Below are 121,896 nucleotides of genomic sequence, written 5' to 3' on the forward strand. Positions count from 1 at the left end.
TCTCCCCAGTGGTTACAGTTCATTTTAATTTGTTGTGGTTAGAAATGATGCACATTTACAAAGCACTTGAATTAACTGGTTTTGTATCATTACTACCATAAAGTGCTGGGTAATGTTACTGCATGACTTATTACATGTATTAGTTCCATTTGAGCACAGTTTCTTGCACATGTTGGTTACATTGCTAGTCTGGTTCTTCCATAGCACTTTACTACTCAACTTGAGGACTCAAAGGGCTTTTTACACCCATTCATACCAGCAGCACTTTTTTCTACGCTTATTAGCAGCATCCTCTCCGCTGCGTAAACCACAATAAGCTTAGTTATTTTCCTCGACATGACAGTTCTAGCTTGGCTAAATGTAGCTGCTGCTGCTGCTGCTGCTGTGGAGCTGTACTGTAGCACTGGCATCATTCTCCACCTCACTTGGCCACCAGTGTTGTTGAGCTGTTTTTAGCTAGCAGGTGCTTCTCCAGATTTGAAGTAAAGCTCCTCACAGCTAACATACACCACTTCTATGTGCACAGTTTGTATTTCATAGTGATGTTGCTCTTATCTCATTTTTTTAATCCACACATTTAAAATAAAGCAAATACATCCTCCCAGTCACGTAAACAATTCCTCTGTAATCACTTGCTTTTGGAAACCCAGACTCATATGATTTAAGTTGCCATTCCACTGCACATATTTCATTTTTGTTAGTCTCTCATGATTTGTGTTGTCTCTTTATTCCTAGTAAATAATAGTAACGAGGAATAAGTTTGGGCTGTCTTGTATGCAAATGTGTGAGGCCATGAGTTTGTGCTGACTTTAGAATCAGGAAAGAGCTGCTGATCAATACCATATTATTTTTTTGACCAGATGCTTCTGACTTTGCAGCTTGAGCTCACAGTGGAATAGAACTCTCCACAGGTCAGGCTTTCACAGCAGAGACCTCTGTGGGAGAAGATAAGTTGTATTAGTGTTGATGTAACTTCTCCCGGTCTTGTAAAAATTACCGATTATTTAGTGTGATGTGTTGCCACCGAATGATGCTTATGCTCTTTTTGTGATTATGATTATTAGCTGGAACAACATTATAACAGAATCAGCCACTGTGCTTGATTACTGTCCTTGCAAATTATTATAGTAATTCCACCAAACAGATCAAACCGGTGTCTCTATTCATTTGCCAAATCCAAACCTAAATCTTCAGACTGGTTCACAGCAGAGATGTTGAACCCTCGAGCAGTTTCTTTTTCAGCTGGGTTTGTTGGAGCATCTGGGACTGCTGCTTTCTGTCATGGCCGGGGAGGAAACAGGCGAGGAAGGGCAACCACGCAGGACACCAGAGGTAAACATCACTTAAAAGGGTATTTATTTACATAGGGAAAAACAAATACAAAAACCTTGGAAGGGGGACGAAGGGAGACGACGGGCAGACACAGGGAGCACAGGAACACACGGGCACACAACGTCAACGACGCGACAAGGAACACATGGAAACTGAGGGCTTAAATACACACTGGGTAATCAGGGCAAGAGGAAACAGCAGGGAACAACAGGTGAGGCAAATGAAACTAATTACACAGGGGAAGCAAAGCTGAACACAAAGCACAGGAAAACCAGACTGTCAAAATAAACAGGAAGTGACAAACCAAGGAACATACTGACTAAACACGGGGAACAGGCACAGACTCAGGACAGAGACGCAGACATATCACAACACATCAACCTACTGGGAGGACACACTCAGGAAATAAACTAACACAAAACGCTGGGCCAACGGCCCAGGACATGACAGTACCCCCCCCTCAAAGGCCGGCTCCCGATGGCCAAAACAAGAAACAAAACCAGACCAGGGCGGGAGGCGGGGGACCAGGAAGGAGGGCCCGAAACAAAAACAGACAGGGAGCAAACAAAGTCAGGAACAAACCCAAAAACACAAGGAAGCACTGGAGCAAGGGTAGAGCACGAGGGCAAAAAACAATAAGCAAAAGGAACAGAACAAAGAAAAGCAATGGCACAAGCTGAATAACAGTCCAAAAACCAGAGCAAAACATGGGGATGAGAAAACAAAAAACAACCGGACGAAATAAAACGCGACGGCACAAGGCCGGAGAGCTCCAATGTCCAAAACAGGGGGTCAAAACAAGGAACAGTTCAGGAGCTATGACAAAACAAAAACAGCAGCCGGCAAGGGAAAAACAGTCCACAGTTCAGGGGAGTCCATGGGAAATCCAGAACAAAAAACACAGTTCAGGGGGCCGCACAGGCCAAGGGGCCACAAAGCAGAGTCCGGATGAGGGAGGCTGGCCGCGCTCCCAGCGGCGGCGGCGACGGCGTGGAGGAGACACTGGAGGCCGGCTGCGCTCCCAGCGGCGGCGGCGACGGCGTGGAGGAGACACTGGAGGCCGACCGCGCTCCCAGCGGCGGCGACGTGGAGGAGACGAGACTGGGGGCCGACCGCGCTCCCAGCGGCGGCGACGTGGAGGAGCAGACACTAGGGGCCGACCGCGGGGCATGCGGCGGCGGAGACGGGCGACCCCGAGCTCTGGTGGGGAACCCTCGGGCGGCGCGGAGCGCTCGGACTGAGCGGGGCCCCCTGGCGCGGAGCGCTCGGACTGAGCGGAGACCCCCACCGGCTCGGACTGAGCGGGGCCCCCTGGCGCGGAGCGCTCGGACTGAGCGGAGACCCCCACCGGCTCGGACTGAGCGGGACCCCCTGGCTCGGAGCGCTCGGACTGAGCGGGACCCTCTGGCTCGGAGCGCTCGGACTGAGCGGAGACCCCCAACGGCTCGGACTGAGCGGAGGCTAGAGTGGAAGCTGACTGAGGACGAGGGAGAGCGGGCAGCAGCACTGCTGAAGGCCAAGATGCTGTAGAGGACCGGAGTGCCGGCTGGGTGGTCGTCATCCTGGGCAGCAGGGGCTGCTCAGGGGACAGTTTGGGTGTGTCAAACGACGGCTGCGTGGAAGCAGGCCGGGAGACGACTGGCTGCGTGGAAGCAGGCCGGGAGACGACTGGCTGCGTGGAAGCAGGCCGGGAGACGACTGGCTGCGTGGAAGCAGGCCGAGAGACGACTGGCTGCGTGGAAGCAGGCCGAGAGACGACTGGCTGCGTGGAAGCAGGCCGAGAGCTAGGGAGACGACTGGCTGCGTGGAAGCAGGCCGAGAGCTAGGGAGACGACTGGCTGCGTGGAAGCAGGCCGAGAGCTAGGGAGACGACTGGCTGCGTGGAAGCAGGCCGAGAGCTAGGGAGACGACTGGCTGCGTGGAAGCAGGCCGAGAGCTAGGGAGACGACTGGCTGCGTGGAAGCAGGCCGAGAGCTAGGGAGACGACTGGCTGCGTGGAAGCAGGCCGAGAGCTAGGGAGACGACTGGCTGCGTGGAAGCAGGCCGAGAGCTAGGGAGACGACTGGCTGCGTGGAAGCAGGCCGAGAGCTAGGGAGACGACTGGCTGCGTGGAAGCAGGCCGAGAGCTAGGGAGACGACTGGCTGCGTGGAAGCAGGCCGAGAGCTAGGGAGACGACTGGCTGCGTGGAAGCAGGCCGAGAGCTAGGGAGACGACTGGCTGCGTGGAAGCAGGCCGAGAGCTAGGGAGACGACTGGCTGCGTGGAAGCAGGCCGAGAGCTAGGGAGACGACTGGCTGCGTGGAAGCAGGCCGAGAGCTAGGGAGACGACTGGCTGCGTGGAAGCAGGCCGAGAGCTAGGGAGACGACTGGCTGCGTGGAAGCAGGCCGAGAGCTAGGGAGACGACTGGCTGCGTGGAAGCAGGCCGAGAGCTAGGGAGACGACTGGCTGCGTGGAAGCAGGCCGAGAGCTAGGGAGACGACTGGCTGCGTGGAAGCAGGCCGAGAGCTAGGGAGACGACTGGCTGCGTGGAAGCAGGCCGAGAGCTAGGGAGACGACTGGCTGCGTGGAAGCAGGCCGAGAGCTAGGGAGACGACTGGCTGCGTGGAAGCAGGCCGAGAGCTAGGGAGACGACTGGCTGCGTGGAAGCAGGCCGAGAGCTAGGGAGACGACTGGCTGCGTGGAAGCAGGCCGAGAGCTAGGGAGACGACTGGCTGCGTGGAAGCAGGCCGAGAGCTAGGGAGACGACTGGCTGCGTGGAAGCAGGCCGAGAGCTAGGGAGACGACTGGCTGCGTGGAAGCAGGCCGAGAGCTAGGGAGACGACTGGCTGCGTGGAAGCAGGCCGAGAGCTAGGGAGACGACTGGCTGCGTGGAAGCAGGCCGAGAGCTAGGGAGACGACTGGCTGCGTGGAAGCAGGCCGAGAGCTAGGGAGACGACTGGCTGCGTGGAAGCAGGCCGAGAGCTAGGGAGACGACTGGCTGCGTGGAAGCAGGCCGAGAGCTAGGGAGACGACTGGCTGCGTGGAAGCAGGCCGAGAGCTAGGGAGACGACTGGCTGCGTGGAAGCAGGCCGAGAGCTAGGGAGATCTGGCTGCGTGGGAGCAGGCCGAGAGCTAGGGAGATCTGGCTGCGTGGGAGCAGGCCGAGAGCTAGGGAGATCTGGCTGCGTGGGAGCAGGCCGAGAGCTAGGGAGGGCTGGCTGCGTGGAAGCAGACCGAGAGCTAGGGAGATCTGGCTGCGTGGGAGCAGGCTGAGAGCTAGGGAGATCTGGCTGCGTGGAAACAGACCGAGAGCTAGGGAGGGCTGGCTGCGTGGGAGCCGGCTGAGAGCTAGCTGACACTGGGGCCTGAGAGGGAGCTGACACTACTGGAGCTACAGAAGGAGCAGGAGCTGAGGGAACTGGGACCAAAACCGAAGGAACTAAGACAGGGGCTGAGGGAACTGACTGAGAGGGCACAGAAACAGCTGACACTGGGGACCGAGGAAGAGTTACTGGAGCTGACTGAAGGTGAGGGAGAGCGACTGGAGCTAGAGCTGACTGAGACCCTGCTGCTGCAGCTAACACAGAAAACCGATGCGAAGGCTTGGACCTGGCTGCCCCCACCCGCGGAACAGGTGCGAGTGCCGAGGTCAGCCCGTCCGTGGCTGCCCCCACCCGCGAAACAGGTGCGAGTGCCGAGGTCAGCCCGTCCGTGGCTGCCCCCACCCGCGAAACAGGTGCGAGTGCCGAGGTCAGCCCGTCCGTGGCTGCCCCCACCCGCGGAACAGGTGCGAGTGCCGAGGTCAGCCCGTCCGTGGCTGCCCCCACCCGCGGAACAGGTGCGAGTGCAGAGGTCAGCCCGTCCGTGGCTGCCCCCACCCGCCGAACAGGTGCGAGTGCAGAGGTCAGCCCGTCCGTGGCTGCCCCCACCCGCCGAACAGGTACAGGTGCAGGGGAAGCTGGAGCTAAGGGAGCTGGAGCAGGGTGAACAGAGGGAGCTGGAGCTAACTGAGGGGTCTGGGACTGCGACTGAGGAGGAGCTGGAGCTACAGCTGACACGGAACACTGCGACTGAGGGGGAGCTGGAGCTACAGCTGACACGGAACACTGCGACTGAGGGGGAGCTGGAGCTACAGCTGACACGGAACACTGCGACTGAGGGGGAGCTGGAGCTACAGCTGACACGGAACACTGCGACTGAGGGGGAGCTGGAGCTACAGCTGACACGGAACACTGCGACTGAGGGGGAGCTGGAGCTACAGCTGACACGGAACACTGCGACTGAGGGGGAGCTGGAGCTACAGCTGACACGGAACACTGCGACTGAGGGGGGAGCTGGAGCTACAGCTGACACGGAACACTGCGACTGAGGGGGAGCTGGAGCTACAGCTGACACGGAACACTGCGACTGAGGGGGAGCTGGAGCTACAGCTGACACGGAACACTGCGAACTGAGGGGGAGCTGGAGCTACAGCTGACACGGAACACTGCGACTGAGGGGGAGCTGGAGCTACAGCTGACACGGAACACTGCGACTGAGGGGGAGCTGGAGCTACAGCTGACACGGAACACTGCGACTGAGGGGGAGCTGGAGCTACAGCTGACACGGAACACTGCGGACTGAGGGGGGAGCTGGAGCTACAGCTGACACGGAACACCTGCGACTGAGGGGGAGCTGGAGCTACAGCTGACACGGAACACTGCGACTGAGGGGGAGCTGGAGCTACAGCTGACACGGAACACTGCGACTGAGGGGGAGCTGGAGCTACAGCTGACACGGAACACTGCGACTGAGGGGGAGCTGGAGCTACAGCTGACACGGAACACTGCGACTGAGGGGGAGCTGGAGCTACAGCTGACACGGAACACTGCGACTGAGGGGGAGCTGGAGCTACAGCTGACACGGAACACTGCGACTGAGGGGGAGCTGGAGCTACAGCTGACACGGAACACTGCGACTGAGGGGGAGCTGGAGCTACAGCTGACACGGAACACTGCGACTGAGGGGGAGCTGGAGCTACAGCTGACACGGAACACTGCGACTGAGGGGGAGCTGGAGCTACAGCTGACACGGAACACTGCGACTGAGGGGGAGCTGGAGCTACAGCTGACACGGAACACTGCGACTGAGGGGGAGCTGGAGCTACAGCTGACACGGAACACTGCGACTGAGGGGGAGCTGGAGCTACAGCTGACACGGAACACTGCGACTGAGGGGGAGCTGGAGCTACAGCTGACACGGAACACTGCGACTGAGGGGGAGCTGGAGCTACAGCTGACACGGAACACTGCGACTGAGGGGGAGCTGGAGCTACAGCTGACACGGAACACTGCGACTGAGGGGAAGCTGGAGCTACAGCTGACACGGAACACTGCGACTGAGGGGAAGCTGGAGCTACAGCTGACACGGAACACTGCGACTGAGGGGAAGCTGGAGCTACAGCTGACTTGGAACACTGCGACTGAGGGGGAGCTGGAGCTACAGCTGACTTGGAACACTGCGACTGAGGGGGAGCTGGAGCTACAGCTGACTGGGAATACTGCTACTGAGCAGGCGCTACAGCTGACTGAGGCGAGAGTGGCTGGGGAGGAGCACGGCGACGCCGGGAGCGCTGCTTCCTTCGCGTTCTGTTGGAGTGGGAAGCACGATTCTCAGCATCCAGGATGTCCACCAGCAGAGGTGAATCAATAATCTCCACATCATCTGGCAGCCAAGAGAGGTCTGGGGAGGCGGTGGGCTGTGGGTGAAAGGATGAAAATGACGAGGTGGGAGAGGTGAGTTGAAGGGATGACGGCGGATCCGGAAAGCGAGGCAGCGCCTGTGGTGCTGAGCTGCAGTGGTGCGGAGGAGACGACGGAGGTGAGATGACCGGCTGCAGGAGAGGTGAATTAGTGATGGCTTGGAGGAAAAAGGTTGTGTCCTTGCCCTGGACAGGGCGACCAATATTATACAGTTTAGCTTGTAAGTTTTTCCGGAGCATGATTATGGAATGGGCAAGGGAGGCAGTGTCAGGATGGGTGAGGAGCCAAGTGGAGGAAGAAAAAAGTCTGCAGCAGAAAATTGCCTGAATAATCTGACGGGGTTCATCAGTGGCATGAATGATGTTCCTGGAGAGATCTATGAGCTCCAAAATCACTTCCTCTTGCTCGGAGGGGCTCCTGGTATCCGCGGGGTCCATAGTCTGGTCGCGTCGTTCTGTCATGGCCGGGGAGGAAACAGGCGAGGAAGGGCAACCGCGCAGGACACCAGAGGTAAACATCACTTAAAAGGGTATTTATTTACATAGGGAAAAACAAATACAAAAACCTTGGAAGGGGGACGAAGGGAGACGACGGGCAGACACAGGGGGCACAGGAACACACGGGCACACAACGTCAATGACGCGACAAGGAACACATGGAAACTGAGGGCTTAAATACACACTGGGTAATCAGGGCAAGAGGAAACAGCAGGGAACAACAGGTGAGGCAAATGAAACTAATTACACAGGGGAAGCAAAGCTGAACACAAAGCACAGGAAAACCAGACTGTCAAAATAAACAGGAAGTGACAAACCAAGGAACATACTGACTAAACACGGGGAACAGGCACAGACTCAGGACAGAGACGCAGACATATCACAACACTAGGAAACACAAGACATCAACCTACTGGGAGGACACACTCAGGAAATAAACTAACACAAAACGCTGGGCCAACGGCCCAGGACATGACACTTTCCAAACAAAATGACCAGAGAGTGTTTTTTTTTTTTTTTTTTAGGATCTAGTTTAGCTCTAGGTTTACAAACCAGCCTGAAACTTGATGTGCAGACATAGTGTTAGCTGAGAAAGTCTAAATTCTACATAAATAATAGCAAATACTAAACGCTAAAGCAAGTTTGAAATAAAACATAATGAGTGGAAAAGACCAGCGTTACATTCAATTCGGCCTTCAATTTGATCTGGACATTGTGTAAGATAAGCTCCCACAAAAGGTGTATTATTTACAGCACTGCTAAACTATCATGCCAGTATGTTCACACACTCCTACACACACATACCCCCACATGCACACATACCACCTCAGTGCTGCCTATACAGTTATATCTTGGAGGCAGAGGAACGCTGGGCCTAATTGTGTCTTGGAGCTACAGTGCTGCTCCTCTCTGGAGATCTCATTATAAGATCCACAAGCTGTTCAAGCACGTACCCGCTATCTTCGCTCTCTCATCCCATCAGCTAGTACAGCATAACTGTCTGAAATCTCCATCGCCCCGCTGCAGTATTGACAGAATAAAGTAATTATTGTTGATTAGGAAATTGCAACTTGCACCTAAAGAAAGATGCATAGAGACAAAGAAATAAACTGCTCGGTGAGGTTCTTGATCTTGCTGCAGGCTGTCTTGTTAGCATCTCTGATCTGAGCAATCAAGAGCAGTGTGTCTTCAGAAGTCTTCACAAAGTTCTGACCGATTGGCAGCTCATATGGTTGAAGTGCCCAAACTATCATATTTTTTTTTCATGATACTCTCTGGATGATATGCCATTAGACTTTTTTTTTCACCCCTTGATTATTTTTATTATTTACTTCCACAGCTTCACCTGAAGTATTCATTCTGCATTATTGCATTAACACATAAAATAGTTTAGGCAGCCACTAGAACCAACACATTTTTGTCTGTCTTCAACTCTTACAAGCGATTACTGTTAATCTAGTGTAGTATTAAAATAATAATAATACATAATGTACAATTAAAAAAAGTATGACTACAGCCGGGAACTACTGGTTTACAGCTCATGCTGATCAGGTCCTGATTCCACAAAAGTTGCAGCTGTCACTTGCAGGCATGTTTATGCATGCCAGATGTAATGGAATAGGTTTGAGAAATACAATTAATTGCTTCTTTGCTGACAGTGACATGAAAAAGATATTGCATCATCCTCTGGAGCTGAATGGAAGCTTGCTTTGTTGATGGAGATCAGCATACAAAGGCTGACTCCGGGTTTAAAGGTTTACAAGATGTTTTTGCTCCAGGTCCAAGTTTATGATGAAAATCAGTAACATGTTGCTTCTATAACAGCAAAAATAATAATAATAAAGAAAAAAAACCTAAAAATTTAAAAAATTGTTTCTGTTATCAAATGAATGTATGAAGCTGGGGAATCCTGAAGGTTTTGGACATTTAGAGATGTATCAAAGCCTTGCTGGGCTTCATGTCAAGTTGCAATTAGTCATTTATTCCTAATACTGTGAAGTACTATAAACAGCTCTTATTACAGTACAGTTTTTCCCAAATTTCCAGGGAATGTGATGCAGGAATAATAAGGAACAAGTTGTTCCTAACTGTGGAAATTCCCATAATCACTTCTCAACTAAGACTAAAGCTCTCAATAGAGCTGCACTTAGTAGAACCAAAAGTTTTGGTACACAACATAACAGAAAATGTTTGGCTGCTGTCATTATTTTTAATTAGAATTGTTTATTTTTCATATACTAGAAATATTAAATATTAAACATATTGTTTAAATGAAATAAAATACAGATCACACATCTTTGCAATGTAATCCAGTGGTAAGAAGAATGACCTCCTTACTTGGAAAGTGGAATCATCTAAGGAGCAGGTGAATGTACAGTGAATTCAGCTCCTTTCAGAAAGAAGGGACTATGGGGAAAAGAAATACACCCTCTTTCACATTTATGGTTCTGCACATCAGGACATAATAAAAAAAAATCTGGTCTTTAGCAGGTTTATTTGTTTAACAAAAGCTAATCCAATATACAGAAGTAGTGTGTGAAAAGTTAAGTGCACCTCATGATTCAATAGCTTGTAGAACCACCTTTATGTCATCATTGAAATAATTGTTTTCTTCATGACTTTATCGGTTTTTCACATTGTTGTGGAGGAATTTTGGCCCACTCATCTTTACAATGTTGCTTCGGTTCTTTGAGGCTTGAACAGCTCTCTAAAAATCCTGCCAGAACATTTCAGTCAGGTTGAGGTCTGGATTTTGACAACACCTCGATTGTTTACGTTTTCTGCCATTCTGTTGTAGATTTGCTGCTGTGCTTGGGATCATTGTCCTGCTGTGTGATCCAATTTCAGTTAAGCTTTAGCTGTCAGACAGATGGCCTCATATTTGACTCTAGAATATTTTGGGTATACAGAGGAGTTCATGGCTGACGCAGCGACTGCAAGGTGCCCAGGTTTGTAGCTGCAAAACAAGCTTAAATTACCACCCTACCGCCACCGTGGGTATGAGGTGGTATGAGGTGTTTGTGCTGATATGCTGTGGTTGATTTTTTTATTTTTCAAATGTGGTGCTGTGCATTATGGCCCAAAATCTCCTTTTTGGTCTGGCCTGTCCAAAGGACGTTGCTCCAGAAGCCTTCTGGTTTGTTCAATTGCAGTTTTGCAGATTTAAGCTGTGCTGCCATATTCTTTTTAGAGAGGAGGCTTTCTCTTGGCAACCCTTCCACACAAGCCACACTTGTTCACTTTTTTTCATAATTGTACTGTCATCAACTTTAACATTTAACATGCTAATTGAGGCTTATGGAGTCTGAGATGTACCTCTTGAGTTTTTTTTTTTTTTTTTTGCACTTTCTCTGAGTACTGCATGGTCTGACCTTGGGGTGAATTTGCTGGAACATCCACTTCTGGGAAAATTGGTAACTGTCTGAAATGTTTTCCACTTGTGAATAACCTTTCTCACTGTAGAATAATGGACTTCAAATTGTTTGCAAATGGCCTTATAACCCTTCCCAGATTGAGGGGCAGCAACAATTGCTTCATCTTCTCTAAGATCATTGCTGATCTCTTTCCTCCTTTGCATCGTGTTAACACACATCTAAATGCTCCAGACCAGCACACTGCCAGACTGTCTGCTTTTACTGAGGTACTCACATTTGTTGCTGGTCAGTTAATCAAATGCATTTGATTGGTAGCACCTGGATGGAGCTGCATACAGTGTTTTAAATCAGGACCTGATCAGATGATTTTGTTGAATCTTGAATGGAATCAGGACCAAACCAAACAAGAGAGTTGGTTTAGTTAGAATTAAGAATTTATTACTCTCGTCTATTATGTATGTTTTCCATGTCAAATCCATAATACAATATACATTTACAGAACAGTTTCTGAAAATCAAAGCCTCTCCTATACAAGTCGAGTTTATTTGAGTGTTCTGTTATTCTAGACTTTGTGTAAATGGGTCAGTATTTGCAATAATACAAGAAGTTTAATATGATAAGTGCTTATGTGAACACAGAATAGAGTGAGCCTTGGCCAACTCAGAAAAGAGCTAATAAAGTGGTGACATACTGTAAAGAAAAATGATCTTTTTATCTTAAGAAAGGCCCATAAACTGCATAACATTAATCAGTGCCGGAATAACCCTGACAGTGACCATAAAGTCCGGCTGTTAAGCAGACCGCAGGAAACAATGACTTTTTAAAAAATATTCCTGAGGGATGAATCTGAGTTAAGCAGACCAAAAGGTCATTTTTTGATTGTGGGCAAAATACATAAAAATCTCTTAAAGAATCGAGTGACTTTGATGAATATACCCTTATATGTATGTCTGAAGATAACATCTGCAATGCACTGATGCTCAGAATTTATCATTAGATAAATTTACTAGATAATTATACAGGTTTGAGCTTGCCCCCCTAACTTTGCTCATTAAAACTTTCTTACTTATTGAGTTGGCTATCTGTCCAGATCTCTGTGCTTTCCAAACACACCAGTAATTGCTGTCAGGTTCTCTGCAGATAAATAAACTGATTACTCTCCTGGCTCTCTCACAGTTATGAATATATGTGCAAACTGTATCCAGGATAGTGGTCCTGGGAATTAGCATTGGTTTGGAAAAGCAGGCTTTTGCCACACTTCTATCGGATGCTGTTGAAAAAGCACCAGTTCCTGCACCCACATCCCAGAGCTGTCTGAATAATGGAGTCACCTATCCCTCTTGGCTGCAGTCCAGGCATAAAAAAAAAACTACTGTCAGCATCACAATGAGAGAGAATGAGGGTCCTGGGCTCAGGTGACGGATGTGATGTCCTTGTCCATCCAGCACCCACCAGGCCCTGTCGTTGCTCTCCGCCTCCAGCCCCCTGTCACACACACACACACACAGTCCTATACCCTCCCACCCTGAAGCCTATCACTCACTGTCATTCTGTCATTCGCTGTGAGAGAAAATGAAAATTTGAATGCAAGGTAACCTTTCTTTTCGCCTGCTGCAACATACTCAGGGAGCTGTTGTCTGACGCGTGCAGTGCTCAAACGCTAATGTACGCGAGGCACACAAAATTGTAACTCAGTTTGAGGCTTCTGTTGGTTATGCACACAAAGATTAATCCCAAGTTGAATTCACAACTGTTACTTTAAATGATAATCCACCAAAAATGTGGATGACTAAGAATGGCTGAGAATTGACCAGAGAATGACTAAAGTGATGTAAGATAATCACAGTCACTTTGCACTATAAAAATATGAACTGCTATACCTAAAAGTTATTTTAGGTCCAATAAAAATACCAATAATTTATGTTTTTGTATGTAAACTATAGTAATACAAATACAGCTAAGCAACATGCAGTACTATAATTCACAATTTCTGCTGTCTTCCGTACAGTTCCTGCTGTAAATCGCCCTGACAGGCAAGCCTCTGTGGCACAGAGCTGTAACCCACTGAATCCATTCATTCTATCAGGTGTGCTAACATTATTTTGGAGGTGTTAAGTCAGTGGAAATCCATATTGCTGGAGTTATAATTTCCTGGTTCAGGCTATTTCCTGACATTGGGGCAGTGAGACATTCCACTGTCAGTGTATTTGTAACCCTTGTCAGAGACCAGAATAAGATATTACCTTAGGAGGGCTGGGATGGTCTTCGTTTAGAGGACATAGAGATGATGCATTGCTCATATGAAATGATTAGAGGCAAAGAAGCATGACATGGTGGCAAGTGCAGACAATCTCTCAGGGTAAACCAGCTGGAAACCAAATTAAAATGGGCCTTTGGAACATGCAGGTTGGAGAGCATGGCTAACCCCAGTATAAAGGGCATCTCACTTTTCATTGCGTCCTTAAAACACACTTTATATCTGCACTATAGGATAGTGAAGAAATAGACTGCAGGGACAAGGAAGCCTCTTGTGAATGAAATTGATTTTTTGTTAGGCAGCACTGTTTTTAGGTTACATTCTGCTGTCCAGTTTATGACGTGTACGTTAGGAAGGATTTTTATACCAATCAAAAGAGCAAAGCTGGCATTGTTCTTACCATGTGAGTAGATCCTGGAGACACCGACTGTAGCGAGTACAAACACAAAGAAAATTTTATTATGATTATTTCCATTTCTGGATTTCAGTAGTAGGAGTAGCTCTGTATAAGTCACAGCTCAAAAAAAAAATCCTTATTAAAATGTTGGCCATTTTAGCTCTTGTCTGTAGAAGTCCAACTTCCTGCCAGTAAGCTCTTTCTCCTCATGGTTCTCCAAACTGTCATTTCTTAAATCTGTCCATTCATCTCTGAGAAATAATAGAATCTGAAATATGAGGGTGGAGAGCACAAATATCTACAGCAACATTTTACAGCAGGATGTCTCTCTTCTGTAAATGTTATGCTCATTAGTTGCTTATTGTTTCTCCTAAGACTGGATTTACAAAAGCCATGCATTTTTCTGTATTTATATATTCCTGTTTAAAGGTATGCATGTGGCAAATACACTGAAACAGACTATAGTGGGAAACCTGCCATCATGAAATACCGAATGTAATGTAGCAATAAAATGCTTTTTCTTCAGTGGTAGCGACTCGTTGCACCATCATTTATTTGTACACTTACATACAATGAAATGGCTTTAATAATCAAAAAGACTGCTTTTGAAATGAGTTCATATTTTTTTTTACCAAGAACACAGGCAGGTTTTTCAGCAAGTATAAACTCTCTGCTTGAGTGGTCGACCATATAAGTAAATCTGCACTGCACTGAGGTCAGCAAAAAAATTAGAAAAACTTTTGAAACTGAGTAGTCATGCTCACACGGCCATATAAAAATTGCTGTTTTAGCAAAGTGGATGAAAGGACATTTACAGTAGACACAGCAGGCAGTTTGGTGTGCTGCAGCAAGTCAAACAGGGCTGTAATCTTACTATAATACATGAAATCTTGTCTATTTGTCCTTGAACTCCTCTTTACACAGTCAGGAGTTTACTGAAAAAGAGTTGATAGAGGCATTAGCAGATATAGAAAGCCAAATGATAAAAAAAAAAGCTTTAAGAAGAGATTTTAAAGAGGTTACATAATTTAGGGAATTCCAAAGTCGTGGGGCTGCAAAGGCTCATTCACCTTTAGTGACTAATAAGCCTTTAGAATCATCAACAAGGCTGTGCCAGAAGAGCTCAGGCAGTGGCCAGGCTCATGTGGAGTCAGCATCTCACAGATATACAGTAGGCAGGGGTCAGACTGTGGAAGGCTTTAAAAACCAACAACAAAATCCTAAAATTAATTCTGAAACTAACAGGTAGTCAGTGAAGGGCTGTGAGGTCAATGTGGTCACTCCTTTTGCTACGTGTTAAAAGCCTGACAGCAGCGTTCCGAATTGACTGCAGCCTATGTATGTTACAATAAATTATTCCTGAGTAAAGTGCATTACAGTAATCAAGTCTAGAAGGAAAAAAAAGAGCTTGGATGACCTTTTCAAAATCGAACTGTGGCAGGAATGGTTGAATTTTTTGATGTCTAAGCGGGCTGAAATGAGACAGCATGGCATTAAACGCCTGTGTATCAAACGAGGTGTCGGAGTCAAAGATTACCCCTAAATTGCGAGTCTTTTTGCAGACATTTTTCGATGCAAAGCTCAGACTAGAAGAGAGATCAGTAGTATTGGGGAGGAACAGGAGAGGAAGGTGTAATTATGATTATTTCAGTTTTGGAGTTTCTCAGCCTAAGAAAGTTTTTACACACCCAGATTCTAACTTCTAAAATTAGTCTAAGTTTTTCCTAATATTATGAAATCATCATCATCATGTTGCCTAGCAACACCTACCAGTTGGCTAAAGTGACCTGTTTGGTTTATGCACTTGCAACACCTCATAAAAGCATGTATCATTTTCCTCTCATGACATATTTGTTACAAGATATTTTGCTGATGCTGAGGCCGTATAAAAGCCCACATCATAGAACTGGAGGCTGTGCAAGAGCAGTGCACAACTTTTCAATGCTAGTGTAGTCAGTGTAGCATGTTTTAATATTCAAACTTGTATTGACACATTAAAAACATTTGAAAAGAAACCACCACCTAAGTCATTCCCAGATATCTCTCACTTTTTTTTTTTGCTTACATGTGAGGAAAAATGGTAAAGAGTTTACATTCTGAGCACAATCATTGGAAAGCTCTGTGTGCCTTCTGAACACCAACTATTCAGTGGGTGGAGTGGAGCAATTACAACGCACAAGGCCAGAGTCCTGATGGAGGCTTGAGGTGGTTGTAAAAGCAGGCACAACAAATACATGCAATTGTGCAGCCACTGGCCTTACAATATGTTGTAGTACAAAAGGAAAATGTATTTGTGTGTCAAACAGGCAAGTATAAAAAAGCTGACACCAGTTTCACAGAACCGATAAAGACCTGGAAAAAGAAAGACAAAGAGGTGATTTGTCATAAAAATTATTTTATTATCCTAACTGTTATCGGATGACGGATATCAATTTTCCACTTATTTTTATTTATTTATTTTTTACAATATATTACTATCATTAGACTGTTTTATACATTGTTTTATATATTAATAACTTTCAAATAATTTTGTACATGCTTTTGGGACTGACATTCCCTGGTCAGATGAAGCAGAAGAATGAGAAAAAAAGGCACAAGATTGCTCCTATCCACAGTGAGCAATACAGTCCAAAGAAACAAAGAACTGTCGTGGTTTGTGTAAGTGCAGTGTAGATGTCCCCCCGATCTAATGATGGGCAGCCCCTTTGAAGCCTATTACATGTCTTGCCAGGGCAGCACATTAAGTCCAAAGCAATTTTCCATATCACAGCCCAAAATAATCACTTTCATGTGGCAACTGACAGCAATTATATCTTCTGATTTGCTCAGATTCACTCAGGAAAAAAAAAAAAAAAAAAAAAATCACGCATCCACCCACGCGTTCTCATCTCCAAAGAGCTGATAGTTTTACAGTAGAAACAATATAATTACTAAAATGTTGAACCACCTTCAGGGGCTGCACTCAGATGGCTTGCTCTATACATGTACGACTATAGCTGAATATCAGAGATGTGGGCCATTTCAAACAGTGCAGCCTGCCATAAGGTCGGGTATGAATGTGCAGCTCAGTGGAACACACGGATTGATCAGATTCTTCTTTAAAACTCGGTGTTGGAAAGCTCTGTGGCCTGAGGGAATCCCAGTGTACTGTGTAGTCTGTGGTGTGAAATACCGCACACTAGCACCACCGGCCCCTGCTCTCTCTGAACTGTCCACAGTTTAAGATTTAACTGTGACTTGAAACACTGCCCAAACTGTCTCAGAGGTCTCTCTCTAGTTTCAGTGCCTTGGATGTTTAATCCAGTTTCGTATCATCCACTTCTGACCAGAGCATCTCTGGACCACAAGGCGAAGGCCAAAGTTGGCATCTTTGGACATTTCCACCTCCAAGCACCGACCAGTGTCCCTGCTGATGATCGGACCATTCTGCAAAGAAAAACAAGAAAATAGCACCGAATTTTCAAAGTAAGTTTAGAGAAAAAAGGATTCTGCAGTAAATGCTCGTTCACAGAATAACTCACCTTGCTATGGTGCATTAACAGACTCATGTTATCCTGTTTGATGAGCTAATATACAAAAAGATCACTTTACATGTTTTTCCTTTTACCTGTGTAAAGTCCCAAAGCTTCTGGGAAATCCTCGACACGGCATCGCATTTTTTCAGACTGGGAGTACGTCCTCTGCCATCATCAATGAGGCATTTTGTGTCAGGCAGGAAGGTGGTGGACCCCAGGGGACCGAGCTGGAGAAGCCCCTCCGTAGAATACCGGGCGAGCTGCAAGCAAGAGTGGACCAAATGTGTTACACTGCCTAAATTAAAGACCGTAGCAGCTTTAAAAAAGCAAACACTTGACTTTTGAGAGGGCATCTGTGGAAAGCACAAGCTGGAAATGTGGTTCATTGAATGTGATTGAATGTGATTTGCAGCGATGTGCTTTCGGTATTCTGCTTTACAAACGCAGACAGGCAGAAATTACAGAAGAAGAAGGGAGAAAATTTGTTTGAGGTTTGATTGGCAGACTGTTTTTCCTTCACTATTATCAGACTCATCTGCACCAGTTCTGTATGGAGCATGTTTGAAATGCCCCGCCTAATGCTTGGGGCATATTTAGGGTATGTTTTTGGTATGTGTGTTTGTTAACCATATTACAGCAAAACTACCAGCCACTGACGTCCTGTTTATATTTTTGACATATTTGGGTCCAGAGGGCCAGAAGTCAGAGGTCAAGCTCTGCTGAAAATCTCGTGAATGCGATAACTCAAGAACGATGTCACCTAGGTTCAAATTGATGCCATTGATACATCTACTAAATATCTTAGACGACTTAATTCTTACCATACTAATGCCAGTCACAGAAAGTGACAGTATTCTCAGTGGTTTATATTTATTATGAATTTAGCATTTCTTATTCCTGGTTCTTACTTAGCCATTTGCTTGTGGGTTGATATGGTGAATAAATGCCCCCATTAAGATCTACTGAGACCTGTGATTATGAACTAGAACTTGCACTTCCAGGGGATTTGAGCTACATAAACATTCTACTGCCAGGAGGCTGAGGGGGAGCACTGGCAGCTCACAGTATTTTTTTGTTCGTTCATTCATTGAAAGCATCTTTTCATGCTTAAATTTGGTTTAAAAGGTAGGACCTATGTGTTATCTCGGTGATTCAGTATTTGAAGAGTGACATGTTTGTCAGAACGACAACATTCAAATCAGCTAAAATGTCTGCCAGAGGTGGGGCTTGTTGTGCCCGGCACCACTTGTTTCTGTTAGTGTTCGGGGTTATATTTGAATCTTCATGTTTTCGTTTATTCCAATCTTCCTCGGTATCCATTGGTGTCTTGTCAAATCTTCATTGGTGTTTCGTTTCTTCCTGTTTTATTTTGATAGTAATTTGTCTCATGCGCCTTGCATTTAGTTTTACTTCCTTGCCTTCTTGTTGCCCCGCCCACCGATATGTGGAGAGAGGCCATGTTTTCACTCCGGTCTGTTTGTTTGTCTCTGAGCAATATAACTCAAGACATTTTGAACCAAAATTGATGAAACTTTGTTGAAATATTCCTTAGGGGCCCAAGAACATATGATTTCATTTTCAAGCTTATATCCAGAGTGTATATGCCATTATCTGTTCACGAGGATCTCATTTTTAAATACAAATATAACAAAATATTTTACAATTTTTAAAAGCCAATAAAATACATTTCTAGTCTTTGTGATCTAGTATTTTAGGATGAAGCATCACTACATTAGGTGGTGCCTATTGCAGCGTAATATTAGCACACAGAAAAAATGGAGTGTGGAAGTTATGTGCTCTACTGAGTGCCCTTCTAGTTTTAATTAGCTGCGTCACCCTCCTGTGTCCACTGTGGACTTTAGTATTCTGTGGCTTTTGTACCAGCTGTAATAAAGTTATTCGCTCTCTCTCTGAGTCTGCATTTGGGTCCTATTCCTGCAACAGAACTAGACTCAAGTCATATCAGCTGCTCAACAGAATCAAATCTATCTAACTGCTTCGACATATGTAGGCCTCTGCAGTTTGTGGAATTTAGATTGTAGCTCTGTTCCAGTGGTTAGCTGCTGAAATGCTTTACATTTCTGTTACAGAATAGTTTCATATAGTAAAACAGGTTTTAGTTACTCAGCACTGAAACCATAGTGCAGCTTATTTATGGTACAGGTTCTTTGAACAACCAAAACTTGATCCCTCACTGTGTAATCCGGCACATGAAAGCCTCTGTTGTGATACGTATCTATTACGCAACGATACAATAGGGATAACATTTATAATTTATGGGATTGATCCTTTCTGAAAAATTAGATACCACAGGTAGGGAGGTCTTCAGTATGACAGCCAAGCCGCTTCATCCTAAATCCCTCACGCACACCTGCACGGCCTTTTATTAAAGTACAGAGTAGGTTGTAACTTGTTATGTAATTTATGGTCCTGGTAGAATCAACGTAACAGGAATCAAGACTAGATTAAAAATGATCAAAACGGATCTCTGCAGCTACTATTGCTACAAACCTATTATTGTTGTCATATGCTTAGCTCTGTATTCAAGTGCTTCTGTCAGTGAATTTTAGCATGTAAATTTTCAGTTCATATACATTTGTCTTAGTGGAGGACTTTATAGAGCATCAATGGAGAAACTAGAAATGCACAGGCTGGCCCGTGTGGGTGTTTTTTCATGTGAGACGAGAGGTGCAGGTGGTTTTTAATCCAACTTTCTGTCATAAAGAAACACTCAGAACAAACAGGAAAACAATGATGCACCATATTGTGTGTCACTCGAGGTTTACTGAAGCTGGTTGAGCTGATCACTAGGATGAGGTTGATGAAATATGTATCCTAGTGAAATATGCATCCAAATATGTGTATACAAATCTCATTGTAAGCACTGTAAGCACACATATATTTGCATACACATATTTCCAACTCACTGTAATGTGAGACACAGTATAATGACCTTTAGGCCTCCACCTAAAGGTCATTATTACAGACAGTTTTGTTAAGAATTTAACAATTTTATATAGCTGTCTTGGGTCTTTCAAGGTTTTAATGCTCTAAACAGATTTAATAAAGGTGTAAACTATGACTGGGCACAAGGCAAACTCCATATAATCCCCACTAATACCTGTTTACAGCTTAGTCTGGCAGCGTTTTATATGCTAATACATTTAAAATGAGACCATAACAAATAATTAACACAAGGAAATGATTCTGCCAAGCCAATTAACCTGTGGCTCATGCAGCAACATTACACACTCCACTGCGTTCCTGCAATCGTCAAAGTTCTGCAGCCATTTTTTGGAGGTCAAGCTAATAACAAGTCTTCTTTGTCACCATGATAGTGTAACTGTGGAGCACCATCACGCTCCACCAGAAAGTTATCCCACTGAATAGATCAAATGTTCTAAAAATGGCTCATCTTATAGTCAAACCTCTGAATAGCACGTGATTTTGTTAGCAGACACCAAAACCCTATTAAAAAGCGCTGGCAAAACACTGCTAAACCATTTAAAACAGATCTATTAATTAAAAAAAAAAGGTCATGCAAACATTCTGTGTTGTGCACAGCTCCTTGATACTGAGTGAAAAGCTTCTCCTTGAGTTCATTAACTCTCTGTAGCCATCTGAAGACAGCAGGACAGATATGTTGATAAATCTGCAGCCTCTTATCAGAGAAGTGCATCGCTATTACACGCGGCTGTCCACTGTGTTTGCTTTTATTAAATCACATGTAAATAACAATGGGCTGCTACCAAATGAAACACACACACCACTACACACGTAAGACTGGTGATAGCTTAATATTCTGCCTGTTTTTGTGAGAGATGCCAGCTTACCAGGGATCATTAATACCGCCTTCTTTCAGACTCGCACCATAATTTTGTGCTTTGCACTCACATTGTCCAGATAAAAGGATGACGTCTGATCATTGTCTGTTGTTAACATGTGTAAATCCTTGTATGAAGATTGATTTTTGATGTGGCTGAGGAAAGATAGCAACACTAAAATTTTGTCAACGGAAATGTCTATAAAATATTGCATTTCCTTTGCAAAACTACTGCTAGATGTGTGTACATGCTAGCAGTGTAATGGGGACGGCTTTGTAGGTCCTTCACCATGCTTTCACTTTACAAATGTGAGACACGATTTCACAATTTAGAGTTCCACAAGGAGACTGGAGGCCAGTGAGGTGGTTTGCATCACCAAAAGCAAGAGTAGTTTTAAGTAAAGTTGGGAAATGTTAGAAAAATGATACATGAATAGCATTTGCACGGTTTATCTTAAGGACCGGCTTTGGTTTCAACGTGCAAAAGAAAAATTAAGCATAAAAACAGGACATGGGCCTCCCACCCACAGCACCGTTTGTGAAAAAGGTTGCTGAGAAGATGCATTCTCGTTTTTGTTTTTTTTTTCTTTTTTTTTTCAGCAGCATCCTGCTGCATATTCATATAATTGTTTCCTGGGAATGCCCCAGTTTCCTTCAAATCCTGACCACATTTAAAATGAGTTTTGGATTTAATTTAATACCAAACTCCCAAGGGCCATATGTTCTCCTCTCTTACTGTTAAAGAAAATAAAACGCAGCATATTTACATGCGTTCTGAAAATTCTTCATTTTTTGTGTGTTTAAATTCAACTGCAGGCAGACTGTGTGTCGGCACTATTGGTGATTATGTTGACTGATATTTTCACATTTTTAAATCAGCACTTGCATATCATCTGTTTGCATTTTCATTTGATTTCATACTCTCCAGCTTCAGCACTCTGAATCTGTTCTGCAAGAGGTTCAAGTGCTAATTAAGAAGACTGGAGGCAAGAAGCTGCTTTGTTATGTTTCATTTGACATGACTGCTGCGCTTTTCTGTTTATGCCACGTACATATATGGTAGACATTATAGTACAAACGTTTCAGTCCATCGAGGAGGCAGCTGTTCAGTCCCGAATTCATTCTGCAGCATAAACACTATCTCCCAAAATATAGCAGAGTTATAAAGATCTATTCAGAAACAAGAAGACGACAGCGAGCATAGAGACCGCAGAGCCCTGATCTCAACATTATGGAGTTCATCTGGGATGAACTCCATAATGTTGAGATCAGGGTTGTAAGCATTCTCAAAAATGACAACCCAGAGTGATTTGACAAACTGCATGCATGTGTACCAGGGAGGTAAAAAAAAAAAGGCAAATGGTGCTCACAGTAAATAATAATAATAATAATAATGATTCAACTGAGCATTTAAGGCAGAAACATGAAGAATTGTGCCAAAAAATAAACAAACAAAAGAGAAAAACAATAAAATAAATCACATTAAAAAATCCAAATCCATCAACAAACTCTGACATAACTGAGCCTGATCTAAATCATTTCAAAATGTCTTAGTCCATCTATCTCTACATATGTTTCTCTTCATTATATATTTTTCAGTAGCATAACTACTGTACATTAATGGTATACATACAGATCACTAAAAGATGGATGTAATAGCTGTGATGTATACCTCATGCCTTAAACTGAGCATTTTGGCTTTTGCCATCAAGGTTTTAAAATCTCGCATGAGGATCGAGAAGAGGAGCGAGAAACTGAAGGACTTCAGACTTGCTCATAAAGCAGCAACTTATCAAAAACAAGGTAGCCGTGCCCTAAAGCATACCCTGCTTTATTGCCTATTTTCCTGTAAATGGGACCATAATTCACACAAAGATCATTGGCCTCTATTGAAGGAGGCTTGAAAGTAGTAGGTTATTTTGATAGCCTCATTAGGAAATTTTTTTTTTTTTTTGGTGTAATAAATAAAGTGAGGAGCAGGGTCATTTTCTCACTGACAATACAATCTGTCTTCCTTTTGCAACCAGAAAAGTCCTCCCCTGCTGGCCATTAGAAAGCATGTAGGGGGTTTTAATGATTTACTTTAAGGCTTTTCGCTTTTAAATAATGACAGTTTAAGACAGACAGACAGATGGAATGTTCCACTGCATTTGCTTCACTTTTCAGTCCTGGAGGCTGCCATTCAGGTTATGCATAGTGTACAGTCACACCCACACAGGTTTAGATGATGTATTAAGGCCAATCTTTATTATATAACTGAACCTCTCAGTTTCTGTTGCTTTTAAACTTTCTCTTTGTTTTAGATGGGGCTATGATTAGCATTTGGCATGCTAATTATGTTACTGCAGAAACCGAAGATTATTGCTTGATTGTTGCTTAATAAGATGAACAGAGTGTCATTGATGATAGCAGCATGCTAGTCAGCTTGATTGGTTGTTAGGTGGTTGTTATTAGTAAGCATGCTGTTAACTGATGATGTTGGCAAACTTCAGACAGTATAGTGATTATAGTTTGCTTCAGAGGGCTGTGTTGAGCCTTTCTGGTGTATCTTGGTGAAACCAGATATTTCTGGACAACTGAGCAGGTCATTGCATTAAGACTGATGCCAGTAGGAATAGCACTCCTATGCAGATAGAGTCAAGAAACAATTTCAGGTCAAGTCACAGAGAATGAGTATCTGTAGCCAACGTGGGTGCAGGATTTGAAGCCAAGGCACCTTCAAGGTATGTTACATGGTAGGAGCAGAAGATTTTTGAAGGCACGATCTGGCAGCAGGACCGAACGATAGGTCAAAACATTATTTCGAGTGAATGGGCAGAATGTTTGAACATGTTTGCAGTGTTCAACTTAACTTAATCCTTTAAAAGTGAGAACACTGTGTAGGTGTGTGTGTGGGTCTTTAGGTAAACTAACAGTAATTTCACATCTTGCTAGTTTTTCCTTTGTACGTATCCTGAGGTAGATCTCAATTTAATTTTGCAATGAAAATATTTGTAAAAGTAGGATATGCATCCTGTATTACTTAAAAGCCCCAGAGGGGATGTGTGTGGCAGTCTATAATTTTGATCGGTGAGAACCCAGGGGACAAACATATTTCTGTACTTATTATACAAGACTTGACTTGAGCTTATAGAGGAGAATAATTGCGCCAAATATATTTTATGACAATTTTAAGACAAATTTATAAAATTGTAATGTCACTTAGCAAGAATCAATACAAAACACTGAATGTTGAATATGCTTATTGAAGACAGTGTCTGGACTGACCTGTGAGGACATGCCGTGGCAGGGGTACAGGATGGCTTTGTCATCGTCCTCAGAACCCTGGTCCAGGCAGTAGCCGCTGGCCTTGCTGTTTCTCACCTGGAATAAAAACAAAAACACATATTACACTATAAAGCTGCTAAAATTGAAAGCTCCGATAGTGTAAAAGAGAAAAAGAAAAAAGAAAACACAGTTTGGCAAACACAAGATTATTCAAGTACATGAGCATCCAAAGAACTAAAGAACCAAATAATTACTTTTATTCTAATGCCAGGGTACCCTCAACAATAGGAAAGTCTTATATGTATAGGGTCAGCATGGCGTTGGGTAATGTATCTTGTGTTACCATCTCCTCTCTGGGCTTTCTGAATTTATATACAGCAGAAGGTCCAATGAAGCCATTCTCATTTACATATTTTACTGTATGTAGGCAGCCTGTTGTCTAAAAATGGAAAAAAGTATGAAACAGTGACTGAAATTAAGCCCATTAATTACATATTAACTGGCAATCATTTTCAAGCCGTTTCCATTGCACTGAAAATCCTGATGTAATCTTTGGAAATACCTTTAGACAAAATCACCACATACAGAAGTGTGCTGTGATTTTGGCTGCAGTTGGATGTAAAATGATTACTTTGAGATAAGTGAAAGTTTCTTTTTTTTCTAATTCTCATTCACATCTGTGCAGCTGGTGGAGAAATTTTGCCTACAGGTGTGTCTGGTTTAAAGCTGTCTTTTCTTTAATAGATTTTTTAGCTTCCACTGTCACCTTAGTTAGCTTTAAGAAACAAAACTACTTGTTTCAGTTCTGACAATGAGCACAGTTTGGTCTAAAATACATTCTTATAGCAATATTAACTCTTATAGAGCCTGTGCACCAGAAAACTCCCATCTCCATCTAAATACCTATGCTCCTATTTTCCTGGGAGTATTCATGGCAATGATAGAAAAGTCACAGCATTCTCCCATGAAGGGGCCTGAGCAAAACCAGGTTAGTTGGATTTAAGCCAGACACGGAAACAGTCCATTTGAAAGAATTAAAAAAATATATAGTCCAGATCACAAACCACACCAAAAGGTGTTTTTTTTTTTTTTTAAATTAGTCATTAACAATTTAAGAAAATAATCCTCCTGTTTGTTTATGTTCCCTTAAAAATGCATTCACTTTAACTTCATAGTTTTCCTCTGGTTGTCCATACTCCACCTCCACCCACGAGTGGGGCCCTCCTCACAGTTTGAGAACCACTAGTGAATGTGAAACGAAAAGCTGATAATGACAAGCCTGCAGAGTATTATCAAGCAGTTTTCTTACTGCCTTTCTTCTCAGTTGTTTTGGTTCGCTTTTGCCTCTCTTTTCAATTTCATTTACAGATTAGTGTAGGTGGGATTTCATTCTCCTTTAGGCACAGTCTATGCAGTGAAGAAGAGAGGAAACGGGGTGCTAGCACTGCAGATAGCGCAGTAGGAAATGCTCAACAAGACAATACTAACGGCTGCTTTCTGTGGCACATTTAATTTGTCTGTTGGGTGGTTATTGTTGCACAACTAATTTCACTCAGTGTCACTCAGTGGGGAAAACGTCTGAAAGAAAGTGGCTAAACTGGGGAAAACATTAACATTGTTTTTAATGAGAAAACAGCCCAAAGATGATCCATGTGAGCTGAGAAAATTGGGAAAAGCTGAATTTTTGTAAAATAAAATATTACCACATGAAAATGACCAAACTACATTATCATGTAATTCAGTGAATTAGTGGCTTAAGTTTGCTTCAACCCCCCCAAAAATAGTGTCAGAGCAGGATTTTGAAAACTATTATCATTCATTTTACGATCTCTTGCGAGCCATCATTTAATTCCTCTGTGCATGTTACAATACCTCTGTGCTACTAGATTCGTAATGGTTTGTTCACACAACACTCCTTGCAGAGGTTATATCTTCTCAAAGCGATGACTGAGCTTTGATAGGATATTATCAGGCACCAACCAGTCCCAGTTCAGTCTCCCCCTGTCCTCCGGGCCTCCAGATGATGCATTGAACATGAGCTCCATGTTCTGTGTGATTTGAATGAGTAAACCTTCATTTCCAGGTTGCGACATGTCTATCGTGCACTTTTGTCAGGGAGGGTTCCACTTGGGTGGTCTGGTCAGCATGGCCGAGCGCGATGCTGATGCTCAGTGACAGATGAGACTCACGTCTGCTGCGCAGGCTGTGTGGCCAGACAAGGTAAATGTTACCCGGCTTGTCGACAGGTCTGAAATAGTGCCACTTAAGTTAATGCTGCTCTGGGGAATCCATCTGGGTGCCAGAGTCAAAACAGGCAGTAGAGGGAACAAAAGAGGGAGTAAATTCATAGGGCTTTGATGAATAGTTCATTCTGATATGCATTTTGATTAGGCTGTGTTTTAGTTGCCACCTATTTGCCTGTTTGTTAGTGGGACTATACAAAAACTACCAGGTCAGATTTGATAAAAAAAAAAGAAAAGAAAAGGTTTTAATAATTCAGTCAGATCAGCAGCTTGTGAACAGCCATGGCAGACAACACCCCAGGCTGTTAAAGGGGCCCCCAGCAGTTGTCCTCAGCAGGAAACCTCCTCAGGGCATACAAAAAATAATCACCACCGGTTTCAGAATGTAATGTAAGTGTGCTACATTGTTTTAATGAGCATTATTGTAACACGATGTTTGCTGTTACTACTTTGCCATTTAAATCCATACATGGCTATATATTGCATTATTTATGGTTCACTAATAAATGATTATGATATTTGATCAGACTATTAGCATCGGAGGCGATCTGTGCTTTCCCAATGGGCCTCTCGTTTTCCAGTTGTCCACTGCTGAAACTGATACAGCATGAGGAAAACAGTGCATCTCAGCAAACCTCCAAATAGTGTCCTGACTCAGGAGTGTGTTCAATTCTTCAACCTGTTGTAATTCTGTTGTTTTCCCCCCACTGTGCAGAGTACATAGCCGAGCCCAGAACAATCAAATTAAAATGGAAAACTAATAAGTATTTGATTTAAACTCATTATGAGGAAATGGTATCAAATCCTGTGTGGTGATGCTGCTATTCTTTAGCACAAAGATATATCAGACTAGCTACAGCCAAGTCATAGTTACTTTTCTAAAAAATGTGCTGGAGTATCAGGTTAAAGCCATGAATCGCTCACTGTGATGATCCCTGGCTGTTAATCTGGACCTTTCAGCTTGTGTTTCATCACTGCATGCATCAAAAACATTCTGATTGTCCACAGCTTTATTCCTCAGATTTATCATTTGTGGAATCTGCTTGCATCCTCTGTAAACCACATTACAGGTGATGATACTGCAAAATTAATGTGTCGTTTACTTTCAATAATTAGTTTAGTAAGTATCTTTCTCACCTCGCCGTATGTGATGGTGTTGTTGTAGATTCGCATCTCTGGGTAGACGTGTTCAAGGTACCAGCGGAAACTCCGACATTGCAGCCTTTTCCTTAAGGCCAAGCGCTCCGAGACATCCCCGAAATCAACCCCAGGGTTCTGTCAACAAATGGTACAAAACAAAGACAAAAACACACAAAAAAAGCCTCTTAGCCAGCAGGCACTTTAATTATTAGAGTGATAGCTGCTTGAGAAATGGAATATGCGAGAGTCTTGAGGTGCTGAAAAGAAAGAACAACCTTTTAGTTAAGAGATGGATAGATGCGCCTGTCATGGAGGATCTTCATTGTTCTTTCATTACACATGATCTGTGCTGAGCAAATTCTAATCAGCTGCTTAATTATGAGCCCTCACGGACATGCTCGCCTTATGGAGGTGGCTTCCCAGATTGATAGGGGGAATGCCTAATAGCTGCCCTGCTTAGCACTGAGGCTTCATTCGGATGCACACGCACACACACACACACACACACACACACACACACACACACACACACACACACACACACACACACACACACACACACACACACACACGCAACCATCTACCTTTCATCAGTCTCCCCCTGTGTGTTGGAATCTACAGTGAGCTGCTGAACGTGCTTCCATAATCTGCTAATAATGAATTCTAGATGGAAATATCCACTTTTTGTAGCTACCATAAAGCGACACTAAAAAATGCATTCAATTTCAGTGAGATGTTGTTTGGTATTTGGACTTGGGGCTGGCTGCTGTGGTGAATCATAAAGCTTTCCCCCACCAAGGTAATTGTGCTCTCAGCAGGTACCTTAGACAATAACAAAAATCTGTGATTGTGTATAGGGGGGAGGTTGGAAGGAGAGGGAGGGGGGTAGATGGAATAATTGTCGTTAGGTCTTTGTACTGTACACAAAATAACTCTGCACCACAGGACAGCTGAGGTAATAACAAGCCATGCCACTGTGCTTGTAATTACACTCAAGAAGGGATGTGGTCTGATTGACTACTTTGTCAGAGGTGGTGCCACCCCCCAACTCCCACATTTCGGCTCAACATTTCTAGACGACACGCAGGCATCAGCAGCATATCACACCAGTGAGTGACTACCCCACATCCTGTAATTATTTTGTTAGGAACATCAGTGTGCTGTGTTGGGGAGCTTTCTGAGGCCTTCAGTGATGTCCTTCACTGACTATCATCTCATTCTGCATGGCTGAAGAGGCAATTAGGATTCAATATTAAACTCTTTATTAATGAAAGTAGCTGTTTATTATTTTGCAGGCCATCTCAGTAGACTCTTGAAAGCAATTAAACGAAACTGATATGTATGAAAATAGACTGATTAGAAATGAGGCGCGTCTCCTTCACTTGATGCACCTCTCTCATCTGTTTGGAAAGAGCATCCACTGCTTTCTGACTTTGCTCTGCTGCCAGTGTGAAGGTCAAGGGGGATGAAATCAGAATTTTGAATTTCTATTGACTAGTGTCCTCAGAGGCCCAGGTTGTGTGTCTGAATGAGCAAGTGGGATGGGAGGAGAGGGGGCAAAAGAGAGCTCATAGATTTGAATGAGGGTGTAGAAAAACTTACGTTCATGGGAATGTTCCAGGCCATATAGACATGAGATTTGTATTCATCCATCCACACCTCAGCGGCTCGCAGGGCATTGCGCTTGGCGTAGTAATCTATGTCATTGTTGTAGGGTTTTTTTGTGCGCTCAATGTGGGCCACTCTGGCACATGGGAGGACTTCCATGCTTCCACCACACTGCCACACCTACAGAAAGAAAGTGTTTCAATCAAATATGTCTTTGCACTTCTTTACTGAGCTTTTTAAATACAGATCAATATAATGGGAACATAGCCTTGGAATAAACTGTCAAATATGTACCCTGCCTCTCACCCTTTGAAAGATGGGATGGGTTCCAGCCCCTCCACGACCACGAACTGGGTAATTGGCCAAGATAATGTATGGATGGGTAATGGGAATGTAGCAAGACTTCCACAGCCTGGGTTACACAGCAGGCATTGAGGTTAAAGGGTAATTCCAGGTTATTACAATTTGTTTAGATTTTGGTAGAGCTGGCTATTATCCCTTTTGCTATTGCTCATGATGACACTGTACATAAAATAATAATAATAATAAATGTGGAATGAAGGTCAGTATTTTCTGTAGCGTTTTTTCCTTAATTATGTTTTTTGGTTGTTTTCCAAAAACCCATTAAAACATTAAGCGTTGCAAATCCACAAGTGAAAAGCCTTGGTTCATCATTTGACATTTTTAACAGTGAAACTATGCACAAATAAAAACAAAAATAAATAAATTAAATTTTTAATGACTTTTCATTGTGGACTGAACGAGGTCTGACGGGAATCTTAATTAATTGGTCATACCTGGACTTGCTGCAATTTATCTCCATCAGTGAACTGCTTAAAGGTATGAGATACATGCATGGGCACACAGAAATCTGCTACATATTAAGGGTCACAAAACACTAACCTTATCCAATTTTCAAAGTGAGCAGAGTGCAGCATATGTAATGGCCATTAAATAGGATAAAATGCTTGCAATAGAGCTAATTTATGTAAGCCTGTGGCTCATACTGTAAATACAGTCTTCATGGAGCTACCTACTGTATGACTATTGGAAAACTCTGATGCCATGGAGTGTTGTGCACATGACATTGAAAGAGAGGGATATACTGCATGAAGCCAGGAAGTGAAAAATTTTACCTTTAAAAGCATCAATCACAGCTCAAAATATTGATTGATCATAGACTGTGTGATGTTGTGACCCTCGACTGACATACGCAGTGTGAGGATATAGTGGCAGGCAGTCACATGGGAATGATATGAGTAATGGGAGTCATTTCTTTCAGTGCTGGAAAAGATTTGAATTTTAAAACTCTCTGCAAAAACATATCCATATCTGCAAATCTATGACATGGTGTTACAAAGTGGCTGAGCAGTTTCCAGTGCAGCATCATTGGAAGGCCACAGCATATGGTATCTCCTTCCAGCCGTACAAAATATCCACCACCCATGGTCTCTTAATGACAATTGCCACAATGCGTAACAGATGTTCTCTTCCATTAACTTCTCTATGACCCCAAAATGATACCCCCTGCATGGTGTTTAAGGAAAATACGGCTGCAAAACTATTTTGTCAATTAAGTGCAGACTTGGGGTGATGCCTGTTATCAGCAGACCATGCTTATTTAATGGCATGTGAAAAAAATGTGAAGAAATGCAACTTCTGTTTTAGGACAAATAATCACAAATGATTCACACTCTTGAGCTCTCTTTCCTTGGATGATTCTTATTGTAAGGCCAAAGTGATGCTTCTGAGCTCTGAAAACACTTCATGAAGACATTTGGAAGTCTTAAAGTGTTACTGTAGTTGTTGGCCCATCCACCTCCTTCTACAGTTACTTTGCATGAGGAGAGTATATTTAGTATGGTGATTAAAATCTATTCAGAGACTCCTGCTCCCTGTGATTTATTATTAACAGTCTGTGACCAGATGCAATCAAGAAACTTTTGATGTGCGTAGTTGTGATCGAAATAAAGGATGAGCTTGATGGATGTAGGCCAGTTCATCAGTGTGGAGTACTAAGTACTGGCTCTGCAGTATAATGTAAGCTATATATATTCTTTTGTCAATAAATCCTATGAAATGCTTCTTGAATAAATCCAAGGAATGTGTCAAAACAGCTTTTTCTATGCAAATTCTATCCAAGCTGGAGTATATGGTGCATCATTTTAGGACTGTTTTAATGCGCACAGTTGCTTTGATATTCTGGCAGTGAGGCAGAATATGTGGGCTTGACTCAGAATAAACTACTGTATAGTGTTTACTGTAATGAAGAAACATGTCACCCAGGGAAATGGCATGACTCAGTTGTTTTTTAATTGTTTACAACAACAGAGCTTAATGGCACAGGGAAACAAGATGTTTTGGGTATGTGCATGCTTTAGTGGGATAAGTTCATTAGTGGCTTGTGTTAATTCACAGTGGGAAATATATGGAAATGCACATTTTTATGAAAGAACTGATGTCAGTTCACATTAGATTTACAAAAGTCCTTCGTTTACATGTTTCTGTAATGCTAAGCTCGTGTTTATTTGTATGTTAATAAGGGCATTCAAAGCATCTGTCCTCTCGTCCTGAAAACCCTCTGTTGCTTCAGCTGTATCAGTGGTGAAGTAGTTGGCTGGGGCTGACCCGAGCTTTAAAACCTCTATTGACTCGCTGACCCCTCATCTTCACTCCTGCTGATCCACAATGACCCCGGCCTAAAAAAAATCCATTAGTACTTTGGAGCAGGGTTTACCTGCTTTGCTGCTGCTCACGACAAGCGCTGTTTTTCTGCAACAGCCTTCACGGTTGGTGACTTTGTGTGGGTGTGAGTGCAATACCAATTTAATGGGAAGTCTTTAGTCCCTGCAGATCCTACCCATCACCCTTGGAAACATAGTAAGCTCTATGTACGCAATGCTGTCTTTCTTTGGTTTCCTGCTTCAAATCGATTGCGTGTGAGTAAAACTATCAGTGTTTTAACTGCTTATGAAGCACTGGTGGATAATTGAAAATGTGTAGAAGTGAGATTGCAGTTAGCAGTTTTCCTGGCACTGAAAGCAAATTGCCGATCAACATTTCCTCAACCGCTTGGGAGGGTCAGACAGCTGATTGCTAAACTAGTTTGCTAAGCAGACCAGTTTGGTTGAATTACTTTCAGCTTTTATCTTTAAGCATCATATAGAGTTACTTGTCCAAAAGAATGCATTTATTGGTCCATAAGGCGCAGAGCCAAATTATCTTTTTTTTTTCCATATAAAGCACACACATAGAGGGTGCACCGAGTACCAGCTGTTTCTCTTCTTTGCTTTAGCATGGCAACAGTAATAAACTCCACTGCACATTATTATCCCTGCACCAGCCAGACCTTTCATCTTGTCTCTATAAGCAGCCCTAATTTTAATTATATTACTGTGTATTTCACACCATGTTTTGTTCCAAATTAAAACGCCTACAAACTATTAAGTATGTATATAAAAAGATACTGTTTAATGTGCTTTTTTTTAATCATTGCAGATGTTTCTGATTTTTCAGACTGAAAAAGACAAATTTCAAGACTTCTCTAGTTATATATAAAAAAAATAGCAGTGCTGATTAAATGGACCTGCTTTATATGCTAAAACACAACATTGCTTCCCCTCTGGATGCTCTGTCCATGCATTTTATCTAATGTGGTTTACCTTTATTGTCAACATAATTTATCCTTTATTATTGTATTCATTATTACATATCATTATAATTATAGTGAAGGTGACAAAACCAAATCAAAGTCACGTTATCATTAACACCGCGAGTGAATGGAAAGGGAGTAATATCAGTGCTTCAAATTGAAGGGACCTTGCAAGTATAATTTTCTAATACACTGAGCTTCATTTCATCCAAGAGGACAAAGGCTGGCTCAGTTGGTGCCTCTATTTGTTTTCTGCATAATTCATTTCTAGCTGGACTACAATCTCTCAAAGCCGTTTTGAGCCAACAACAATTATTTTCTGTAATTGTCAGTGGTGATATCTGCTTGTTAACTGCATGCTAACCAAGTTTGGTCATGGTAGCAGATAAAGGTCGAGCAGGTTTCCCATAAGGTGACACTTCACATACCAATAAAACAAATTTTGAAGACTGTAGGTACAATAATAATTCTACCATTTATTGTGCCAGGCCCAGGATCCCATGGTTCTGGAAAGTTATTGAGACAGTAATCCTGTGTATTTTTCCATGGTTGAAAGCTGAATAATATTCATCTACCTGGAATCTGACTGGTCACTTCAACACTGTTTGGGCGATTTTGTATTTACCCTGTAGCAAGGCTTAGGCCAAGTTCAGGTTTATGCAACAGCAAAGCTTTTTTCCCCTACAGCTTTTTTGTTGAGACTCATTCAAACAGAAGGCACTAGCTGGGAGCTCACCTGGTTGAGAAGGCAGCCAGTATGCCAAAGGCTACTGAAGGAGGCTGGATTTGAGTCTGCCCCGGATCATTCATTTCCTGTGTGTCATTCCCACCCCCACTCTCTCCCTGCTCTCCTGTCTGTACTCTCCTGTCAAATAAAGGCTAAAAATGCCAGAACCTAATCTCAAAAAAAAAGAAAGAAAAGTAAATAACTGACACTAGCCCCAAAACTAAAACCTCATTCCTAAGCCATGTACATAAAATCTTGGTCTTGTCTTGCTTTTGCTGCCTTTTGTCCTTGGTTGCATGCCTCATAAGCAGACTTGTAGGCTTCTGGTTGTGCAAACAATATAAATAGCACTTTGTGTTTTGGGTCTCGGCTTCCACTCTGCTCACACCTCATTGGTCTGAACCAACCCCTACAATGGGTTTTACAATGCTTCTTTGCATGTAAATTTGTACCAGTGTTGAAAGTCAATTTCACTGCAACAGAGAACATCTGCTCTCAATGTTACCTTTATTCTGTAAGTTAAGATACTATCTGTTGATGTGAAAAAGCTAATCACGAGCCACTAACTACAGAGTTAGTGGAGAAGACGGGGGGAGGCTCGGGTACATTTCTTTCTTGATTTAACAACGAACAACCTGGTACAAGACAGCTGCAGGGAGTCAGCTCTGCCTTTGAGGATCATCAATGCTGATGTGACCTTTTTCAAAAAGCATGAGAAAAAATGTCGGTGATTTGGAGGAAAAAAACAGGTGGCGTGCAACAGATTGCTGGCTAAAACAGTATGTGCTACATTCCAGGACTGCCTATGACTCTATCCTGCTGCCTGTATGTTCATAAACAAGGCTTTACTAAAAGCATTCACAAAGCAAATCAGACCAAATGGCAGATATTTTCCCCCAAAGTATAAAGACATAATAAGGATGCCTGTGCACTTCTGTTCACACGGGAAAGCATTAACACCATGCAGAGAGTGCCTCTGCTCATGACAGGGTCTCATTTTGTGTCGCTGTATTCATTTTAATATTGTTGTGCTATATTAAACAATTTTTTATGTGCTGCTTTTCTCGCTAATGGAATCGCAGTACCTAATAATTTAAATAAATTAGCATACAGTGATATCCTCCACACACATGACTGTTTGGTTTCATGTAGTATACAGAGAAAACAGAGTTTGAAAAGGGCAGCAGTGTGCTACAGTTACAGGTCATGTCTTTAAATATTCATAACCGTGGAAACATAATAACATCTAAATACCAAATAAGACTGTTTTAATCTATTGGCTCGTATGACATCCCACCCACAGGTTCTCGGGACTAGATTTTTGTAAAGTCCATTTGGAGGTGACCCTTCATAAAACTGCATTCTGCATCATTAAGTGGGCGCACTTAACACAGAGTACTTTGATGTTGTGGTGATGTAATTGCTAATTTAATTTAATTGTCTCTGTACATGCTGTTAGTTAATTGCAGCTGGACCATTTGCGTGAAAAGCTCTAAGAGGCTGCAGAAAACATCAGCCACAAGAAGCATAAAAGCTATTAACAGCTATAAGCAGGCTTCTATCAGTGCCATTAAACAATACAGTCAATACACCAGGAAAATGCAGCACATGGAGGCTGATGGACATATAGACAGAGTTTGAATTTAAGCACTTTCTTTAAATGGAGTGAAGCCTGTGAGCTACTTCAGTAAGAGAACCCAAGATGTGCTGAGTCATACACAAATAACATGCCTTACTCTCCTCATGTAGTATGCCAAACACACCCTTAAAATCTGGCTATTTAAGCTGTAGCATTTCCCATCTCTTCCCCTTACATGCCCCGCATAGCTGACTGCAGGTTCACACCCTCCCCTTGCTACAGCATCAACCTGTAGAGGATAGCTACTCCTCCCCTATTTCTACAGTGTGAGTATATGCAGCACATTTAGGGGGAGTGATGAAGTTGTAGTCTGATGTCAAATTCTGCTGCTGTGATAAAACATTTCACATGTTTTCATTAAAAAAAAAGTGAGCTAAAACATTAAAAAAACAGGCAACATCAGTATGGCTTTTTGTGAGGAACTTTACCAACATTTTTACTAGTCAGAACTGATACTAAACATTGCAGTCTATTCAAATTCAAAGTAAGTTCTAGTGCTGCTCATTGGCATTTTCCCAAACCACCTGTGCCCAAGTGATCTGACTTCAGACTGCCAGGATCAGCTGATTCCCTGGAGCTGTTTTGAAGGCTAACATATCCTGCGTATTCTGAACAGGAAATAGAAAGATGACTAAGCCAGTGTGGATAGTAATAGGAAAATGACATAGATGTTGCTATGAAAACTGGTCTTTTGATCAGCCATATCAGTTGTTTCCCAGTACACCAAAGCAGAAGGCTGGGGTTGGCTTCAAAACATGTAAAGCTAGTTTGCACAATGTGTTTTTGTACAAAGTGAGTGAGGATTTGAAGCTCTCTCATCAAAAAAAAAGCCTTTCTTGCATCTAAGGTTACACATCAGCAATAACCTGGATAAATTTGTGCTTACAAAGGGGGGTCTAGCTATTTGGGTTGAGTTCTTTAAAAATGGGGAGAACTCTCAGAGTTTCTGGGAATGCCTTTGTGGTTATTATGGACACTCAAATATAGTAAGAAATGTGTCACTGTCTAAGAAAATAAATAAATAAATAAATAAAGGAAGAGAGAACTTAAAACCCTGCTTCATTTCTCAGCTCCTTACACCTGGACAATCACTGTGTGAACCATCCAACAAGTACTTCATTTGGAATACACTCCTGCCTCTAAGCCGTTTGAAAATAGCCTCTGATTTTCAGTCCCAGTGGTGCAAGCTTTTCAGAAACTGCAAAAATGACATTAGCCATCAGACTTTTTCTCCAACATTGGTCAAAATGGAAAGCGGCGCACAGAGAGAGAGAGAGAGAGAGAGCACGTCTGCAGCTGAGAATTCAGCCTAAGATGATGAAAGGACGTGCTGGGGTCATGCAGTCTTTATATTATGCCACATCTAGCTTGACAGCTAAAATGTTTGACAGACATGGAGGAAAATTATCCTGCAGTAGCAAACAGAAGCCTGGGGATTGCCCAAATGAGTGTAGAACTAGCTTGGGGTCAACCAGGGTTCATCTCTGTGTTTCTCAGCTATTCTTTGTTGGAAGTTAGAAGAAGTATCAGAATTGAATGTGACATTTAGCATATGTTAGACACAGATCTTGACCTCTCCCAATTTTCCATTGATTTTAAAAAGAAATCAAACATTGAAATTGACATAACATTTTTAGCAACACAAACATACAAATCCTTCTCCTTTGACTGTGACATTTTTCACTCAATGTCTCCTTGATATCAGTGTCATTAAATTATTCATTTGGATTTTTGTGTTCTACTTTTAGATCTATTTAGGATTCCAAGCAGCAAAGCAGATGGAGATACCAGAGAGAGCCCCCTCCCCCCCCGCCCAGTACTCGGACCACACTGGGAGGCCAAGTCTTCCATAAGGTAGTTTTTGAAATATTCATTAAGGACAAGAAAAGCTGAGAGTACTGACAATCTGCTTGGAGCCTGATCTTTTTCTATGTCTACATTTTTGCTGAGAAACAAGTTAAAAAGCAACTTAAAAATGTCAGGTTGTGTTGTCTTCCTCACTTTGCTTTTGTCACTTTTCACTCGTTTACAAATGTATCACCTTTACCATTTTGTCCTATATACTCAACATGTACACACTTGACGTAGTGCCCTAAAAATCAATGCTCTAGTTAATGGTTTCTTTCTTTGGAAAATCGCACACATCGGAGTATTGACATTTGAGAGTCATGTTGCCAGCGCTGTTAATGAACTGAACTTTAAGACCAATTCACAAGTTAGGAAAAGAATGAGACTCTTGGTTAAGGAGTTACATCTTAAAGTGAAATATTTTAGCCTTTAACTGACAAGTCTGCATGCCTAATTGAAGTTTCTTCACAAAACACCATGAAATGCATTCAGTTATCTTGTCATTTTTTTCCCCCTCCTCCATATGGAGCTGAAGATAATCACTACTGTGTCATTACTGCACCATTAGCTGAACATCGGGAATAAACTCATGTAGAACTCTTCCCTTTACATTCAAACAGCTGCATTCCTCTCAGCTATAAAGTGGTGATTTCTGATTAAGGAAAATGTAGGGAATTCTGTGCATGCTCAGTCTATTTCAATTTCCACTGTAATAAGCTCAGTTTGTGGGAAAGTAACAATTCAAAAATTGAACAGATTGACATCCTGCAGTGTGACTGCTGCACTCAGAATGGGTTTTGCACACACATTAATTTATCATCTGTACTTGAGCGCACATCCAAGCTGAGCTTGCTCTCCCATCAGCATTTAACATTTATCTAAAACCCCAGTTGTTAGTCCCTCACAGAATGACAAGAACACCAGAAGGGATGTGATTCTTCTGGATTAAGTTGTATCACACTGTATAACATGGCAACAACAACAATAATAATGGAATTAAGATCCATGTGTTTTAGTTTTTTTTGGTCAAATACAACTCTAATTATAATATTTTTATTTTATCCAGCTGTGACAAAATGGTTTTCATTGTTTTCACAGTTGTGAGTTTGACTGTTTTTGTGTGTGTGTGTGTGTGTGTGTGTGTGTGTGTGTGTGTGTGTGTGTGTCATTGGTTTTGCAGGTCTTTGCACAGTACTGTGCAAAAGTTGAGCCACCCCTCATTTATTTATATTTTGAAAAATGGGAAATGGGTGCAGCAATTGCTTGAAACATGTGCAAACACACATAGCAATACAGTATATAAAGGTACAAAGAGCTTTCTCATAATAGTCTTCAAGAATACTTCTCCAGGCTTCTTGAAGGGCATTCAAAGCTCTTCTTTGGATGTTGGCTGCCTTTTGTTCTGCTCTTTGTCAAGATGATCCAACACTGAGACCAACCATGACTGATAGTGTTCATTCTGTTCTTCTATCCAGGTATGATTTTCCTGCATTGGCAGTGTGTTTGGGATCATTGACATGCTGAAAAATGAAGCTGTTGAGCTGAAATGCACCCTGAAACCATGACAGAGCCTCCACCATGTTTTACAGGTGACTGTGGACACTCACTGTTGTACCTCTCTCCTGAGCTCCTCCATATATACTGACGATGATTTGAGCCAAAAATGTCAAATTTGGATTCATCACTGCATAAAACCTGTTGCCACTGATTGTCAGTTAAGGTCTTGTGTATGCTGGCATACCTCAGCCTTTTCTCCCTGTTTGCTGTCCTTAAGAATGACATCTTGACAGCCACCCTTCCACTGACATCATTTCTGATGAGGCTTCAGTGAACAGTAGCTGGATCAAATAAAAGGCCAGATGCATCTCTCAGGTCCTGTGTCAATTTTAAGGACATGACTTTAAGATACGGTTCATCTGCTGTATATGGTTTTTAGGCCTGCCACTTCTTTTTTATGTTCCACTTGTCCAGTTTTCTCCAATTTCTTTAGGGGCACACTGAGATTGCCAAGTTTCCAGCTAATAGCTCTTTGGGAATCACGTCGTTGGTGCAAAAAATACTGTTTTATATCTGTGTTAGCTTTGGCATTTTTCTTTAGATTCAACTAAAGAAATAAGAACAAATGATGTGTTTTTGTGGCAGGTTGATAGTAACAAAGTGCCTAAAGTACCTCTTTGTTAAGTTGTCTATGTGTAGAGACAACACTGGTTCATCTCTTGAGGTAGGTGCCTTTTTATGTATAAGTCAGTGTTAAGTGCATCACAAATGTGTAAGATACAATCATAGGATAGTTCAGGAGTTTGAAGGTGGGTGTGATGAGATCCATCTGTTCCTGGACTCTGGACTGTAACATAAAACCACGAATGTCTGAGGTCATGCAGTCTTGATATTATACCACATCTACATTTATTCACATTTATTTATATAGCACATTTAAAAACAACAAAGGTTGATCAAAGTGCTGCACATAGAGATAAACAGGGTAAAAAGGCAATAGTAAATTAATTAATGAATTAAAAACAATGCAATCAGAAGTCAGCAATCATCTAATAGGATGTTACATTGCAGCCAAATGCTAAGGAAAAGAGATGTGTCTTTATTAAGGATTTAAACGAGTCTACTGTCTGGGCTGAGTGAATATGGAAAGGAAGTTTATTCCAAAGGCCTGGTGCTGCCGCTGCAAACACTCGATCACCTCTCAGTTTCAGCCTAGTTTTTGGTCTTTGTAAGAGTAGTTGACTAGGTGACATCTACTACTATTGCTGGCCAACACTGTTTTACAGACAGGGATAATAAAAAAAATAACTTAGTTGCAGTAATAAACAAAAACCACTGGATTGCTCAAATGAGTTTAAATTTCAGAATGTACAGGTGAGTAGGTGACATCAAAATAAAGCTTGTCGACAGGTACGGTTTCAAAGCTAACCAGTGCTGGTGTAATCTCATCACGAGTTCTTTGTGAATATGTCACTATTAGTAATCACATTAGTCAGGCCTGTTACAATTTAATAAATGACAACAAAATATATTTTTTTTAGTATTTAAGTTTAAAGGAAAAACAACAATATTTCCTTTAGAGGTCACTTAATGGGTTCACTGATGATTCTACTTTGGCATATAAGCATTAATTGTCTCTCTCTTGGAGACCAGGGAAGAATAAACAGATACAGCCAATAGTACGGTTAAAAGTATACAGGTCTTTGATCCCTACATCCTGCACAAGGCTCCAGGGCCAGCACGTTTTAAACAAACAGTTCTTCTTCATTCTAAGTAATATTGGATGGATTCTTTTGCAGACCTGTGTCATGGAAATTCTTTGAAGTTCGCATGGATATTTTTTTTCTTTTTTACAAATACCTTGGAAGAAAGCCATGAAATGACATTCTGTAACCTCTTGGGAAAGTAAGTTGCGAGCACTCAAGCACTCAGTAGCATCTGGGGAATTTTGCATGTCTATATTTTTCAACAGAAAAGCTCTTCAGTCTTAACCCAAGGGAAGTCTTTTTGTAGTAAATTATTGCAAAACATCCCACCTATGCTGATTGAGGCCACTGGCAAACCAGACTGTATATTTACAACTTCCCCAACAACAGATATTGAGACATTAAAACATTAAGGGATTTTCTATTGTGTAGCTGTTTGTGATATGCCAGCAAACACAGAAAAGGAAGCTTCTATATAATCAAACATGGAGCCAACCTTTTTCCTTATTCCTTATTTCCTTTTTCCTTTCTAAACCCGTATCCCCTGCGGCGCTGGTAACTTTGTGATGCTGTGGGGGTAAATTTTGCTGGCATGGTTTGGGTTCACTTGTCCTTTAAGAGTAAGGGTTCACTGCAAATCAATACAAAGTTGTTTTGAGTGATCACTTTCATCCTATGATGAAACATTTCTATCTGTTTGGGAGTAGTCTCTTTCAGGAGGTCAATTCCCTGATCAATAGGGCATAAGGGGTTACTGAATGGTTTGGTGAGTATGAAGAACAACTGTGGGAGATTTTGGAGTGACATGTCAGACAGCGCTCTCTGTTATCATCATTTAACAAAAATGAGGGAATATCTTTTGGAGGAACGTTGTTCTATGGCTCCAGTAGAGCTCTACTGCCTTGTAAAGTCAATGACAAGGTGCACTGAAGCTGTGTTGGCAGCTTATGGAAACATAAGCTTGAGCGCCACTATTGATGCTGTTTATTCAAACTGGTGCTAATTTCCACACCTGGAAGCTGTGATTATCACATGGTAGCAAGAATACAATCAATGAAATCCAACAACAACACATTAATTACCAGCACCCTGTTATCATCTGACAACAGAAATCCAGCTAGAACACACTACTCTGTGCAGAACATGCTTTGCTCTCTTCACATGAATCCAATATTTGTCTCATGAACTGTAACTTGAAATAACCTCCTTTGATAAAGCAGTATGCCTCAGTTTCACATCCACATTTGAAGAGTTAAATGTGCATTAACTTATTCATGACATATCAAACTCCATCAGCAAAGGAGCAAATGCAACTTTGACGGCTCTCTGACACGGACTACAGTGGTAGTTAATTAGCATGAATAAAAAAATTACCATTTTTACAAAATTACATCTATTTAAAAGGTTGACAAGTATTCAAAATAGCAGTGTGTAGCAGTGAGTTTTTCTTTGAGCAGCGGATACGGTTGAGAGACTGGAATCTGAGCACCGAGCAAAGTGTACCCTCAGTCACCGAGTCTTCCTTACCGGCCGTGAAGCTATACCTTGATTTTTTATTGGATCGTTTTTAAATTTTACTGATGTGTTGCCTACTTGAGCTAACTTTCATCAGAGAATTACATGAGAAAATTGATATCAGTTTCTCATTTGACCCATATGGATAGTGTCATATTTATGAAGCATCCATAGCAGCTGTTAGCTTCAGTTAGCATGAAACAAATGGAAATACCAAATCTGTATCTCCCCCACATGAACAAAATCCTCTTAACAGGACTTCTGTTTCTCACAGTATATTATATTTTTTATATTTTTTATATATCACAGCAACTTATACTTTGGTACACTGTATATGTACATTTCAGGTACTCAGAAGAACCTCTACATTACTTAGTACTTTCTATTCTTCTTATTTTTTTTTTCCGTCTATATTAGCATGACAAACTGCCTAACTAGGATCATGGGGATGGATGGACAGTAGGTCATCAGTCCGACACGAGGACAGCTGCCAGTTTATAATCAACAGTCAATCTAACGTGCATGTCTTCTGACTGTGAGGAGAAACTGAGGGACCTAGAGAAAATTCACGCAGGCTCCACAACCCACTAGCAAGAACTCTCTTGCTGCAATTCAACACTGCCATTGCTGGTAATGATCTTCAAGTTTGACTCACAGCAAGAGATAAAATAATTAAGATACAAGTTATGTGAAAGGTTTCTCATAGTGGACAGAAACACTGCTCTCCCTCCACAAGTCAGGTATATGAGTGATGTTTCAAAGCATTGGGAACTACCCTCCCCTCCCCACTGAAAAGCTGTATCAGAACCACTCCCCATGGTCCATCACCTCATTTCATGCCTTCCTTTCATGCCTGCACATCCATAAAATGGAGGCTGTTGATGGAGCGACAGACAGATGCAGAGGCCCTTTTAACCATCCCTGTCAAGAGCTAATTCCACCCAGTTGCTGCCCTTCCTCTTTGATATGCCGGCTGATTTGCTGGTGCGGCCAAATCAGTGTGTGCAAGTACTCTTCAAATATTTCAGCCTTGTCAGATCATTTCAAGTTTTCAGCAAGAGTCTTAGACATCCAACACAAGCAATTACGTGAACAGATTAACTAATGTCGAGATAATGAATGGGATGAGCCAATCTGCCTGTCAAGTGTTGCTGTTGTTGTTTTCTGGTGATGATGCTGTCCACAGAGAGAGCAATTGGATACCTCTCTATATAATTCAATTGTCTTGAATAGTGGGAGGATGTGAAATGCACGAATCATGTGAAATAATCTTAATTACCTTGTCAGAATGTGTTCAAATTAGGGTGGGGGTATCTGCAGTCACTACAGAAGGAGGTTTTTAATGAAGTTTATGATTCACAGGGATAATAAGTAAGCTGACAGGGCCTGTCTAATTACTTATCCCTCTGGCTCTGAACACCAAAGTGGCAACTCTCTGAGGTATGCTCATGCTCAGGAAGCCAAGTCATTTTTCCAAAGCCATTTCAAGCAGTGCAGTATGCTCGATGTCATCGTTAAATGCTAAACATAAAGCATGCTTCCCAAACATGCACTCTGTTGTGGTGTAAATTATGGACAAAGTCTAGATCAGTAGGAGCTGAAGAGACAACAAGACCATATATGTCCTGAATTATGTATGCACAGAACATGTCGATGCATAAATCCAAATCATGTTTTATAATGTCAGCACAAAAAGCATATGCAGAGCTCCTCCACTTTGCCATATGTTGGCAGTAAGTCCTTCAATAGCTGCAGCAGTTCCTCTGAAACAATACTTGATCTGGGGCTTGTAACTTTTACTGTCGCATCTATTCTCATTTGTCTCCCAAAGACGGACTCAGGCTGGAACATACAGTAATGAACCATGAAGTAAGTAAAGCTGAGTCCATTAAGCCCTAACAGATTGATTCAGACCCTAAATAATGCAGGCATTGAAAAAGACAAATGCTTGATCAATATCCAATACTACTGTTGCCTTCACGTAGGCTTTATCGATGGAGAGCAGATAGTTTCTTGCATGCTGTAGTGAGAGAAAGGACAGGCCTTCGGCAAGGACAGGATGATGAAACAATGCAAGGTTATAGTTAAGAATATCTTAGGTAAATTCAACGCTGAGCACAAACATCCTACTCCCCCAAAACAAACAAACAAAAAAAATTGAACTCAGCCCTGAAATTGTGTTTATTTGGGTGTGAGAAAGCAGCAACATATGGAAGTACTGCATTGGTCAGTATGTGGTACTTTGTCCAGTAAAGCATTCCTCATTATGGCATTTACCTGGTAACTCTCCACATTCATCTCCTTCTATTTGCAAAAGTGTAACATGAGAGTCCCTCAGAGGCATTAGATTTGTTCTCATCTTCGGAATGACTCACTTTGTTGGAAAGGGCTCACATATGGTGAGCACCCACTGTCATTTGCTGTTTGATGGACATGAGCACGATGTTGATTTGGAAGCTGCCAGAATGGCTGGTGTCCACAGATGGCTACGGCTCATAACGACATTTCTGTCCTTTTTCAAGGTGACTGCTTTTTGCTGTGGAGAGCTGCAGCCTGGAGGAGGAATCTGAGTCAAGCATTGCTGGGATTCAGTCACAAGAAATAGTGAGCATATATACTGTGTGATCTAAATATCCCTGAATGCTAAAGAAATATAATTCTCAGTGCGACACGCATTAAAAGCCAGAGAGGGTGGTGCTGTTCCTAAAAGAAGTGGTCTTATCTAAAGGTAGCTTGCAGTGGGTTTTTCAAAGCTGCCCATGATAGTTCACTGAAGCCACAAATGTGATTAACATTTACTATTGTAATCCTGGTACAGATGCCACGTGAAGCTCTTTATTACTGTCACATTATTAGATTCTTTCAGAAAGTCAACAGCAAACAGCCACTGGCCCTGTCTCCATCAATAATATTTAGATGGACAGTATGATGATCGTTTTAGTCCAGGAAACAACAATGTAGCATGAAGATTTCTGTCCTCGAAATGAAAAGAAACCATTTAATGCAAACATTCTCTCATAGGTGAGACACAATGTATTGTTAGAGGAAAATCATCTGATGAGAATCCTTGTGTACAGTCATCGTATCCTTTACAAATTAACACATCCGGAGGCTTTCAGCTTCTTTTGATTCCATTTGTATCTGCAAATCCAGATGGCTTGTGAGGTTAATCAACTGTGTTAAATTGTCCAGGCTTCATATTCATATCAGTGGGGCAGATGTTCTCAGAATAAACGAAAAGCAACATCTGACTGCATCTTACCAACTGCTACGAGGCTGCACCTGTTATTGTGCCGCCTGAAATAATGCTTACTGGTTCATCTTGAATTTATATTTTCTTTGTTTGTTTTTTTTTCTTTTTTTGGGGGGGGGGGGCTTGTTTGTTTTTATTAAACAAAACCACCATCTGGAAAAAAAAAAAACAGACTTAGAGCGTAATGAAAGTAGTAGGCGGCATGAGATGCAAAGTGTTATGTGAACTGTTGGGTTTATTGTCTGGTGATCAGAGTTGTTAAAATAGAAATGTATTACACATACACATTTCTGTTTTATAATGTTGGCACACTGCTGTCACCCTGTAATGATCAACAGATCTTAATACAGTGAGTTGTGCTAAAGAATAAATTATTCAACCATGAAGATTATTGAACTTTTCTGATGCTCCTGAAAGTTTAATTCTGTAGTAAAAGACAAAGTACATCATGTTTCAAAGGTTTTACTTGAGAAACATTGCGTATTCTGGGCAGTAGTATTTGATAACACTGCACAGTGCTTATAATTTGAAACTGTGCAGGTTCAAAATGCTGAAAGTGACTGTTGGTAACACTTTTCTGAGCTCAGCTTGTTTGACACCCTCAGAACATGAACAGGTGTTACTAATGCACCTGACACCGAGGTTGTTTCTTGCACTGAAACTAGCGCCGCTTCATCTAACATCAAGCAAGCTAGCCATGCTGCATAACAATAATAAACTATTTTAAAATACTGCACGATTCCACCAGCGTATGCACAGTTACTGTGTCACCTGTCAGTTCTCTAAAGCCAGGTTTCCAAAGTTAGAAGCTAAAATCAAAAAAGGTTTGATGGAAGTGTGAACGGGAAGTGTAATATTGTCAGGGTTAGTTTGTTAGCTGTGGGCTGTAATACGTGCATGTTAGTCTCTCATATGGTTTTATGCATATTTATAAATGATAGGAGCTGAGTTAAGGACTCGCTTCATCTACAGTACTGTGCAAATATCTTGAGCCACCCCACATTTTTATATATTTTGCTAGGAAAATGGGAAATAGGTGCAGCAATTTATTGAACTGTGTGCAAACATACATGGAAATTCAGTATTTAGACAAAAACAGAGCTTGCACAGTTCTAATGAGCTAGAAAACCAATATTTGGTATAACCACCTTTAAAATACTGCAACTATTGCTCAAGATTACTTTAAAAAATTGCAAGAAAATTATGCCCATTGGAAACAAAATAGCACCAAAAATGTGGCGGCTCAAGACTTTTGGACAGCACTCTATAAATAAGGTTATTGTGTATGTTTGTCTAAATTTGACAGTTATTACCACAGATAGGAGTATGCAAAGGTTGGTTATTTATTAATTTCTGAATAGTGTAATGTCACATTTTAAATGCATTGGATAAAAAAAAAAAAAAATGTATGTATTGATCTAAAAACAAAATAATAAATTTAGTGAACTGTTACACTCTCTACTTTCATCCCACCATAATAACTCAGCTTGGGATACAGAAGGAACCAAGTGAAGTGTAATTATGTCCCATTCCTGTCTAGCTGCTGGTACTGCTACACTTTAATTAGCTCAATTCTCCTCAGTACAGAGAGATTATGAGCAGATGCCTTGAGGCCCAGCCCAGGTGGGTATGGAGATGGGGCTTCAAAGAAAAAAAAAAAAGGATTATTTTTTGGTTCATTACTCCTGAAAGGAGTTCCTGGTGAGTTTAATAAATGTCATCAAGACAAGCAGGCCACCCCATGAGATCACACTTCACAAGGTTCTTGGACTGATTGATTAGACTGTTATGAAAATGAGACAGATTTCATGAAGCAGTTTGGATGGCTTCCTGATGGCAAAGTAAGCGCATGGGCATATTGTGTGGGTAAACCCATCTAGACTCTAGACTTTTCTGGCAGGAACACGGTCACCATCATAGTTTGGCTGGCAAAAATGTTTACGAATTAAATTTCTGCAAGTCATAAAATGGTGCGCCAGACTGACTGTGTTAGATTAGGATGTAAGGGGAAGGGCATGACTGAACGTAACAATTTTAGTTTAGCACGGTACAAGTCTTTGACTAGATGAATTTAGCACTGTGTAAACATACAGTTACAGCATATTTAGACAGCAAAAATGAGCTGTATGCAAGCTGTATGAAGCCACCAGAAACTATAGATCTGTCTGCACAGTTTGTTGAGAGTTTGATGCTTCAAACTTCTTATAGTGCATAAGAGTATTCAAAATTGTTTCACATACTGTGTTAATCCAAATACTTGAATCTTGTCAAATGAATTTCTTAATTCTTTCATTCTCAGAATTAGCAGACATTTATTTACTTACTGAAAAAAAAAAACTGGAACACTCCTTAAAACCAAACAGAAGACTGCCACAACCTGGATGACTAAGAACCTACACACACCTAAAACGTCATATTTTCAAAGTATAATTGCAGCATGAGCTGTTATTGTGCCCTGAACATCTGTAACCTACGATTATGAAACTGGATTTGGAAATCTTTGGATTGGTTTCAAAGCTTTCATTCCGATACCTAATGGCAGTCAGGGTGCTGTTGCCTAGCCTGTAGAGGTCTGTGTGTCCCCCCATCACTGACCCACCACCAAACCGGCCATACTGAATGATGTTACAGGCAGCATAAGACTATCCATGGCTTCTCCAGACCCTTTCTCATGTGTCAACATGTACTCAGGGTGAACTTGCTCTCATCTGTGAAATGCACAGGGCACCAGTGGTGGACCTGCCAATTCTGGTAGTCTATGGCAAACACCAGTCAGGCTTCACGGTGCTGGGCAGTGAGCACAGGGCCCACTACAGGATGTCAGGCCCTTAGGCCAGCCTCATGAAGTCTGATTCTGATTGTCAGAGACATTCACACTAGTGGCCTGCTGGAGGTCATTTTGTAGGGCTCTGGCAGTGCTATTCCTCCATGTACAAAGGAGCAGATACCGGTCCTGTTGATAGGTTAAGGACCTTCTACAGCCCTGTCTAGCTCTTCTAGAGTAACTGCCTGTCTCCTTGAGCAGGCACTGGGAGACACAGCAAACCTTCTGGCAATGGCTCATATTAATGTGCCATCCTAGAGGTATTGAACTACCTGTGCAACCTCTGTAGGGTTGCACACCTCATGCTAATAAAACTAATAAATTTAAAAAAAAAACAGAAAAAATGAGGAGGGAAAAATGTCAGTGGCCTCCATCTTTAAAACCATTCCTGTTTTGGGGGTTGTCTCATTGTTGCCCCTCTAGTGCACCTGTTGTTAATTTCATTTAGACCAAAGCAGGTGAAACTGATTAACAACACCCCCTGCTACTTCACTGACCAGATCAATATCCCAGAGGTTTAACTGACTTGATGCTGTACTCTGATTAAAAAGTGTTCCTTTCATTTTTTTTTAGCTGTATATTTAGATATATGTAGCCCTGTAGGAAATGGACATAAATAAGTTGATTGAATGTGGTTAAATGCATTTATGTGAATGTTAAAATTTCAAATGTTAAGGTGTTAAGATAATTAATTTGCCATAAATATTCTATTTTATTTGTTTATTTCATTTGTTGTGAAGGAAAGCCAATCTAGTGTTTCATTTTAGTCACCTGTTTCTGTACTGGCTGCTGATTGGAGGTGGTGTGAGTGTGCGCGAGGGAGAAGGAAAAAGAGAGACCCGAGAAGAGAGGTGCGCTAGACTTTGACTGGAAAAGTGAAAGTTTTATGGCGAGTTAAACTGGTACTCCGTGTTCGGACATCGGCCAGGTGGACGGAAGGAGGACAGTTTAATTTGGCGCAGCCTACGCCTGTAAGTGTTTGGACTTGAAAGTCGTGGTTTGCTCGCTGGATAATCGAGCAGAAATTAGCCGCGCTGATCGTCTGGAAAGCTGCGGTTGGCTAGCCCGGCTAATCGCTACAGGACTCAGCTGACTCTTAACCGCACACAGACAAAAGAGGATCCCAGATAGCGCTCTGAGCTACCTATAGTTCAGAGTTCCTCTGGCTACGCGGGAAACGGCGACCAGACGGGTATTCCCTGTGCTTCTTGCCTGTGTGGGACAACGTGGACTGAACGTTTGCACCGCCATATTGGAAAAAGGTACTGTTGGCTTATTATTTTATTTTGGCTCTAATTGAGTGAAAGGACCGCAAAGTTTCTGGTCTCACCGTACCCGAGCTCCGAATCAGGCCTGCAACGGGTTTGTTTTGTTTAATAACATTATTTGGGACTGTTGTGTGTGGGGATACATGTATATTTGAACCGTTAATTGACCTGAAAGAACTGAAATATTGATTTAAGTGTGTTTTTGGTGGTTTTCTAATTAAAGTGTGGTATTGTTAATTCCAATTGTAGAGTGTGTGATGTTATAGTGGTTAAGTAATTAATGCCGTTGAATACGAACTCAGGGCCCATTCATACCGATCAGTAGTATGTGGGTTACATAAATGGAGGCACCGCTGGGATTGTGTTATATTTGATGTGTATAAAAAAAAAAAAAAAAAAAAAAAATGTATTGAGTTTCTAACTGTATTACATGAGGGAATGTTAATAGAGGATCTTTGACATGGATACCAACCTAGTGACCAGATTGAAGAACTGGTGTAGTGGAGAGACATTAGATGAAAGTCATGCTTTACTGACTGTAGTTCCAGAGCACACAGAGATTGCGCAGATAGAAGATGCACTACAGACTATCAAGTGTTTTGGGCGCGTAAGAGTCAGAGGACGAATGCTAAGTGACACAGACAATCAAGTGTTAGTGCTTTGTGAGTGTCGACAAAAAGTGACTGACTCAGCAGTCCCAAAAGAAGTTCGCTCTCCCGATGGATTGACAGCATGGCCAATTTGTGTAGTAGCTGAAACTCCTGGGGTTGAGGAAGATTTTGCTGGTAAACTGAAAGCTCTGTTGGAGGCTGAAGGAAAGTCTGCCGAGGATGTGCAAGCTTTATTGGCTGGATCACAGCCAGTGTCTCCTACTGAGTCCATCTTGCGTGCTGTTGGTGACCTGCTGGACAAAACAGTTAAACCGTCCCCAGAGAATGCAGGACACCGACGCCTGAGAATTTTTTCAGGTAACATCCCCACCCCAGCCGGTGAGGAACAATTTGACCACTGGTTACAGCAAGCATACCTGCTGGTCGAAGAGAGTCCTGGCTCTCCAAAAGAAAAAAGGAGGAGAGTCATAGAGAGTTTAAAGGGGCCAGCGTTAGATGTGATAAAAGCAGTGCGTTTATCTGATCCGGATGTGACCCCTGAAGGATGTTTAGAGGCGTTAGAGAGTGCCTTTGGACTGGCAGAGTCCGGAGATGACTTGTATTTTGCCTTTAGACTGTTGCAGCAACAACCTGGGGAAAAGTTGTCTGATTTTCTCCGCAGGTTAGAGCGTGCTTTGACAAAAGTTGTACAAAGAGGTGGTATCCCAGTTAACAGTATGGACACCGCACGTGTTGAGCAGCTACTTAAAGGTGCAGTAGATGCTGACTTAATGCTAATTAACCTCCGTCTTAGAGAGAGGAGGACCAAACCCCCAACCTTCCTTGAACTACTGCGAGAAATTCGCATAGAGGAAGAATATGAAGCTTCCAGAGTTAAGCTGAACCGCTCAGTGAGCTCGGTTCAAGTTAAGCCACAAGCTGACAACAGGCAATCTGAGATACAGAGCCTGAAAGCAGAACTCAAAGAAGTAAAAGCCATGTTTGCAGCACTTGCTACCCATTCTCCTGCAGAAACAGAGAAGGGTGAAAAGCAGTTGGATAGCAGAGAGCTAGCTTCAGAGAATAATGTGGACCCTGAAGTGGTTGCCCTAAAGAAACAAGTGAAGCAGTTGCAAAAGAAAGTAGGTACACGGCTGTCCTGTCAGGCGGGAGCTTCTCCAACTGTGATGGCGGTGGGGACTCCATCAGCCAGGCAGTCACCTGACTCAGAAGAACGCTTTTGTTACCGCTGTGGGGAAAATGGCCACATAGCGCCAAAGTGTAACAAGCCTGAGAACCAGAGCAAGGTTATTCAGAGACTCCTTGGAGTTCTCAAGAAAACCAGGGGTAAACCCCAACCAGCTACAGGTAAAACCATCCCCGAAGAAGTGGCTGGTACAGTTAGGAAAAGTGCAGTGGACGTGTTGGAGTCCCATGGGCTTCCAGAAGGCCTGATTGGGCCACCATCTTTAGAGCCACTGAAAGTCAATGGGCACCTGTGTAAGGCATTATTAGACAGCGGCTCAAGAGTCAGCATAATCTTTGAGTCTTGGTACCAGAGATACCTATCAGATATCCCTATTCACCCTGTGAGTCGGCTAAACATTTGGGGATTGAGTGATTCAAGCTACCCATATCGTGGCTATGTGGTGGTGGACATAGAGTTTCCAAAGAAAGTAGTGGGAGCACCAACCACTATGTCAGTCCTAGCACTGATATGTCCTGACCCCCCAGGCCCTGACCAGACTCCAGTGATTTTAGGAACCAATGCCAGTGCCAACCTTCCCAAGAGGCTAGCCCAGCTCTGTGAGGGTACCTCAGGTGTGTCTGTTTCACCCTTGATGGTGCACAGTGCTTGCCCTGAAGAAGATGATGATGATGAAGTAGGGTGTGTCAAGTGGCAGGGTCCTGGTTCTCTTGTGCTACCTGCAGGGAGCAGCTGTAAAGCAACCTGTAAAGTTGAGCTAAAACAGCCCTTGCCTCATGAGATCTTGATGGTAGAAGCTTCTTCTACCAACCCTCTTCCCGCTGGTGTATTGTTACAGTCCATGACAATCCCAAGCAATGCTGTGGATGCTAACCAGTTCACAGTTCTTCTGCAAAACGAGTCACTTAAAGACATAAAGATTCCAGTTGGCACCACCTTAGGCTGTCTGTGCACGACTGATGTTGTTACAACCGTGTCAGAACAACAGCTGGTGTCTGAGGGATTTGACATCAGTCTTATCAACTTTGGCTCATCTCCTGTTCCAGAGGAGTGGAAAGCCAGGCTCCGTCAGAAATTGTCTGAAAGGGCCGATGTATTCTCTTCTCATGAACTCGATGTGGGGTTAGCCAGAGATGTAGAGCATACAATTCGTCTGTCAGACCCGCGACCATTTCGTGAGCGGTCCAGACGCATTGCTCCAGCTGATATTGATGATGTGCGTCGTCACATACAGAGGTTATTGGCAGCAGGCATAATTAAGGAGTCTAGGAGTCCTTATGCCTCTCCAATTGTCATTGTTCGAAAGAAAAACGGAGAAGTCAGAATGTGCATTGATTACCGCACACTCAACAGCCGCACTGTGCCTGATCAATACACAACCCCCCGGATTGATGAAGTTCTGGATTGTCTATCTGGAAGCAAATGGTTTTCCGTCCTGGACTTAAGGAGTGGCTACTACCAGATAGCCATGAAGGAGGAGGACAAAGAGAAAACCGCTTTCATATGTCCGCTAGGTTTCTATCAGTTTGAGCGGATGCCTCAAGGCATCACTGGAGCTCCTGCGACCTTCCAAAGGTTGATGGAGAGGGTCGTCGGTGACATGAACTTGCTCCAGGTACTAGTTTACCTGGACGACTTAATAGTGTTTGGGAAAACACTAGAGGAGCACGAAGAGAGACTCCTGAAAGTGTTGGACAGACTCAACGAGGCAGGACTCAAGGTTTCACTTGACAAATGTCAGTTCTGTCAGACGCAAGTCAAGTATGTGGGTCACATAGTGTCAGCAGAAGGTGTCGCAGCCGACCCCGGCAAAGTGGAGGCTGTCGTGAACTGGCCCAGGCCGCACAACCTTAAGACCTTGCGATCATTTCTAGGGTTTTGTGGATACTATCGGAGGTTTATCCACAATTACTCAGCTATTGTCCGCCCTTTGACAGACCTCACTAAAGGGTACGCCCCAACTCAGAGGGGAAGGAGACCCAAGACAGGGCAGAATCATGCCTATTTGGATGAGAGGGATCCCTTTGGAGACAGATGGGATCAAGTGTGCACCGAGGCATTTGAAGCTATTAAAACCTGCCTCACGAATGCACCAGTTCTAGCCTTTGCCGACCCTAGTAAGCCATATGTGCTGCATGTGGATGCTAGCCTGTCAGGTCTTGGTGCAGTTTTGTATCAAGAGCATCCTGAAGGGCTTCGGCCGGTTGCATTTGCCAGCCGTAAACTCAGTTCATCAGAAAAGAATTATCCCATCCATCAGCTTGAGTTTCTCTCTCTTAAGTGGGCCGTGGTTGAGAAATTCCACGATTATCTCTATGGAGTCCGCTTTACAGTGTACACTGATAACAACCCACTAACCTATGTCCTTACGTCAGCAAAACTCAATGCGACAGGACATAGATGGTTGTCAGATTTGTCAGTGTATGACTTTGACATTGTTTACCGACCTGGCAGAAACAACATTGATGCTGATCTGTTGTCCCGGATGGAGCCAGGAGAAAGGAAGACAGAAATGCGAAACATCTCTCAGGAGAGTGTTAAGTCTATTTGCCAGAGAGTTGGTGGCCTTAATTCTCCTGAGGACTCACCAAGATACGCGCAGCAGCTTGGAGCCCATCCAGATTGTGTGCCTGATGCTTACACCTTTTCTACAAACTTGGAGTTGAACAATCTGAGGCAATTGTCCAAGCCTGAGCTAATGGCAGCACAGGAACAAGATCCTGTAATAAGACCAACCATTGAGGCCATAAAGAGTGGCAGATGGCCAGATGAGATCAAGACAAACCCAGACTTACTTGCCATGAAACGAGAAATGGGGAAGTTGATTATGAAAGACAGACTCCTTCACCGACTGAGTATAAATCGTGCAGGAGAAAAGACTTACCAACTGGTGCTACCTGCTGAATTCAGAGCTGTGGTGCTGAAATCCATGCATGATGACTTAGGTCATATGGGCGTGGAAAGGACAGTTGATATGCTCCGAAGCAGATTCTTCTGGCCCAAGATGTCTGTCGAGGCAGAACACTACATAAAAAACTGTGGAGAGTGCCTCTTGAGGAAAACTCCATGCCAAAGAGTTGCACCACTGCACCAAATAGTCAGCACAGGGCCGATGGAGTTGGTCTGTATTGATTTCTTGTCCATGGAGCCTGACTCCAAAGGAATAAGTAATGTGCTAGTGATCACAGACCATTTCACAAGATATGCCCAAGCATTTCCAACCAAAAACCAGAAGGCTCTCACAGTCGCCAAGGTTTTGGTGGAGAAGTATTTTGTGCACTACGGTTTGCCAGCCCGGATTCATTCAGATCAGGGACGAGACTTTGAGTCGAGACTCATTAAGGAAATGCTGAAAATCCTTGGCATACGGAAGTCGCGGACTACTCCGTACCATCCTCAGGGTGATCCTCAGCCCGAACGATTTAACAGGACCTTGTTGTCAATGCTAGGGACTCTGAAGCAGGAAAAGAAGCGGCAATGGAGTCAGTATGTTACACATCTTGTGCATGCTTATAACAGCACTAAATGTGATGCTACCGGATATTCGCCGTACTTCTTGATGTTTGGAAGAGAAGCTAGACTTCCAGTGGATGTGTGTTTTGGGACACATCTAAATGAAAGGGCAGAACATCAGCACTCTTCCTATGTCACCAAACTGAAGGAGGATTTGCAGAAGGCTTATGAGCTGGCTGCAGAAGCCTCTGGCAAGTCGCACTTGAGAAACAAGAGGACTTATGACAAGAGACTTGTGGCCCAGACTCTAGAGCCAGGTGACAGAGTGTTGGTGAGAAATCTTGGAATAAAAGGGAAACACAAGCTTGAGAATCGCTGGTGTGACGTTCCCTATGTTGTTGTGGCCCGAATGCCAAACTTGCCGGTCTACAAAGTAAAATCCCAGAATGGCAAGGACAGAGTCAGGACATTACATAGGGATAATCTTCTTCCTATAGGAGACTTAGTGCGAATCCCAATGATGGAGTACTCGCAGGATGCATCCAATAAGCGAGCAAAGAGATTAGACAGCCAGAAGCGGCCTGAGAGGGTTAGCACCCATCATTCCATACAAAGTGAAGGGGTGAGTTCAAGTGAGTCATCTGATTTTGAGGGTGGTTTGCCATCTAGACCCTATAGGACTTATTTTGAGAAAATGGTTCAGAGGAGGGATGACACTGTGAGTAGAGGGGAACAGGTGGGAGACTGCATTCCACTGAGTGACAACTACTCTGACCGACCAGATCATTCTCCTGTAGACTCTGACCGTGACACTGACCATGAAGCCAGCACTGAGCCTGACGATGGTTCGAACAGTGATGAAGGTGTAAGACAGTCTAGTAGCCCTGGCTCAAGACTACCTACAAAGAGGACTAGGCCCAAAAGGTCAGTGAAACCAGTAGTAAGGTTGACCTATGATAAACCAGGAAAATCTCGAGATCAACCATTGACTATTGTACACAGAGGTATTGTGATACAGATTGGAAAGGGCTAAAAAGACAGCTAATGTTAAACACTTTACCCATTTCCTGTTACCATGCAGTTCATTAAGTTACTTAAGATGTTAGTCTGCTGAGGACATCAGACGTGTTGATGGGGGAGGGTGTAGCCCTGTAGGAAATGGACATAAATAAGTTGATTGAATGTGGTTAAATGCATTTATGTGAATGTTAAAATTTCAAATGTTAAGGTGTTAAGATAATTAATTTGCCATAAATATTCTATTTTATTTGTTTATTTCATTTGTTGTGAAGGAAAGCCAATCTAGTGTTTCATTTTAGTCACCTGTTTCTGTACTGGCTGCTGATTGGAGGTGGTGTGAGTGTGCGCGAGGGAGAAGGAAAAAGAGAGACCCGAGAAGAGAGGTGCGCTAGACTTTGACTGGAAAAGTGAAAGTTTTATGGCGAGTTAAACTGGTACTCCGTGTTCGGACATCGGCCAGGTGGACGGAAGGAGGACAGTTTAATTTGGCGCAGCCTACGCCTGTAAGTGTTTGGACTTGAAAGTCGTGGTTTGCTCGCTGGATAATCGAGCAGAAATTAGCCGCGCTGATCGTCTGGAAAGCTGCGGTTGGCTAGCCCGGCTAATCGCTACAGGACTCAGCTGACTCTTAACCGCACACAGACAAAAGAGGATCCCAGATAGCGCTCTGAGCTACCTATAGTTCAGAGTTCCTCTGGCTACGCGGGAAACGGCGACCAGACGGGTATTCCCTGTGCTTCTTGCCTGTGTGGGACAACGTGGACTGAACGTTTGCACCGCCATATTGGAAAAAGGTACTGTTGGCTTATTATTTTATTTTGGCTCTAATTGAGTGAAAGGACCGCAAAGTTTCTGGTCTCACCGTACCCGAGCTCCGAATCAGGCCTGCAACGGGTTTGTTTTGTTTAATAACATTATTTGGGACTGTTGTGTGTGGGGATACATGTATATTTGAACCGTTAATTGACCTGAAAGAACTGAAATATTGATTTAAGTGTGTTTTTGGTGGTTTTCTAATTAAAGTGTGGTATTGTTAATTCCAATTGTAGAGTGTGTGATGTTATAGTGGTTAAGTAATTAATGCCGTTGAATACGAACTCAGGGCCCATTCATACCGATCAGTAGTATGTGGGTTACATATATATAATACAAACTGGACTATACAGAGACAGCATTACAATCAAATGTTTTCGCATAACAGATCATCTATGCTTCACTCAGCAAGAAGTACAATAATCTACAAAGAGAAGGAATGAAACCCCAGCTGATAGTATTAGTGGACTAGTGTCTATTTTTTCCTCTTTACTCTATATGCTTGCTTAAGTTTGTGAAGGAATTATTCTACGCATAACTACCGCATTTCGTAAGGTTTCATTTCATTTTTGGAAATAGCAGGAACAGAGTGACCCCTGGTAGATTTGATATAGTATTATATTTGCGAAGTGAGGATCACAGTATCACATAGGAATTTGGAAATGAAAGACAGTGTTCAGGTCTACTGGGATTCTATATCAGCAGACTCGGTGAAGCAGGTGTGGGAGACACAGTGCAAGACAAATTTATATTGACACTTCTGGCAGAATTCACCAACTGTCCCAAACCATTTTTCTCTGTTTGCAAAAGGGGCCTTGTGGTAAGTTCAAACATGCCATTTGCAATTATTTACAAGGGTGAAGCATGAAATTCCTGTTGTTTGATGCAGCAATGAACGATTCCCTGGGAGATTATTTAGAAAAGGGCTCAATACAAATACATTTTAATGCATACCTTCATTTTGTTGTGATTATACAAGCTGCAATATTTTCAGATGTACAAATGAGAAAGTGACATTAGGAGGCTGTAGATGAACTCTTCATAATGCTGGGAGAATGTTTTATCCATGCGATTTGTCTCTGCTGTCGTTTCATTTACAGTTCCTGGCTTATAAATGATTTTGCTCCTGAGCAAACACAAAACATGAGTGAGATCTTTTCCCCCTTGGTTTTATTTTGTTCTCTTCCTCTGAAAACTGACACCACACACAGTGCTGTGTGCTGCATAGTCAGCCCCTGCACATCTTTTCTGCTTACAAAAAATGCCAGTCCTTTGCATCTCTTTTAGACAAAAAGGAGCAAATCACAGTAGATGATAAATATGCCATAACCTTTGAATGCGAACCCTGCCTCTCATCGAGCTCCTGCAGTCAGATGATACTGGGCTCTTGTGAGCCGCCCTGGCTAATTGTTAAACATGTTCTTGTCAATCAAACCTATCCCGATGGCAACTCCTCACCTGGCACTACAATGAGCTGCCTGAGCTGCAGCATCCATGGAGGAGTAATTGCAGCTCACTCGCCAGGATGCCGATTCCATTCCATTAAGGGCTGTACATTATGAATGGCTGAAGCTGCTTGTTGACTGTAGACCTATTCAGGCTTGTGCATGAGCTGAATGGCCTCTTTTTCCTGTGGCATGTGTTTCATTTCCACACAGACAGGCCAAACAGGAGGATAGGTAATTGCATCTGTGATGGCACCATGTTTGCAGACAGACAGATATCCTCACTTTATGAACGAAAAAAATGCAATAGTAAATATTCAGCGAGAAAAGAGAGACAATGAAGAGCTTGTGCCTGTGTGAACCGGTGCTCACTGTTAAACTATATCACACAGTTCAATAGAGTTGTTCTAGGTTTATTTAGCTGCTGTAGCTGAATTGATCTCCCTCACAAACATCATCTAACACAGCTGCACGGTTTGTTAGGTACACATAAGCAGCACTACTGAATGTGAAAACAGTGTAACCTTGGGGGAGGCTGCTGATGGTCGGCACATAATAGAAAATACTGAGTTATTACTATATGATAATGGAAAAACTATCAGCTAAAGACAGAAGAGGCCAGCTCTTTGATGACACAGAATCATGCCATTTACATATGGTAAAGCTACTCTATGTGGCATAACACGAGGCTCTGAAATAATCATCAACCACTATAAATGTCTTTAATAAAGCCCTGCACAAACATGAAAACATTCTCGAGCCTCTGTTAAGTACTCTTTCAAAGGCAGCCGGCACTTCAGAGGTGTCGTTGATGCAATCTCGAGATTTTGAAATGTATGTGGGCATGATGTTAAATGAAGAGTGGGATCTTTCAAGCATTTCTCATTGCAATAAGCCCAAGGACGGTGTCTAGATTCAGAAAGGTTCCACTTGGCTGGAGAGAAACATTTTCTGAATTTAAACGCTAACCAATTCTTCAGCCAGCCCTTCGCTCACATGAAGCGTTAAATTCAACTCAAAGCAGCAGCCAAAGAGATTTACATTTTCTGTATACAAGCTTTAGAGCCTTTGGGTTGGCTAAAGATTTGCATTAAGGGGAATTTTTTTCCTCCTCCACTCCCATCTAAGAAACTTTGCAAAGTTTAATCACGGCTTCTGTTGATGCCCCTGGGTTTTGTTTCTTAAGCTGTATCCCTGCGGCTGTGAAACATAAGAAAACTTCATCATAAGCTGTTCCAAAGTCTGAATACAGATTCCACAAATCATTCTAACAAGGAGTGTTCATCTAAGCATTACCCCCTCAAATATTGGCTCTGTAATTATATCTGTAATTATGTCTTTTTGTGTGGCCTTCCCGGTGTAGAACTTCACACACAAAACTCTCCAGCTTTGAAGGAAAGCCTCATTAAGAACACAACTTTTCTTGCAGCCTTTCTGTGAGAAATGCCATCTTCCTCTTAACACAGTGACTTCTGATTTAGTTTTTTACCTTTAAGGCTATTTATAAATGTCTGATTTTAAAACAAATGCATTTTAGCAGCAGCTTGAGAAAAACTATATGGTCCTTACCCGCATGCCCAGCTCGATGTTCTCGCCTCCGTAGACCTCCATGCCAGGATCCAGCAGACCAATCTCACCAAAATATTCCCGATCTACCACAAAAGAGCAGCCAATCATAGCTGGAGTTCTAGATGACCAGAGAGAGAGAGACACAATTTTTACACACAGAGCTTACAAAACCTATCACATATTTACATTTTCTTTTATTAACTCAGCTTAAAAATATATAAAATAAGAAAAACAATCTTCAATTGATGTTTCTTAATGTACAGTAAATATCCAGACTGGATATAGTTGTGGGTTAGCCTCTGATTAAAAAAAAAATATCCATGCAGTGAGAGGTGAGGTTTTAAAGTAGAACGTCTTGTAATTGTTCATCCAGACCTCAATTACTGCAAATAAATGTGTGCTAGAAATATGCTGCATATACACGTATGTCTTCCTATGACATCAAAAAGATCATTTCCATTGCACAGTCTTATACCAGATGTTACCAAGAGATGAGAAAGAAACAGTGACCTGCAGCAGTGAACCTTTCATTGTTCTCCATTTTCTGCTATGAGTTCTTTTAAAGGCGCAATGTGTAAGATATTTTTGATGACGTAGAAATGTCAGAAAGATAAAAAAAATAAAAATTTGTTTAATTTAAATTTGAGTACAAAGACTACACACCTCTTAAGTAATCACCTTTGCTTTGTGTTTGTTAGTTAACCATTGTAACACAAACATTTCTATGTGTGCTAGAATAATTTAAACAAAATGAAACATATTGTACAAGATAAAGAAAAAACAAAATAAAACTAGCTCAGTTCTTTAACCCAAACCAGTACACCAATGCAGAGTATAATTTTAATTGCAGCTTTAAAATGCTTTAAATTCTATAGCACAACTTAAAAACTACCCAAATTTAACGGCTATAAATCATTTAGAGTTTTTTTTTTTTTTCCTACAAAAGCAAGATTTTTCATCTTTATTAAAAAGAAATGGTCCCACTCAGGCTGCCGGGCTACTTTCAGTCCTATTATCTGTCCCATCTAAAGTGCTGGGAACAAAGCCCCATAACAAGCATTACATTCATACAGGGTCTTGAATGGCATTATTCTTTGAAGTGACCAATGAGAAGCATCTGTATTCTGTCTGAAATGATGCCTGAGGTAAATTCCCCATGCATCACACAAACATGCACGCACACACGTCCAGTTACACACACACACACAAATGTCATCCACTTCAGTTTGAGAGACACAGCAGTAGGAAGTACTGTAAAGTGCTTCGAGAGCTGCATTTTGATTCACTGACTGTATTAAAAGAGAGCATTAAGCTGTACAGAGTGCAAGCCAAAAAGAAAGGTGCTTTTAGGTTTAAACCTCATATAAAACACTGACTGAAATATCACCATGGACTGTTACTTTGAAATCCTGGATCAGTAGATAAATAAAATTTTGACACAGGGCTCCAAAGCTCCTGACCCATTACACTTCCAAGGAGGCTCTTTCACCATTCCTGTTTTCTTAAACGTCTTTAAAGCCTGGCATTCATGGTATATGTCTCGTGAGCTGTGTCAATTTGATTTAAAATGTCGCAAAGTAGGATATGTTAAAGAAAACTTAATGTAAAAGTATAACTTGCTTCATTGTGATCACAGACTGACAGTTCTAGTTAAACATGAATAACAATTAAAGGTCCTCTTTTTTTTTATTAATCATGCTTGCTGAGTTCTATTCTTTTATTTCCTGACACATAGTCTTGTTTAAATTATAAGGGGGTGGGGGGGTGGGGGGGTGACAGACAGGCATTCAAGTGCCATAATTTTTTAACTGACTGTGTAGATGAAAAAGACAGACTCACCCCATCCCTTCACTTCTCTTGACAAGTGGCCTTCCTGACGGTACTGCAAACTTTGTGCAAATCTCCTTGAGTGCTCCCTTTAGATTAAGCTTCCTGGCAATGTAAACACTGTTTCCCTCTTTCAGTACTCACTAAGAACCTTAAGCTGGATGCATGTGACATGACAATGAAATGGATACATTGTGCAACTTATACTGTAAAATAAACATCCACAAATTCATAACAGAGCTTTACTGATTTGTATATTTGGATTTTTAAGTTGGAAAATAAAAGAGTAAATTGTAGCCAGGTTTGGTGGTACAGTAAGATCATCAAACAGGCAACTTACTGTATGGCATTAATAGCATTAAATATCAAAGCCAATTAACTCAGGCTAATAAAATTAATAATTAGAATAAAGTGTTCCCCAAATAAGCAGAAAAATACAGAAACTGGGTTCTATATGTCCAACCATTGAATTCCCTGCAAGACCAACTGAGTGACAGAACAAGAAATACAAACTCACAGTTAACAAGCACTCAGCAACACGCCCACTGAGTTACCAAGTTTGATAATTAGCAGCTCCATTGTGAGTAATGTGAAGTTAAAGCCTCCAGTGACCACAGTTCAATATATTCTTAAGAGCGGAGCCTTAACTGGCAAAGTATAAAATGTGAAGAAGGAAAGACTGTTTTTCCTATCTGCTGGAATAACACTGGCTATAGCACTGATTATGGTAACGTGCTTGAAATAGTTCCCCCTTCCTATTCTGACTACTAATGACGTATAGTCACATGTCATCAACCATAGGTTGGAGAGGTGATGTCCGGCAAAAGATGTGGGCTGCATCAATAATTAGAAACCAAGCAAAGGAAAACCTGGTTTGATTAAAAGAGACAGCATTCATTGCACTTTGGCCAGTGCAGCTGTCATATATAAAAATAATGATGAATTTATTCATCTAAAATGAAAAAATACAGCAATGAAACCATGAAGTGGATTTGCTTCCCTGCAGTTTTCCTCCAGCTGCCAACCTCCCAAAACACCACAGAGACCATGTCTGCCCCCTGACCATCTAAATTAAAGAAACAAAGAACCTCAACAGAAGAACTATCCATCCATCCATCCATCCATCCATCCATCCATCCATCCATCCATCCATCCATCCATTTTCTTCCACTTATCTGGGGCTGGGTCTTGGGGACAGCAGCCTAAACAGAGAAGCCCAGGTTCCCCTCTCCCCAGCCACCTCCACCAGCTCATCCGGAGGGACCCCAAGGTGTTCCCAGGCCAGCCGAGAGATATAATCTCTCCAGTGTCTCCTGGTTCTACCTCGGGGCCTCCTCCTGGTAGGACATGCCCAGAACACCTCACCCAAGAGGCGCCCAGGAGGTATCCTAGTCAGATGCCTGAGCCACCTCAACTGGCTTCTCTTGATGTGGAGGAGCAGCGGCTCTACTTTGAGCCCCTCCCAAATGGCTGCACTCCTCACCTTATCTCTAAGGGAGAGGCCAGCCACCCGAGCTTATTTCTGCTGCATGTATTCGCAATCTTATACTTTCTGTCACTACCCAAAACTCGTGACCATAGGTGAGGGTAGGAACGTAAATCGACCGGTAAATCAACAGCTTCGGTTTTATGCTCAGCAGCCTTAGTGAAGTCCAACACCCACAGGAAACGAGTCCGACTTATTGCCAGCTATACAGATCAAGCTCTCGCTGCGGTTGTACAGGGACTGAACTGTAAATTTAATATAATATATAATTCACCAATAAAAATTAATGACAGCAGAAAAAAAAAATCACAAAACAAATAGAATGGAATAATAAAAATGAGCTCTTGCTTATCAAAGACTAAGTTGGTAAATTGGTAAATGGTTCAAAAGATTAGCAAGCAATTATTTTACATTATCTCTGAAAGTTTGGAACATGTCAGCCAGCCACCGGCCTGGTTCTCCATTTATTCTCCCCTCAATTTGCCCTCTTAATTATTTGCCCTGTTTATTAAATCTCACCAGCTCTGGCTCGTGATATGGCAGCATGCTTATCATAAAGCATTCAGATTTATATTTGGCCCTAAAAATCTCTAAAACATAGAGCCAGATTTACTAATGGTCTGTGCTGGAGCAAAATCTAAAAAGCTGCTGTCAGTAAGTGGTGCTGTGTCAGTTCTGCAGCTGAACTGTGTGGACATGGTTATTTTTATGGCTGGCCTTATTACATATATCTGTGTCAGAGTTTCACTTTCAGAGCCCAAAATTTGGGGAGGAGAGTATTTAAACGAACTGTACAAACATGAGTTATTAAAGTGCGCCGTAGGACATTCTGTTGAATTTAATGCTGAAAAAAGGTCACGTCTTATTTTGCATTCATGTCTTATTTGGTGCTGGAGGATGGCTGAAAGCTGTGAACACAGTGTCCTGTAACTCCTCACAGAGTTCTCATCCCATATGCTTAGAACTGAGCCCTGCACATTTCTGGTCCTCAATCATACTGGTGTTTTTGATGAAATAGAGCAGAAATTTACTGAACTGACCTTAAGAATCCCAATAGTACTGGAGTTATTAAATACCATATGGGATTCACACAGATCTGAACTGTGTTAGATGAATGTAATATTACCAAATGCAATATGTAATATTACCTTTAATAAATACTTGCAGCCTCACACAGACTGCTGAAAGAGCAAGAATGGCTGCTTCAACCTACAGGGCAACACACAGCTCCTCTCACTGAGCTGAACTGCAATGCACTAAGACTGTATCAGTTAATTTGTGCTGCTCTTGATAGACTACTGGTCATTATTAAGAGGAGCTGGTTTTGTCTGTAATTATAAATTATAATATAGTGAGGAGATCATCCCCAGAACTTTAAACTCCCCTTGGAAAATTTTTGTAGTTGTCCCATCTTGCAAATTTGGCCCCCTTTAATAAATCTGGATTTTTTGTACTAAACAAATCTAGGACTCCTTTCATTTATACAAAAGGCTATTGAAGAAATTATGAACATCCTGTCTCAGAGTGATGCTGAAAAAATAGTCCATCCATCTGTTAATTCAAGGCTGGACTATTGTAATTAGTCATGTACATACATGGATGTTCTAATAGTTCTCTTGAAAACCTCTAGCAGATACAAAATGCTTAAGTGAGTGTACTAACAGTGACTAGTAGGACACATCATTTTCCTAGCCTGTTAGCTTTTCTTTATTGGATTCAAACCCTTTCTCACATACAAATCCCTAATGAAGCCGGACTATATCACAAAGATCTCACCATATTATCTCAATAGAGCACTTTGCTTTCACAGTGCGGGCTTTCCTGTGGTTCCCCAAGTTTTAAAAAAGAAAGCCTTTACCTATTAGACCCCTCTTCTGTGAAAGCAGCACCTTGTTTGGGCACTTTTCAGGTGAGGCTTAAGATGGTTCTTTTTGATAAAGCTGGGTTGGGGCTGGATTAGGTGACCCTGCACTGTTTCATAATTATATGGGTACAAGGCACAGGCTGCTGGAGGAACTCCCATAATACACTCAGCACCTCTCCTCTTCTCTCTTTTACTCTGCAGGCAGTCATATGCCACTGTTGCATGCCATTAACCTTGTAACTTGTTTCTCCTTTAGTTTGTGCTTTGTCCTCTGTCTTTTTGTTACTTTCTGGAGATATTTATGGATGTTTTCTGTTCGTTGTCTCCCTATGCTCTTCTTTTCTGTCTTCACTTTCTCCTCATGCCAGCCAGTTAAGGCAGATGGACTGGTCCATGTGCCTGGGCCTGGCAAAAGCTTCTTGAAAGGGAGTTTTTTCTCCCCACTGTCACCAAATGCATCCTAATAAAAGATGGCTGATTCACTCTAAAATATTCAAAGGTCTTTATGCAAAAAAATTAATTGATAGGCAAGAAAAAATGTGCTAATTTTCTCCACTAAAAGAACTTTCAGAGTGTACCCTTCAAAAGAGAGGAAACCGTAAGTCACAAAACAACTTCTGGAGATCATCACACATCACAGATTGATGGTGTAATCTTCTAGTGGATTTCTCGTTTACTGTCACGAGGTTTAGTTATTTTTAGTGTGCAGATGGTCAGCCTGCAGGACTCATCCGCCCCCTTGCACCTCTTATCCTTGTCTCCTGCTTGCAGTATAAATATCTGATACATGTATGCAATATATGGCAACGTAAAGACTTACTTCTCTTCCAGATGATGAAATGGCTGTTAAAATTCAACATTACACCTGATTGATTGATTGATTGATTGATTGATTGATTGATTGATTGATTGATTGATTGATTGATTGATTGATTGATTGATTGATTGATTGATTAATTGATTTAAACAGTTATTTTGCTTCAAGTAATTTTTTTTATGTTGCTGTACAGGTTATTTTTCATAAGCATTAAGCAGTGCTCTTAATTCATGGAACCACATCATCAAAATATATACTTGTGTTTGTCCATCAGGCTGCTATGGTATATCTCCAAAACAGTTGCAAGGACATGTTTGTGCCTTCTTGTACCCTTTTACTCCCTTTGTTGTTGAATTCGTCCAAACAACCAGAAAAAGTCTCTGAGACTGATCCCTGAAGGGGTGACAGAGCTTCTGTTTTTGATGGGTAAAAACCTTGAGGAAGCAAGTGGGAAAATGATTTCCAATAGGAATCCTCACAGCTGACACACTTCAGCTGGCCCTTGAGGTGATCTGTTCATTTTCAGCAAAGGGTCAATAGGGAAGACGGACCAGCTTTGCAATGTGTGGATGTGTTCTCTTATCTTTTTTTTCCATCTCAAGTCTAGCAATTGATACTCGGTAATACATGATTCTTGTGGAGTTTTGATAAGACATCCAATATTTAGGTCCACACTAGTTGTTTGTTTGTATGAGAACACCCTGTACCAAATAAAATTGTTATTGCTTTCCCAGTGCTGGTCTGTGATAGGTAATGAAACTCTGGCTTGGAATTCATTTTTTTGTTGCCTTTGGTCAGAACTCAACACAGTGTGTGTGTGAATGTCTACTGTAGGTGTTTGGGATAATGGAAGAAATTGTGGCAGCACACATCAGAAGGTTTCATGCTTATAGCTTGGTTAAAATGCAGTAGCCAGGACATTAAGTGATACAAATGAACACATTTACCAGCTCTCTTTATGGCAGCCGTGTTGTCTACACATAGGTTTAGACCAGCAGACAAGAATTATTGATTCCTTTTAGCGCTTTACAAAGTAAATCCTGAAATTCTGCAAGCATTTGAAGTTCCCCATTAGCCAGCACTCAAGGTTCACTTATTTATCAAGTAAATTAAGCTAATATTTGTGGTGAAGTGAAGAGAAAGAGCTCAGTAGTCTCATAGCCTGAAGAAAGAAAAGGCTCCAAAGGCTGGTGGTACAGCAGCAGATCCGGTATCGCTTGCCAGATGGCAGCAGGGTGAACATGCAGCCACAGATCCTCAGGCAGCCTCCTGAAATCCTTGTTGATCAGGCCTTTGGCTTAGCCAAATTTAGCTACTTTCCTTACTGTATGTGATCACTTCTGCTTTGATTTTGCTGAGTGCGTTTGCCCTCTATGTTTGAAATCAATCTTTTAGTATTTTTTTTTTTTTGCTTGTCAGTAGGAATCTCAAAAATGTGACACTTTTTCAGTTATGAATCTAAGTGAGTTAAAATGTCTGATTAAGAAGGTTACACAAAGTTCATGTTCATACAGAGATGTTGCCACATTCCACATCTCAGTCATCTCAAATCTTTTAAAACAGCACCTCATTTAAATGCTTCTCATTGTCAACAGATGTACCAAACTTATGCAGTTCAGAGAAAGAGGAAATAATTTTTCTTTAACCAGATAACCAGCCTCAGCTGTTTCCATTTTTCTGAAGTGTCCTTGAATAGGACAGAAATCTCTTGCTGTCCCTGACCTTCACCTCCTTATGGAGAATTGCTGATTATACGGTGCTCAAAAGAAATTAAATTGAAAACACATCAGATCTCAATGGGAAAATAATCATGCTGGATATCTATACTGATAGGGACTGGGCAATGTGTTAGGAACAAAAGGATACCACGCTGTGTGATGGAAATGAAAATTATAAATCCACAGAGGGCAGAATTGAAAATCACCCCAAAAAATCAAAGTGCAAAAATGAATATATATATTCATGTGTGTGTGTGTGTGTGTGTGTATGTGTATATATATATGTATATATATACACATACACACACACACAGTAAAGCAGCATATAAACAGTCAGAACATCTCCGAGAGCTTTAAGTCAGTGATACTACATCCTTAGAGATGCTGATATGTTACACTCTTCTCTCAGTGTATTGCATTCCAATACAGATCTGCCAAGGACACACATAACCAATGATAGGATTATATAGAAACCTGATAGGAGCATATGCTGTCCTCTAATCAGAGGTGGTATAATACAATACCCTGCACATATTCTACACACTGTTACACTACTGCACACTGCTGTGGACCAGTGCGTTAAAAATGATATTCTTCATTGTAATTAGAAAGCTTTCTAATGGCAGCATTTAGTCATGTGATCAGGTGGCACAGTAAACTATAGTGTGCCTGAGTTTGATGCTTCTACATATGAATAAGTAATATCCTATTCATATTTCATCAAACATCCTCATCCATAATGGACACTTTTCACCAGCTGAGGCCCTCACCTGATAGGGGCTGTCTCGTCACCCTTGTCCAGCCACTCTTGCGGAGGGATGATGTACATACACCATAGACCCCAGTTGTAGCCATGGGCGGCGTTAGCGTACTGCTGCACCTCAAACGTGTTGTATTTGATGTTGTCTATGGCGGGCAGGATAATGCGGGTATGATCCTCCTTCATCCGGGTCAGGATAGGTTCAGCCCTTCGGATAGGAAAAAGAGGCAGGAGTTAAAAGCTGGCTTTCTGGATTAGGTATGCTGAAGAGTCATTGCACAGTTGCAGAAGGTGAATGAAAAGAGTGAGAGGTGTAGAGTCTGCCACAGGCAAGTAACAGATCTGTGCATATATTCATCCTGTTCTGCAGACGTTTGAAGCATTAAGGTTGCAAAAATCCTGGTCAAAAATGACTCAGTGGATAATTTAACAGAATGTAAATGTAAAGTGAAAGCTGTGAATGCGAGGAAATCAAGCCGTTTTTTTTTTACAAAATGTTTAACAAAAAGTTCTTCAGTCAATAGTTACAAAACAATGCCAGGAGCAGCTATGGATAACTGCAGACACTATCTCGACTTTTATCCCACTGCTACACTGACATGCTTTTTCAGTGGCAATGCACTCTGTTAAATCAGCATTTATTCAACACTCAAACCAATTTCCAGGACCTGCTTCCCTCTGTTGCTGATGAAGTGAAGGTCTTGCAAAATGAATTTTCTGCTTAACGACAAAGGATACTGTATCACATTTGATATCGCTCACTCATGAAAACCCAGTGTCAAAATGTGACACATATCACAGCGAGACTCTTGATAAGAACCTGATGAAGCCAAACACATTTGAAAAAGAGTGTCTCCGTCTGCTTCTGGGAGAAGTGTCCACTTCTTCTCTTTTCCTTTTTACGCTGTGCAAACAGTTCCAAGGTAGTCTGAAACAGCCTGTTCTGGCTGGGACATATTAAATGGACTAGACTTTTTCACAAGATTCAAATTTTAAGGCAACAAGTGGATATTAATAAAAGAGATAAAACTGAGTCACAGCTAACTGGTTTAGTTGTGTCTCCAGTGTGTCACTGAGTCCACTGCAATATCAACTCACAAACTGTTATTCTATAATCCTTTATCCATCCATCCATCCATCCATCCATCCATCCTCTTCTACTTATCTAGTTCAGGGTCAAGGGAATACGGGGTGGGGGCGGTGGGGTTGGTGCCAGAGCCTATCCCAGCTGTCATAGTGCGTGAGGCAGGGTACACCCTTGACAGGTCACTGATCTGCCACAGGGCGCACACACAGAGACAGACAGTCATTCATGCTCACATTCACATCTACAGTCAGTTTACAATCCCCAATAATGGGTGAATAATTTCCCAAAATGTCAAATATTATCTTTACTTGTGGGTGTAATCACTTATCATGAAAGACGTGGCCTCTTAAAGATCCACAACATTTGACATCTTCTGAAGTATCATCCCACCTGTTCTAGTTTTAAAATGTGCTCGATTCTGAAGTGCAAAGCCTGTTCTGTTAATAGGTCTTAAAAGGAAAGACTTACGTACTGAAGGAAATTTAGTGTCATTTAGGATGATTGCTGATTTTTTTAAAATTCCTGTCTCACTTAGTCTTCAAAAACATAGTGCCACATATCATAGAATAACCTCCCCTTAGCTTGGCCATGGGCAGAACAGAAACACTCAAGAGCTTCTGGTCCTAGCTACATTTGTATAAGGTTCCCATGCTGATAGATGATCTCCTCCACATCTTCAAAGAAGCACTTCATATACTCAATTCTTTATATAATAATCTTCCTAATTTAAAACAAATAAACAAACAAACAAAAAACCAGGCTGCAATAATAACATGGTAAATGCATTTCTTAAAAAAATACTCCCCCACTCCTCCTTTCTCTCCCCACCCACCGACTCTCTTTCTCAGTCTCTTGCCCCTGACTCATGTACTACTTCCTCACTCTCTCTCTTCAAAGAAATCAAAATTATTCATCTTCTAAAAGCAAATGTAAAGGACAGAAACTGTACAAACTGAACTGTTTTGGGTGACACTTAGAAAAAACAATGAGGCAACACTCAGAAAAAGCAATCCTTTTATAATTTGAAAGCCCTGTGACAGACTGGCCACCTGTCTGAGGTGTATCCCACCTTTTGCCCTATGACAGCAGGAACAGTCTCCAGCTCCCCATGATCCTGAAAATGGATGGATGGATGGAACATCAAAGAGGATAGTAGGAACTATAGCTGACATTCTTAAAAACCGACAGTTTTGTCTGTATTTACTCCCAAGCCATATTAACAGATATAGAAAAAATAGACACTATTATTATTTTTGAGGCATCACGTACTCAAATAAAGAGGAATGTGGTACAGTTTTTTAAAAAAAGACTGTAACTATAGCATATCATTTACTGAGCTTCAGAAATGCTGGTAGGGCTAGGGGTTGCCAAAGTAAGCTCTTTTTCTTTTTTAGTCTTTATACAAATATAAAGCTGAGAGCTTTATATTAACAGACAAGTCATTGTATTTAATGCCATTTCACAACACCAGCCATGTCAGGGTGCTTTATATTATACTGAATGCACTGCAACATTAGAGAAAGGACCCCAATGATGAAAAGAAAGCATTTGGTGACAGTATTTGTATGAAAGTGAATGAGTGCTATATCCCATAATATATTACTCCTCTTGCAGTAACATCACATTTATAACAGTTTTCAAAGAAATATGATAAAATGTCTTGAGAACGCATTGCATGGTGGTGGTGGGTGGAGGCACATGCTGGCACTTCTGCACAGCTTGGTTCTATTCTTTTATTGTCTCATATACCAGAGTCAAAAGTTTCTGTTTTGAGTTTGAATTGGTGGCGGCGGAGTGTGTCACAAGTTTGTGCTTTGTTTTCGCTCAGTTAGGTACCAAAGCTAAGTGTCATGGTCTGCCACTAGCTGGTCTCCCTGTCACTCTGGGCCAGGAAGATTGAGCTGGTTTCAGGACCTCTGAACTCCCTGGACCACCTGTCAAGAAATCCAAACTTTGATACCCAGACCTGCAAAACCTGGTCTACCCCTGTGCCCCCTGACTTTAATCCCTGACCCTAGTGTATAAATAAAAATCCAGTGGTTTAATGATAATTCCTCCTCTGTGGTCTCTTGGTTGGGTCTAGCACATAAGTTCATTGCCCTGAGTTCAGCCGGTTCATGACACTAGGTAGTTTGGGGTAGAATATGCCCCTTCACAAAATTCCATTGTGATGGCAACAGACTTTCAGTTTCACTTTCAGTCTGATCAGTTTCGTACCAATGACACTGTGGGGATGATCCAGATCAGTTGCATTCCAACTTTTCATTAAGCCAAAAAGATGCTCACTAGTCTTCAGAGTGAGAACTACCATTAATCCAGCCAGATTCAGAGTAGACTAAACTACTTTAGTCAGTAGAGTAAAAACAAAATTCTAAAAGTATTCCTACTGTGTGTCGACCACTTGCTTGATCGTTGACAACAGAAATCACTACAAAGGTGAGTTCTGTGGCTTCTTCTTTAAACTAAATTGCAGTTTTGTTTCGGGGCCACTGCCAGCCACATCCTGCAGTTAGAAACTCTTGCTGTGAAGGGAATCTCTGAAGAAATGATATGCATTGTTTGTTGGCCTGGCGTTATGCTGCAGCAGCTGTGATGGGCTGATACAGAGAATCAACCATACGCTGTGTAAAAAAAAAACAAAAAAACAACACTAACCTGATCATCATTCACTGCATCATTCAGAAGTTAGAAGTTGTGGTCCATGATGCTGTAGAACACTTTGGAGAGCCGGGTCATTTTCATATATTTATTAAGTCTCAAACTCTGAAAGTCTGCTGCTGAGCTCAGTAAATGGAGCAACAAGTGCCTCCTTGCCTGTGTGGAGATTTGCAGACGTGGGCAAATCACTGCAGAAAACATCCTTTGTCAAAACAGACTGTTTTCCTCATTCTGATATGTCAGAAAACTGCTGTAGCTTCCTTTTTTCCCCCACAAATCACAGCCTGGATTCTAACGGGTTCCTTTGCTAGCATCCATATGAATACTAAAAATCACTGATTTCACAGTGATGTGCAGTGTTTTCTAGCAACAATGATATAAATCAGCTTGCTGATACACTGTAAGAAAATAGACATAAAAATAGAAATAATATTATAGATAACAGAACGTATTTATGCAGAACTACAATCTAATTTTGATGATGTACAGATGTTTATATGTCTTCTGCATAGTCTCTTTGAAGCACTATAATAACAGATCTGAGAGTTAAACATCAAAAATAACTTGACCCTGTTGATAACTGGTCTATACAGTGAAATCTTTTTTTTTTTTTAATCTTTTGATATTTCCAAGCCATTTGTTATATAAGCATTCCACTCGATGATTCAGTCTCCAACTCACACATTTAACTCCGTGAGTAAGAACAATCCTGTCAAAGGCCCAGATGTGACGTACAGTGTGCGACTGTGTGGTGAAACAAAGGCTTTGCTTTTACTTTGAAGACGTCGCTACTGTGGCGGTGCTTTGTTTGACGTGGTCAGCAACAGTGTGGCTCTCAGCGCTTCCTAACCTTGAACACATCTCTCTGTCATCCCAACCTTTTTCATTCATCTCCTCGTGTCCTCGAGTACCCACAACACCCTCACCCAGCCTACAGCTTCTTTACTACTGGAATACATGTGGGTGATAAGATAAGAGACACTGTGGAAATGAGGACACATCTGCTTTTGACAGACGAGGCTGAGTCATCCCTCTTCCTGTATCTGCTATCTCATGTTCCTTACATTGAGACCATTATTCATCCGCATCAGACCAAATCACACTCAGTTCCAAATAAAAATGAGATTTTCCCTTCTACCAGTAATGACTCATCCAATACCGCAAATACATGTTGACAACATCCATCACTGCTGGCTCCACTGTGCCATTTCTTATATTCAAAATAGAAGTCCCCTTGATTAATGAACTCTTTGACTACTTGTTTTTCAAAGTGGTCTTTTGTGGAGCATCACATCAGGCTGTGCATGTATTTCAGAGATGGAAAAAAAAAAATAAAGTAAGGAAACCGTCAAGACCCAGTCTATTTATATCTACTTGATTTAACAACAGCAGCATTGCAGGATGTCTCATTATCTGTCCTACCTTTGTCCAGAGCTGACGTAAAAGCCCCGCAGTCGCCCTTTCAAGGCTAAATTTTATATTAAAAAATTTCAGATTAATGGATCTCAAATAAGGAATGATACTCAGGCAGAAGGCTATCAGATAATGGGATCTAACTATGCCCAAAGAGCAGAAGGCCCTAAATACCTCAAATAAGAGCTTGTTTAATTCTGCAATAAACTCAATTCAGGAGAACATGTGAGTTATCCTATATGAGTTTTAAAAATGTTTTTTAAAATGTCAGCAGCTTTCAAAAATGACCCCTGCAAGTTATGCGTGAGGAAACAGAAGCACAGCAGAACTAAAGGATGAAAGAAGCATCTTATTCATTTCATCGAGGTATTTAATTCAGCTTTGAGTGAAATCTTTTATGGTGCTTAAAGCATATTTGTCTTCATTTTATTTTATTTTTTTAAGATCAGATTTTTCACTATTAATAACTCCTACAGCTAAGATATGATTAAAGGCAGGCTGTGAACCCAACATGGGCATTTCCAATGCTTTTACCAGACAGATTATTGTATCGTGGTTTGCTATATATTACAAACTTTTAAAAAGTTATTTAATCACAACACTTTATAAACAACTAAACTGACACTGTGGCATGGAACAATTTAGACAGTTTTAAAACACCTCTGACCATGTTAATTTGTGTTTGCTGTGTATATATGATAAAGAATCTAAGCCTGCAGTGCCTCTAGCCATCTTTAAGCGCATTAATCTTTAAATGTGCAGCCGTCCACAGTTGTTTCGCCTGGCTGTTTCACAGAGCAGCTCAGACATGCATATGTAGAGTACATATTAATACTGGCCAGTCTCCTGCCTCCAATAAAAAGATGCAGGATTCAAAGAAGGGAAAGGTACCCATGCAGAATTTAAATTCATTACAGGGTCGAAGCCGAAGTAGATAGCGGGATGCAGAGGCATGAACTGGAAAAGGATCAAGGCGCAATGTTAGATTCCACACTACTTCTAAATGCATTTGCCGAGGACGTGGTTGATATGATACAAACGCAAAGGCAACATAAAGCCCCATCTTTTCAGTGGTTTTGGAGGTTTGCCTGGCCTACGCTCTGTGAAGCACTCAGTAAGGCTGCAGCCTCCTTTCTCATCTCCAGACAGATATAAACACTGAGGCACTGCCAGACGCTGTGAGCGAGAGGAAAAACATGATTTATTTTATCTAAAAAAATATTTCCCCAGCCTTCAAGACCTCTGGAATTTATGTACCATTGAATTTAATATAATACCACTGCACCTGCATGGCATAATAAGCAGACAGAGTTCTGTGATATTACCAGAGGAACCAATATCAAATATACATGTGACAAATATTGCATATTTAATAATTACAAGAGGTGGAGGATTGTTTAATCCATTCCTTAGTTTTATGAATTCTGCCAGTTTGTCTTTTTCTTACACGCACTCACCAGGTCACAGTGTAGCAGAACATTCAACATTCATCAAAGTGTTGCTTTCTGAAGCATGTATTTCATTACAACCACCCTGCACTGACAACCTTATCTCCAGCGCACACTCACAGTGGAGCAGCTGCTACACTGTTAATCATTAATCGTTAATAACCTGAGATTGCAACTGTGCAAGGGGCTTCAAAACCAAATAAATATCCATTTTCCGGTGCCTCCCCTCTGCAACTGCTTGGTTGAAGTACGGCATGCAGTAGGTTCTAATTACAACGTGCTCTCGTTTTCTATCAATCCTGTTTACATAGCGTACAGAGGGAAATTGGTCCTTTTTGGAACACAATGGGCAACAGCTGTCCAAAAGGATGGATGGTTAGAAACTGCAGGAGAAAATGGACTGTGAACATTAAACCGGTGCAAAACCACATTAACAATGACAACGATTTCATATCCTCACATTAAAGTGGTGCAAAGCCGTGGAAATAAGACTCTATCGCTCTTCTGGTGCAAAACGTTTGCTTATTAGCTCCTGAAAAACAAGTGCTTTACTAACGTTTCTGGCAACCCTCCTTTCATGAAGCTGAAAAAAAGAAGTACCTGACACCACCACCACACGATTTCTATCAGTCTTTAACACTGATGATGGGAGTAACTAATAAAAAAGGATCTCAGACGAACGTTAGTGAATATCAGCAAGCTCGTTTGTTTTACCCCCATAAATCACATTCATTCACATTCATTCAACTCAGTTTCACTGTATCCCCTCCCGCCCGCCCGGCAGCTTTATAATGCCCCCATATTTGAGAACCACAGTCATGAACCAGCATGCTGTGAGGGAATGGGAAATGACTAAGTGCATGATACAGTATGATACAATTATGTTTGCTTAAACAGAATAGTAAGTTATACGAAGTAGCAATACATTTCAGCTGCAAATGTACAGCACCTCAGGGGGAATACCATGCCAATGAATCACAGCGATGCAGCTAAGAGCTGGCAGCATTGTCTCTGGCTTAGTATGCATAGGCAGTGTGTACAAGGTCATTGAGGGATATTCACCACAACATCTAGAGGAAACATCCATCTCACTTATCACCGTATGTGTCATAGTGAATAATCATATCATGATAAATAGGTTTTCTTCCATTCTAACAAATAGAAAGTGTAGATACCGCGAGTGAATCTGAGTAAGGGAGTGAATGATGTTTGCAGGCATACAGTAGATAATAAATGCACACTCTCTCACACAAAGAAATCTAAGCGACACGAGCAAGCTTTTTGAAGCTGCCTGTCATCTCTTCTACTGCTATATTCCTTTATCCAGCAACTACTTGTAAAAAAAAAAAAAAAAATCACAGGCATTCTGCTCTACTTTCCACTGACTTCTGTAAATAACAACTCATGCAAAAGCAAATCGGGTGCTGTGAAATAAAACAAAACTAGCAAAACTACACCTGCAGGTTGTCAAAGGAAGACAGAGGTGATGTGCCGGTGAGGGTGTGTGCGGCAGAAGAGAGCTTTGCACTGAGGTAGGAGATGAGCTAACATGAGCAAAAATATGCTGACATGGCTTTGGCATGTAGAAGGGGGAAGGATGGAGAGGGCCCAGCGCAAACACTGGCAAGGAGGAAGCCTATGTGGAGGTGAGTGGATTATGCTGCATCAATGAAAGGCAAGTCTATTTCTGAGCAAGAACAGATGGGGAAACAGATGAGGGAACCACTGGGGTGTCAGTTATCATCAGTAATGCACCTAGGCACTGATGCAACTTCCTTTGTGAGTGCTGCTTGTTGCCTGGGCCTCTTGCCTCATACAGCTTCTGGGCGTGTAGTTTCCATTTGGGCCATGAATGGCCTGTCAAGAGTCAATAGCTTATCAAGTCATCTCTTTGTAAAGGTTCCAAGGTCACCCTTTGATTGCTGGCTAATCTGTGGCAGGATGTTTATAAGTCAGGCCCACTCTGACCTTTAGTGCTTTAATTCCATCTTAATGAACCAAAGGACAACAGCTAGCATCCATTGTACCAGTTTACAGAATAAACACACTTACAGAGCTCATGTGTTTTTGCTTAGTAAAGGTTCATCTGTGTGCAGGGAAATTTTTACTACTAGTATAATGGAAAGTTAATATCCAAGTTTACATAAATGCATTTTGAAATGAAAATACAGAAATCATCCTGCTTGCTTTATTTTCCATTTCTTCTTTAAAGCAAATACATAAGCTTAACACAGAACCACATGTTGTAATAGTGAATTAATCCAATAAATAAATACTAATTTGTAAATAAATCAAAAAAGTATAATCAACAAAAAGTTTAAAAATACTGATTAAACCAAAATAGCATAGAAATCTGTCATGGACCTGGGCCGTTTGCCCAGTGTTTGGTGTTTTTCTGTTTTTTGTTGTATTTTTGCTGTGTTCCTAGGTTTGTTTTCAGTTCAGATTCCTAGTTTGTCATAGTTTCTGAATCCTGTTATTAGTTATAGTTTTGTATTTCATGCTGGTTTCTGTTTGTTGTTCTTGTCTTCCCTGCATCTGTGTTCCCACGTCTATCTTGGTCCTTTGTCTCATGTCTTTTGTTTAGTTTCACTTCCTGTTGTTCCCTGTATGTTCTCAGGTTTCCATTTAGTCATGTTTAGATTCTCTCTGTGTGCCAGCCTTCCTATATTTGAAGTCTGCGTTGTGTCATGTCTAGTTCTGTTCTTTGTCGTGTTGTTGTCTATGTTTACTGCAAGCTGTGTGCCTCCTAGTTTTTCGTGTTTCCCTTCTGGTTCCCAAGGCTTTCACAATATGGACTCCGTTTGGCCCTGGGTTGGGATTTTTGTCTTTTGACTTTTTCATTTTTGTTTTCTGCGAAAGCCTCCGGTATTAAACCTATTTTTGAGTTTAGCTCTGTTTATAACGCGTCTTGTATTGGGTCCAATCTTGCCTGCCACACAGCCCGCACATGACAGAAATCCATTGCTGCACAGTAGGCTAGATAAATGCAATGTTGGTCAGAAGTGTCTGTGGCAAATGAGAAAAAAAGGTCATAATAACAATAATAATAATAATCACAAAAAAAGGCTGAATTATGAATGCAGATTTTGATCCATCATGAAAACATCTGATTTCAGCCAGAGGTGTTGGGGATCTTGATAAAATTGTTGGAATTATGAAAACAGAAAATTACCATCAGTTTTTTATCCACCATGCAACACCATCTGGAAGGCCTGTGATTGGCAATGACTTAATTTGTCTGCATGATGATGATCCCAAACACACTGCCAATGTAGTAAAAGCATAGCTGGATAGGAAAACATAGAATGAACAGTATCAGTCATGGATTGGCCTCCCCAGAGCCCAGACTTCAATATAATAAAAGGAGTGGGGCTCATCTTGACAGAGAATGGAACAAAAGGGATCCAAAGAAGCACTTTGATTGTCCTTCAAGAAGCCTGGAGAACTGTTCCTGAAGACTACTTAAAGAAATGACAGGAAAGCTGCTTTTCAGTTCAGGCTGTGCTGAAGAATAAAGGTGGTCACATCACATATTGACTTTCAAGCTCATTAGAACTGTACAGACTGTTTCCATCAGTTCCTCTCTGCTGTTACATCAGTTTTCATCTTATTCTAAAGTGAACTGTGAAGTCTGGTGAAAATGAAGTGAAATAAAGTTTACATGGTTACATTTTAGCAAATATTGCTTCATCTGCTCATATTTGTTGTCCTGAATGCAGAACTAATCACAAATATTCAAGTAATTCAAATACAATTACAAACAGAAATACAGTTCTGTTGACTGTAGAGGTATGTGAAGGATTTCTGTGTGTTTTTCTTTTGACCTAGTTATGACACTAAGAAGAACTGGCCTGACAACTGTCACAAATCACGTTATCTGAATAATATATTCACGCATTTATGTTTCTTGCATCTATTTAGCCACAAAGACTGAAAAGGCATTCAGACGCTGTATGACAATTTATAACCAAACCGCCTCTTTCTGCCAGCATCCTCCTCATCTTCTTCCTTGTCCCTTCCTTCACTCTCAGGCTGCTTCCCAGGGAACAAATGCTACACTTCATCTTCCAACACTGACGGCTTGACAGGCTCAAATTAGGTGCCAATTACATCTTTTTGAGTTACTTGTTTGCTGTTAAACTTAAGCAGCAGGCAGACATTGGACTGAGACCCCCAGAAGTAATTTCATATCGCAAAATGAGCCCAGAGCCCGCAAGTAAAATAATGTTGAAATGCTCAACATTTGAGCTACCTCTCTAATTGCACTCCCTCTCACATTTCACAGTGTTTGGCTCTCTCACTTGTCGTAAGTGTGTATTTGCCAGGTAATGTCATATTAACTGGGCTGTCTTTTTATCCAGCTCTAACAAAAAGTGATTCTCACAATTGAAAAAGGAAATGCAAAAAGCAAAAGAGTACTAGCTGCAAACCCTTCTGAATAAGGGTCACTGTCCCGAAAAACGCTGTCTCAGTTAAAACCTTGCCAGGTGTGTTATCAAAATGCTTAGACCAGACTCGACTGCATAACTGAGCAATAATAAAGTTACATGACATCCCTTTGTTCTAAAAAAAGCATAAAAACCAAATCGCAAAGGTGAGAAAGGACAGAGAAACAGCTTAGACCTTTTCAAGTTAAACATGACCTTACCAGCCAGTGTTGAACTCGACATGAGCATCAAAGAAGCCGACGACAGGAGCTGTGGCCGCGTTCCAGCCATGTATACGGGCTCGGATCAGGCCCTCCCTCTTGCTGTTCCTCACGATCTTTACCAGGCCCGGGTAGCGTTTGTTCACATACTGGTCCAAGTTGAATTTCAGCTCCACTGGAAGAGAGCAGATTAGAAAGAGTCCTCCTTTAAGAGACACCCAAATGACAATGGGAAAACTTTAACAAGGTCCCTGTGGTCAATGAATTTGTGTTTCTGAGATAAGCACAAGATGTAATGATTTTGGTGTAATCTTCCTTTAATTTCCCTTTTAAATTGTTTTACTATTAGATTAAAAAACGTTTAACTTTAAGATTACACTTAAAGATAAATAGTAGCCACCAAGGTACGTGAAAATGCAATTAGCTATTCGTATTACTCAGTGAAAAAGCCATTGCTTTTCTTTACTAAGTATTCATCAGCGAAAGCAAGCAGCAGCATTGCTTTCTTAGCCAGCCCAGCTATCACAGGTGCATTTGAATCATTTCAGAGTCTCATCAAACACACACCTCATCTACTCTGAATGTAAAACTTTAAATTGTATTCAGTGATTCATGAATGTGCGCTTATCAGTGACTAAAGTTTGCCAGTTCAGTCACAGAGAGAGACGAGAGCGGAACAGAGTCCTGCCCATACCAGAGGCAAAAACAGCTGATCACTCTTTGGTGACTTTATATTTGGTGATGGTGCCTCCTTGCCAGTTACCTCTGCTAGCAAACAAATACATAAGGAAAACATTAAACAAAATAAAAATATAACTCCTTCAAAGCTGCAGTGTGGTGGGATGTACTAAGGATAGGAGCAAAGTACCCAGAACAAAGTTTATATAAGCTGAAAAACTGAGCATAAGTGGATACCAGAAATAAGACCTGAGGCATCAACAAGAAGTGGGAAACTCTGGGATCCTGACACTGAATATGTCTGCTTGTGCAGCAAGCATTTAGTAACTTACCAAGTCAAATATCCAAATGCCAATGCTCTGTAAATTAAACTAAAGCATTTTGATATCAATTTGTATTAGAGTGAAATTTGGATAAATTCAAAAGGCTGTGAAATACATTCAGTTTCTTACAGTTAATTAGACATAGGATCCAAATTCTACATTTCCAGTTCTGAAAATGTTAGGATGCTGTGTGATGTGTAAATAAAAACAAAGTGCAACCATTTGCAAATCTCATTAACGCTCACAGAAAACATATCAAATGTTTAAACTAAGAAAATATATCATGTTAAGAAACATATTAGGTAATTTTGAATTTGATGGCAACAACATACCTAAAAAAAAAAAGTTGTGATAAGGCCATGTTTACACTGTTTTTGTTTTTTTTAGCCAAAGTCCATAAATGTCTGGAAACTGAGGAGAGCAGTTTTTTTGGGAGAGGAATGTTTTAAACTGGTCAAAGGTCTGGACTGCAGGCACCCGAACTCTTCCATGACAAAGCCACGCTGTTGTAATACATGAAGTATGAGGTTTAGCATTATCTTATTGAAATGTGCAAGGCCTTCCCTGAAAAAGACACCATCTGGACGGGAGCATATGTTACTATAAAACCTGCATATACCTTTTAGCACTGATGGTGCGTTTCCAGTGGAATTGACAGCTTGCACATCTGGGCATCCAATATTGATTTTCAGCACTAGTGCACCCCCCATACCATCAGAGATGCAGGCTTTTGAACTGACTGCTGATATCAAGCCAGATGGTCCCTGACCTCTATATTCCAGAGGATGTGGCGTCTAAGTTTTCCAGAAACATGCATTTTCTTCTTTGCATGCTAGAGCTCAAGCCTGCATTTGTGGATGAAACAGTAAACTGCATTTACAGGGATTTCTGGAAGTTTCCATGCTGTAATTTCCATGACAGACTCATGCCTGTTTTTAATGCAGGGCTGCCTGAAGGCCCAAAGATCACGAGCATCCGATATTGATTTTTTTATCTTGTCGGCCTTGCAGAGATTCTCCAGATTCTCTGAATCTTTTGATGATATTATGTACTGTAGATGATGAGCTATGTAAAGTCCTCACAATTTCATGTTGAGGAGCATTATTTTGAATTTGTTCCAAAATTTGTAGATGCGGTTTTGTTGTAGATTAGTGAACCTCTGCCCATCTTTACTTCTGAGAAACTCTGCCTGTCTAAGATGTTCTTTTTATGCTGTTGCCAATTAACTTAATTAGCTGCAAAATGTTCCTACAGCTGCTTCTCTTTAGAACCACTAACTTTTACAGGCTTTCATTGCCCACACCCCAACTTTTTTGAGATGTGTTGCTGCCATCAAATTCAAAACAAGGTAATATTTTTTAAAAATTTCATAAGTTCCATTGTGAATAAAATAATTTTCGGATTCTGTTTTTATTTACATTTTACACCGTGTCTCACCTTTTTCAGGATTGGGTTTTTACAGGGAAAACTTTCATGTTAAACTGAACATAATCGTAAAGTTTGAAGCTTTACGCAACAACACAAGAAGTTCTTACATGTGAACTGAAGATGAAATATGCCTGCTGGATTTCAGATTCTGCACCATTTCAAGCGTAGCCATCAAATCAAAGTAAATCACTGCCACTGACCATGTTAACTTTTTTGAACAAAATTTGAAAGCTCAATTCACTTCAGATGTATTACTTCCATTAAAGAATCTTTTAGAAGACAATGGTGGATCTGATGCACTCATTAGAGGCTCACTGAAGAAAATCAACTTGCAGCCATTGTTGACCTGCAATAAAAATGTTCTGGACGCCAAGTTCCCAGCAGAATATTGCTTGCTTAAAAACACTGAGAGCTTTCTCAGCATTAAACCGTGGCTGCACTGAAGGTTTCAAAGCAGGCAGTGCGCTGCGCTCTAAAACATTTAGCCTAGTGAAATCCAAAGCACGATGGGGCAGACCAAAAAAATGACTACACATTAGAAGATCAATACATCAAGCTTTGATCTCTGATACAGAATTTGCAAATCAAATGAACAAAGATTCGAATAAGTCAAAAGTCTGTCAAGCAAAAGCTGCCTGGTGGTGGTCTGAGAAGATGAATGACTTTTTAGAAGGTAAACAAGACATTTGCTTCAGGTGGTCTCAGGAGGACATATCAGCATTTCACAGTGGGTAACTGGAAAACAGTTCAAAAGTAAAAACCCTCTTTTTTTTTGCATCTTTGTGAAGAGGGATTCATAATGAAGCAGAGTCTAAACACACTTAAAAGTGCCAAAGAACAACATATAGAGTCCATGCAGCTTGAAAGCATGCTGTCATTCAAACAAAAGGGGAGCTTATCAAATACTAGGATATTTAGAAATTCATGTTATTTGGTCAGCAGTTGTTTAATGTTTATTAGAAACTACTGGAAATCATGAGCTTCATCCCTAGCTGTCTAATATTCTGTGTAGATTTATAAATACGTTCAACATGCTTATGTGTATTTCTATTCTAGTCAAGACTAGTCACATGAAACCAGGTAAAGATTACTGTACAAGTTACTGTAGTCTTAAGGCGTTCCTCATCAAGTCTTTATTCCAACTGGATTATAATATTGTTTCCCCTCTGCTCTCCTCTCACGGATGAGGCTGGCTGTCATCACTGGAAACAAAGTTTGATGGGTAAACAGCCAGTTGTGCAAATTGCTGTCTGTGTTTCGTCGGAGGATAGATGGCTGTTTGAGCTTCTCCTCTGGGTTACTGCTGAGCGTTCCACTTTCTGAGGGAGAGATTAATAAGGAAGCTTGTGGCACATCGGCTCTGAACAGCATCCACACCTAGCTTCTGACTTTAGCTCGCAACATAAATCAGCCAGCGAAAGTATAAAAAAATGGCAGCCTAATCCCCCGTGTGTCATTGAGGAGACATTGTGAAGGATTGTCAGTCTTTTTCTAGCTGAAGGTCTTAACATACATTGGTGACTGCTGCAGGGAGAGAGGATGAATTTGCTGGTATCCTACTGGCCCTCAAAGAGCGAGAGAAAAAAAGCATTTGCATTTTATACTAAATTAACCCGTACTCCCACTGACTGGAGTACCTGCAGACCCCTGAGGCTTTTTTTCCATCATTTTAATTTGATGATTTTGTCATTTTGTTCCTGAGTAGTTCGTATCGTCGGGTTCTAGTTCTGTTTTACTTATTGCCTTTTAAAGGTACCAGCGTATTGAGGTCCTAGGGGACCCCAGTCAAAAGCACCCAATTTTGGAGTTTATTAGATGCCCCCCATGTATGCCATGGGCCCTATTTAAAAAAAGAAATCACACTCAGAAGGAGTTAGGGTACTCTCTCATTTTGTAGACACACAGATGAATTAGATACAGCTTTCCCAATGGGCTATTTGTAAAATGATCTGAGGTGCATAAGCGGTGTTTGCAGTCCTTGTTAACACTGCATTAGATAAGTAAGCAATAACTCAAAATTTAAATTACCACTTATTAAATGTGTTTAACAAGGGTGACAAATAAAAAATAGAACTGTGAAGGCACATAAAAGTAAGTTGTAGTTTGAATGTTACTGTAGTTGCAACTGCGGCTTTGTCACTGCCCTTATTTTGACAACATTTATACTTCTGCTAATACTACTGCTACTTCCACTGCTGGAGTCAAATATGATGTGATCATTTAGAACATCCCAACAATCTGCGATGATGTCAGTTAATTTTAATCCAAATAAACCTCTATTGTCGAGTGACTTTTTCAAATCACTCCAATAAAGGAAAGAAAAAAACAAAGTCAAAGAAAAGGTAATGTTTAAGGGGAATCCATGCTAACCACTGCCTAAATAACCCTCCAGTGTATTTACCACCTTGTCATGTGTCACTCAACATGCGACACTGCTGACACTGCTCTCACTGCTAGTTGCTTCAATCGGTCACCTCAACTGAAAAGTTTAACGTGGGATACACCCACTTCACATCACCAGCAGTTATTTGGCCTGTCATCTCTTGAAGTTGCTTGTCACTTCTTGTGTTGATGCCCCTTTAATGTGTCCCAGATGGTAAGAAGCATTCCATCCCAGAAGAGCTGGACTTATTCAAGTTAGACTTTTCCTCTTTCATCTACTTTTTATCCAGCTCTTTAAAGGATCACAAAGTGATGGGTGCAGATGAAAACGTTGTGCGAATTTAATAATACTGTCACGTAAAATAATTTATGAATTATAAGGTCTGTAGGGTTCATCTTACAGCATTTAAATCAGCCACTGTTAGAAAACTGTATTGTGCTGCTTTGAAGAAGCATGGATCTCAGCAGCATAGTTCTGATTGCACCAGTAGCAGGTTTCGGACCTGTGCAACGAGGCTCCTTCATCATCACTCTACCCTGCAGCTACAATCCAATAAAAGCTATTAGAGTGTAATAATTACTAGGCTTTGCTGGGAAGAAGAAAAGTTATGGGACTCCCTCTGATCCTAGCAAATAAAATGCTGGACTGCATCCATCAGGAGAGAGTTATGGAGCAGGGAATACATTTTAAAGGACTGGCAATGCAACATAACAGAGGATTACTATTCATCATACTACGAATTTAAATGAACACATTCTATACTGTGCAAGGAACACCATGAATCCCTGGGAGATTATAGGCACTGCTGCGTTAAGGGTAGATGATGGAGTGTTACTGAACATACTTTTGAACTGCGGTAAAGCCTAAATATTCACTAACATGCATCAGAGGCTCCTGCTTCCTGCTGTCCAAAGAGATAACTAATTGACAGTCCATTAAAATTAGCCGTCAGTATTTTCTGTTTCTGCTCCAGTAAGATCAGCCTCAGAACACCCGTTAGTTATGTTTTTGTCTGGAGAGGCAAAATGATCACCTTCAGAGGAAAGAGATTTACTTGTGCAACCCAAACCACAAGCCACATTCTTTTAACTCTGGATTTATCGACTAGTCTCAGACACTGATCCCTAAACGGGCTGTGTATCGATCACTTTAATCAGTCACAAGCAGAATAGCAAAGTTACCAAATGAGTAAACTGGCTCACCACAAGTAATGTGATGATGGATTAAATATTAAAAAAGGAAACTCGTGTTTATCATCCCGGCATGAAAGTTTCCAACTGAAATGCTTTCTGTGTTAGACTGCAGTACAGTTCTTCACTGCGAGTGGAAAATGTTTTGTCAACAAACTTCAGAGTTGCAGAAATAATCAGTGCCCTGGCATATCAGCAATACTGAGGTCACCCACTTCTCGTACATTTATTGGAATCTAACCTTCCTCTGCCCCACCTGCTCCTAACATCTGTGCATCAAATAACCAAGGATACTGTACTGTACACCTTGTCTGCTGCAAGCAATGACTGAAATCTGCAAAAGCTGGAGCAGGCTGAATGCTTTTGGACATAATCAAGAAAAAAAAAATCTACGTTAATCTTTCAACATATTGTATTTCAAGTGAAATTAGGGGGAACTACACTCTGTGTCTACTCTGGGCTCTGTTTTCATGGCAAAAAGGTCAGCACAGGAAGTAAGAAGTTGTAGTCCAAGTACAGGAGTTTCATCTGGTAGAGCACGATTCAACTCCCATGTTAAGACTAAAGTCAGCACTGACTTATTTTTGCCTGCATGAAACATTTGCATGCCTTTACTCATCTTGTGGGAGGGGCTTAGAGCAGAGAGGGACGCGCTGCAGGAGGAAGGCTGTCTATTTTTCTGTCTATTTCTGCTTCTTACTGCACATTTTACTAAAACAAACTCTCATTCCTTAATTATTCCTTGCAAACGTGGAGTCAGTTCCATTCAAACAAACGAAAGCTGCGGAAAAAATTAATGAATTGTATAATAAATAGAATGTTTTTGTTTTTTCCATGTGTGAGACAAATTTCTTGCTCTTTGTTAATGAGCACATCCTCTGTTCAGACGCTCAGATCAGAGTTAATGTATGCAATGTTTAAAGTAATTCAATATTGACTTGAAATTTATATTACAAGCTGTAATCAACATGGTTTTCAGTTTATATCGTGTTTTCATTATATGAATCATTAAGTTATCAATTTATGGTAGTATCTGCTGGAATTTAATACTGTAGGGCTCATTAAGCCTTTCCTTGCTACTAACATTGTGAACAGCTAAGAGCTGGAGTCATCCTCGTTGACACACACACACACACACACACACACACACACACACACACACACACACACACACACACACACACACACACACACACACACACACACAGCCAAAGCTCATCAATGGAGAAGGGGAAATTTAGTTCAGCACACTGAAACCCATGCTATGTATAAACCTGTCAGTCATCAACAAATGTCGCAGTGAAGAAAACGTGCCATGGCCATGGCGTGGCAAACATGTTTCCTGTGTGTGATTCATTACTCCAGGAGTGGCTGTGCCGCAATTCATTTCACTGAGTTTTACTTAAATGAGTGGGGACAGTAAGAGCCAGCCACTAAAGGTCAAACAGTCCAGTATGCATGTTCATTTTCTAATGTCACAGCAACGCAATTCCCAAGACAGAGCTCGCACATCTGCACAAATTATCATCAGTGTTGGTAAACATACAGTAAGAGCAGCCGATGGATGCGACCTGAAACTGACCTTTCATTACAGATGAATGAGGCAAGTGGTCAATGAAAGCACGCTGCGGTCACATGCAGTTAATCATGTGCTGTGATGTCTGCAGATTAATCTTAACTGCTTGTACATCAGTTTTAATTAGTCAGTTTTCCTGTGTGGAGGATTTTATTGTGACAGTTCTGATGAGCTTCCATTCCTACAGTAGATACATTTCTGGGGTGAAATACATTGTTATGCTACTTTATGTTTGAGCCAGTATTCATTACTTTTTTTTTTTTTGCTGAACCATGTGAATGGAACAAAAAAAACAAACAAAAACCAATACAGGTGAAGATAAAATAAAAATAGTGAGCTGAATAATGGTAAAATTCTGTAGGGCTGAGGGGACATGTAATGTGGAATCTGTGTAATGCTTTGATCCATGAACATGAGCGATTATGAATCGAGAATGAAAACCTTTGCTGATCAATATCTTTTATTACTTCACAAACAGACAATTATTTCTCTCTTGCTAATTGCTTTAGAATTAGATTTTTGAAGAGGATCTACACCCAGTCATGTACTTAAACATGCAAACACATTGTGTATTGGTTTTCCTAATGCAGCAGACAGTACTAGGAAAACTCTAACTTGTCTTACAAGTTTGGATGAGAACCTTAAATATGACATAACTAACACAGGCAGACTGTGACATGACCAAAATTCCTGTATCAAGGTTGCCGTTGTCACAAAATTGTGTGCAATGAATTTGCAATTTTGTTGCCTTTGAAACAGTTGCTCTGAAGCCGGGGACCAGGTCTATGGCCACTCATGGTCACTTGCGGTCTTCAAAGCAACTTTGGTAATTCAAAATGGCGATTAAAATAAAATCAGTCTGCTGTCAGTTTGTGATTGAATGGGGTTAAGTTGGCAATTACTTGCAACTTGCAGTCAAGGTGAGTCAGACCACAATTGATTTGGAGCCTTCCACCAGGTGACCTGTGCAATCACCTTGCGATCAAAAGTGGTCACCCAGAAATTGAGGCAGTTTAATGTGCAACCACAGGGAGACCAGCTAGTCACCACAACTACTTGCAATTGCTCGCCAAATGCAAAAGTATTCAATGCAATCAACAGGCAACCACCAATTGTTCCTAGTCACATGGAGGTTGCTGTCCTATTTTTATTCTAGCGTGACTGAACCATGGGAAACAAAACATGGGTGAAAGCAATAAAGGCAAGACACATAATCTAAAAAGCAGGAAAGAAAAAAAAAATGACAGAAAGCTAAGTATATTTCAGAAATGGAAATGACTCCAGACCACACGCCAATCCAATTAGCCTGAACTATCGTACGACTAAATAAAGACAATTACTCCTAGTTTTAACCATTGACAAATTCACTGGGGACTTTTTGTTTATTACATGGGGTCAGCTTCAATTCTGTCTATTCACTGACTTTTAAAGCCTCCCTTTTTAATGGTCGGCAGTTAGAAGCTTAGTGGGGAGTGAAGATGTGCCAGTGGTGACTCCTGATTTGCCTTCTTTCAGTATGTTATTTATGTGTCTTTTTCTTCTGCCAGCCTGAGGGAGGCAGTTTGCTACTCAGTGCCAAGTGAAGAAGGGCCAAGCGTGGTCTCGAATCTAGTTCATTGTGACTCCCTCTCCAAACAGGAAAGCTTTGGGGATATAAAGCTAAGCATCATCAGGTGCTGTGGGCACCGAGGAGTGGAGACCACTGAAGGATTTGCCCGCATCGCCATGGAGACAGTAGTACACGGCACTTTAGATGAGACAAATCCATCCCCACTCCCCCCTCTTTTTTATGCTATTTTAAAACCTGGTGCTCAAGTGTTCACCCTCAGGGGTTCGCCATCACCTCAACCGTTAGACATGAAACCAAACAGACATAGAAAACTCAGAAAACTGTGATCCAAAAAAACACTGCGCTGCAAAAATACACAAGAAGATACTAAAATATACTCAGAAACTGTAGCATAAACAGACCAAGAATTGAATTTAAAAACATCACACTGTTCATGAGAGAAGACAGGCAGAGATAAAGTGGCTGTCTCAACTGAGTAAGCAAACCATAAGCTTTAGACTGTAGTTTTACATAACTGTAACCAGCATGGCTACCACAGCGTTCTGCAGCAACATGCTATCCCATCTGGTATGCACTTAGTGGGACCATCATTTCATCATTTGTTTTTTAACAGGACAATCTTCTAAGGGAAGATTTGAACAAAAAAGAGGGTGATGGAGTGTTGCATCAGATGACCTGGCCTTCACAATCACCTGATTTAAACCCAGCTGAGATGATTTGGGATGAGTTGGGCTGCAGAGTGAAGGCAAAGCAACCAACAAGTGCTCCACACCTCTGGGAACTCCTTCAAGACTGTTGGAAAACCATTTCAGGTGATTACCTCATCAAGCTGACTGAGAGAATGCCAAAAGTGTGCAAAGCTGTAATCAAAGCAAAAGAAGCCGACTTTGAAGAATCTAGAATCTGAAACATATTTTGGTTAGTTTAACACTTTTAAGTTTACTACATGATTCCTTATGTGTTCCTTCATAGTCTGGATGACTTCAGTATTAATTTACTATGTAGGAAAAAAGGAAATAAAGTGAAGGGAACCTTAGTAACTGATTTCAGTTGCTGTCAGTTACAGTATGTTAAACAGAGTACATGATAGAAGAACTTAAAGGCTGTTTTTTTCACCAGAAAAAAAGAATAATGTTAATTGTTTAAGGGGGTTACGACTAATATAATATACACTGCTCAAAAGAATTAAAGGAACACATTTTTAGTATAGCTTCAAGTTAAACTTCTGGGATATTGATCTGTTCCGTTAAGTAGCAGAGGGGGTTGTTAATCAGTTTCTGCTGCTTTGGGGTCGATGAAGTTACCAACAGATGCACTAGAGGGGCAACAATAAGACAACCCCCAGAACAGGAATGGTTTTGCTGGTGGAGGCCACTGACTAGTTTTGAATTTGGCTAGGGTCAGTGTCACTACAGGTAGCACCTGGACCCTACAGAAGTTGCACAGGTAGTCCAACATCAATATGAGCCATTGTCAGGGAGGTGATTCCAGGTGACAGGCTGTTACTCTAGGAGAACTTAACAGGGCCGTAGAAGGTCCTGAACCCATCAGCAGGATGGTATCTGCTCCTTTGTGCAAGGAGGAACTGGATGAGCACTGCCAGAGCCCTACACATGACCTCCAGCAGGCCACTGGTGTTAATGTCTCTGATCAAACAATCAGAAAAAGACTTCATAAGGGTGGCCTCAGAGTCCCATGGCCTGTAGTGGAGCCCAATTGGCATTTGCCATAGAATGCCAGAATTGGCAGGTCCATCTCTGGTACCCTGCTTTTCACAGATGAGAGCAGGTTCACCCTGAGCACATGTGACAGATGTGAAAGGATCTGGAGAAGCTGTAACATCATTCAGCATGACCGGTTTGGTGGTGGGTCAGTGATGGTCTGGGGAGGCATATCCATGGAGGGACACATAGACTTCTACAGGCTAGGCAACAGCACCCTGACTGCCATGAGGTATTGGGATTAAATCCTTGGACCCATTGTCAGAGCCTACACTGGTGCAGTGGGTTCTGGGTTCCTCCTGGTGCACAACAATGCCCAGCCTGATGCAGGCAGTTCCAGCAGGATGAAGGAATTGATACCATTGACTGGCCCCCATGCTTGCCTGAACTAAATTCAATAGAACACCTCTGGAACATTATGTTTCAGTCTATGTGACACCACCAGGTTGCACATTAGGCTGTTCCTGGTCCAGATCTGGGAGGAGATCACCCAGGACAGTATCTATCGTCTTATTAGTAGCATACAAACTACTGCAGTGAAATGTCTGTAAAACAGAATAGCCTGCTGCACCATTTTTTCAGGGTGTCTTTAAATTCAGCCCTCTGTAGGTTGAAAATTTTCATTTCCATCCAATGATGTGGCATCCTTTCATGCCTATCACATTACCCAGTCCATATCAGTATAAATATCCAGCATGATTCTTTTTTTCTCATTGAGATCTGATGATTTTTCAAAGTGTTCCCGTAATTTTTTTGAGCAGTGTATTATATTCATAAAACTGTAAAAGGTCTTACCACTGTCACTGTTGTCATCTACCAGGATGATCTCCTTTAGCAGGTGTGCAGGTGTGTGGTTGACCACACTGTGGACGGAGCGCAGGATCACTGACAGTGCCTCATTCACAAAGATGAAGACCACTGAGATCTGAGGAAGGTCCTCTGGGTACGTCAACTGTTTACACCTGGTGAGATAAATGCAACATTATTAGCCAGTAGTAAACCCACACTTTATCAGTTGCAGTTTTCCTTCCTTAATATGAGGATATTAGCTGAAACAGCTGAGTGGATATACAGTATGCACTTAATTACCCTTCTTACTGCAAGTTAGATTGTTAGTTTTATGTTTTAGAAATGTAAGTCTACTGCCAAAAAAAGTTAGCTAAGCTTGAAGATTCTGGAGGCATTTCAGTGACCTTTATGTGACCTTCAACACAGTTGGCAAACAATGGTTTGAAGCTTCCTGAGCACACTGACAATTTGAGATGTTGCAGCAGGAAAATCGGGCCAGTCACAGAGCATTAATAATGCCTCTGGTCAATTTTGGTGTCCTGGTAAGCAAGGACACATGCAGACATATTAAGGTAATTCATTGCATTTGTTTGAAAAGCTGAAATGTTCATATAGAGACGTTTATGAAATGGATGCACCAACGTCAGGCTTGTTGTTTCCTTCTGCGTTTAAAAAGTGTTTTCCTTGAATGAGTAAAATGTTCAGTAACAGAGGGATTTCCATGGTGCAAACACTCTTATATTTCTCTCCAATGACTAATGCCTACACAACTGTTTATCACAAAAGCAGAGGAATAATAAATATTATAATTTACAAATGACCCAGTTTTCATCTGCATGGAACAAAAAAAAAAAAAAGAAAAAAAAAACTCAGCTGAAAATAATAATAATAAATATGAGAGCAGAGAGAAAAGCACAGCACAGTCAGCCTTCCAGAAACTCTGAGATCTACGAGCTGAAGGTAAGTATGACTTTGGCAACATGGAGGGTAAACCTCATTGTTATATCTTCCTTTCATTGCTAACGGTACAATGAAGAAAACATATCCTGGTAGAAGCAGGCAGTAACTGATGCAGGCAACCAAAAGTCAAACTGGCTGCGTTTCATGAGTAATGGAAGAGTGTGCTGAATGTGAAGAAGCCAGGCCAGTCCAAAACAATCAGAAACTTGCATAATCTCAGAATCATTCAAACGCAAATACAAATAATAAGGATTACTAGTCTATGTTCTTTACAAACGTAAGCCTAAATAAGATAACAAAACAGGATAATACACAAAACTGAGAGACAAATTCTATAAATATTGAGCAAAACAGCCATTAAACAGTTTTAAGAAACTCTTTGGCGGCCATTTTCAGAGAAGAAAAAGGACCTACTCTGGAATGGGTCTTTCTGAGAGTCCCTGAAAAAACTGCTTGGCAGAGTTCAACACTGAGTCCTTTGATTTGATATTTGAAAAAAGCTACCTATCAGAAGCAAGACAAAGAAAAACAGACTGCTGCTCATTCAAATATAATACATTTGCCATAGAGGTGGACAAAAAAAAAAAAAAAATGTCAGGCTTGCATCTGTCACAAAATGATTACATCACTTTGTGAGTCAGATGGATGTTATACTGCACAGAAAAAGGCTTACAGGGCCAATCAGGGTGCCTGCTCAAAGTTCCTGCAGTAGAAAGGCTGCTATAATGTTCAGTGTCCTCCTCTGCCTCCTATTCAGCCTCCTTTCATCCTTCATAACCACAGAGCTCTCACCATCCATTTTCAACTTTCTGCCTCTGTCTTACACAGGCTCTATAGCAAACCCTTTTGTAGATCTGTGATTAGAATCCTACATCATGTTGCTACCAAGACTGACCCAATTATTAAGATGAACTGTGCACTAGCTTCAGTTGTTCTGAGTCCACACATTCTGTCACAATGCTGCGACTCGCCTCTGCTAATAATAGTTGTTTTCAAGTCTGGCAAAATTCCCTGTCATTTCTGGAAAAATACTGTATTTTCTGAAAGATGTACTGCGAGTTTGAAGTAAAAAAAAAAAGAAACAGTGTTAACTGGACAGAAGCACTTAACTGATTCCTATGGCAACTGTGAACACACACAGTCAGCATCTTGGGGTTTTTCTTTCCTCCACACTGCCCCAATTAGGTTCAAAATGCAGTGCCTGACAAACACATTTCACTCACATCTGCTTTTATTTCCCCGTGTTTTCACGTACCTAATTCATTATGCAGGGATAATGAGGTGGCTATTATAACTGCTGTGGCTGAATTATTTACAAGTGCAGGAAACACTTGTAGTACTGTTCTGCATCAGAATATTGATATAAATGAACTACAGGGTAAACAAATCTATGATTCCCATTTAGCTTCAGTAAATCCTTCTCAGCTCTTGAAGTGTTGAAGTATGAAGACAGAGTGGTGCAAAAGTCACTGACTTTATGCAAAACATACTGTAAAAACAAAATAATGACACTGGTGATATTTTCAGTTAACACGCTGCTCAAAAAAAATGAAAGGAAGACTTTTTAATTAGAGTATAGCATCAAGTCAATTAAACTTCTGGAATATTGATCTGGTCAGTGAAGGAGCAGAGGGGGTTGTTAATCAGTTTCAGCTCCTTTGGTGTTAATGAAATTAACAGCAGGTGCACTAGAGGGGCAACAGTGACACAACTCCCAAAACAGAAATGGTTTTACAGGTGGAGGCCACTGACAAAGAGGTACAGGGTGAGCACTGCCAGAGCCCTACAAAATGACCTTCACAAGGTTACTGGTGTGATTGCCTCTAGCCAAACAATTAGAAACAGGCTTCATGATGGTGGCCTGAGGACCCAGCGTCCTCTAGTGGGACCTGTGCTCACTGCCCAGCACCGTGGAGCCCAACTGGCATTTGCCATAGAATACCAGAATATAGGCCCACCACTGGTACCCTGTGCTTTTTACCCTGACCCTGAGGGCCTGGAGAAGCCATGGAGAAGGTTATGCTGCCTGTAACATCGTTCAGCATGACTGGAATCTCAGCAGATCAGCTGATCTTAGTGCCAGCCCACAACAGCTAATGACTTAGCTGATTCCATGCATCCAATTAGCAGACCTCATTTAGCGTGCACTATTTAAATTGCTTTACAGTACCTTAGCTATCTGTAAGCCACTTTGTAAGCTGCTTCCAGCCCTGCTCCTCCCTTCATACTGTGTCTGGCATAATTATTGTCATATCTGCAGCAACTTGTGCACATTTAAGGTTGTACAATACCAGAAAACTTCCTGGAATCAAAATAACAATCTACAGCGGTCTTACAGAGGTCCTGTTGTGGCTATAGTGGTCCTGACTGAAATATTGTAGCGGTGATATAAAAGTCAAAACTCTGGTGTGTAAGCTCTATAAACAAAAGGCTTGTCTGAAAGACAGCACATGAGCTGCTCTTCCACTGCTCTTTGCTGTGAGCCATCTCTCTGCTGGTGTTTGGTTCTCCAATACCCCTGTGAACTGGGGTGTCACTTTGACTCAGTAGCATCCGTGGGGTCAGGCCACAGAGGGACGGTCACATAGCAGATTGAGCCCAGCATGGTGCTAAAGTTACATCCTTGTTCCACCTAGTGGAAGACTCCTGGTGCTCCACACACAGCCACTGTGACTGAGTATTTCTGTCTGTGTGTGTGTGTGTGTGTGTGTGTGTGTGTGTGTGTGTGTGTGTGTGTGTGTGTGTGTGTGTGTGTGTGTGTGTGTGTGTGTGTGTGTGTGTGTGTGTGTGTTTGCATACATGTGTGCATGAGAGCGAAGAAATTTCTCACCTTTCAACAATGAGAATTGGCAAAGGAGGAACTAACAGTTATGTGGGATGGCACAGCAGATGGCATCTTATTTACATGTGAACTTATATAGTAAATTTGTTCCATATCTTTATAAAAAAAAATGAATAAAACATATAAGAATGGATTTCTAAAAGGGTTTTCTTCTATTTACCTCTGTCCACTTTGCATTTTTTACTTTGCATATCTGTTTTCTTCTCAGCTGACATAGGCATACTTTCCGCATCAAATCCTGTTATAGCAAATATTAATTCTGGACAAACTTAAACATTTTAAAGTCTGCTGTTGATCTCAACTTCGACCTGCAAGTTCAAACTCTCTTTTTAACTGAAGACTAAACTCAAAACACAAAATATCACATGTGCTGTCACTGGACACATAAACTGATCATCCACAGCATTAAAACATGGACAGGTGGGATCAATAACATCAACAATCTTGAGTCCAAAACTTTGGGTCCTTTCATTCAAGTGACATGTACCACCTACTGAAACATTTCAGCAGGCAGCATCCATTGTAATGGTACTCCTGGATGGCTTTTAGTTCTGTCCGTTGAACAGAACAATAAGCTCAAGGGTTTTGACCCAGCCTCCAAACTCCCCAGATCCCAATCCAATCATGCTTTCACTGGATGCACTGGAACAAGCCCTATTCACTGCCAATTTCCCAGTGACAGACACAACAGGATACCCCATGAGGTCCCAGTCAGTTTCCTCATATGTCGCAGCTGTTTTGGCTGCTCAAAAGGGACCTGCACAAAATTGCATTTTAATATTATGACTGATTGGTGTAACTGAATAGTAAATGGAAAGGTGGATGACAGTCGAGAAATAAAGAACACAAATATCACTCCCAGGGTAAAAAAAAACATAGAGATATGCACCAAGATGGATATGGATGTTCATTCAAACCCCTGGGCATCACATTTAAATGTAAAGGACACTGTTAAGTGTAAAATTTCCATGTGTAGGATTAATGTTGTGAAGAACCATTTTTAACCTACTTTCCCTCAACATAACCAAGTAGATTTAGTGCTGAAAACTAACCAAACAGTTAGTTAGAATAAAGAAAAACAAAAATGAATTGCCAGCAAACAGCTGGATTTTCAAATAATTTGGCTTTAAAATGAGTAACTATCTGAAAAGCAGACATCTTTGTTTATGTGAATTTTATGAGATTCTGTATACAGTAAATACTGACACATTTTTATTCATAAGAATTGTAATATAATGCGGTTTCCAACCAAACATGTAGGCTACTGTTGTGCTGTTCTGGACTTGTAAAGCTTAATATCATGCTCTGTTATCAATCACATGCATTAACACAGCCTACATATACTTGACAGCAGAACTAATAAAAGGACAACTAAACCACTGACAGTATTTTTGATGAAGCACACTGTGTACTTTAAGCTTTGTTCTTGTACTTTTTACAATAGTAAATGCACGTGTTTTGATTGATAACCCCTCCACTGTATCATTTCAGTCCTTCTGTGTGCATTTATGCTCTCTCTCAGCAACTCCTTTGTTCCCTCTCACAGCTTTCTCTATTGCCTCTCTCAATCTGCCCTGCCAGGTCTATAAATACAATGACAAATCTGGCAGTGAGTTTGAGGACGGATCTTTTGCACTGCAGCTCTCTTTTGCAGAGACACATTTACAGCATGACAAATTTGCAAAACAAAGTAATGTATATTTCACCCCTGCCGGTCATATATGCAGCGGAGAGATTGTGTTTAATGAATATTACCAAAGTAATCTTGAAAATGTCACAGGGCGGGGCATGCATGCGTGTGTGTGTGTGTGTGTGTGTGTTGGGGGGGGGGTGTCCCTGCTTCTAGTTGAGATGTGGTGTGCGAGTGGATTTCAGTGTCGACATCGTAAAGTGATATTGTAGGTCCATTGCCCTAGTTACTGGATCCAATTTAGGGCATCGCTCAACCTTAAATTTGTACCTGTCTAGAGTAGCGGGGAAGCCTTGTAAAGCCGTAACAGGATGAGCGATCGACTCATCTGTTAGTAATGGGACTGAGCTCACTGGCCAGCTCTCATAATTTGACCCGGAACAAGCTTTGACAGAAACAGAGTGCCAGATTAAGATGTATTCCTATCACACCTCCCCCTTTCTCCTTCTCCAGCAGCCTGCAGCCCCAAGCCACTCCATCTGACTTTTTCCCCGCTGGCTGCTCTTATTTGCTGTGAAATTTCACATTAACCTCCTATAACCCGCGAAATGCAGGCAACACCAAAGCAACTTTCCAATCTGCGAGCACTCCTCCCTGAAAGATAATACTTTGCTTTGTCATTTTTCTGCCCAGCACCCCCCCCCCCCCCCCCCCCCCCCCCCCCCCACCCACACACACACACACACACACACACCATCCAGGAGATAAACTCTAGCACTGGAAAGAGCATCAATTTGCAGCAGGAGCTTCTGCACCGCGGAGACCTTATGATCCCATTCTGCAGTATCAGACGCTTAGGAGATGAGGTAAGCCTGTTTCTCCAGCCTCCCTTTCTGGTTATCACCCTCCCACAGGCAGGCAAACACGAGACAAACGGTCCTCGGGGAAGAAGGGCATGCGTTATGCTTCAATACAGTTTTGGGTTTAACAGCTATTTTTGACAAAACAGAAATCAAATCAGCAAAGTGACAATAACGGTAGAGGTTAGATTTGGAGTAATTGAATAAAAATCCTCAGGAATTACAGAAGAGTGAATAACAGATTTGATGCTCTGAATTGTATTTTTCTATTTGTGAGTGACACAAGTTGCATTTAAAAAAAACCTTTCTGTTTGTTTTCTGGGCATCAGTAATCTCACTAGCTTGTCTGCCTTTATTGTTTTGTTCTCTCCACAGCCCAATGAGCTGTTATACCTAAGCCTCCCAAGGACAGCGAACGGCAGGTACAGAGTCATCATAAAATAGAGCCTGCTTAAGTCCTTTGGTATTTCAGTTAAGAATGTCACTTGCAAAAGTGAAGGGCAGAAGAAAGAAATACAGACTAGCAGGTGGTGAGTGGGGATTACAGGTTTTTGTGAGAGACACAACTGCAGCTGTCATTATGAATTGGTTTTGCTGTAGACAGGCAGGTTTGCAAAGAGAGGGGTTTGTGAATGTGTAGATTTTTTTGGTCACAGTGATGGACTTTGCTTCCCTGTAGTCATCAAGTCCCCCCTGCTCAATGACTTCCACCCAATTAAAAGCCCATTAGACAGGACATGCCTAGTTTCTGCATTTAACCTTACTTTTGTAGTGCCGCAGTCACCTTTTGCCAACAGGATATAATTACTGAATCTGAATTAGAAATCAGAAATATGTAGCTCTCTTGAATACTGTACAAGGCTGGTGCGGCCAACTAAAGCAGGAAGACAGTGAGCTTCATGCAAGACCATTGTCTTTACTAGGTTACCATACCTACACCTGGGTGTAGTAGAGGATGGTTCTAGATAGAAACCTACATAAAAACCTTGAGGAGGATGATGAAGTGTGAGAGCTTTTTTTTTAAAAACATCACCATGATGTTATGGTAAAATGTTTCTCAAACATATATATATAAGATACACAAACTACAAGTTAACTGAGATGAAGACAGTCCATTGAACTTCATTGAAGCAATATGTCTTCACAAGTGGAACAGACCCAGTGGGTGTTTTTATACCTATGGTTCAGTTTATCTGGTCCTGACTAAGGAAAAAAAAGAAACTGTTATCTTTAAATTTTGGTCATATTGCTGGTCACACTGCGGTTACAAAAGCTGTAAGGATGTAGTCAAAAATTTTCTCCCTTAAAAAACACCCCAATAGGACATTTATGCAAGCAGCTTATTACAGCACATAATTATATTTCATTGAAACTGTACCCAAAAGCAGCCATTGTAAGCATGGTCCAAGAAAAGGAGGTGAAGTGGTTATAGAACCACATAGTCTATCTACAAAGGTGCAGAGATGAGGTAACAAAGCATTGTCCTTTAAAACAGCAGACCCTTAAATAATTTTAACCCACCTTTGTAAAAATCAACCTACTGTATATTGTTTTTGTGACTTTAGCTAACCAAATAAAAATTAAACAGATACATGAATATCATTCAATAATCATTTAAATAGTCGAATGAAAACAGAAGTAAGTCACTGTTTTGCTGATGATTGTTCAGGAAATTATCATTCCCGTCACAAAGAATAAGACATGCCAAAGTTCACTGTTTCATGCATTATGGTCTGTCATCTTAAAACGTGCTCAAGAGCTCTTGATTGTAGAAGAGTGAAGAAGCTAGAAAACAAATATTTTCATCATTATTCATATTCATAATTGCATCATTATTGCATTATTAAACTGCAACTCACCCCTCATTTACGAATAACAATTACCAGGAAGAAACAGTGGGGAAAAAAAAGTCTTTTATCATAATATTAACAAGGCATAGTTGCTAGGTGTTAATTGTTTTTCATTAACTGTAATCTGAATGAAGCTGCTGAGAAACAATAAGTAGGACAAAAGCACATCACACTTTCTGATTCGCTGATTGATGTTACCATGTTTTCCAGGTCACTGCTTTTATGAGCTTTTAAGAGTTAGATTTAATATATGTTATAGCAGATGAAGTCTGTGTGCTAAAGTCACAGACAGTATACCCATACAGTTCAGGTCTGGGGCCATTTAAGCTTCACACCACTTTAAAAGGTGGAACTAGAATAAGGTCCCACTTTTAAAGCAGTGTAATTGTGCAGTCTGAGCCAGAACTCTTCTGAAAGTCTTCACACCAGCCTTAGCAAATGAAACTTCTGGACAAACCAACTAGAAAGACAAAGTGCGGGTTCAGTGACAAACATAAACAGAAAGGCATCACCCCACGCCACCTTAAAAAACAAAAAAGTATTCACACCTTCCACTGTACTCATTTCTATGGAGCTCCTAAAGATAAAAACAGTGACAAAAGCTTTTGACATACTGGATTTTTTTGCACTCACAATTTTTTGTGTATATGGCAGCAAAAAATATTCTATATTTCAGAAACTTACAAATTGTTGAAATCAACGCATTAATGTGTGGACACATAAACACAGACAGAGAAAGAAGAAAGTAGATGAAAACCAACTAGCACGAAATCCAAACGCAAATAAACATCCAAATGCTAACACTAAAACAGGCAGCGTCATTTGGAAACCAAACCAAGAACATGCAAGACTTTTTGTGTTTTACCCCCCCCAACAAATCAACCCTTCTAATTTCTCAATTAAAAAAAAGTTTTCCTAAAATCCTCTATTCCAGAGGCTGTCCTAGCTAACTTTATTCTTTTTTACCCAGTCTCCTTCTTTCCGTTCCACTCTGGTCAAATTTTTCTGACTGTGAAATAGAACTTGAAACAAAGCAGCATGGATGAAATGATTAGTTATCCCCACTAAAACCCTCTCTCGGCTGTCAGATTTCCTCTCAGTGTTTCTGCCTGTCACTATTGTTCTTTGACATTGTGTGATATTAACTCCATTGGCAGTCCTGATTATCCCCCCACCACCCAAGCCATGTCCTCCAGCTCCCATTGTTTCACAACTAGAGTTCACTTTCTAAATATAAAATTTAGCACCAAAAAAGAAAAAGTTAAGGGTGTTTACTGGGTTTTTATGTAAAAAAAAAAAAGGGGGGGGGGGGGGGGTTACATTTAAACAGCTCAAATGTTGCTATCATCTTGTGCACTTCCTGTCATATCTAAAACAATGTGCTTCTGTGTGACTCCCCATAAATGTAACAGAAATGCACTTATTGCAATCATATTTTTATTAGAAAACAAAAATAGCTATACTGCTGAAGTGCATTATAAGGCTGCTCATTTGAATTTGGGGCAAGTTTACTACATGACTTGTTCCATGTGACATTCAGTGCAGCTAGTGCAAAATTAATGATATAAACCACCAGAATTTCTCCCACTGGTTGCCATTAAATTTACAAGCGTGACATTTGAAGTTTACTATTTAATATGAAAAATGGTGTGAGGCAGTTTTCGGCTCATATGACATTCCAAACATCTCATCAGCTGCAGTAGCCTACAGCAGGGACCGGGTCCAGAGTTTTTTGTAAGAAATCCTGAAAATACATTACAGTACACTTTCAGGGAACATGCTATAGCTTTCCTTCAACTTATGTCTATTACCTAAGAGTAGAGGATGCAGCAAAAGATCATTTTGTGCATCTTTGCTAAGTGCATACTGGCAGTGGAATCGTCTTTTTTATCTGGACATTTCTGGGTACAAAACCTCATTCAGTTCCCAAAAACAGACGCACTGAGGCCCCACTGAGGATTAAAAATGGTCCAAAATCTTTCAACTCCAGTGAACACTCCAGTGTAGCTGTTTTTCATGCATGGACCAAAAAGAGGATTTACTAGCTTGAGTGAGTTAGAAGTCAGGTTAGCTAGCTAGTTGACATCTAAGATGATATATCATGTTCTGACTTAAGTACTTCTATAAAACAAAGACAAAAATGTACACTGCACTGCTACAACTTTGGGTCTAAACAAAAATGAACTACAACTATATATCAGCATGATGTAGAGGGTTAATGAAGTTAGGCTAGTTGACGTATACATGATCTGCTACCTCATGGCTAGGTTCTATAGACTGGATACATATATATCCTCTTCTGCTTATCCAATTCAGGGCCACCTATCTATCGCAGGACTGTATGTGCAGTCTATGTAATCTACAGTGCTATCATAAGGCTAATATACATTTAGGAAGATTTAGGTTAGAGTTAAATTGTTCCCAAAAGTACATGTTGAAGGCCACTCAGATGAGGTACACCACCTGGGCGCCTGAACAGAACAGGCCAATGCCATTTTATGGCAGGAAAGAAAAACACAGAAAATGGGAAAAACACCAGCTAAGACTAAAGTAAAGCTCCCGTGCACAAAGAGGTCAGTATTTAATATGTAGAATTACTTGCTACAAGCCTTTTCTTTACCCTTAGCCTCAGAGTGTTTCTTTCTGAAGCGTTTAAATATTTGGTATTCGGGACACAGCGAGCCCGGAGGCTGTAGTGCACACTGTGAGCTTTTAAAACCTTAAAGACATACTACACATGAATGCTGCTGATAAAAAGTTGGCCATTCAGACACATCCAAAGCAGTGGATGCTTGGACCCAGAAGCTGAGTCAGTACATACGGTTGCCATTCATACAGCTGCTGCATGTACTGAAAAACATCAACATCAAAATCTGGAAGTGAGAACACATCCACATATGTTCTGACTTGCTGACTTTCTTATTTTGAAAAAAAAAAAAAGCATGACAAAAATACATTTCCATGCACTTTTGACCTCACCTACACTTGCAAGAAGCTCTTGCAAAGTCCAATAATCCTCAGGCTCACACTATAACTGTACAGTTTATCAATTCTAATACTATTTGTACTGCACTCTGCTGCCACTTTGGCACAGTAAATGTCCTGGAATATCACCAAAATACCAGTAAAAGATTAAAAGACGAGGAAAAAAAATACAATCACTCAGTGGAAACACTACTTCTTGGGCAAAATTTCCTGTCACACATTGCGTGCATTCAACACAATAACACCAACCAAACAAAAAACATGTTTTTGAACACCACAGAACCAGCCAGAGGGAAAAAACAGGTGTAGTGCTGTGGGTGGAAGAAGAGCGTACATGACAGAAAATGAGTAGAAACACAGGCAGACATACTTCTTAGGCCTGTAGTCTGGGATGCTCCTGTCCAGGGAGATACGATCGCTGAGCTGAGCATTGTAGCCATACTCCTCGTACTTCCTCTCGGCATCGCGGCTGTCCTCTCCCAGAGTGGCAGCAGCTCCCCCCTGGCCAAGTCCTCCAGGCCCTTCCACCAGTCCCATGGGCTTCGCTAAACCTGCCAAGAAAATAGCACACCATTAGGGCAATTATACAAATGTACATAGCCACGGATTCACACAGACACACAGGAGCTCGCAGAACAGACAGAGACAGGTGAGAAAAGAGGCCATGCAGAAGACAGGTGACTGACATTCTCTACCAGTGTAAAGAAACTGGTGCATGGCAGCACTAAGGCCCAGCGGGGCTCATCCATAGGGCATCATTACAGTGTCTGTCAATGAAGAAGCTGCAACACACCCACACGGACACAGACGGCACAGGTAGGAGCAGAGAAGAGCAGAAACTGAGCGACACAGTGACACAAGGGCCAACACTACAAAAGAGACTAGAGAGAATTTATAGTGCACAACATTAGGTCACATATAGAACAGCAGGCCTGAAACTGCCTGCGGTTCACTGAGCGTGAGAGAAAAACTCTCTGAAAGCCACACTGTTAAGGATTATGATTATAGCTTTACCTAGGTTGTGGATGAATTTTGCTTAGATTACCAATTTATTAATGCGTATTACTTTGATGCCATCAAATCAAAGCTCAGCATTTTAAAAGGTAGATGCCTATTATTATTATTTTTTTGCCTGTATATTGGGAATAAAATGCTGAGCTTTTCATTGTTAACATGCTTTTGATTCAGTGTCAGACAAACAAACAATAAATAAAAAAAACCCTAAAATTACTACTACAGAGATTTTAAAACATGAGAAACAGTTTGCAATTCTGTGAATAACACTCTGTGGACCAAATAATTATGTGGATACCTTTTAAACAACACCAAAAACACAAATATCCAGGATGTATCACGATCCTGGATTTTTTCCCAGTCTTTTGTGATTGGAACTTTTGTTTATGTGTTATTAGTTCCAGTTATTGGCTATAGTTTTGAGTTTTGTTGTTTTCATTGTCTTTAGTTTTAATTGCCTGGTCCTCTGGAGGTTTCTTCCTGTTAAAAGGGAGTTTTTCCTTCCCACTGTTGCCAATGCTTGTTCAGAGGGGGTCGTTTTGACTGTTGGGTATTCTCTGTAATTATTGTGTGGTTTTTAACTTTACAATATAAAGCGCCTTGAGACGACTGTTTGTTGTGATTTGGCGCTATATAAAAAAAACAGAATTGAATTGGAATTTAGTTTTCTGGCTGCTCATTATAATGGCACTCTTTGTGTTTAGTCCGTTGTCGTTGTTGTCGTTGCTGTTTGGTTTTCTGTGTCTGTTAGTATTGATATTTTCAGGGCTTCTTAGTCAGTTTTCTGGGTTCTGTTTTTAGTAATTGTCACACATTTAATCCTTTTCACTACAAGTTCATTGGTTGATCGGGTACAAACCACCACAGAAGAAGACATGGTGCGGTTATCACGCTTAACCTATGTTCCCCGTGCCTTCTTGTCAAGTTCTCTTCTCTCTTTGTGATCCTGTGTTTTATTTCCTGTTTTATTTTGTTAGTCTCTCGTCTCATGTGTTGCATTTAGTTTTGCTTCCTCTGTCTTGTTTTCCTCATTGTTTTCCTCAGCTGTGTTCCCTGGTGTTCCCATCTCCTTACTTACGTGGTGTGTGTATATATTGTCCACTTTCCCTTTGCTCTTTGTCAAGTCGTCCCCTTTAGGTAGTTTGTTCCCTTGTTTCATGTTTTCCCTTTTCTTTAGTATTTGCACCTGTTTAGTTTTTCTTTGTTTGTGAGACCATGCAATAAAGCTGCCCTTTGAGTTAATGTGTGTCTCCCGAGTCTTGCATTTGGCTCCACATCCTGCCTGCCACACTGCCGTACCTTGACAGAAAGTAGTTTGAAAACATCAACTTCACAACATAAAGAACTTGAAAAAAAAAAAATCACAACAACAAAGAAAGATCAGACTTTGGAAGATCCTTCATCAAGAGGTTCTTTGGGACTCCAGTGACAAAAGCAGTCAGCGAGTCACTTTCAAATACTTGCACTTAGCAAAGCATTTTAAAACAGCAGCACTTTTAATGGTGTTAATTTTATCAAATTCTTGTGTGTTTAAATCCCTCACATCTTAGAGTTCTGGGGCTTCTTTTCAATTATTATAAAATATCAATGGCTTTCACGCCTCTTGCAAAACATTGCACTAGTCTGCGGTTTTCAGACTTCAGAAGGATGTCTTTTCTTCCCCATATTGCATGAGAACTCTAAGAGGGTTTCCTTTTAATTAAGATCACAAAGATGGCAGACTAATTAGCAACTCTGTCTGAGGTTGATAACAGTTATCTAAAATGATACGAGAAATTACAGAAGCAAAACCTTCATGGAACAAGTCTTGCAATCCTTCTGAAATATCGACTAAAACAATTTGGAACACATTCAAATTTGAACCGTTCACCATGGAGTTGTTGTAGCCTGATATCAGACAGAATAGTCAAGTCGTTACACTCAGTTTCCATCTTCAGTCCGACATTGCATCCAATCTGAAGCCGGCGTTATTCTCCATTGCGGACATGAACACAACACATGAGCAGTTGTTCTTATTGTACGATTTTTAGTCTGCTTGGAGAATGCAAACGGTAGCTTGTGGCCTCGTAGTGTAGTTTCTGCGAGCGTGAGTCAAATGATTGTGCGCATCCTTTTGCAAAGGGGTCTTTGCTTTGCTTGAATCAGCTGAACAGCTGGTGGTAGCATGGATGTAAACGATGCATTGCTGATGTTATTTTAAAAACACGTTTGTAGCTTGTTTGCTTTTTTTCCAAAAATAAAATCCAGAAATGTGCATTAAAAATAATTCTTATTTGACCCTGCGTAACTTCACTGTCTTAGTTAAAGTCAGTTTGTTCTTGTAGATTAAGACAACCTTTTTTTTTTTACAATGACTAATCCTTTCAGAAACCTTTGATCCAACAAGGCCACACCAGATGTTACTCTGAACACCTAATGGCTCTATTCAGCTAATTATAGAAGCATTCTAGGAGCAGTGTGCAGCAGCACCACGACCGTGGAGTGGTTATTCAAACACTGCTTGTTCCATGCAGGTCCTTTTATCTCACAAAGAGCCTGAAGAGTGGCCAGATTGCCTGGCTGTGTGCTTAGCAGCGAATGGGAGCCGGTTCTCACTCATCCCAATCGTATTACAGTGTGCTTCTTCGGTCTAACACAACTAAATTCAGTGCCGGACTCACAACACCTCTCTGCTCTTATTAAAATGACTCATGACTGTGTTTAACAAGCCGTCGCTTTGGGGCTGTGACACTGACATTTTCAGAAAGGGAAGGAGAAAAATGAGGTGCAGTGTCAAAAGTGAAATCTTGGCTGATGGAATGAAAAAAAAAAGCATGTTCATAGCTCTACAGTACTATAAAATACTGAGGTGGGGATGGAGTTTCTGACTTTTGAAAATCCAAATCTTACTGGCTCACAAGCAGCTGCTCTGTGCCAGCTATATTTTCACTTCAGCCATTACTAGAAGTTTGGTTCTGCTGAAAATGTATTGTCTGATTGGTGAACTCTCTACAGTAACTGTAGTTACGCTGTGGTGACTTTCAGTAAGAAATAAAACCCTGACATAAGGTGATGGTGAAAACAATAGCCATGTTTCCAAAGTAATGATTTTTATATTCAGTTTTTTTTGTTGGTGGTGGTTGGACTAAGTCTCACAAGTAAATGGAAGAAATTTATTATAAATCTGTGCCATGGGAAGATTAAAAAATCCTGCATTACAGAACTCCCATTAGCAGCACCCAGCCTCTAAAAATAATTTTTTGTGCAGTGTCTAAACTACAAAGAAACTGTTACAAGAGCATGTTGTCATGCATCTCTGCCAGCCTTCACTATTGTTTGACTATTTAAAATTCCATGAAACTGTGGGATAATGTCAGATAATTGTTATGTGAGCCAAGCTTCCACTGTGGCCTCCACAGAATAATCGAGCTGCGTCTGTTCTCCATATCAACAGATGGACACACAGACAGTAAGCAAACAGCGCATACCGATGAAGAGCTCAGCTCTCAGCTTCACCCCTCCAGGAACTGAGGAGTAATCACCATATTTGGATGGCCTCAAATCCTCGGGTGCGACTGAAGATTTGTAATTGGAGCTGAATGGTTGCAAACTGGCTTCTCCCGCGAGAGGGATTTAGCATGCCCGACACCAGCCAATGTGGTGGCATTTTGACAAGTATGGGTGGGGTTCACGTCTCGGACTAGCCATCTGTCATAGCTGCCTGTGTCACACAATAACACAGATACCCTCCAGAGCCAGAGTCTCAAGTCTGGAGGGCCTCTCTGTCTCTGCGTGTGTCTTGGAAGCAGGACAACTCCTGCCAGCTTTGTTTTCTGGTCGCTGTGTTATTTTTGCTTCCGCCTGTCTTCAAATGCCGCTATCTGAATGAAGGTTCCTTTATGGGATGAGACCTTAAAGTCAACTCCACCGGTGCCTGCCTGCTAGCATTTCAACAAAAGTTTTATAGATTCTGGAAAAGCAGTTTCGTGTTGAAGAGTTTGTATTCCTGACACGTAAACTGCACTGCAGCAAAATTATGTATTTCCAGGTTTTAACTATGATTTGGGAAGGATTCTTTTATTTTTTTTTTAATGTAGCTGCTGTTTTGATGTTGCTCAGGAGGTCACTTCAGATAATAAAATTGCTTTCCCTGGAATTGATTCAACCATTGTGTTTTCTCCAGTTTGTCTTCTATTGTTGTGAAATTGGTTTGGAAGAAATCACTTGAATATGCATAAATTCATCAAAGACCAAAACCCTTATACATCTATTGCATGGCAAATTTTTTTTCCAAAACTGGACCACTTACAAATACAAATAGAAGTATTTTATATGAAAGACATAACTGAACTATGTTTGTCTGTGGGTGGAGCATGGTAGCAACACTGTGAAGACTAAAAGCTCTCCTCCCACGGCGACTACACAAGTTAAAAATGTATGTACACATGATCCTGTAGGGTACTTTGTATAAAAGCATCCAGCTTGTAGGCTCTTAAAAAAAAAAAGACTTAAGGCTCACAACACAATGTGAAAAGTTCTAAACTAAAACTAATATTGCAGCATAAAAATTTAAACAGAATTTCACATTTTCTGTGAGCTACTCTCCAGTTGACTATTTCCGAAGTGGAAGTAGCTCTCCAAGCAGCACCGCTGCACTCTCACCAGGCAATTACAGCCCGGCATCTGCTTCTTCCACTCAAGCGTCATTCTCATCCAAAGCAACAGCGAAACGTGGCCTCCTCCGCGACATCATGCGCCAGTTTGAATCTCACCGCGTCCAAGTATGTATCTGTCTCTCCATTCCTTCCTCGCAACCCATTTGTCCAAATCCCTCTGACATGATACAGTAAAGCATAACACTTATAAATTATCTAGCAACCTCCAAAATGACTCTGATGTGGCCTTTAGAAGAAAGAGTCTCAAATTCAAAGATGACCCCATTTTTAATAAATGATTTAAAAGCATGAGCGGTTTTAAGCATGTCCAAAGTGATGCAGCAGAGTTCTAAATATTGATGCTGAGGGGAGATGGAGGATTCAGTGATCTCTTGAAGAAGAGGAAAATAACTCATTCTAAAGAGATTTAAAGTCTTCAAAGACCAAAACAAATCTATGAAATATTGAGAGCTGGAAGAAGCACTGGTTTAAATATGGGAGCAGGCATCTTAAGAGGATGAGAACTCCAATTTGGAAATTGATAGCAATTAGACTTCTAAATTATGTCCAAACATGCAAGAGCACTGATGCTCACGTACACCACATATAAAGCATAACACGTAGTGCTTTAAGTTCTCTTATCGGCTATTTAAAAATTAAAAGTTAACTTGTGAGTCTCCACTGCCTGCTGCCACCATTTGTTATGTCCAGGTGTTTTTTTGGGGGGCCCATTAAAACATCATTGAAAGCCACGTGTTACTTTGTTGTTTGGTTTAAACGTGTGTAGTGGAAGGAGGCCAAGAAAAAATGAGAAAAATCCATGAAGTGTGTCAGAATCTTAAAACACTGAGACAGGATCCGGTCATAAGGAGCTCCTTTCTGTAGGGTGTAGGAGCTGTCCTGCATCAACCTGGAGATGGATTGCTGTAGTAGGAAACAATCTATTGCACAAACTCCATACTGCACAAACTCAAGTTCAAGTCAACTGTCTAAAAGTATGGGTGAAAAAATCAAAGTGCAGCCATTTTGAAGAAAATGTACATCATCAGTTATCCAGCCTGGCAAACTAGCCTGTGCCCTTCAGCCACTGGATATCATCATTAAATGTTGGTAATGTAATCACTGCATGACTCTAAGCCAGCAGTATAAATAAGAGGGATGCTCGTTCCATTTGAAATTGACATTATTGTGAGCGGCTGCCTGCTGATTGTCAGGTGAGCTGCTGAATTCATTATGATGATTCCTCAAGGCTGAGCAGAATTGATTGTTATCTGTTTCTGAAACTGTGTTCTCAACCAGCGCCTCATCTACATATCATTATTGTAATATAATTCATTTCATCAGGATTCATCACGCCGAGATGTGGCGTCCCTGCAGCCACCACCATCACACGCATTGCCAAACATATATGCACACCATGATATGCATCATTAAAATCGAGTTTGAGCGTTACACACGTGTCAGCACGGAGGAGAGTGAAGGCGACATTTCTCCGTTCTCATCAGTTCTTTGTTTGAGCTGGCTTAGCCTATAAACAGAGTTAGATTTTTCCCTATATTTGCGCATTATAGATAAGAAGCATATCTGGTGCTGCAGATGTGCCTGTGAGGCTGCCATCACATCAGCTCCTACGCACTGGGAAAAGGCCGGAAGAGACATGCATGGCTGATGACAAGTGCCTCGGTGTGACTGTAAGTCACGGGACAACAGCTGAGCTCAAACAATGATGCATTCAATGCTGGTCAGAGGAGTAGACAGAATAGCAGTGAATCGCCTTGCCGTCTGTTTTTGAAGAAGTTTATTTTTAGAGCGTTTCTGCTCTGAAGTGACAAAAGAAGAGAGGCAGCAAACAAAATGACTTTCAGGTCCTTTCAATGGAGTCCAATCCAAATATGTTCAAGTGTAAGACAATCAGAATGAAAATAATGAAATATTATGTGTGAGTATATTGTCCATGCCTTTTTAAATGCTTTCATCTTATAATTGCTGACTGATAATACGCCTTCTGGGAACAACAGTTATCCAAGCAGCTCAGCAACTGTCAAGCTCAAATGTCCCCACATTGAACTGGTCCGTGTGGGTTGAATTTCCTGCATTTAAGCATTTTATAATAACACAAGTATGTTTGAAAGTAAGAACTTTATCTGTTTTGCAAAACAGAAGCTCTTGTTGTTTGATACTAAATATGACCAAAACTTTCTAAAAGGTTGTACTTGTGTAAAACAAAAATATCATATTGGCCATCAAGATTAGGACCCCTTTTAAAAGTTATTTGTGGCTCTTGGAAACATTAAAAATTTAGCTAAATTTCAAAGAGGCCGCAGTGCACTGCTTAATTCAGTTGTGGAAACAAGCTGATGTTTCACCAGTGCTGCATCTTCATCTGCCTTCAAAAGAAAAGCAAAGGTAGAGACATTTTTAAAAAAAAAAAAAACTGTTGACATCTTCAACTGCAACTATTTCTTTAAAGAACTTTTTAAGAGCTTAGCTTTGTTTGGCAGCCACAGGACTCGGGTACCTTGCTTTTAGCCGACCATGAATTAATCTGTAAACCAAAGTGTTCTAGAGTCAAATGTGAGGCCACCTGTCTGACCACTTGGTCAAAATCTACTCAGGAAACAGAACAGTGACCAAGCACAGCAGCAAATCTAAAAAGAAAAGAATCAAGGTGCTGCAGTGGCTCAGTCAAAGTTCAGACCACCACCTGATTGAAATGCTGTAGCAGAACCTTAGGAGAGAGCTGTGCATAAATAAACAAATGCCTGCTAACCTCAGTGACCTGAAGCAACACTGTAAAGAAGAGTGGGCCAAAATTCCTCCACAGTGATATGACAGACAGACAAATTCCTACAGAAAACCATTACTTCAAGTTGTTGCTGCTAAAAGTGGTTCTACAAGGTTCTGTAGAATGGGGTGTATTCAGTTTTTCACACACTGCTTCTGCATTTTGGTTTCGTTTTTGTTTAGTGAATAATGATGGATGCTCACCTGAGGTTGAATAAAATAAAAAAAAAACTTATATAAAGGTTTTTGCCTAAATTGTGGTCTTTGATGCTCTGGGAATAGGAAGAGGTACTGACTGGTGATGATAACATAACACATGATAGTCACTAACAAAAACATTATATAGTATACATAAAGTTTGTTTGCCAATATTATCTGAGTGTAATTAATGTCTCATAAATAATAAACACAAATAAATATAAATTATTATATCAATATCGCTATTAACCTTTTAAAGCCTGAACTGTGAAATAATTCTAAAAAAAATTAAAAATTCTAGCTGTTTGCCTCTCACCCTCTGACAGCCGTCCCTCGACCCTGAAAAGGATAGGGGGAAGAAAAAGGATGGATGGATGAAATTTTAATTTGTATCATATTTGCTATATGTGGCATTTTTTTTTGTTTTGTTTTGTTTTTATTTGTTTTTGCAATTTAATGCTTAAAAATGTTTTGTGCAATTTATTTAGATTTTGTGGGAGGATTAAAAAAAATCACACTGGTGATGTAGAAATCTCAAAAACTCACAAAAACTCATGGTACAGCAGGTGACAAGGGGTTAAACGTCATTTTTTTTGTTGTTGTTGCTTGTTAAATATTACATTTAGCTAACTATATATGTAAACTTTATCAATGGCGTTAATTATAAAGTGTTATTTGTACTCCATTATTTTCTTTCACATATTCAGTGTGTGTGTTTAAAGATTTTCAGACTGTATAACACTTGCAACATGCAGTGCTGACAGTCTCAGAACACAGTGCACTGCATCTCATAAATGGCAAAATGATTCGACACGTGAACGGGAACCCTACATAATTCAGATGAACTTGTTTTCCCAGTTGTTGCAGTTGTGCCAAAACTGATATACAATTTTAATATCAATGATTTGATGTTTCTTTCCAAAATACACATCTCCACTGGGTGAATTAATCCCATAATCATGTTTTTTCTGCAACAGCTGAAAATTAGGACATCGTGATGGATATCTATAGCTCTAAAATTCAAAACTTCCATATCAATATTGACCAAAAAAAAAACAAAAAAAACTTAACAGTGTCAAAAGTAAATACTGGTAGACAATATTTGTGTTTTGTGTGCATTTAAGCCAGTAAGACTTAGAGAGCTTCAGCAGCTAAGTATCAGCGAGGAAGTATTTACCGGTGCTAATGTTGTACTTAAGTTGAAAACACTACTTCATAAGCTTTTTAACAAGCTTAAAACCCCTCATCTGATTACCCAAAGCTGGTGGCATCCACAGCAGAGCAATGCTGCTGATAACCCTCATGCTACTCATTTCTGCACAGAATGGGCTGCTGAAAAAGGTTGACTGTTGTTTTCTTGTTGAGAGCTTAGTGCTTGTTCATCAGACAACCATAAAATAGAAATTCTCTGACTTTTTTATGTCCCTCAAATCTAATTGGACTGTACAGCATATCCCATAGCATGCCATAGGTAGGCAATAAACAACAGAATGAATGGGCAGTTACTTCATATCGCTGCAGGACATGATAATAGTTACTGACATGCTGAGCCCCCTCTCACCATAGTTATTCTCCATGACCAAGAGAATACAGTTTTTGGTCTATGCATAGTTTAGAAAAAAAGTCCAGTGACCTGGGAAATGAGGATATGATTAAATGTGTCATTAAAGAGTGTAAGGACTGTGACAGCCAGCAAATGTTTCCATCCACTGTGCAATCCTGCTTCTGTTTCAGACAAATTATGAAACTGCAACCGATTGCTGTTTATAACTTGGACTGTGTACAGACTATTTACAGATTGTACATTTTAATTTGTCGTATTGTGCAGCTGTATGACTGCATTACTGAATTCAGCAACTTCTCATGTGACGCTCCATTTGAAGTTCGGTGCCAGCCTGGCACTCAGTGTCACTGTTAATCAAAGAATCTCACTCCAAGGTCAAAAAAATGCTTTTATTCTCTTGTATTTTGCATACCTGGAAAGCAGGAAACTATGCCAGCTCTGCACTTTGTGGTTTGTTCCACTCTTCAGCCCACTTGTGAAAAACCTGAAAATTGCACCCCAAATACTTGGACTCAGCAGTGCAGCGGCAAAGACAAGTCAGATCTGAGGATATTTTATGAGGTTGATGTGACATGAGGTTGATTAGACAGTGTACGCTTAGCCTTAGAGGAAACATGCCTTCCAGTCAATAGTCGGCATTAAACGACATAAACATGCATTGTACAAAATGTCTTTTGTACATTTTCAGCTGGATATGCAAGTCTGTTGTTTGACCTTGAGCCCCACAGTCAACAAGAAAGGTGCAGACTCTGTGTGCTCTTGCCCTGTAGCAGTGATACTATGCTGTATTGACTGCCTCACTTTCATTGTCTCTATATGGTAAATGAGGGGTTGCATCATTGGCACCACGGTGGCACGTGAACGGTGGCATGGTGGTTAGCACCACTGCCTCTGTCCTGTGTTTGAATCCACCATCTGACTCCCCAGATGTTCTCCCCTTGTCTGCATGGGTTCTCTCTGGGTACTCCACTTTCCTCTCACAGTCATGCAGGTAGTGGGATTAGGTCAACTGGTGACTCTAAATTGCCCATAGGTCTGAATGGCTGTCTGTCCAGGGTGTACCCTGGCTCTTGCCCTATGGCAGCTGAGACAGGCTCCAGCCCCCCTTCAACCCTGAAAAGGATAAGTGGAAGAAAATGGATGGATGGATGGATGGATGGATGGATGGATGGATGTGATATGATGTGATGTGATGTGATGCATGATATTTTCTAGCTAGCTTAATGCCAGGTACTAAACGTAACCCAAAGTAAGAGAGTGACCCTAAAAATAACTTCTCCAGCATAATAATAAGATCATGCATAAACAGTCCACAGATGCACTATGTTGGAGCCACTGAGCAATGAAACATCCTCACGTTCCTCTGCAGGTATTCATGAAATACCTAAAAACTCTTCTCTGATCATTACAAATGCATATTCAGATATTTTTCAATGAAAATAATCTCTTCATGCCTTAAAATAGGTTTGATCTAGAACCACACCATTACCTCATTTAGTATGCACAAAACTATGTTTGTGCAAATTAATCCCCACTTCACACCCCTGCCCGCTAGAAAGCCATGTGCCACTGATTCCTGGTACATGGAGAGAAACATAGTTGTGGCCCACACTCCAACATCTTTGCAATCGCTGCATGTTAAGCATGAGGTTGTGTGAGAGAGAGAGAGAGAGAGAGAGTGTGTGTGTGTGTGTGTGTGTGTGTGTGTGTGTGAGGGGGGGGTGTCCCCTGAACACAGCATGTTGTGAAGAAAAGAAAATCATGGAGCCCATCTGAAAATCCAAAGTGCCTGAGGCAATGGCTAGATTCTACCTATTAAAGTTAAATAAAACAAAACAGTGTGTCCCTGTTTTACTGTTCCAGACACACACAGAGAAACAAAACAGAATGCAGAACAGAGGAGAGAAACTAGCACGGTACCGTAATAAATGACAGCAATACATAGTTGCAACTTAGAGGCAATGTGAGCCTTTGGCTCAACTATGTTATCAAGCAGCTAATAACATGTCAATAATGCAATATAAAACCTGTTCTCTATCACCAGCTCTGACAAATTAACAGGATATTTAGATCTGTTACATATGAAACCCTAGTTGGCTGCTTATTGCCATCATGTTATGTCTTAATCTTTTGCCATGGAGTTAGAGTGAAATACTGCAGCTTCAGTGGTAAAAGAGACAAGCTTACATTCTTCAAATAGTTTCTATTTCTTTACTATAAAAATTCTGGCTTAAACAGCTTTCAAGAGTCTAAATTGTTAAAAATGTTACAAGAAATTCTCTGACCTTGTCTGTGACCAACATAAAATACATAAAAAAAAGTTCCCTCCTCCTTCACACCCCCACCCCACCCCACTCTATCATTAAGCCTTAGCTATAGTGGTCTCTAGTTTATAAGGCAAGAACAATAAACAGTCAAGAAACAAATCAGTGACACAGTGTACAACTGTAATAGTCAACCAAGCAGCCGTCTCATTATTTGGCTTGAAAACAAGAGCTTTTGTAGATGAAGCATCTCTGGATCAAAAATACATCCCTCCCTCTATTGTTGAGAGAGAAAAAAAAGCCCAAATTACTGTAAATACCAAATTCCAAACTGAATGTGTGGATTATACTCCATAAAGGGCTGATGTTTAGCAGTCACTGAGTCATCATCAAGTCAGCCACTTCGTGTCGGTGCTCATTATACAAAGTTATACATTCCTGTGGCTATCACAGGATGTGAGAACATATTAGTTGTGATCCCACTTGGCCCTTATTGTGTGAGTGAGCACAAAGAAAATCTTTTATTCAAGAAATCAGTTTCTTTCATTGCAAAAGTGCCCCCCCCCACCCCCCCTAAAAAATTTCTTTATTACTCAAAGATATTTTTTGATGCAGAATCACTAACAATAAAGAGGAAGCCATTGGATTTTTAAACTACAGAATATGGCAAAAATTAGCAAACCTCCCCCCCCCATTAAAATAGGTTAAACATGAGGTTATTTGACCTTTGACCAAAAAGTTCAAACACTTTTCAACAAACACCATGCTCATAAGACTGAAAAGTACTGATAGAAAGTATGTATATATGTATGTATGAACTACACATATAGACAAAAACTCTGCAAAACACAATGCCTAGAGGTCGAGGCTGTTGCAGTCACACCTCATTCATTTAATGACACTTTTGAAACCCATTCACTCACCACTAACTTCACCTGCATAATATACATATGTATGTTAATAAAATAGTAAGGTAGAGTAAGATGTAACCTGATTTTAAAAGATTTCTGCTATGCTGAAGAGACCAGATCTGGCCCACAGACTAATGGCCATGTAATGAAATCCCATAAAAGTCTGTCATTGTGTTATAAAGGTAGTACATTAGATTCTCCTTTAAATCTCAGACTGCAAGTTAAATCTGATATATTTTACCAGATGCCTGCAGGGAAATGACAGGTGATGCCGCTGAAGTACAGACTTTCTCCAAGTGTGATACTGAACTGACTTTGATGATTAGATTATAAATTCATGTGAAGTTTACAACACGTCAGTGATAGCACAGGGAGTCTGATAGCTCAGTGAAGTACAACAACACAGATATTCCTGCATAAGAACATACCAAAAAGTATGTAATTCTTTGCATCATTAGCCTGTTAATACACAAGGTTGACCCACACCCACCAGAACGTTTTGAATTATTTCATGTGTACAGTGAGGCTGTTTTACCAAAAGAAAAAAAGCAATGAAAGTATAAGTCATGGTCCAGGTCACACTCACCTGAGCGCATCTTATACCCCAACCAATTGGTCGACATTATGCAAGTACTGTCTGTCTGTTGAATATAACACGTTTTCATAGATGCCGCAACTGATTTGATTATAAAGAACTTCAAGCCGTTTCCTACCGTTTAACTGGTTGTAGACCACATCCTCCAGCTTCTCCAGCCTCTGGAGAATTGACTGCCTGTCCACCAAGTTGGAAACTTTGCCATTCCTGGCTCGCAGCCTCTGGTCAGAAATACGCCCTATCTGGATGAGCTCCTCGGATCGGTCCTGGATCCTGCAGTACACCGAGAATAGTATAATTCCCACAAACACTAAGATGTTGACGGTCAGCAAAGTTTTGATTTTGCGTGCCACAGCCATGAAAGAGAATACTGTCTGGCTGACTCAGTCAAGCCCCGCAAATGTTCATGTGTGGTGGCCTGCTTTGTCACCTTGCAGTGTGTGTTGCAGCGGGGTGATTTTGTGCTCGGTGGAGAGAAGGTCAACTCGTGGAGACCCGAAGGGCTGACTGATCCGTTCAGCACCACGGACAGCTCAGGAGGCTCCGTAGCGGGACACCACAACCATCACATAGAACTTAAAGGTGGGAAATGTTACTGGCGTCCACGGAGCTCGGCTCCAGCCAGTGAGCGATGCTTTTATGGGCTTCACTAGCCGACTAACAGCTGCACACGCTCCCTACTCGCTCGAGCTACATATTACAAGCGAGAAATGACGCCAGGGAAGGTATTCATCCTCCTGAACAGCCTCCGGCAGTTGCAAAACATCTCTCCTCCGCAACGTGGTAAGTCGCCAGTTCCTTAGCATCAATATGTCTCGTTCATCGTGCAAGAAAAACACCGCAAAAACCCCTCGTTTTGGAGCACAGTCCAGCTCTCACTGCTTTTCTGTGGCATCTCCTTTCTCACAGGCGTTGTGGTCACCCGATCCGTCCCGCTCTGCAAATATGAATCCAATGCGCTTGTGTCCAAAAATATGTGCGCGGTTCAAAAACAAGGCGGCGTTTCTCTTTCTCTCCTCTTTCGCTTTCTCTTCCTCTCTCTGTCCACCGTCTTGTGTCTTTCTGTTTTTGTGTCCCGTCAGACTGTAGCCTCCTTTGGCGTTGCACTGTGGGATGAGTTGAGAGCAGATTTGCCCTCAAATGCAGTCAAACGATGCTCGGTGTCGATGGAAGAGATGCAGCCGGGCTCTGGCATGCTGTCTCTTCTCTCAGCCTCCCCGCTCTGTCAGGGAGGAAGAGCCACCGCTGCGTCCTGACGTTTAGAGGCACACAATCATGAATATTCAGAAGCTGTGTTGTGTTGAATAAAATAAATAGTAGGACTATGAAAGCAGCACCGGGTACAGCGCCTTTACAATTCACCCTGTACATGTGACCTGTGAAGATGTGCGTGAAGATGTGTTAAATGGTTTTCCTATTTAATCCACAATACTGAGCCTTTAGCTTAACTATTTTTATCTCACCTCTGCAGTGCCAGGGACAACTTAAAGCTTCACATCCGTTTTGCACATTGGTTTCAGTTTGCATTTATGCAGCTGGACTTGTATAAATGTGTGGTCTGCTTCAGAAGTATAGGATCATTTCAAAAATCACAGGTCTTAATTTCATGTCATATGAGAATAAACAAACTTTACAGAACAAATATGCATATTTTAATTAGAAAGACATGTAACATTTATTTATTGTAATATTGACCCACCATCAGGAGAGAAATTCAGGTTTTACAATCAAAAAAATTCAGGCAAAATCACTTCACATTGTAGGCTACACTGGTGACTGAAACTCCACACTAAACCCACAGATACTGAAGGACATCTGTTTTATAGAGCCATCCAGATCCCAATCATTACTCAGTTCAAATTACTCCTACTCCATACTGTAACCTGCCATTGCCAGCTCCTCATCTCCAATTCCAAATGAATTATGGCTCCAGTAAATCACGTACAAAGAGCTTCAGGCTCTCTGTGTACTTTTACTTGATTAGGCAAACCCAGACACGGTAGTGGCTGCCCGAAGTACTTTGATTCCACTTCACACCCGCCAGAGGATCTCAGATCTGTGCTCTTCAGTTTGTTTGCTGCTTCACTACACTGAGATAGTGCCAGGGTAAAGCCTTTATAGTCTGCACATTTCTTTGTCAGAGGACATTTGGTATGAACGCGAGCTTGTAAGTCATTTTATACTTCTCCAAATTCCTTGATGGTGTATGTCTCCAAGAGGAAATCAGTTCTGATTTTCTGAGAGCAGATTCAAGTGCTTTTATTTTTAGTGTTTTCAAAGAGCAAGACCTTGTCAGCTGAGTTAACGCACAAACTTTCTCAAGAGGTTAATTTGTTCTGCAGGGCTCCTGCAATCCAAAATACTTTTTTTAAGGGTGTAGAATAATAAAGCTTACACAAAAGCTCATACTGTTCCCTGTGTGGTCATGATACTGATGATGATGATGGTGATGGATCCTCCATATAGTCTTGCAGCTGCCAGCTCTTCATAACTAGTACATTTAAAATGATTTTTGTTGTATAGAATCTATAATAAGGTGCACAAAAGGTGCTGATTTGAGTCATAGTTTGCAGAAAGAGACTGTGGGGAAATCAATGCTACAGACACCTCAGGCAGCATGCAGGCCTAAGCACAGCTGCTTATACAGCAGCTGTAGTACTGTATTTCTGTTCTCTGAGCTCCCGTGTAAGGCTCTCTGAAGACTTGTTTTCAGCGTTCAGCACCCTGCATGCCTCTGTAACTGCAGACACTGGCACTCAAGTGTTTTAACCATATTAACCTGGGTCACTGCAAGCTGCACCATAGTCATCCCACTCAGTGTCTCTGCATAAGCCACTCGAACATATTCAGAGGGAGGACACAGGCGAGACAAAAGAGTGTGAATCTAGTAGTGCTGTAAGACAGCCATACATAGCTACAGCTATGCATTTGTGTGATCTGTGTTCACAGGGCTTAGAAAGTGGTAACTATCATATAAAAACAGAAACTTATTAAAAACCTGTTAATTAATCTGCTTATCAATACACTTTCAGCCTACTGATGATATAAACACGCGTTCAAAGAAAAAAGTCTACTTTTGCTGCCATAATTGCATAAGAAATGTAATTTAAATAATATTTTTCTGTATTAAAAAGAAGAAACTAAGACATTTATGTCAAACAAGTCCTTTAGCCTCCAAGTACTCCGAAGCCACTGAAATGTGTTATAAACTGACTTTCACTGAAAACATCATCAGGATATTTTATTCTATTCAGTTTATGAGTATGCCACTTAACAAGTTTGTACAGCCTTCAAATACAGTGAACTTTGCTCACAGTGCAAGTTTGCTACAACAAGCCAAGGTACTGGATAAAATGTAGGTTCAAAGTAGCAGACAAGAAAGTGACATTAACTAGAAAGTGGTTCACTTAAAAAAAAAATACAGACTATACTATACTATAATTAGAAAGCAACTGGCTATCTACACATGTAGCAGACATGGATTAAAATGATTAATTTAGAGTCACAGTTTTGGTGATCTAGCTAGTGTATATCTAAAGTTTACTGTTCTTTTAGCTCTGTTTTAGTCTCAACCCACATGTAAAAAAAAAAAAAAAAAAACTCCTGCTCTTCAGCAGCTTCATTTCCAATTCTAACTTTGTTTGTGTATCTTTTGTAGCTCTACCAGGCAGCCTATTTTTGACCGTCTTAGTGAAAAAAAAGGCTACATCATGTATCTAGAAATCAGGCAGGAGAAAACCCAAACCACCTAAATAATGAAAAGAATAATACTAAAACAATAATTCCCTCTGTGTTTATCACCATGGCTCACACCTTTCACTTTAAACATAACCATTTGAGCTGCTGGTTATAAAAAAAAAAAAAAAAAAAAAAAAAAAAGAGCAGGCTCAAAAAGAAGAAAAACACCACACTACAGACAGCTTACAGTGAATGCAGGCAGGGTTAAGCCTATAAAAATCTTTGCTCAAAAGAAGACAGCAACTACTGTAAAACACAAGGCAGTAAGTGCTTTGTTGGGGGCCATTTAGTTTGCTACACTCCAGTGACTTTAGTACATTAGGCATTCTTGTCAGTTGAAGCTGCTCTTCTGTGTTCGGTTCACAAGAGGCCAGGCAAGGAGAATGTGTTCAGACAAGATGCTACAAAGCAAGGACAGCTGGAAGTCAACACATCACATGTGTCCACAACATTGCAGTACAAAAATCTAACGGCACAGGCAAACATCGCAGTTACTTCTTGACAGTTTTTGTTGTGTCTATTTAACATCCAGGTTCCAACTAACAACATGCCAGTTCTGTGTTGCTGCCAGTCTGGCAGTATGCAAAGTGCACTCTTGACAGAATTTAATGAGCAAGAAACCTTTTCAAGTTTCTTTGCAAGTAAAGTAGTTTGTATTCAGTGTAATAGAAGCTAAAAATTGCTGGTCAGAATTACCAAGCACTGAGCACAAAATAAAATATGCAGTATTTTAAAAGTAAACTATTAAGCCTAATTTAAATCAAAACTTTCATTAAAAATGCAAAATGTGTTTTCCTAAGAGAGAGACAGGGTAAAAACTGTTTTCCATTCCTATCCACAGTGCTTAATATGCATACTGTTTTGGCATAAGCACAAACAATTCAAATAAAGGTCAGTGTGACCATTGTGAAAAAGCATTAAAAAAAAAAACAACAACTGACAAATCTGATACAAGAGGAACATGGGTAATGTTACAGCAGAGCAAATAATCCACACTTGTCCCTGATTCCCTGATCAGCTGGCATGCAAACTTGCTGTGTCACTTTCAGACTAAAGCGCCCACTCTAAGATACTCGTCGGTCACTAATGTAGTGTTGTCTGCTGGCCTGCTGGAGCTAAGTTCATACATTATCACTTTGACCCCGAGGCTAACAGCTAAGCCCCAGTTCTGTCTGCCTTAACTTAGCTCATTCACATTCCACCTCCAGCCACTTCTCCCTACTGTGGTGCTACAGGAGCTGTTGATTTGCCTAATGCCTTAACTAAATTAGAATGATAACCCTGTGGACTGGAATATGTGATGTTCAGCTCAAGGCAAGTTTTTACATGTTTTGGGTTTTGTACAACAAAGATGAGGAAACGCTGGGGGCTGTCAGCTGAATGTTTATCAGAGCCTGGGGCCTTATTAAGACGCAATGTGCTCCTTGACCTTGGCAGGCAGCTATGACTGTACCATTATGCGTCATTCGGTGGCATCCCAATTGCAAATGCAAATCTTGACCCTGTGAAAAACATAAAGAAACAAGCAGATGTCGCCTCTGTGCACATGCTGTCGAGTAAAATAGAAGCAGCAATTATCAGTGTGAGAACCACTGAGATGCTCAGCTGGAGATTGTGCATATCAAATATCAAAATATCAGAACTAAGGATTGAATTTATCAGTATGAACATAAGCCTTACTTCTCAATGTGTTTGTATTAATGGAGCAGATACTCTGGAGACGCCCCCAAATGTTTTTTGATTTATGGCAGAAGCAATTACATCGCGCCAGTGTACTGACGCTTGATGGGTGAATCGGTGCAGGTAATTAGAAAGAATAATGAAACAGGGAGTCATGGGAACTTATCCCTACATCAAAAAAACTAATCAAAGATAAATGGGCTATCCATATTACCCAGCCATTATGCCGGAAAGATTATTGTTTTAAATCCCTGTGTGCAGCAGCTATGGACTCTTTCTCAGACAAAATCCATTATTCTGCTGACACCTCCGACTTATTTGGAGACTGATTGATATTCCATGGCTTGAGAGCATTCCTTCAGTTTATGTTTTCAATTTTTGGCCGAGACAATGGACAGGAGAATTTCACACTGAGAAAAATGACTGTTGATGGATTTAGAAAACATTGCAGAAATGAGAAATTTGAGCTTATACTTAAAGACGCAGAAAAACACACAAGATTTATGTCTCAGAGGGTTAAATAAAAAAAAAAAAAATCATTGAGAGCCAGACTGTATTTACAATGATGTTGAGTGATTTAAAAAAAACAAAAACAAAAAAAAAACAGCAACAACAAAAACAACAAAAGATACATAGTAAACAAAGGAACCAAGTGAAGGAATATAATACAGAAATGCAATTAAGGATAAAGGATTCAGAAATAGAATCACCACACTAACGTGCAGCAGTTTCTATTCTGTAAACACTGAAGGTCGATTTATGTCACTTAAAAATGACTCTTTTGCATCGTCATTTGCATC

At 41.2% G+C, this 121,896-nt stretch overlaps 1 protein-coding gene across 1 annotated transcript; it reads right to left on the minus strand.

Annotated features, from left to right (window-relative positions):
* Positions 1–16,004: 16,004 nt before the first annotated feature.
* galnt9 (polypeptide N-acetylgalactosaminyltransferase 9) lies at positions 16,005–116,869 on the minus strand. Its single transcript, XM_030738228.1, has 11 exons — positions 115,797–116,869; positions 102,085–102,265; positions 90,594–90,760; positions 78,930–79,104; positions 67,683–67,880; positions 59,201–59,318; positions 29,169–29,354; positions 27,564–27,701; positions 24,184–24,279; positions 17,186–17,353; positions 16,005–17,004 (listed from the first exon to the last, which is right to left on the minus strand). Exons 1-11 carry the CDS (start codon positions 116,035–116,037, stop codon positions 16,858–16,860), a joined length of 1,815 nt encoding a protein of 604 aa, XP_030594088.1. The 5' UTR covers positions 116,038–116,869; the 3' UTR covers positions 16,005–16,857.
* Positions 116,870–121,896: the final 5,027 nt, after the last annotated feature.

The sequence above is a fragment of the Archocentrus centrarchus genome, chromosome 9 (assembly GCF_007364275.1).
Source record: "Archocentrus centrarchus isolate MPI-CPG fArcCen1 chromosome 9, fArcCen1, whole genome shotgun sequence".
Classification (NCBI taxonomy): domain Eukaryota; kingdom Metazoa; phylum Chordata; class Actinopteri; order Cichliformes; family Cichlidae; genus Archocentrus; species Archocentrus centrarchus.

Coding starts and splice junctions, on each gene's coding strand:
- galnt9 (XM_030738228.1), bottom strand. CDS start 116,037: ATGGCTGTGGCACGCAAAATCAAAACTTTGCTGACCGTCAACATCTTA. Junction 29,355..59,200: donor ACATCGAGCTGGGCATGCGG/GTAAGGACCATA, acceptor TTCTTTCTGTAG/GTGTGGCAGTGTGGTGGAAG. Junction 24,280..27,563: donor ACACCATCACATACGGCGAG/GTGAGAAAGATA, acceptor TTTTTATTCCAG/GTGAGAAACAGCAAGGCCAG.